The sequence below is a fragment of the Oryza glaberrima genome, chromosome 11 (assembly GCF_000147395.1).
Source record: "Oryza glaberrima chromosome 11, OglaRS2, whole genome shotgun sequence".
Classification (NCBI taxonomy): domain Eukaryota; kingdom Viridiplantae; phylum Streptophyta; class Magnoliopsida; order Poales; family Poaceae; genus Oryza; species Oryza glaberrima.
The window spans coordinates 17,047,242-17,191,420 of NC_068336.1; the positions used below are offsets into that span (position 1 = coordinate 17,047,242).

The window sequence follows — 144,179 nt, forward strand, 5'->3', positions numbered from 1 at the left end:
TTAATAACACCTATCCAGGGTTATGGGTTAGGATTGCTACCATTTATTTCTCAGGAAGGGCGGCTTCTTGGTTGCGTTCGTCCAGGGCTCATGTTAGATTTCTGGGGTGGGGAGAATTCTGTTATGCAGTTTCAGCAAAGTTTGACAGGGATCAACACGAGTTGTTGATCCGTCAGATGGATGCCATTAAACAAGTGGGAACAGTTTGGGAGTATTATGAAAAGTTTGATGAATTGATGAACCAGTTGCTAGTTTATGATCCGGGGGTTAGCATGAAGTACCTTACTCATAGATTTACTGAGGGTTTGCGTAGAGAAATTAGAAATGTTGTCATATTGCAACGTCCTCGTGATTTGGAATCTGCTCTGGCTGTTGCCTCTTTGCAGGAAGAAGTACTGGATTCAAACACAATTTCTGGAACCAAGGAGTTCAAGAAATCTGACAGTTCAAATCAAATCCAGCACTGAAAGGGGCATTGCCTTTACCATTGCCACCTAGTCGTGTTATGTCTGGTGGAGGGAAGGAATTGAAAAATGATGACAGGAAGGGAACAGAAAACTCTAGAATCATGGCTGGTAATGATAAGATGTCAGTTCTAAAGGCTCAGCGTCGGGCTCAAGGTTTATGTTACATATGTGCAGAAAAGTGGTCACCAACACATAAGTGTGCCAATTCTGTGCAATTGCATGCTGTACAAGAATTATTTGCCTTGTTCCAGCATCAAGAATCAGAACTGCTTGCTCCGGAAGAACAACACGAGCAGGAGTCTCAATTGATGGCAATTTCGTTGCAAGCTATTCAGAGAATAGAATCTGCAGGTACCATGAGATTGCTAGGGTCACTTCAAGGAAAGGAAGTTTTAATACTGGTGGATTCTGGTAGTTCTGCAAATTTTATGAGTTCTAAGATGGCTGATCAACTAACTGGATTGCAGCAGCTTCAGTCCACTGTATCTGTTCAAGTGGCTAATGGGGGTGTTTTGTCCTGTTGACATTGAAATTCCTCAATGTGAGTGGAGCACACAAGGTTATCTTTTCTGCACTTCTTTCAAGGTGTTAGATCTTCCTGGTTATGATCTGATTCTGGGCATGGATTGGTTATCCAATCACAGTCCAATGCAAGTGGATTGGGCTAATAAGCTCATTATTCTTAAATGGAAGGGTCAATGGGTTACTCTACAGGGGGTTAAACCAGCAACAGCAAGTTGTAAATTGCTGCATCCTAGAGTAATGAGAGAATTTCAGGACAGACAGGCTGTGGCACATTTAGTGCAGCTCTGTGTGATCTCTACTGGAAAGGAGGAGATAGTTCCGGTTGGGATTCAGCACATTCTTCAACAGTTTGCTTCAGTCTTTGATGAACCCTCAGGCTTACCTCCTCAGCGACCCTATGATCATGCAATTCCTCTTTTGCCTGGGTTTCAGCCTGTCAATGTGCGACCCTACCGTTATACACCAGCTCAAAAAGATGAGATTGAGACTCAGGTTAGTGAAATGCTTACCAAGGGAATTATTCAACCCAGCAGCAGTCCATTCTCTTCGCCTGTGCTCTTAGTCAAAAAGAAAGATGGCTCTTGGCGGTTTTGTGTGGATTATCGCCATCTCAATGCGATTACTGTAAAGAATAAGTATCCCTTGCCTATCATAGATGAATTATTGGATGAATTGGCAGGCGCTCAATGGTTTACCAAGCTAGATCTTCGTTCCGGCTATCATCAAATTCAGATGAAAGTGGAGGACGAACACAAAACTGCATTTAAAACACATAATGGACACTTTGAGTTTCATGTGATTCCATTTGGATTGACTAGTGCACCAGCCACATTTCAGGGTGTCATGAACAGTATTCTCTCCTCCTTGATGCGTCGTTGCGTGTTAGTCTTTGTAGATGATATCCTCATTTATAGTCAAACTTTGGAGGAACATGAGGCTCATCTTCGGGCAGTTTTTCAAATCTTGACTTGACATCAACTCAAGGTGAAGCGCAGCAAGTGTTCTTTTGCTCAACAGCGGCTAGCATATCTTGGTCACATTATCAGTCCAAATGGGGTTGCTACAGATGACAAAAAATTCAGGCAGTTCGTGATTGGCCACCTCCTCAATCAGTAAAGGAATTGCGCAGTTTCTTGGGGTTGGCTGGGTATTATCGCAAATTTGTGCGCCATTATGGAATCTTGAGCAAACCTCTGACCAATTTACTTCGAAAGGGACAGATGTTTCTGTGGACACCAACAGTTCAGGATGCATTTCAGGCTCTTAAAACTGCTCTTGTTTCAGCCCCTGTTCTTGCTATGCCGGATTTTTCTCAACAATTTGTTATTGAAAGAGATGCTTCGGATAAAGGTATTGGGGCTATGTTAATGCAACAGAATCATCCCATAGCATTCCTCAGTAAGGCATTGGGACCACGTCATCAAGGTCTATCCACCTATGAGAAGGAAAGTTTAGCCATTATGTTGGCCGTAGAACATTGGCGCTCTTATCTTCAACATGATGAATTTTTGATTAAGACAGATCATCGTAGTTTGTCTTTCTTGACAGATCAGCGGTTAACAACCTCATGGCAGCAAAAGGCGTTAACTAAACTTTTGGGACTCCGGTACAGAATATGCTATCGACAAGGGCTTTATAATAAGGCTGCTGATGCCCTTTCGCGTTATCCTGTTCCTGGTCAGGAGGAATTGTCGGCTTTGTCTGTATGTGTTTCTGAATGGATATCTGAGGTTGTGGCTGGATATGCAAATGATGCAGATGCTCTAAGCAAAGTGCAGGTGTTAAGATTCAGTGCACAGGCAATCCCTGATTTTCATCTTAAGGATGGAGTTCTGTATTATAAGAATCATATGTGGATTGGCGAGAATACAGAGTTGCAATTAAAAATTTTGAGCAATCTGCACACAGCTGCCATTGGTGGGCATTCTGGTATGTCAGTTGTTTGCTTGGCCTGGTCTTCGGTCGTCTGTGGCTAAATTTGTGCAAGCTTGTGACATTTGTCAACGAGCTAAGTCTGAACATGTCCGTTATCCTGGTATGTTACAACCTCTGCCTGTTCCGGATCATGCTTGGCAAATTGTGTCGCTTGATTTCATTGAAGGGCTGCCGAAATCTGCATCTTTCAACTGTATTTTGGTGGTAGTGGATAAATTTTCCAAATACAGTCATTTTGTCCCTCTTGCTCACCCTTTTACAGCATTGGATGTGGCTGAAGCATTTATGCAACATATTCATCGTCTCCACGGCTTACCTCAGTCCATCATCTCTGATCGGGATCGAATTTTCACAAGTACTTTGTGGACAACTCTCTTCCGCTTAGCTGGTACTCAGTTGCAAATGAGTTCTTCATATCACCCTCAAACGGATGGACAAACGGAGCGGGTGAATCAATGCTTGGAGACTTTCCTTCGCTGTTTTGTCCATGCTTGTCCTTCTCATTGGACTAAATGGTTGGCTTTAGCCGAGTATTGGTACAATACCTCGTTTCACTCATCTCTGGGCACGACTCCTTTTGAGGTACTATATGGGCACAAACCACGTTATTTTGGATTGTCTGCCAATGCTGCTTGCTTATCTCCTGAGTTAACTGACTGGCTGCATGATCGGGCTAAGATGCAAAATCTGATTAGAGAGCATCTGCTGCGTGCTCAAACCCGCATGAAAATGCAAGCTGACAAGGGTCGTTCTGAAAGGTCTTTTGCTGTTGGCGATTGGGTATATCTGAAATTGCAGCCGTTTGTTCAGCAATCTGTGGTGACCAGAGCTAATCGGAAGTTGTCTTTTCATTTTTACGGGCCTTTTCAAATTTTGGCTCGCGTTGGCACAGTGGCTTATAAGTTAGCACTTCCTGAATCAAGTCTGATCCATCCGGTGGTTCATGTGTCGCAATTGAAGAAGGCTTTGACGCCAGGAGAGTCATTCCAGGATTCCTTGCCAGTGCTCAACCCTGACGACGCATCAACAGTTGTACCAGCGGAGATTTTGGATCGACGTCTGATTCGTAAGGGCTCTAAGCAAGTACTTCTCGTCCAAGTTCGTTGGTCTGGTAATGATCCTACAATGGTTACCTGTGAGAATTATCATGAACTCTGTCATCGTTTTCCGGGAAATGAAGCTTGTGGTCAAGCTTCGTTTCAAGCATGGGGGAATGTCACAGCAGCGACAACGGATGACGACTACAGTACAAGGAGCACACAGCCCAGGGCCGGTCCAACCGCGCAGCCCAAGAAATCAGACCAGCTCAAGAAGCCAAATACTAAGTATTTGGGAGAGGATTGGGTCCATTAGCTGTGGGCCACAGTCAGTGAGAGAGAGAGAGGTCTTCTAGCGCTGTGCTATAAAGACCGGCAGAAGCTTCGAGAGGAGTAGACAATTTTGTAATCAAATTTCGAATTCTAAATCAATCCTCTCTCTTCTGCTAATTCCTGAGTTCTTCTTCTTCCTCACGTCTTCCTCTCTCTCTCTGTTCTTCCACTCAATCTTCCCCAATTCCTCCAAATTCTTCGATTAGTGTTCGTCAGAATCTCGAGAGCGTAACACTTATCCTCTCCACTCTCCCAATCTCCTCTCCCCGCGACCCTCCAGGCGGCGGCGGCGACCAGGGCGCGGGCGGCCGCGTCGACGGCCAGGCGCGGGTGGCGGCGTCGGCTAGGGCGCGGGCGGTGGCGGCTCGCCTCGTCGTCTTCCGGCTCGTCGTGTCCTCGTCGCCGTCCGCCGGCCCAGTCAGGTAGTGCGAGGCCCCGGTCACCCGCTAGGTCCCCTGCGGGGGCGGGTGACGTTTTCCACCTGACCACCTCTGCGGGGCCGGGGTCGGGGGGAGAAGTCAAGGAGCGGGGGCGGGGACGGGGGCGTTCCAGCCCAACCCGCCCCCGACCCGCCCAGTTGCCAACCCTACACATCAACTTCCTTTCCCCTCTTCTCTCCCTTCCTCCCTCCCCCCTCTCTCTCTTCTCTCACAAACGGTCGAGCGAGCGGGGTTGAGCGGCGGCCAGTAGGTTGCCTACCGCTAGGGGGCCGCCACCTTCCCCACCTCCGCCACCGCCACCTTCTGGCCGCCGCTCCCCATCCACTGGCAGCCGCACGCGCGCGCACGCCTGCCGCCACCGCGCGTGCTCACACGTCGCCTCCGCTAGCCGCCGCTTGATTCTGCTACTCGGTTAGATTGCTTCGTGTATTGTGGGAGGTTCATTACGCGATGATGCCTCCGAATGGTCAGGACTTGCATGGCGGCAGCCTCGACGGAGGCGTAGTCGGACTTGCATGGCGGCAGCCTCGACGGAGGCGTAGTCGTGCTACCGCCTCCGTCTCCGACGACGCCGCCGCTGCCTCCATCCAAGATGGACTGCTTCTTGTCCTCCATTTGCACGCCACTCAATCTCCAGCTGGTACATATCGATGATATAGATAGATGCTGCTCCGTGTGGTTGAGGTGATTTTGATCTTTGGTTGGATGCTTGATGTGCTCAGTTCATCGACGTGGTGTCAAGGTGGAGCGGGCGACCACGGCGGTGGCGGTGGCGGCGGCGGTGAAGGAGGCGCGCGTCGTGCCGCGCCATGCAGCGGCGCATGGGGTTCGCGGCGCAGGACGACATGCTCCACCCCACCTCACCATCCGTGAGACGCTTCTCTTCTGCGCCATGCTCCATCTCCCGACCTCTGCGCCCGCCGCCACTGAGGCCGTCATCTCCGAGCTCGGCCTCGTGTCGGCGCACCGACACCATCGTCGGCAATGCGTTCGTCCGCGGTGCCGCCTCTTCTGCGCCATGCTCCGCCTCCCGGCCACTGCAAGCTCGCACGCCGCCTCCGCCGGCCGCCACTCAGCCCCGCTCACAGCCGCCCGTTGCTACTCCCCCGCGGCAAAGAGAAGTAAAAATAAGAAGAGAAAAAAGAAAGGGGAAAGTTGACGTGGCTTGCTGACATGTGGGTCCCACGCTGACTCAGCTGCCACGTAGATCAAAACCGGGATCTCGAAGGATCTCGGGTGACCAGTTTTGTATAGGCAAGGGACCCCACATATCTGGTTTTACGGTTCGAGCACGGTTTTTTTATCCGATGAAAATAAATAGATTTTAACAAACAATGCCATCCCATTGCGCGGCTGCAAACGAACACATCACATATTTGTACTGGATTCCTCATTAGGCCAGATACAAAACTTTCTAGATCGGTGCTGCAACTCGCTGCATTTAGGCCATGTTCGATTTACTAGAGAATCTATGTTAACTGCAGATGTTTCGTCGAAAGTTTGGATCTCACCCAGTCTGAATTTTTCTGAAACGATGAGAAACCGTGGCGGAATTGGAGTAAATATATAGCAAAATTGTTATCGTTTGATTCGCATTCGAAAGGACTACAAACCAAATCAAAAAACGAAAGAAACCAAAAATAATATTACGGATTTTTTTTTGTCTGTCCAACTCCAAAAGCTAAGAACTAAAAAAAACTCTTGTTTATTCAATCGTTGTAGCAGCTTCGGATGGACTTGCTGTTCGCCTTGGCTTCCTTCTTGAGCTTCTTGTTGCGGCGGCGCCGCCGGTCGCTCTCCTCCACCCGCCGCACGGCGCGCTCCAGCGCGTCCACCCGCTCCGCCAGCGCGCCGATCACCGCGCACTGCTGCGCGCTCCGCTCGCACAGCGCCGCCACCATCTCCATCACCTTCTTCATCTCCACCCCCTCCTCCTTCTCTTTCTCCTCCTCTTGGACCGCCGGTTCGTCGACCCGCGCAGCGGGCGCCGCCGAGCTCTCCACGGCCTCCACGTCGTCGGCGGCGGCGGCGGCCTCCAAAGGGGATTCTGCAGTCACCATCTCCCACTCGCCTTCCGCCTCTTCCTCCGCCTCCTGCATCTCTCCGCCCACCACCTGTTCGACCGCTTTCTCCGTCTCGGCCTCGCCGCCAGTGGCTTGCCCCACGTCCACCTCCATCTCGGTGCCCGCCTCGGGAGCCGGGATCTCCACTTCGGGCTTCGGTTCCGCCTCGACGCCGTGCTCCTCCTCGGCGCGCGGCGACCCCGGCGCCATCTCGTTCTCTTCCATGTCGACGGCATCGACAGCCGCCGGGGCGTCGTCCGCGAGCTGGGACGCGTCCTGCGCAGGCGACGGCGTCATCATGTCCTCCTGCGCGTCGTGAGCCTCCTCCATGTTGAGGGCCGGGGCGGCGTCGTCGGCGACCACGCGGGCCTCCTCCTCCTCCTCCTCCTCCTCCACGGGCGGCGCCGCCGGCACGTGCTCGAGGGCGTCGACGGCGTCCTGCAGCGCGAGGACCCGCTTGGTGACCCTCCTCCGGTACTCCCTGGCGCCGTGGACCGCGTCGAGCCGGAGCAGCAGCCGCATGAGCGCCTCCCCGAGGGCGACCCTCCCCCTCGCGTCCCGCCTCAGCGCCTCCGCCTCGGCCGCCACCTTCCTCGCCACCCCCTCCGCCTCCGCCTCCACCGCCCTCACCTCCCGCACCATCCTCCTCGCCAGGAACCCCCTCGCCGCCGCCTGCACCCTCACCGCCGCCGCCTCCCTCCCAATCCTCGCCACCGATCGCGGCGGACTCATCTCACTCTCACACCCCTTCGCCTTCGCCTTCGTCTCAGACCCAGCAAACTGCACCGGGACGGACACGGACACCGGCCTCGCCCTGCTCCTCCTCGAGGAGCTCGGGCGCAGCACGTCCACCGTCTCCACCGGCTCGCCGTACCTGTACTCCTCATCGGCCGCCGCCGCCGGGAAGAACCGCGGCGAGGCGTGGCGGCGGCGGTCGGTGGCGGCGGGGGCGGGGGTGTAGTACGGGTAGGCGTAGTCGTAGGGGGAGGAGGTGTAGTAGTAGTCGTAGGGGTCGTAGCCGAAGAATCGACGAGACGACGACGCCATTGATGCGATCTCCGAGCTTCTCTTGCCCTTTTTCGATTCGCCTGATCTGAATTTTGTTGCGATAGTGAGAGGGGGACACGAGGCGGTGGGGATTTATATGGCTTAAGAGGGGAAAGGTTCGAGAAGGATTCGGATTGTTTCGGAATGTTCTGGAGTCTCGGGGATTCGATTCGGAGACGGGTCGGACTCCGGACTAGTCCGTTCTGGAAGAGTGGGGAACGAAAGGATCGGCCGTGGATGACGTGTGGGGCCCAGCTGTGGGGTTGGGTCACGCGTGACGCACGCGCGACGGAGGCGGTGGGGACAGGCGGGTTTCGTGGGTTATTAGATTACAGTGCTGAGGGGGTTGTAGACCGTTGGATGGAGAATCGACGGCTCTGGTTGTGGCCGCTGTGGATATGTTGACTGCCACCGGTGGTGATCTAATCGACGCGATAAGATTTTTGTTTCTTTTGCTTTTTTGCGCATTAGTAAGATTATCAAAATTAACCTAACTTCGTATCGTAATATGGGATGACAATGTTTTGAGTTGTATGGATAAGCCTCTAAGTTAGGCCTTATTTAGTTCCCAAAACTTTTCCCAAAAACCGTGACCTTGCTTCGCGCCCATCCGATGTCGCTAGCGTGCCGCCCCGGAGCTCCACGTTCTTCGGCCGCCGCCTTGAGCTAGAGGGAGAATGGTCGTCGTGCCGCCTCGTCCCCGTTGGCTCGTCCCCTACGCTCGTCGTGCTCCTTGCAACACCTTCCGGCCAGCTGGACTCTCCAAGCTTAATTAGTCGCCACTGTGCGTCCCCTAGCACAGCCTTGGCGGTGATGTGAAGGCGCGTCGTCGACTTGCACTGCTGGACTGAAAGAGGAGAAAAGGAGAAAAGAAATAGGGGAGAAAAAGAAGTGACGCTAACACGTGGGTCCCACATGCTGAGTCAGCCGGTTTGACCGGGTCATAGCACCACGTCAACGAAACAACCCACTAAAACTACTGAGAGAGTTAAATTATACCGGTTTTAATAGTTGAGGGATTAAGATATCCGGTATTGCAGTTCAGGGATACAAATTAGATTTCGAGCTATATTTGAGGGACTCAAAGTGGACTTCTTCCTTTTTCAAATGAACAGAACGGGCATGAAACCCAGATCAATAAACAGGGCCAAACTCGTCCATCAACTTCTGGGCTCGTTACAGAACACAAAACTCAACAAGCTCCCCCAACAAGAAGTCAGCACTCAGCAGCAGACTGACAATAAAACAACGCGTTTTTCACTTAATTTTACTTACCTTTTTTCTATATGTGCTTCCACTTTTCAACTATACGCTTGTCTCTTCTATCTCCTCTTCCAAGTACTCCCTCCGTTTCAAAATGTTTGACACTGTTGACTTTTTAGCACGTGTTTAACTATTCGTCTTACTCAAAAAAATTTAAGTAATTATTTATTCTTTTCATATCATTTTTATTCATTGTTAAATATACTTTCATGTACACATATAGTTTTACATATTTCATATGAAATATGTTAAAAGGGGTAGGCCGCCTTTTGGAGCTAAGCAGCGAGCTAGCTACCGATCCGCGTCGGATGAACAGTGAGGCAGTACGCGCCCCCGCCACCGCGGACCGCGCGCGCGCGTCGCGTCTCGTCTCGTCTCGTCTCATGGATCGATCTGTCTGCGTGCGTGTGTGCCCCAGATCGATGGTTCGATCGCATCATATCGGTCCAGCTAACTGATCGATCGAGGACTTGTGCATGCGCGCGAAATTTAATTAAGCTATGGACCGATGCATAATGATATGAAAAGAATAAATAATTACTTAAATTTTTTAATAAGACGAATGGTCAAACACGTGCTAAAAAGTCAACTGTGTCAAACATTTTGAAACGGAGGGAGTATTACTTTTAGTCCTAATTCATTTATACATTGTGTATTAGAAAAATTACAATATAAATAATTGAACTTACAATGTAATTACAAGTATTGAAATTTATAGTGTAATAATAGCTACTTCCAGAGATCTTTTACAATGCTCGAGAGAGGTTCTCCAGATACCTCTCCTCAACTTAAACAATCTGCAGCAACCAAGAGGTTGCAGGAAATTAATTATACTGTCCTCGTTTTCTGACAACAGCTACTATCAGGTAACTCATTACTCAACATTATATAGAAGTGATAGAAATTAGAAAGAGATATGCCATATGAGTCTGAGCTCCTTAAATATCAACCGGATACTCTCGTTCCTGTTTCTTCAAGAAGGAAATCATATATTTCTATCTCATTATGTGAGGGAACTAATGTAGTATTCAGATATCATCTACTCCCTCCGGTTATGCCTATATGATGTTTGTTCACTTTTCGATCTACGTTTGACCGTTCGTCTTATTCAAATGTTTTTTCAAATATGCAAAATTATATCATGCTTAAAATGTCTTAGTAATAAATTAAATCATAATAAAATAATTAATAATCATGTAATTTTTTTAATAAGATGAATAGTCAAACATCAAAAGTCAACGGCATCAAATTAAAAAAAATGGAGGGAGTATTAACCAACATGTGACATATACACACGCACACTATCATCATAAGGCATATGTAATATATACTACATAAAAAAGTGGGGGTAGGAGTAGTATTTGCATCATATATGGAGCATATTATATCCTGTCTATATATGAATGTACTCTCTCCGGACTGATAATATTAGTCGTTTTGGACGAGGGTAAAGTCAAACTTCAAAATATTTGACTACAAATAATTTCTAAAATATTCATCTTAAAAATATGAAAATCATATGTGTAGATTAGTCTTAAAAAATACTTCAATAAAATCATATATTTGTTGACATATATATATATATATATATTATAATAGAAAATAGTTGTCAAAGTTACTTTTTAAAGACCGTGCCCTTGTCCAAAACGACAAGTATTATCAACCCGGAGGGAGTACTAGGGGAGATGATTTTTAGCACTTGGGTGAACATCCACTTGTTTTTTACATGTTACCTAAATATATAGTTATTAAAAAATTAATAAGATAGATTAATATTTGTTACAAACATGTAAGTTCAAACTAGTAGACACACATTCATAGTTATATTTGTTACAATTTGTAGAAGTGGAATTTGAATTTAAATGTTTGTGAAATGATACATCTCATATTAATATATCTTTTCAAATTTTTATTTAGCTATTTAGATAACATGTAAGAAACGGGTGGATATTCACTGGGTGCTTAAAAAGAAATTTCCCATGTATTCCCTCCGTCCCAAAATAAGTGCAGTTTTGCACTATTTATCTCCAACGTTTGACCGTTCGTCTTATTTGAAAAGTTTTTATGATTACTATTTTTATTGTTATTAGATGATAAAATATAAATAGTACTTGACATATGACTAATTTTTTAAAAAAATTTCATAAATTTTTCAAATAAGATGAACGGTCAAACGTTGGACACGAATTTCCACGGCTAGACTTATTTTAGGACTGAGGTAGTACTATGCTACTACTCCCTCTGTCCCATAACATAAGATATTTTGGGTGAATGTGACACATTCTAGTACAATGAATCTGGACAGACCAGAATGTGTCACATCCCCTGAAATCCCTTATATTATGAGATGGATGGAGTAGCTACTTCAAGATTTTTTCCACATTCCGCCATGCAATGCCGCATTGGCGACTCAATTGATCATCGCCGTCTCGGCCGGCGTCGGCGCGCGAGAGCCGTCTTCGTCCTCGTCGTCGCTGTCGCTGCCGGCGGCATGCACATACGCGACGTAATTTTAGCTATAGCTGCAACGCGTACAATCTTCCGACGTCCAACGGGTGACATTAACCTTTTGATGATTTAGACAGCGTACTGAAGCCGAGCCCAACGTACATCCAATCTTTTGACTACTTAGGCAGTGATTTTTTTTTTTTATGCTCCGATGGAGACAGGAGTACATGAAATGATCCTGGGTGCGTGGTCTGTGCATCATTCTGCGCAATCTAGCTTACTAGGGAATCTTCTTATTCTCTTTTATTGGCTCCTCCTTTTTGTTTTTTTTAATCCCACATGGAACGGTTTCGTTAGCTGCTAAGCCGAAGCTGCCAATAGAGCTAGCTAGCATAAACTCAAGAATAATTATTACTCTCCTAGAAAACAAAATCTTACTAGATAACGTCTTGAAGCACGTCCCTTTTTTGAGCCTCGACCTTTCTTCGTATTCCATGCCAAAATCCACGCCATCAAGACTATTCTCTGTCTCCGTCCGTTCGAATGCACAGAATATGATTAAGGGGAAGAGGGACCAGGGACTTGAGACTTGCAGAAGAACAAATGATCAAATTGAATGGAATGGACGAACTACTAACCATCAATCCATGGGCGAGTTTATCAATCCTCTTGATCCCCCGTAGCACCCGTGCTGGCTCACGCGCAGGATCCATATGCTGTGCACGCTTCGGAGAAGGGAAACGCACCAAGAAATATCGAAATGAATCAATGATACTAAGCTTTTTCTGTTCTGGAAGCCTGCTTCGGGTTGGTGCTTTATAACATTGTGGAGCTGAACCTTTTTGCATTTTGCCCCTTTCAAAAACTTCTTTCTATAAATAGATCTTTGGAATAACTACTTTCTGAAATGTGTCCTTGGGGGAACCACAATTTTTGAGATGGGGTTACACACTAGGCCGGGAGGAAATCATTTATCCAAAAAAACAATCTCTCCGGTTTCTAATGTTTGATACCATTGATTTTTTATATATGTTTGCCTATTTGTTTTGTTAAAAAATTTATGTAAACCTGCAAAAATATAAGTTACACTTAAAGTACTTAAAATAATAAAATAAATCATAAAAAGTATAATAATTTTTTCTTGAATAAGACGAATAGTCAAACATGTGTATAAAAGTTATGGTGTCAAACATTAAAAAATAAAGTGAGTAGCTAATTAATAAAATATTAATAATTCCTTTTAAATTAATTATAAATTCATTCATCTGCAGTTATCTCTAAAGCACCTTCAAATTTCTTGAAACATCAAGTTTTATTGGCTAGGAAAGTATATCCTATGTCCACATAAAACCTCTCTTTTTGTAACACTGCTCGTTCTCCCAGAACGCGGCTGCTTCAATTCTCAGCCGCTTACGTCATCCTTCTTGACTGTTGGTCACCTAAACCTAGTAGCGAGTTCCAGCATAGTGCCAAGGATACTGGCCCACCGATCTTCTGCCACCTAGGGAGGAAAATAGTAAAAAAAAAAAAGCCAAATCATTTTCACAACCATATTATTTTTTGTAATCGGAATAAAAAATAGTAACTGGAAACTGGAAACAGTATTAAAAAAAATAGAAATGGAACTATTTGATCGAAAACATATGATGGTATATATATCTATCGGAAAAAAAGGTAATTTATGTCAGGAACATCAAACTATAGTATCACATATTTAACTAGCAATCTAGCATGATTGCAAGAGTATATCACAAATTTATACTAACCACATTCTTTAATATATACAAATACATACAACATGCACGATCGATAAAGTGATAAATGATAAACGATAATTATAAATTCGATGCATATGGTATTGTCGGGAACAGCTTTGGTTAATTTGGAACTGGCGATGTGTTTACACGTGCTAGCGTTTACTAGTACTGTGTGTTTTCTGGCAGTTGGTGTGGTGATCGAGTTGTTGAGCCGAGAGATGGAACATGGAGATAGTTTGGGCCCCAGTGATGTTTATAAAACGGTAATTACTGTAACAATATAGTTTACCAGTAAAACAATCGATAAATTAATAGGCAAACTATTTCCAACACCATTTCTGTATTTTCTACCATTTTTGTTTACTGTTTTCTGATTGGCCCTGTCAGCCGGTAATTTTCACGACCACAATAGTGTTTGCCCTGCGCACGGCCGGGACAACATGGCAGCTGACGTGGTAAGGGTCATATTATAAGATGTTTTGAACCTACGCCTAGATTCATCAATGAATCAATGAATAAGTTTTATGTGTGTGTCATTCATTAGCATCCATGTATCCATATGAATCTAGGAAGAGCCAAAACATCTTATGATGTGGAACGGATGTAATATTTTGTTTGTCCAAATTATTAGTTATATAAAAACTAAAGAATCCAAGTATTATTGATTATATTTTTTATGATATAATAAGTTAAAATTTAGAATTAATTAACCACTATTGATTTATTCTAGTGTTGGACTAGTCTCAGTTCATTGTTTTCTTAGTTTAATATTTATAAAAGATTGTGACTAAATAAGTACTGACTTATTTTGTTTAGAGTTTCACTTTTACCTTAAAATACTAAAGTGTTTGTCAGCTTTTCAATAGCAGGTTTTTATCCGCAATATTAATAGTAATATAATCCACTCAATCAACGATTTATTCTTTTTGTTAGCACGAGGAATGCTCAATTAATACTGGAATGCTTTTTCCAGTAAAGGAAAAAAATAAGTGAATAGTCAGTGTGTTGTCGACATCAATGAAAAAAATTAATGATGCAAAAACGGACTAAAAACTTCAGGAGATACGATCAAGATGTAAAATAACATTAAATAATCTTTACGCGGGCATATGGTATTTGTTCTTTAATTCATATACATGAAAAAAAAATAACGCAGCCGTAGCACCATATATTGCTCCCGGATTGCTCTCTAGCCATCATGAGAGCTAGAGAGCAATCCATGAGCAATATATGGCACTATGGCTGCGTCATTTTTTTTTAAAAGAAACAGCAGGAGAGGCTCTTATTATGTTATATTAAATAATATATAAAAATAATATTTACAAAGAATTTACAGAGAGGGCAGGGCAGATGAGGAAAAAAAAATAGAAAACGGCTAGCTATACAAAGAATATATGGCGCTGCAGCTGCGCCATTGATCAGGCCAATATAGGCAACAGATCACCGTGCAAACGAAAATTAGATGCAAATATCTCATACTAACAGCCTAACAAGACGTGGGCCCTACCATGAAACAGCTAGCGTTCGATCCGGAATTACAGTTAGGTGCTTTCTGTTTTTCTTTTTTTGTTTCTTTGAGATTATTAAAAAATAGATTAAAGCCCATGCTTTTTAACACAAATTGTAAGGTTAGATTTAATCTATCTGGCTAGATTGATGTCTGCTCAAATAGTAGGTATAGATTAATGATAGCCGAGAGGTAAGCAAAGACTCGTGTTTCCGGTTGCTGCGAGCTCATTGCGCACCTAAACAAAAACAGCGAGAAAGGCTGGGAGCCGGAACATGTAACATCAACATCTACCTGCTATACAGCTGGAAGAGCACCAGGCTATAGGCTTGATTTCGTTTGGATTTCTGCAGGTAACTGAAGTTTTAATCACTTTTCTTATCCTTGAATGACAATTGAAAGATTCTTATCGCTGCGACTCATATTATTTATTTAAACAAAGTTCTACTCCATCCATTCTAAAATATAAGAACCTAAAATCGAATGAGATATTTTCTCAGCATGTTCAGAGATTCGTAGTACAAGAAAAATTTTCATCCGGTTATAGAGATATTAATCAATAAAAATTTACAAAACTAAAAAATAATATATAATGTCGGGCATCGCATATATCATACTTCAAATGCCTAACATACTAGCTCCTTCCTACTAGTACACATATAAATCTTATCCTTATGAGTACTTTCGGAAGACTATGCTATAATATCTTAGCCTTATAACCCTTTTTTCTTGAAATATCATGCTTTGTAAGCATTTGAAATTTGAAGGAATTTATACCTGTTGTCCTGATTTGCACGCTACGGCCACGCAATTCTCTGCTTGGCTCGTCCTAGCTCATCATGCTCTCTGCCGGCTGCACAAGCACGAAGTTGGTTTTCCATGAGAGGCAATTTGAGATTCACGGCGTGGAAATTAACTTAGAAACAACAAGCCTGATGACCATATCAAAAATAAAACCACACCCAAAGAACAAAGAAAACACACATGTACTTTGTTTTGTAGCAGCTCCTGATCCGGCCTTCACGTTCCGGCGAGGCAGCGCCGGCCGGTCAACTTGCCGGCGATGGCAAGATGACCGGATCTGTGGCGCCGGCCGGCCGGCCGGTGAGGTGAGCATTAAGGGGACCAAGAGGCAAGAGGAGGAAGACGAATGGAGCTGGGAAGATAGAGATATACTCGTTTCGTCGGTGTTGGCCGCTCAAAAGTCATTCTTGTTTTCAATTAGAAAAGCAGAAACGATGCATGCACGCCTGTACTGTCGCAGAGTTTCTTAATGATATTTTGCGGCGTACGTGCCATCACCTTTTGAACAGCTATGTAGTATGGGTATATTAATTCGGTAATAATTTTTATCAATCGTCCTGTCTCGAGATACCATATTTTTTTTCAGTGCAAACATTCAATACCTGATGGATACTTCGTACACATAGGTATTAAAATATTAAAAAAATTAGTACCTTAGGTTACTTTCTTAAAGACCATAAAATTCCTCGTATATGAATTATTACCTCTGTTTTAGGGCCCCTTTGATTTGGAGGAGAAATATAGAAATTTTAGAGGATTTCAATTCTATAGGAAAATTTCCTATGAAGCCCTTTGAAACAAAGGATTGAATCCTATCCAATCCTTTGAAATTCCTATGGAATGGACAATCCTATAGAGATTTTGGAGGAAATTTAGCAAGAGCTTCAACCTCTTGCTAGCTTTCCTTTGAGTCTCTCTCTCATCCAATTCCTGTGTTTTTCCTGTGGTTCAATCAAACGGTCATTCCTGTGTTTTTCCTGCATTTTGCAATCCTCTGTTTTACACTTATATTCCTATCAAAATCCTACATTTTTTCTATTCCTACGTTTTCTCAATCCTGCGATTCAAAGGGGCCCTTAGATTGTTTAGCATAGACTAAGAAGATGTTAAAAGATTTCCTTTTAGTCACATCAATGGTTACTTTTTTTGAATTTTGAATTGATTAGATTCCCTTTCTAAGCATCTGATTTGCTCTGAAATCATTGGAATGATTGAAATTTTTGGAATCGGTACAGAAATGCTTGTATTATTATACAAAATTAAAATTCGAGTCCTAGAAATACTTTTATATTTTAGAATGGAGAAAGTATAATTCCTCCATTAAGACAGTAACTAATTAAAGGTTTATCACTCCAACTACAGCATATCAGCTTTCATAAGCTTCTTATCTAGAACGATCGACCCTCTAGTAGCTAGTGCACATAATATATCATTATCGACATTTCTCATATACCAATCGAAGTTCCAACCAGAACCTAATATTTCACTTCAAACGTTGTTATTGGGTACATAATTAAGTAACTCACTTTGAATATATCACTAGATTCAATCACATGCTAGACAAGGGTTCATTAATTGCCTTTTTCTTCCTCCAGCCTTCCTCTTCTTCTTTCTCTTTTCCATCTTCCCGGCCCTTTCATTTTTCATTGCTCTCTACAGAAATCTACTATTGTAGGAGGGCTAGATTCACCATAGCCCCACAATGGATCCACCCATATTAGTAATATGGATATATAGTTTCTATTGTTATTGTACTTTTATAAAAAAAACGTGATCATGCATGTACTATTGTAATGAACCATTTTAAACATGTACACTATCTATGAAAAGGCTAAAACCAAAAACGATTCCAAAAGGTCCGTATCATGTAGGTGGCTTGGTACGTAGTCATATGGTTCTATGAACTTTGACCTTTTCCTTTTTGTGTTTTTTACCTGAATTTCTATTATGGTGCTATGTTTTTCTTTGTTTAGTCTTATATTATATAATTGGCAGGTTGTACCATTTCTGCATGACTTTTCTAGGTACTGTGTATATGTAAGGCTGTGTAGTTTTTTTCTTTCCAATAATGAGATGCACCTCCAAACATATTCGACATTGGACTCATTTTGTTCCTCTCCTCGTTTAAAACATAGAGGGGTAGATAAATTAGGCACTATATATCTGCATTATGACGCGCAATATATCATTCCAAGATGTAATTAAGGGCATAAACTAGAACAAGCTCGATGACAGTGTGAAAAGGCATGCTCCACCATGGCGCCGTTTTGTATGACCAAATTAAGCTACCAAGGAGACAGGAATACAAGTGTTTTATATTATCAAAAACTTAAATAATTTGTAGCCTCGGCCTGCTTTTCGTAAAGGCAAGCAAGCATGTGCGTGCATGACACAAGGGTTGGTTATCCTTAGTGCCGTGGACTTTGACCCGTGAGATTAGTGATGCACTTAAAGATTTTTGATAGAAGAAGAGTTTAGTGAGATATATTGTACTCCTACCTAGGCTAGTTTCATGAATTATACCTGATCGATCAAGAGTAATATGGTCTATCGAAGTCTCTCAAGCGTGGTATCAACCCTCTTAGAAGTTGAAACAAGAACAGGAAAAAGCAATACGCAGGTTGCTAAACTTTCTACTGCGACGCAACAAATGATGAGAGATGAAGCAGATAAAAGGCTTACTTTTTCTTAAGACGCTAGTGTTTTATATAGCCTTGCATGAAAACAAAAGAAAAGGGAAAAAAGAGGGCATCATTAATAATTAGAATAACTTTTATACTAGAGGTGATTTTGCAAACATCAACTTATAAATTAAAAGCCGGCATATTCAATATAGCTCCAATACATCATACTATTTTATCTATTTGCATCCAATGCACTCCTCTCTTATTCATATTTGTTGGAGTTCACATGAAGATTGTTTCTTGCATGAGATCAAGTACTGTAGAGGCTCTAAATACAAACCTCAAGATACTATATAGGATTAGAGGGTGAGGTGGAAAAGAGAAGTTAGGAGAGAGTAACAACCACCTCTCATGCAAAAGACACAATCACAAACTACAAAAAATATTAAATGACAAGAGTATACTCCCGTCTTTAGTACGTAGTATAGATTGACTCTTAATGGATAAAATAAATAGTATAGTGTATTGCAGTTAATTAGTGTATTAGAGGTTGTGTATTGTATATGCTAACTTATAATTCATGGGTAGATGACGCGGCGGATATATAGAATTAGAAAATTAACTTGCTCTAGTTAAGATGGCTCCTACCTGATCTCTCTCCTACCTTAGCTCACCATTTAATCATATATATATGGTATGTTAGAACTTATGTTAAGAGTCCTATATATATAGCACTTGTTCTTAAGCTATTCTGGATCCGGAGTACCACAGCATTTGAGATTAAGGTAGCCTTCATGCATGACATATATATTGACACTAGTACAGTACTAGTACACATATCTCCCCCCAGACTCCCCACCGCGCAGAGACGTACACGGAGCCGGAATTCAGGCAACGACGACGACGTACGTACGCCGTTGATTAATCGATCGATCACCGGATATGTAGGTGCGTATGCATGCTATTGCTTACATTAGCCTGGAGGTAATTAATACTACCTCCATATTTTTAATGTATTTTAATGTATGACGCTGTTGACTTTTTATCCAACGTTTGACTATTCGTCTTATTTAAAAAATTTATGTAATTATCATTTATTTTTATTATAACTTGATTCGTCATCAAATGTTCTTTAAGCATGACATAAATATTTTCATATTTGCAAAAAAAAATTGAATAAAACGAATGGTCAAACGTTGGTCGAAAAATCAATGGTGTCATACATTAAAATACGGAGGAAGTACTCCGTATACAACCCGGCCGGTGATCGATGGTCTCGACTCCAACCTTCAGGAAAGTGTTCAGGAAAGTGGAGCACACTAGCTAGCTAGCTGGTTTTGCTTGGATAAAGAGCGGAGCGGGGTCTAATAGAGAAAAGAAAGAGGTATTAATATTTCTCCATCTACCTCTGCATGATTTTAGTCAGCCAGCTAGCGCACTATGCATGTCACCGTCAGTGCAGTCATGCCATCAGAAGAAATATATTGGTGGACACGCATGCTCCCATGCGTGTCCACCACCTCTAATTGGGAGGGTGTTTTAATTTTATTAGAAAATGTGAATAATGGGACTGTTAACTTCGATTGGCTTCATTTTAAATCAACATAGATCCGCTTCTTTCTCTTAAGGTTGTATTTGCGGTTTTAATGCAAATCCATATATAGTTCATTCTTTATCTTTTATTTAGGCTCTACACAATTTTACATCATAGTGATCATATGTGAGAAAGTAGCTAGCAACATAATAATACATGCTTCTAGGATTTACCATGGGGGCTTGTAGGAGAACCTCTAATTAGTATACATAAAAATTGAGAGATAGGTAGATTATTGCTTGTTGTTAGTTTGGCATACATTGTGAAGTAAATCGAGTCATAGTTTGACGTACGTTGCCATATGTCAAATTAGATTGTATCCTTTTCCAATCATACTAGCAACGTATATATATTTCTATATATGAGTATTTAATTCATTTGTCCATGTCTCATGGTAATTATAAGCTTTTCTGCATGATGCTTTTCCATAACACTTAATTCCACGCTCGCCTTTCCGATCACTATATAGTAGGAGTATCTTACAATACGCAGAAAGCATGAGACCTCCTTAGCTAGCCTTTGGCCTTTTGCTTCCTCGTGCTAAGCTTGCGGTACTTTTCTCCCGTGTGGTTATGCTATTTTGGCATTCATTCAACGGTGCATCTTTACTGACTTTTCTTAATTAAACTCTTGATTATTTCATTGTTGCCCCCCATCACAATTCTTCGGACAGCTTTGTTGCAAGATAGGAAAAACAGCAAGGCCGCATGTTGACTTTATTCATCTAAATACTTATACCATCTTATAGGATATACTTACTCTCAGCAGTAACCTGATCCCTAGCTAATTACTTGAAAATTATTGTGCTGGATCGATCCTTATCATGCCACATTATTGTTAGCGCAGTTTTACCATCCTTCAAATAATGGTACTATAAAGTACCATATTTTTCTAGCATAAAATTTTAATACATCTAGGTACTAATATGTTTGGAGAATAGCAAATTTTATGGTCTTGAAAAGTATCTTGAGATGCTTTTAGTGTAAAGTTTCGGTATCTCGAGATACCTAAGTACCTAATGACACCAAATTTTAGGTTTTTATACCATCGTTAAAAAGGGAACTAGAGGAACTACATTTCTAGCGTAAAAACATGGTATCTCCAGATACTATGTACCTTGAAGCACACCAAGTCTCCTACTTGGCGCGCCACTATCGACTGGCCATACCTGCAAACGATATTTGTAGAGTATAAGGATCGTTGGAATAAGGGTATACGCGAGATTGAGGCAAAAGAAATGGGAGACAAGGATTTTTATATATGTTCAAACCCCTTAACTAACAGGTAATAGCCATACTTCTGTTTGCTGAAGCCAGTGTTGCTTTTATATATCAGTATCACACGAGTACAATATCTGGGATGACCTAATCTAGTCTCTGTCAGCTTGGCGGTATGGAGTTTTCACACGTAGTCAACGACTAGTATAGTTTACTTTCTCGAATATGAACTCGGCGAGATCACATGTTGCCCTTGATCCCTCCTGTCAGCCTCTGTGGATTCAGATCCCTCCTGTCTGTATTGGCTTGTATTCCGTGTTGGTATGTCCCCTCTCCTTCTAGAAGGTCTTGTATTTATAGCGAATATTATTTTTTTTTAAAGTAGAACTCGGAGACTCCATATCGAATACATACTAATTAAGGAGACATTATACTCTAATATTTTCTATTTTAGAAAGATAATTTTCTTCTTTATCCATCATATTTTCTTAATCAAAGAATATATTCTTTTATACTATTAGGTATATAATATTTTCATATATCTCGATCCCATGTATAGAATGTATGCGTTATCCTTGAAGCTTACAAAACTGTGCCCTGTATCCGTTCCTACTTACGAAAGGTGATTGCGTATTTCACGCAGACCGGCTCACATGCACAACTGTCGATCGAGCGCAAATTATTCTCTCTTGGTGCTTAAATTTATGCTTATAAGTAAATTGATGAATAAATTACATTGATGGTACACAAACTTTTTAGGTGGATGTAATTTAGTATATAAACTTATAAAATGCTCGTTTCAGTACACGAACTTGTCTAGTTCGTACGAACGAGGACCAAAATAACTTGACAATGTTAATTTTATGAAGCGATGTTGATTAGAATGTGGTGTGCATACGTGTAGTGAGTATGCATAGGACATTCAATATTTTAAATTTGGTCTCTACTTTATTCTTCACCATGGAAATGATGAACTTCATATATTTCTAACCTTTATACCATTGCTCGTTTTTTTAATCTTTTTTTTACTATCACTCTATCATATTCTATTTTTTATTGAAGATGTGTATGTCTATTAACAACCTCTTCTCAGATATATGCCCTAAATCAATAACATTTGCAATGTAGTGTCATTTTCGTCTTTCTCTGCACGCACCAGACAAGTTTATACACCAAAACGAGCATTTTACAAGTTTGTGCACTAGATTGCACCCACATGACAAGTTCGTATACCGACGATGCAATTTACTCTTATCTATTATATACTAAATCGAGGTCCATTAAACTTGCTACAAATACTCTCATGCTGCCATGTATAACTCCTATAAATACTCCTAAGTCACTACATGGCGTTTTAATAAATTTAAGAAATATTTAATAATTCTTAAAAAGGAAAACCATAGAGTGGACCCACTTTATATCCGTATCTTGTATCACCAGTTCACGTACTGTGTGCACATATGTACGCCACATATATCCTTTCCCTACTCCTCTTCATGCTATATTATGTAGAAAATACATAATACATCATTAGATCATTTAATTATTTACCACAAAATTTATAGTTCAAGACTCAAACTAACTATATTTAGTAAAAGAAATAAAACATATTTATACGGAAAATCATATAGATATTTTAACAATCTATTTAACAACACATATATTTTAATAGAACAATATGCAATAATAAACAGTTTTAATTAGAAAATAGATATTAATAAGTACATAACTTTGGGTCTTTATTATGTTTGTAAATATAGATAACTCAAGTTGGTGAAACCATTGAATCTATCTCAAAGGAAACAAAACTCCTCTCCTCGTAATGTCAGACGTACATGTGCACGTCTCCTGAAAGTAAGATCAGGATACATATATCTAATCTATCTTTATTGATCCATATGTAAATATATATAACAAATTATGTTAATATGAACCAAATTAAAGGAGCGCTAGCTTGATGGTCCATTATCAACAATAATATTTTTTAAGATTTGTTAAAAACAGTCCCAAAACATTCAATTTAAAAAGAAAAAGCACCTTATTTTTAATTTGAACTTTCAGACCTATTTTCTAAACAAACTAAGTCTACCTCCTTTTTAAATGATGAAGAAGAAAATAATAATTACTTATAGAGATGAATTAAATATTACGTAGTATGAAGATAACAAATACCTAATAAAAATTATGTAAGCAAAGCCAACAAATAAATTTATGAAAAAAAAACGTACTTGCAAGTGTTATATGGCTGATTTTCAATCCTTATAAGTTTTTCAAATACAGGCTTATACTCCCTCCGTTTTACAATGTAAGTAATTCATTAACATCAATATGAATGTGGAAAATGCTAGAATTACTTACATTGTAAAACGGAGGGAGTAATATACATGCCCGTGTGAATACGCGGGCTATCATCCATGTTAACTGTAATAAGAAGATAGTACAAACTACGAAGGTACGTAGCTCACTGGTACATGCAAGAAGAATTACCGAAAGCAAACTTCGATAGATCTACAGCAAACATCGATCAAAACACAACTAGATTATTATAAGCGATCAAGCGCGTCGAAACTAAGCACACAAAGATAGAGGTAGGTATAGTACTCCGTAATAGCCACCACAATAAATAAGATAAGCAACTGCGTCTGGCCCTGCCCATATGGTGTTACTCAGTTTCTTCGATCTGCTACTACAGCACGATGAAATGGAGATGGATTTTCATGGTTGGATATCCACTCATTTCTTACATGTCACCTAAATAATTATAAAAAAAATAATAAAGATAAATTAATATAAGGTATATCACTCCACAAACATGTAAGTTCTAATTCGACTTCTACAAGTCATAAAAAAGAAAAAACTGAAACTAGTATGCGCACATTCAAAGTTAAATTTGTTATTTTTGTTACAGTTTATAGAAGTCCAATTTAAACTTGCATGTTTATGAAGTGATATATCTCATATTATTCTATTTTTTTGATTTTTAATAACTATTTAAATGACATGAAAAAAAGGAGTAGATATCCAACCGAGTGATGAAAATACTCCTTTCCCCGATGAACTTTGGCAAGTTTTTGCTGCTGAGCAACATGAACAAGATGTCCATATTAGAGGCCATATATGTGTCCAACCGCGAGTGATGAAAATACTTTTCCCAGAGCTCTGAGCAGTTGAATGGTCCTTTTCAACTCGGTGCTAAGCTTCTTTCATGTTTGTCAAGGTTTTTTCAACCCATCAAAACCGCTGCTCTATTTTTTTTTATTTTTTGATTTTGGGGGGGAAGAAATTCCAGCTCCGTACCGCCACTAACTTGGAATACGCCTTTATTGTGTAAGTGAAATAAAAACATTGAGTGTGAAATGAGCGCGCCAATAATTGCAGACAGGGATCATCTTTCTGGACCATCAGATTAGATCACTTTTGCTCAAATCACTAATAATGCTACTCCCTCCGTTTCACAATGTAAGTCATTCTAACATTTCCCATGTCTAGATTCATTAACATCAATAAGAATGTGGGAAATGTTAGAATGATTGCATTGTGAAACGGAGGGAGTACATTACATTTACCAAATGAATGAAGGAAAAAAACACTAATTAATTAGTTCCTTCAAGAAATATAAGACTATCCTATTGATGTACAAGGAGCTTAATTAGTTATGAGCACATGCACATGACAGATTTTAAGTTGATGAAAACACTCTGAATTGCTTTTGATTCTAATGCATGTAGCAAAGCCAACGAACTAGTACTACTCTAACTCTTGCAGATAGCTTAGCTACAATTAGGATCGATGGTTACGTTACTGCTACTTACTAGGTCGCTGTAGATTCTTTTATCCCCTTTTAATTTCCGAGATTATATTGGGAGTAGCTATATTTATGGCGCTAAATTTTTCACCAAAAAATAGTCGGTATATATTTACATTGTAACTCTCTAAATTACATGTTTAATTTTAGTGTATTTACAATGTAAGTTCCAAAATTACATATGTAAATACTAAAATTACATATGTAAATCCCAAATTTACATCCTAATTACATATGTAATTAGGATGTAAATTTGTATAAATTTGTATAAAAATATAAATAATTATTAAAATATGTGTAAAAATATAAAAATATGTGTAACTCCTGTATAAATTTGTATAAAAATATAAATAATTATTAATTTTACTACGGAGGTGTGCTAATGAGCTTGGAGCTTGATTAGGTGCAGTTGATTCTTTCGCATAAGCTGTAGCCTACAAGATGGGTGCAGGTGCTAACGAATCTTATCAAGAATCTCACGGTTAAAACATCTCACTATAATTTGCCCTAAAATACGTCGACACAAATTTAGCAATGCCGATTACATTGCCTGAAAAAAAGAAAAGAAAAGGGTGTGGGACTGGGACCGACCATTAACAGAGGAAAGCCATGGTCAATGGAACACCTTCCATTAATACTGTAATTGTGATCATGTGGACCATCAGTGCAAGCAAAGGCCAGGCCATTGAACTACTGTCGTGTAAGCCCACCAACAACCAAAAAAAAAAAACTCCATCCGTTTCAAAATGTTTTACACCGTTGACTTTTTAGCACATATTTGACCGTTCGTCTTATTAAAAAAAATTTGTGAAATATGTAAAACCATGTGTACATGAAAGTATATTTAACAATGAATCAAATGATATGAAAAGAATAAATAATTACTTAAATTTTTTGAATAAGACGAATAGTCAAAAACATACTAAAAAGTCAACGGTATCAAATATTTTGAAACGGAGGGAGTATTCCATCTCACCCAGTGGTAAAGGTTGCTTGAGCGATTTTCGAATTGGGATCCATCAATCTTGTTGACTAAATTAAAGTCTAGATGCACCGATATTCTCTGTATCTGTTTTTTTTTTAGAATTATTCTATGTATCTATATATATTTACGTACTCCATCCTCCCAAAAGACATCTCCTTTAGCCAATTTTACACATATCATGACAGGTTTAAAAGACTAGGATGTAAGGATGTTGTCAACTAGCCATCTTTTTCAAAGACAACACTTACTAGGTACTTCGAAATGCATCACATTAATGGGGATGCAAGGAAACTATTCTTACAACATTTAACGGTGGATCAAGGGTAAAAAAGCATGGCAAAAAAGAAAGATTAAACGGGATCAGGTTTTACAGATGTGTATGAGAACACTGCTGAAGAGGAGAGAAAAATTGAGAGTGCTTCTAAACGATGTGAGAAGCACAACCTTTATGAGGATTTGAGAACAGTATCTAGCATCATATACTCTACTTTTAAAGAGGCATTCGAAAATAATGGACTTACAGAGACGAGCAGTTCACATGACGACTGCTTGAGACAACAACTTTTCAAATGCCATCTACTCAAGGTATTTTTGCAAGAATATTGGTATTTTGAGAGGTTACAAATATCCATGCAGTATGGGACAAATACAAGGATTCAATATCTGAAGATTACAACCAGTAGAACACCAACCTAGTATGAGTAGAGCAGATTGTGCTTAGAGATATACGAGGTATTATAGTCTTCCTGAGGTGAATAATATAAAATAAAATAAACATGAGTTGTAAGTGCGGCTTAATGCGGGTGACTTTTTTTCTTTATTAAATTTAATTATGCTATCTACCATATTATCAATCAGGTGAATTTTTCAATGACAACAACATTGTAGATACATAAACATCTCTTGATGAGCAGCGTGAGGATTTGATAAGATCATATATTAGGTGATCAATAAGAGCCAAGTGTTTTTCATAAACGTCCCATGAGGCCTAGAAAGACATTCATGTACTAGGCACAGAAAGAAAAAAAAATAATATTCTTAGACATGTATGGTTAAAACAACAAATGCTTAAAGCGAATATGGTTACCTAAAAGCGTATGTTCACAGCAAGAGATGAAGGTACTTTGAGGAGGAGGGGGGGGGGGGGGGGGGGCAGTCCACCATCAGAACTATAATCGTCCATATCTTACAAATAAAAGACAGCTTGTTATTTTTCTTCAAGTCAGCGCTCATCATATATATGTTAACAATTCAGGAAATGTTATTCCAATTGAAAAGAACATACACTTCTTGAAATACATATTCACATGTTGGGACACAAGAATATACACTTGCTGAAGCTAGAATCTACACTTATGCCCATACCTGGCCAAACACAATACCCCCAAGCTAACAATTTCGCCACAATCCCTTGCTAATCCCATCCAAACACACACACAGACACACCATATGGCATTTCATGAAATTAATTGCATTGATGACCCGACCAATTCAAACTACAAACATGTAAAATGTTTTGTAGATATATAGATCGCTAGATATCTAGATGAAACCACAGCATAAACCAAAATAAACCCTGATAGGTCAATGTGATTGTAGTTATCAAAGGTATGATTCAGACATATCAGCGCATGCATGTGACCGGATAATCGCTTGCTATATGCTAGCAGAGAAGAAAACAATCAAAACCGCCCTACAGGATAAACAAGTAAAAACAATATAAGTAATTCTTATGTTAAATACTACTAGGATGTCAAATTTTACACTGAACTATTGGTTTTCAGAACAAGCTGAATTAGAGGCCATTATATATGCAAATAATATATGCTCGAACTAGTTTCAGACCATCCATTTTAGGTGTGACCAACAACAATAGTAGTAGACCAGAGACAGAGTATTAACATACTATTCAGCTATTACTAAGTCTGCTTATTCACAAGATTAAGACCATTATCTAAAAAATGTACAACATTCAGATAAATCCTATTGCCAATGAACAAAGACTACACCCAAAGTGCACACGATGCTTTGTTGATGCCTGACATGGAAATCATAAAACAAATCATGATATATTTCACTTCTGCAGTTCTGATGTCCTAGGGTATTCTTCAGATAACCACAAATTCAGCAACACAGAAAAAAGTTAGAGCCAAACACAAAGAAAAAAATCACAAAGCAAACTGCTGCTAATCCTGGAGCTGCAGCAGCATCCACAGTTCACTTTTTTTAAAAAAAGATTTGCAAACAAACTACAAATCACCTATGTCATTCTCAGGTCAGCTATTGATGATAAAATACTGTATGTTAACTAGCCAAGGTCTTAAATCCTTCACAGGAATCTGCAACACAAAATCCTAGATGATTCTATTACAGGAAAATAGTTTGTAATGTAAAACTTATTTCAAATGCAGCCATTAAGCACGATTGGATCAAAGGATTTTGGTGGGATACATTCAGAAAATTATATCCTAAATATCAATGGTGCAGACCACATAGTGTGAAAAAACCCAACTCATCGTAGTAGATTTTGGTCATGTCTTAGGCAATCCCCTCTTCTCCAGAAAGAAAAAAATTCCCCACCATAGCAGAAACCTACAGCCAAAACCAAAGTTCTATTCAAACAAAATCCACCATCCCCAATTGACAAAATTGCACACAAATCGGACAAAAAGAGGTCTGAATCCAATGCATTCGGAACATCGATAGCACTCAAAACCAATGTACTACTCACAGACTGAGGTCTGAGTCCAACACCACAATGTGGACCAGTGGGGCTCCATCCAAGGAGCCAGAAAGCTCGACAACCAACGACAGGAGGGAGCCGGTGGGTAGATCAGCTGGCAGCAATCCTCGCAGACGCTGATATCTGAGCTCATTGCCCCACCGTGGACGAGTGAGGTGCCATCCAATGAGCCATGGAGGTCAACGACCAAAAGTGAACGACAGGAAACACCAATGGGCAGATCAACCAGTGGAGACCCTAGCAGAGGCAAGACTCCGAGCCCATCGCCTATTGCCTCACCGTGTACTGGCTAGTGGTCACTGCTCCACTTCTCATTTCTCTCTCACACACACACTCAATTTCTGTAATTGCGAGTGCAGGTATGGGTCCAATAGAAGCAAAGCCTGAAACAATGCACAAATCTTAAAGACAAATCGACGGTCAAAAAAATTCAACTGAATAGCAAATCCCTAATTAAATACTTGCGTGTATACCAATTTATTAACATACGGGTTGTCACATTTCTTGTCCAAAAGGGGACATATACAGAGTGTCACCCAAGCAGTGAGGCGGTTCCTAAATCCTAATTGTTCAATTGAACAACCATCCACACAAGACTACTGACGCCCTTAACAATAATGGGGCACTGCAAGCAAATCAAGAAGACAGTATACTTGATCACTGAACAAATAAAACAGGATGAGGAATAATGCCATTTGCTCCAAAGCAAAGTACTGAAAAAATAAATAAACCAGCCATATATTCAGATCCAAATTTTATGTTACAAAAAATGAAATATCTGTTGCATAGCAATGATCCTTTTGTTTAAAATAGCAAAACTGACAGTATGTCCACTCTACTTCCAAAACTGTGCAAATTGAAAATACTATTCAAGGTTGAGAAATTATTATCATTTCATTCTGACAAAGAAAAAAAACCCTACTGTTGTTATGGTTTTCATGTTCCACCTGCATGCACCTGAACTTGCTGTCAAATATAAAACGTGATGGAAAATTTGGAAAAATGACTTAAATATCAATGCCTACCTAGAGGTACTAAACTACTAATACATAATATATCGTAGGTATAGTCCAACTCAAATAAAAAGAAATTCAAAGTTCAATTTGGCTCTTATATTGGCTGGCTTTATATGATTATAGAAGCCATTAACTCAGAAGGATCAGTTCCATTTTGTTTTTCTTTATCACACTAGCTAAATTCCCATGAGTTGCGACAGAATTTTAAGAAAACCATCTAAAATTATATCCGTCTCTAAATCATGTGTATGGACTTTTACCATCTGGACTATTGGTTTACATGAACTACTCAGATTCTAGGCAATACATGTATCTTAATGTCTACCAATTCTACTGACGAGGATAAATTGATGTAAATACCTAAACATTGGAAATGATGAGAATATTTGAGTTCCAATCAAATTAATTAGATGCTAAATTTATTCATATTCGTAATAACGTACTCCCTCTGTACTCGTAAATGAAGTCATTTTGGACAACAACACGGTCTCCAAAACACAACTTTAACTTTTTGTTTCTATAAAAATATTTATTAAAAAGTGATATATGTATGCTTTTATAAAAGTATTTTTCAAGACAAATCTATTCATATAATTTTTACATTTTCAAACTTAACAACTTAAGAGTTATTCATGATTTATATTCCCAAGGTTTGGCTTACGCATTGTCCTAAAGGACTTCCTTTATGAGTACGGAGGGAGTACGTAAATAAATATTTGTGCAGCAGTATGTAAAAGCCAATTTGAGGAAATGTTTTTTTATCTCTAATTGAGAATTTTCCAAAAAAAATTATGTTGGTCACAACTTTTGACAAGAGAGATTTTAATCTTTGGTTGAAAATTTTCCCACAAATTATTCCAGCCTCTAGAAGAAAGTTTCCAAGAACCATATCAAAAGACCAAAGGATCTGCCAAATAAGTTGGTTGGTAGAAAACATAAAGAAACAATACTCTTCTTAATTTATTAGCTACAGCCCAAATATTCCAGACTCCAGAGTATTCCCTGACCACATGGACGAAATCGTCCATTCGTCCTCCTAGGAAACAAAAGCTTGGTACATGCACTAGACGTTGACATGGCACCTCACCCAAAAGCTTGGTGTGGTCAGCCCATTCGACAACAACCACATTGGCTAGCCATTTACAACCGATCGACAGCAGCTGGGCAGTCCCATGTGGCAGTAGTGATGGGTGATGATATATAAACCGTAGAAACAGTACTAGTAACATGTCCGTGCATTGCAACGGACCTATATGACTGTAAGGATGGGCTACATGGGCCCATAGGAGAAAGAATTTTTTAACATGGTCCCATAGGAGAAAGGGATCGTTTTTTAACCAAGCGTTTAGTGTTTTTTCTGGTTTTCTCGTGAGGGGGTGTGCAGGGCACGCTACGCACGATGGGGGGAGAGGTGAGCAGAAGGATGACTGTGCTTTTAAAGTAGTAAGAGACAGATTAGCAATCTCATAATTCAGAGTCATGTCCAGCTTGACCAGTAACGATATTTGCACAGTAAATGCATCAATATGCAATGTGTAAGCAGTTGACCAGTGGATATATCCATGTCCTAATTTGACCCCTAAAGCATGAAGTTAAACTATGAAAAGCATCAAATGTTGTGAGGAAAATAAACAACAGAATCATAATCTATAAATCTCTGCATCTAAGACAAAAGAATACCCCAAGATAATATTGACAGCTTTGTCTGACCAACTCCGACTATTGCAATTAACTGCTATGAAAAAAAATGACCTGCTACAACTGACCTGCACTTTGCTTCACAAATGTTTTCTAGACTATCAGCAAAGAATTCTTTGAGTGCACAGTCGCACAGATAAAACCATCCCTGACAAGGTAATAAAAAATAACAATGAGGTTACACAAGCCAAACTGTAAATCTTAACCGTAGGACTTACTCGTTGTTCGGACGATCTTACCTCCATGTTCTTCAGATTATTCCAATTCTTGATGCTCATCTTCACCACAGTCATGCAGCTGGACTGCTGGAGGCATATGAGGACAGGTCCCAACACGTGATGCTGCTACTCAACGTAATCCCATCTGAACGAACTCCATTAGATTCGCGCATATTGTAGTTTTCTCTCCGTCAACCTGAATGAAGAAAACAAACAAACAAACAAGAGCTTATTTTTCATGCATTTAAAGAAGAACAAATCAACTTTACAGATATCAGACCGTATAAACAAAGTTAATATAACTAGTGCTGTTTCTGCTAGAATATGGGCACTTTCGAATTTCCACATAGCCACGGTTGTGCAACAAGAGAACAAAAACAGGAACAGGGAGATATATAAGAATTTAGGCAAAGCGTTACAATAACACATTTGTGTTACTCTAATGTGCAGTCCCACATTTTATTCACCGGGGCAATCTGATCAATCAATCGATGTCGTGGTTTATCTACCCCTAGAGGAGAGGGAGGGAAGGAGGAAGGGATCCATACCTGTGCGCTAGCCGCTAGGGCTTAGGACCTCCCAACCGTCGCCGCCGCCGCCGCCGCCGCCGGTGATTTCTCCTCCCTCCTGCTTCCATTCAACGCAAGAGGCGGGCGGTGGCGCGGCTGGATCCGAGGGAGAGGGCGGATTGGAGGGTTCGCACGCCAGGGGCGGCGGCGCTGAGAGCCGCTGATGCCGCGGGAGGACGTGGTGGAGGCGTCGTTCGCCAGGATGGAGACGAGGCAGATTGGGGTGAGATGGGACATGGGCCGTGCCGGGCTATGGACGGCCCATCGGTTGTATCGTCTCATCTTCTCCGAATGGGAAAGTATCTATATCTATCTTATCCATCTATTCTTCGGTGGTGTTTGAATCTTTTGAGGAAGAAGATGAAGATGAAGATAAAAATTAACTGTTTCACGTAAAACGAGGAGATAATAACGTGTGATTAATTGTGTTTTAATTATTACAAACTTGAAAAATTGATTAGTCTGATATTTTAGAGCAACTTCATATAGAAAGTTTTTCCATGAAACCGTTTAACGGTTTGAAAAACATGCCACGAGTATCTAAAATTTCATCCAATTTTTATTGGAGAAAAGAACACAGCCAAAAAGCTCTCACGTTGATCAGAAAGATGTGACCATTAATTAGGTGATTCAATCTAATCCTGACCATCAATTAACATATCACACTTGTGGGCCACTTTAAAAGCCCATTAAATCTAGAGGTATTATTTCGTTAGGAGTCCACCGTTTCTATCAGATACAATCCTTTCGATATATCCATCTCCGGATGATGAAGCCGCTACCATATCCCGCCGATGTCGACTGCACTCGACGAACTCAAGCCGCCGCCGCCGAGTGTGTCGTCAGCATTCTATGAGAAAACAAGATGGCACTATATATGTATGTCAACCATGGAACGTTCGTGCTTGAGACCATGCATGCTTGCTCTAGATATAGTAAGATCTCCACAATTCTGATGTTATTATTTTAATCAAAGATTAGATCGTTACACTAGAAGGGATACCATCATCTCAATCGGGTGGTAAACCCCATCTCAATCGGGCACGACGTCCGTCACAGACTAGAAGTCACAGATGTGAAGAGTTATCTCAATCGGGCAAACTGCCGTCACGGATGAATCTATCTCAATCGGCCCCTAATTAAAGCCCGTCACTGATAGCTTTGACCCAGACGACCAGTCAAACTATAGCCCGTCATGGATGACCTATCTCAATTAGCTTTGACCCAGACGACCAGTCAAACTATAGCCCGTCACGGATGACCTATCTCAATCGAGCCACAACTAGCGCCCGTCACAGATGACCCTTATCTGTGACAGGCATTAACTATAGCCCGCCATAGATGAGTCATCTGTGACGGGCATTAACTATGGCCCGTCACAAATGAGTATAATCTAAAAAAAATAAATTTTACTTTTTTGGCTAGCCTCAGACCTCCTAGGCCAGTCTTTTATTGTCCTCACTCGTGTGCGGGTACCCACTTCTCAGTTGGTCACCTATCTCGAAATTGAACTATAGCCCGTCACAGATGAGTATAATCTAAAAAAAGTAAATTTTATTTTTTTGGCTAGCCTCAGACCTCCTAGGCCAGTCTTTTATTGTCCTCACTCGTGTGCGGGTACGCTTAACATCAAAGTTCTTTGGAGATTGGCTTCCAAAAAAGTAGTTGTAACTTGTTGGTATGAGTATTCTATTAATCTTATTAAGCCCTAGGTCAGGATGTCAAATTGGGGTTATTAAATGATTTCAAATGGAAAAAAGTCACAAAAACCAAAGTTGTAGAACTCATCGAGGTGCAAAATTTTTATTTTGGTAATTTCTCCATATGACTCTATTTAAACAATTTGAAATTTGAAATTCAAAGTTTGAAAAGTTCAAATAGAATTTTAGATCAGTGAACGACTTCAAATGAAAAAAATGTCAATAACAAAGTTGTATAATTTATCAAGATTTACAAATTTTAGTTTGGTCATTTTTTTATATAACATTTTTTTAACAGTTTGAATTTGAATTTGAAAATATGACAACTTCAAACAACATTTTCAAATAGTAAATGATATCAACTGAAAAAGTCATCAACAACAAAGTTGAATAACTCATCAAGATATAAAACTTTTATTTTGATCATTTCTTCATACGACAAAGTGATATTAACATTGTTTACAAAATTGACATATCTCTTATCTGGTTTTATAAATTATAACACATATATGTAAAATTTGTGAATAATATTACTAACATTTCGTCGGATGAAGAAATAACAAAAATAAAAGTTTTAGATCTTGATGAGTTATTCAACTTTGTTGTTGATGACTTTTTCAGTTGAAATCATTTAGTATTTGAAAATGTTGTTTGAAGTTGTCATATTTTCAAATTCAAATTCAAACTGTTAAAAAAATGTTATATAAAAAAATGACCAAACTAAAATTTGTAAATCTTGATAAATTATACAACTTTGTTATTGACATTTTTTTCATTTGAAATTATTTACTACCCGTAAAGTTATTTTGACTCATAAAATAAATTATTATACTGCACTTAATTATTTTGCTATAGTTCAACTTACAAATATAAACATTTCATATCAAAAATGAAAAAAATAGTCATCGGTGACGGGCTTTAGTTAATGCCCGATAGAGATTAAGTATATAGCCCGTCACTGATGAGTCATCTGTGACGGGCCTAGTTGTTATCTCAAACGTGCCTTAAGTTGGTGCACGTCACGGATGATGGTCATCCGTGACAGGCCACAACTTGAGGCCCGTTTGAGATATGGAATGTTATCTCAATCGGGTCTAAAGTTGGTGTGGTCATCTGTGACGGGCCGCAACTTTAGGCCCGTTTGAGATATGGAATGTTATCTCAATCGGGCCTAAACTACGGCCCGTCACTGATAGGTGTCATCTGTGACGGGCTTAGGTTTTATGCCCATCTAACATGTCTGTGCGACCATATCTCAATCGGGCACTTTTTGGCCTGATTGAGATGACTTCCTTGTGACGGCCCGCTATTTCTAGACATATTAGAGTCCGTCACAGATAGAAGGATCTGTACTAGTGTTACATTCTTTTGGTTCAATTTAATTAGTTCATTCTTTGCATGTTCCCATTTGAAAACAAATCGATAATGAGTCAGATTATTTCATCAGTCAAAATTGTTCGTGCTACAGCTGCAGCAAGATACAGGTCTACATGGTAATACCAAACTTTTTTAGGGCATATGTTCATGCCATTAATATCTCACGATAAAAAAAATTAATGTTATATGGCTGCATTGTTAAAGAGAGATTACTTGAAGACAACCTGAAAGGAACAGTGAAGAGCTGATACTATATAATGGGGACAGGATGGACTACAAGAAATTGCTAAAATTACATATGGATATAAATATCAGGTATTGGTAAGTTCTTCATTTGTGCCTAACATTTATTGATAAGCTTATATATCTATACTATCAAAAGTACCCGTGCGTTGCACCGGATGATTACAGAGTGTGTATAGTGACAAAAAAATGTTGTTTGGTTTAGACAATTAATCTACTTAAAAAAATGTTTGTTTCGTCCGTATGCGGTGGGCCACCACCGCCACCACGGGCTCCTCCTCCTCCTCGTCGGCGCGCGGTGGGCTCACCGTCGATCGGAGTTGCGCCCGCCGACCGCCCACCCCCGCATGCCCGCCTCCGCGTGCTGCATGCGCCGTTGTGCGCGCCGCCGCGAGGGATTGCGGCCAACCGCTCGCCCCTGCCCCCGTCCCTGCACGCGCGCCGCCGCTCCACTTGTGCCCGTGGGTGATGATGAGAGAGGGGGAAGATTGGAAAATGAGGTCTTACAGGTGGCCCCCACTATTTTTAGAAAAGAAAATGCTGATTGGATTTTTATTGAGATTTGAAGTGTAATTTTTTCACTCCTCCGTGCGATCCGTTACTCCCAATCGTTTGAGTCCGAGTAGTATGCAACAGTGTGCTCAATTTTGTGAGAAAGGGAAAATTGCTATTTCTTAAGGATGTGGGGAATTATGGCTTTGTTACTTTCTTTATTAAGATGTGCTTTGTGAAAAACTTTCAATATAGAAGTTGCTTTAAAATAATAAACAATATATTTGAAAGTTTATAATAATTAAACATAATTAATCATGAGTTGAAGAAGTGGCAAGGGGAGGGCCATAACGGAGTAAGCGTCCATATATCTAGTTTGGGCGATGCATAAATTTATATACAGCAGTAAACTTAATTTATAATGGAGGTAGCAGTAGTTATGTGTTGCAACGAGACTATGGTTGTGTTTAGATTCCACCTCAAAATTTTTTATCCTGTCACATCGAACATTTGAACACTTGTATGAAGTATTAAATACAGGCAAAAAAAAAAAACTAATTACACAGATTGCGTGTAAATGGTGAGACAAATTTTTTAAGGCTTATTAGTCCATGATTTAACAATGTGGTGCTACAGTAAATATTTGCTAATGACGGATTAATTAAGCTTAATAAATTCGTCTCGCAGTTTATAGACAGAATCTATAATTTTGTTATTAGTCTATATTTAATACTTTAAATGTGTACCAATATATATATTGTGACACGACAAAACTTTACGCCCTAACGCCTAGGTCTAAACACCCCTATCTCAACAAATGTTATCTCAGGAAATATTAAAAATAAGTAATCGATGATTTTTATCGTAATAAATTAAAAAAAAGGAAAAGAAACAGTGAGTGGTGTCAGAGACCAGCGTGAAAGGCCGAGAGCTGCTGCAGAGGCGTATTGATTTTTCTCGCTCTCTCTCTCTCACTCTCTCCGTCTCTCGTTTCTTTCTTCTCTCCAGAGTCCAACTCCAGACCTAGCTCTCGTCGTCGGTCAGATCCACAATCGCAGGCCAGCAAGGTGAAGGTTAGGTTGGTTCTTCCAGATCCGGGCTCTTCCCCCTCGCTTCTGTCACCAGATCCGGAGCTGGTCGTCGCAGGGGTGGGGGTGGGTGGGTTTCTCTCGTTTTCCTCTCCTCTCTGGTCTTCTCTATCGCTCTCCTCTCTCCGAGGCGGCAGGCGGCGGCGCAAGAGGAGAGGCGGTGGGTGGCGGCGGCGGCGGGTGGAGACGGTGCGGCCCAGCGGCGGGAGGCGGCATCGGCGGAGATGGCCGTGCCCTCCCCTCCGCGGCAGCGGCGTGCGGCGGGAGGAGCGGCAGCCGCCTGGAGCCGCCCTCCCTCCGCCAGATCCGACGGGAGGAAGGGCTCCGGAGCCGCGCCGCCTCACCGTCCTCCGCGCCACCACCGAATGCGTTGGTCGTCTTGACGCCGCCGCCCGCCTAGAAAGCGTCGCGCCCACGAGATCTTTCGAAGCGCCGCCTCCCCTTGGGACCTACAATAGCCGACGCTGCCCACAAGACCGCTGGCCTTCAACCGATGCCGAGGAAGAAAGCCGTCTCCCCTCCGCAAGGACTGATGCCGTCCCTGCCACCGTCCTGCGTCGAGCTCGTCCACAAGTCCGACGACCGCGCCAAGCACTTCCGCCGCCGCACGTCGCCTGCAATCCGACGTGCCTCCTGCTACCTTTGTACAATGGTCTCCTCGCTCAGATGGATCGGATTGGGAGGGAGGTAATACATGGGTATTAGGTTTCTTGTTGGGATCAAATTCACGAGGTCGAGATTAAATTTGGTATTTCCGTGTGGATTTTGGTTGTTCGGTTTATTGATTGATTTGGGGATCTAGCTCAGGGATTTTTTTTTTGAAGACAGACTCGGACTCAAACGATTGGGATGAACGGATCGCACGGACGATCCGTGTTGATTTTGGTTGTTCGGTTGATTGATTGATTTGGAATCTAGCTCGGGGATTTTTTTTTAAGACAAACTCGGACTCAAACGATTGGGAGGAACGGATCGCACGGACGAGTGGAAAATCGGGCATAATGATGAAAATTATATTAGATTGGAATTGGTGTATGGGCTTGTAGATGGACCTAGAATACTGAAATAACAGTTTGGGCTTGTATTGTACTTCGTATTGTACTTCCATATGGACCGAACCAAAACATAATCGGGCGGATGAATCGGATCGGATGAGTTTAGCGCGATTAATGACGGACGAAAATCCGTGATTACTGTGCGATGTGACGACCGGAAAAATCCAAATATTTATATTAATTATAGATATCTATCTTTCTATCTACCTATCTATATGTCGATCGATCTATCTATCTCTTATATTAACTAGAAAGATTTAACCATTAATAAAGTACATCGTAAGATCACAACTGTAGAACTGTAGAAGGTGTTAAGAGTCTATATTTGAGAAAAAAAAAAGTATTGGGCCTCTTTTTAGCCCATCTGGCCGACCATACGTATCGATCTTTCACAGGTTATCCTTCTTCGTATCAATCTCAGATTCATTCAATGGGAAAACCTTAACGTGTACAAGAATCCTGGCATTGAAAGGCTAGGTGGCATATGCCGGCGATCAATAGATCGATTCATTTATGTGGTGCTCCCTGGAAGTTAAATCCACGGTAATTCACTATTTATTTTTTTTCAGTACTCAGAGATAAAAAAAAGCAGAAAACCTACACCACGACATCCCATGGAGATAGGATCCCCTCCTCCTACCTCACTCTCCTCCCCCAAATCAGACGGCACTGCAGCCCTCCCTGTCGTTGTCGCCCACCGCTCGCCGAAGCCGGCGGCCGCCACCGCGGGGGAGGTGGTGACGGCGAGGAGCTCGGCGGCGGGCGCGGTGAGCGAGAGGGAGAGCGGGAGCGGGGCGCGGTGGAGCCGGAACAGGTGCGGTTGAGGCGACATCCTCCATGCCCATGTCTCCTCGACGCCATCCTCTGCCGTTGTGGTCCTCCCTCCCCCACGTCTCATCCTCTTTTTGATGGTACCCACTTATTACCCGCAAGTATCAGGCTTGATACCTTGGTACCAAGGTCTGATACCTAGGAACCACCCGGTACCTTAGGTACCGGGCATCAGGTATCGGTCGATACCTAGTCGGTACCAAAGGTACCAGGTACCAACCGGTACCTAAGGTACCAGGTACTAGGGGAGCACATGTCCCCCACGTCTTCTCTTTTTGACGGTACCCTCTGATACCCCACAAGTATCAGGCTTGATACCTTAGCACCAAGGTCTGATACCTAGGTATCAGGTATCGGTCGATACCTAGTCGGTATCAAAGGTACCAGGTACCAACCGATATCTATGGTACCAGGTATTAGGTACCAGGTATTAGGGAGCACACGTGGACAGAGGAAAGGAAAGCGGAGAGTCACATTAAAATATCCCGTTACAACGGTATCCCGTTGTGTAGCTGCCCTCTAAAAAAAGATGGCACACTCACGATAATTATCTCTTTAATCCCATGCATTAAGCATACTAAAGAGATGGCACACGGATGCTTATTATCTCTTTATTTTCCCGTGTATTAAGGGTCTTTAATTTCCCATGTATTAAGGGACGCATTCACAGGTAGATGGGAGTGGTGTGCTTATATATTAGCTGTATGTATGCATATCAGAATTTCAAATTTATTACATAGTGAAAAAACTATGGAAATACTATATATAATTCAGACTACAACTTTTAAGACTCAACTATTTTTTAAAAAAAATCATTATATATTTAAAAATTCATAGTTATCTTTTTAAAAAATAATTTGGAATCAACGCCAGGTAGAACTAGATACTTTATTAATTTTAATTCTGAGCATTGCAATTATTAAGTCATGGAAATGTACTATAAAAAATTACTTCCTCCGTTTCATAATATAAGACTTTATAGCATTGCCCATATTCATATAGATATTAATAAATCTAGACACACATATATATAGCTAGATTCATTAACATCTATATTAATGTGGGCAATTAATGCTAGAAAGTCTTATAATATGAAACGGGGGAGTACATATTTTACAATTACTATTTTTGAATTTACAGCTGTTAATCGAACGCCAATATATAGTTCAGTTCCTAAAAACATATAAATAATATATCATGGACTCTTTAGGTTTTAGTTTTTTTTCCAAAGTTTATTGTTCCTCTAAATCCAGAATTAATAAACATGGAGTTGTTCCTATCTTACACTCTTAGTTAAGTATTTTGTAAATTTTCGAAATTAGGAGTAGCAATTGACATAGACCCTCTTCTCATCTCACCGTAATTTTGTAAATTTGCCAACGTATGATTAAATTTTTAATATTTTGGCGGCTAGTTCAGCTAGAGCACAGGATCCCGTTAGGGTGCAAGGGCCACGGGGATAGTTAACGGGTGTTTGACCACCCATTCGCTTTTTCAAATCGATCATCTTTGGGCCTGGTTAGTTCCTAAAGACTTTTCTCAAATACATCACATCGAATCTTTTGACATATATATGGAACATTAAATATAGATAAAAAGAAAAACTAATTACAAAATTTGCATGTAAATCGTGAGACGAATCTATTGAGCCTAATTAGGTCATGATTAGCCATAAGTGCTATAGTAATCTACATGTGCTAATGACGGATTAATTAGGCTCAAAAGATTTGTCTCGTAGTTTCCAGGCGAGTTATGAAATTAGTTTTTTTATTCGTGTCCGAAAACCCCTTCTGATATCCGGTCAAACGTCTGATGTGACATCCAAAAATTTTCATTTCACCAACTAAACAGGCCCTCTGTGTGTCCGCGCACGTCGCGAGACTCACGAGAGGCACTGCACTGCACATCGCTCTAAGTATGGCTGAGTTCGGGAGTGAGGGTTGGTTCTAACACGCAAAACAGAGTGATAGTTAGTATATGATTTATTAAGTATTAGTTAAAATAAAGAGTGAAGTATATGGGCGGTCCCTAAATTTGTGCCGGTGTGTCATCTAGGTCCCTGAACTCCTAAAATGCATTTTTAGGTCCCTGAACTTGCATGTGTGTTATATAGGCCCAAACGGGTTCTAACCCATTCGATGTGCTGACGTGGCAATGCCACGGTGGCGCCTACGTGTCTGTGGAATCCACATGTCAAGCATATATAAAAAATAAAATTAAAAACCATATTTTCTCCTCTTAGGTAGACAGAAAAAAGATAAAAATTCTAAGGTAGAGAGGAGAAAATATGTTTTTACAATTATTTTTTTCTATGTGATTGACATGTGGGTCCAACTAACACGTATGAACTATCGTGGCATGCCACATCAGCGCATGGAAGGGGTTGGAGCTCGTTTGGACCTATATGACACCCAAAACAAGTTCGAGGACCTGAAAATGTATTTTAAGAGTTTAGGGATCTAGATGACACACCCGCACAAGTTTAGGGACTGCTCGTGCACTTCACTCTAAAATAAACTTAAAAGATGGATTAATATGAAATTTTTAAGCAACTTTCCGTTAAAATTTTTTTTGTAAAATACGCACCGTTTAGTAGTTTGGGAAGCGTACTGTGGTGTCTTATCCCATAAGTTTAGGCTAGCTTAGGGTCCGTAGACCTGTACTACTGGTGTGATTGAAGACACTACAAAACTTGTCTCGTAGGAGTAGGTTGGTCTCGTAGGAAGAACAAAGTTTGCAAGTCAATTTCGATCATCAAGTCCATATATCTTGATGTACGTGTCCACATAATACAATATACATCCTTTACGTCGACATAACTAGAAACATGCAATATATTATATCATGACACCTTATGTATACCATGGTGTACCATATAGCCATAAAATTTATATTAATGTTAGAAGTGGTATCAATATGATATATTAAAATATTATATTTTCTGGTTTACTTTAATATTAATCTAATCAAACGGTTTATAGTATTAGCCCTACTAATTTATCTATTAATTATATGCTAAAAGTTCTTGAAACTTCCTTAAAACACTCTCAGACTGCCATATGACGCTCTAATAACATAGAGAAAATCATAAAAATTCTGAAAAAACAAACCTCCATTCATTTATTTTTACTTAAACTAGTGGGTCCAATAATATAAACCGTTTGATTATGTTGATATTAAAATGAACCAGACACTTACAGTCCTCCTCCCTAGATAGTGTCCCACCTCTCCTTTATCCCCTTCCGTAGTTGAGTACGTACTTATGTACAGTATGTATGTTACGTACAATCAGTTCCTCTCCTTCCTATTTGTTATTGCTTTTTCATGTATAGCTGATATAATATTTATTATTGTAATAAATTTAAAATAATTATGACTTTACGAGCATAGACTACATTATATATGATTGTTTACCAACAGACATAAATACATTAGCTATACAATTAATGTTTCACAATAAAATTTGTACCATTATGCTCCCATCTATCTATTATATATATAAAAGATCGTTAAACTTTCTATAAACGTTCAAGATATTACATGGTGCTCTAAGAAAATAAAGAAAATCTAAAACATTTCAAGAAAAAAGCAAAATATTGACTCAATTTTCACTGTACCCACTATTTTCAATTAGATCTATCCTTTTATTTTCTTATGTTAGAGAAAAAAAATCCACATCTTTCCCACCCTCCTCGCTTCGTTCTGTACGTACATACGTACATATACGTACATCAGTATGTATATTGACACCCCTGCGATATCCTAATTATGCACGGCTCTCCTCCCTTCAATTCTATCTCATATTTTTTATGCGATATTAGTTATCAAATAGCAGTCAAATAGTAATGAAATATCTATCTATATATTAGAGTAAATTACACTAACGATCCTTAAACTTGTAACAAGCTTTTCACTTAGATCCACGAATTTACAAAACACGCATCGAGATCACTAAATTTGGTTTAATGTTACATCCCGGTCCAAAACCTCGTTTGACCGTAGTCTTGCCTACGTGATATACCACGTGGACGATGACATGGATTTATTATTTTTTTCTCCCTTCTCCCTTCTTTTTTTTTCTCCCTTATCTTTTTTTTCTCCACTTTGCCTTCATCCTCTCCCTTCTGCTGCTGACTGGTGGGGTCTACCTGTCAAGGCCTTCTTCCTCCCCCGACCGGCTACCGCCATGGCCACTCCGCGCACGTTGCTTCCCATGACGCCGTCGTCCTCGCACCTTCCCGCCTCACCCACACGTGCGGGGGACATGGTCATCGCCCACCTTCCCCACTTCTCCGTGCAAACCGGCGCCGAGCCGAGCCGCCCGAGATGATGTCGCCGCCTTCCCCTCCCGCTTCAAATATGCTCTCCCCGGGCACGATTCCAGCCTCCCAAGCATATAAGGTCCACCCCCATGTTCCCCCTCTACCATTTTTCCCAACTCCTCAAGCTCGTCATGCCCTTTATCGCATCCTCCGTGCCACTTCCTCTCACCACCGTCTTCCAGCTGGGCGCCACCGCTGCTAGAGCCATCGTCGCGCTGCTCCACTAGCACTGCTGGCACCACCGCTCCGAGAGCTATCCCAGTTGCCGCTCCGCTCCCCCAATCCACCACTGTAACCCCGCCTCCATCGCGAGGCCAAGCAACGCAGCCCACCGCCGATCTCCAGCCGTGCGCCGCCGACACCCTAGGTACTGCCCACCACCAAACATGTCTTCGCCGCTCCGCCCTGCACCCTGGCCACCTTTTCACCCCTCCAATCCACTACCGAGACATCATCTTTACCGGCAACCCGAGCCACCGCCGCCATTGCAACCATCCCGGCCGTCACTTGCTACCATTTTCCGGTCACTGCAAGCAGCACCGCCGCCTCCATCGCGCTCACCGTATTGAGGAACTCCTCGGCCGCCCCTTCTTCGTCTCCAACCGTCACTAGAAACCTCGTCCACCACATGAGGTGAGGAAGGAGAGAAAAAATGGGGAGAAAAAAGGCAAAAGGAAAATGTTGCCATGCCATCGTTCACGTGGCATGCCACGTAGGCAAGACCACGGTCAAACGAGGCTTTGGACCAGAATGATACATTAAATCAAGTTTAAGGATCTCGATGCGTGTTTTGCAAGTTCGTGGGCTTAAATGAAACCACGTTACAAGTTTAAGAACTGCTAGTGTAATTTACTCTATATATTATATATTTAAAGTCTTATGAAACTTCTACAAACTCTCTAAGCGAATTTCTACAAAAGCTTCTAGGCCACCACATAGCACTCTAACAAATTAGGGTAATTCTAAAAAAATTTGAGAAAAAAAAGTCTAACCATCGGTTTTCATTTAATCGGGTGAACCCATTATTTTCAACCATGAATCATTTTGTAAATACCCTTCTGATCCCCTTCGGGCCCTACAAGTGCATCATATACACGGTTTAAAAAAGGTATGCACATGTAAGGTGTAAGGTGGTTAATTGAGATAGGAACCTAAAATTTAATGTTTATGGGATGAATGAGAAATATTAGGCACCTGCCTTCGTGTGGCTTCCACCACACATGCAAAATGGATGCTGGATGCATGTAATCCAATCCCTCCCTGACTCCCTCCCGTGCCCTCTAATCCCTTTTTGAATTCTTTATAGACAACTCAAGATAGAAATGATCATATATTAAATATTCAAAATGGCCGTAATCCTGAAATCATATACAGATTTTTAATATATCTATTGTTTTTTTATAGTCGTATCAAAAACTCAATGATCAAAGATTAAATATTCAAATAAACATAAACCTCTACAGAGCTCATAGAATACCACATGTCACACCTCTGAATTTATGAAAATCATAAAAGTTACGAGAAAAGCAGTAAAACATCTAACCATCAAGTTATAGCTAAAATCGGTGGGCCAATATTTCTGATATATCTTACACAAGACAAAACCCTCCTCTTGGACCCATACATGTACGCGCGCCTCCTAGTTATTTTAACATCCAATAAAAAAGCATCTAGCGAGTTTTACATCATTTTCCACTATCTTAGTTGACAAATGTTCGGTAAAATGGTTTTATAGTTAAGTTCAATCGATCATCAGCTACCAATCATCTAACAACATATTGAATATGTTCTTTTTTTTTTTGGTTTAGATGCACATTTTATCTCGGTTTATGTTAGGACGTTTTCTAAACTGTTAAACACACAATATGTTTCTAAAAAAACCTTTTATATAGAAGTTGCTCATAAACTATTTTTCAAGTTTATAATAATCACAACTCAATTAACCATACACTAATTACTTTCGCATCCTACGTGCATTTACTTAATCCTTATTTTTTTTATCACTTCCGAACGGAACAGAGTGTGACACGGTATATATGTACTTTCCCTTCGTCCTTTTGATGCCCTAATTAATCGAATGCGACCAGTCGATGGATGGATCGATCGGCCATCACGTCGACAAATCCCTTGTCACACGGGCACACGCAATCAAGGAAAGAAAGAAAGAAAGAAAGAAAGAAAGCAGCCATGTTTGTTAATGTTCTTGTTAACCAGTAGCTGGGTTTGGCCAACGATCCCCAACAAACATAGCTTGATAGCTCCAGTCCGTGGCCAACCCCCCAACAGATTACACTTTCTCTGGATCACTCGTCATCGCAGATTAGTAGGAGATTCATCGGTTTATCCATATTGACTAATAAACCAAAATATCTTATTAAGGAATAAAAAATATATAGTTGAACTTTTATATATTTGTTCGTACTGACTTAAAAGTTAACGCTAAAAAAAATTATGTTAAAATATCTTGAAATTAACTTTAAAATTAAATTTAAAAATTTAAATTTTAGCTTTTGCTTTAACTTATTAGGCCAACTGATACCACAGTGGACTCCACCTTGATACGCAGCCAGCTTACAGGTGGGGCCCACTTTCTGGGCGGGCAATTGGTCCACAATGAACCGGTCTATTCATCACTGGAGTATAGTAGTCCCGTGGACCGCCCAAAAGTTGAGGCTTTTGTGGGTTGACTTCAATTTATAGGTGGGTATTGTGAGTTTGTGACAGATTTTCCGTGGAACAGGAAGCAAACACGCATGAATTTTGTGAGATTTTCAGATGAGAACAGGTAGCTCTCCGTGAAAGTTCAGGTTAGGATTCTCCTGCTCCTGAAAATTCAGAAGCTACACAATTTGTGTTCAGTTTACCAATGATCAATGTATCTAGACTTCTGGACTCTGGAGTATCACATAGGTAAGCGATTCAATCAACTTCCAAAAAAAATAAGAATTTTCTTCTGTTAAAGAAAAGAACATCAGGTGTATCCTGATGATAAAGAAAAGAACATCAGGTGTATCTTGGTTAATCGATGATCTTTGTTTAACTCGGTGATTAATTTGCCGGCCGGTTGACTTATGTAACATTGTAATTTGTAACGTACATATGAAGCTCTTAATTTGACATTACAAGTGTGGTCGTTGAAGTAGATTTGCTTAGGTCGAACTATATATTTGTACTTGTAGATCTCCAGTGGATTATTGGATTTCCTATAGAGACAAGAAATTGCAATGTGCATGCGTGTGCCTGGCAAATTAATCAACCATGCAAATATCATCCAATCAAATCACTCAGGTTGTGTGCAAAAGCATATCCAAAGCCAACTTGAAAAAAAAATTACTCGTTCATCGGTGTCACCTTCCATATTGTTTCAATTAATCACAACCTGAACATATCCAGTAGAATCTGAAAATCTCATTTGAATTTCTCATTAAGTTGTGGTTTTTCTTCCCCAAGATCAATCTAGCTGTACTCAAATGCTTTATAAAATATGAATTAATTAATTATCAAATTGGGTATTGTTGACTTCTCATTCCCCAGATTCTGTGGTGTGCTGAAAAACAGGACAGAGCAGCATTGGTAGTTATGCAACCCTCTCCAACCCCAACTGTTCTTTGGATCACTTTGTCCTTCCTTGACATCTTTTTTTCCTATTGACACTGATCACTGACCTACAACCCCTATATAAACACTTCCCCCTCAACCCCATATCCTCAAACACACAAAACCCCAACTTTCTCTCTCTACAATCCATCAACCAATCTCTCTCCTCTTCTTCCTCTCTCATCACTCCAAAGATCATCAACCATGGTGAGCTACACAAAATGAGCTTCATTATTTATATATCTTGGATAATGGTTTTCTTGCTACTCATGTTTAATTTGCAAGATTGCAAAAAAAAAAAAGAGAGAGAGAGAAAATGTGACACGTTGTGGTGTGTGTAGGTTGTTGAGGTTAGGGAGAACGGCGCCGTCGTGGAGGTGGCCGACGGCGGCAAGGCGGCGGCGGCGGCGAAGCTGACGGTGAAGCGCGGCGAGCCGGAGCTGGTGGCGCCGGCGGAGGCGACGCCGACGGGGGAGAAGTACTACCTGTCCAACCTGGACCAGAACATCGCCGTGATCGTGCAGACGGTGTACTGCTACAAGCCACCGGCGGCGAGCGGCGGCGACAATGGCGACGCGGTGGCCGTGCTCCGCGACGCGCTGGCGAAGGTGCTCGTCCACTACCACCCGCTGGCGGGGCGGCTGACGATCAGCGCGGAGATGAAGCTCGCCGTGGAGCTCACCGGCGAGGGCGCCGTGTTCGTCGCCGCCGACGCCGGGTGCGACCTCGCCGACGTCGGCGACCTCACCAAGCCCGACCCCGCCGCGCTCGGCCACCTCGTCTACTCCATCCCCGGCGCCAAGAACATCCTCGAGATGCCCCCCATGACGGCGCAGGTAAACACCTCGTGCCGCCATTACTCCTCTCCTTTCCTAGCTTTAACCTTTCTGGCGCCATTGCCCTGAGCTTGGCGTTAATGGCGCCATGGCGGCCTCGCTCTCTCTTCCCCTTTTGGTGAAAGGAGATTGAAAAAAAAAAACGATAAAAGCCATGCAGCTGCGTGGTCTCAGTGATGACGTGGCAGGTCACGAGTCGATGTCTTAATTGGGTTTCTGGTTAGGGGATGGGCGTTGCAAAAAAAAAAAAAATTGAATTTAATGTTGCTAGGAGTACCATAGATGGAAATTCCAGAAAAAACATTTTGAAAATTAGTTGTACTTCGTTTTTTATTCCGGGTTTTAGATTGGAGAGTTTTTAAATGTGTTTGTTCTTTCTTCCAAAGTTAGGTTACCCACCTCGACCTATAAATCAACTAACCATATCAATCATTTTTTGTTTTTGTAATGGCTAGGTACCAGCTCATGACATTTATAATTATATTGTCACAATCCAACCTTATCACCCAAGTTCCAATATGTATGGGGGGCACATCTTCAACGAAATACGCACTAGATTAAATATTAAATATTAAATATTAATTAATTGTACCCCCTGCTGATGTGCCAAATCATGCACTAAATCGTTCTTGGCTTAAACAATCCATCTACTAAAAATTCTTCCAATTTTAACTAACTCAAATCAAACTCGTAGTTCAATATATGACTCATTAAGCAATAAACTAGTAATGCGAATTTGAAAAGTTTAGTATCTTTGTTTGCCATTAATTCATCAGTTTAATAATTTTTTTTTCTTTTGCAGGTGACACGGTTCAAGTGCGGCGGCTTCGCGCTGGGGCTCGCCATGAACCACTGCATGTTCGACGGGCTGGGCGCCATGGAATTCGTCAACTCGTGGGCGGAGACGGCGCGCGGCGCCGTCGAGCTCACCGTGCCGCCGTTCCTGGACCGCACGTTGCTCCGCGCGCGCGACCCCCCGGTGATCTCCTTCGAGCACCACGAGTTCGAGGAGATCCCCGACGTCTCCGACACGGCGGCGCTCTACGCCGACCAGGACCTCCTCTACCGCTCCTTCTGCTTCGACCCGGACCGCCTCGAGCGCGTCCGCGCGCTCGCCCTCGCCGGCGCCGGCGCCGAGAACGGCGACGACCTCGTCGGCGGGCGGTGCACCACCTTCGAGGCGCTGTCGGGGCTCGTCTGGCGCGCGCGCACCCGCGCCCTGGGCCTCGCGCCGGAGCAGCGGACGAAGCTGCTGTTCGCTGTGGACGGGCGGCGCCGCTTCGAGCCGCCGCTCCCCCGCGGCTACTTCGGCAACGGCATCGTGCTGACGAACGCGGTGGCGACCGCCGGCGAGCTGCTGTCGTCGCCGCCGTCGCGCGCGGCGGGGCTGGTGCAGGCGGCGGTGCGGATGGTGACCGACGGGTACATGCGGTCGGCGGTGGACTACTTCGAGGCGACGCGGGCGCGGCCGTCGCTGGCGTCGACGCTGCTGATCACGACGTGGTCCAGGCTCGCCTTCCACGGCGCCGACTTCGGCTGGGGCGCGCCGGCGATGTCCGGCCCCGTCACGCTGCCGGAGAAGGAGGTCATCCTCTTCCTCGCGCACGGCGAGGAGAGGAAGAGCATCAACGTCCTCCTCGGCCTCCCGGCGTCCGCCATGGACGCCTTCCAAGAGCTCATGGACGAGATATGATGAAAAAAAAGGATGGATTGTATTGGTTACATGGTTTATGATGCATATGGATGGTGTTCTTCTTTTCTTTTATGGTTAAATTTAAAATTTGCATGGGTTTATACACTTTGTAGTGTGGTGTTTTGTTTTTAATGATTAATTGTGGTGAGCATGTGTTAAATGTTAATCAGCTGCTCTATGTTGGTGTTTGATAAGAGGCACTGTGGCAAAATGGTTGTAACTTGTAAGATGGTTTAATGATAATGAGAAGCAATTGGTATTTGTTTAGTTAATTGATGAGGTTTTTTTTTTACTACCTTGAACACGTAAATTCGGAATATTTTGTTCAACTACAATATTGCCTTAAAGTTAAACATTTAAATAATAAAGTCTCTCAAGACAAAAAGAAAGAGAACTAGATAAGCAGGGGAGAAACAGGGCAAACAGAGTCACGAGGGAATGGCAAGCAGAGGACGCACCAGAGGGTGGACAAGCTCACTCAGAAATCATTTTCAAACATTGACAGGGTGTTCTTCGATACTAGAAATTAACAAAGTTTGGCAAAAAAAAATATTCACATGAAAATTGATACCGGCAACTTTGGTGATTATGAAAGAAACTTGTCAAAAAGCCAAACAAACTACAACAACCCTACTATAGGTTAGCCAAGCATAATCTACCTGGAATGCACTCACCCATAAACAAGGCGTAATAAGTTAATGTACAATAAATTGTTCTTTTTGTTGGGGAAACAGCTCGAGTGGATGTCCACCCGTTTATTGCATGTCATCTAAATGATTATAAAAAAAATTGAAAAAATATGAATAAGATAGATCAATATGTAATGTATCAATTCACAAACATGCAAGTTAAAATTCAACTTCTACAGATTGTAACAAAAATAACAAACAAAACTCAAATTACTACATGTATATTTACAGTTAAATTTGTTATTTTTGTTACAACTTATAAAAGTTGAATTTTAACTTGCATGTTTGTGGAGTATATATTACATATTGATCTATCTTGTCATTTTTTTTAAAAAATTTTCATAGTCATTTAGTTGACATGCAATAAACGAATGGACGTCCCCTCGAGCTATTAGAATCCATCCCCCTTTTTGTTGACACTATTTGCAAATGTACTTTTACATGTGAGATATAGGAGTACAAATGATATATTGTTCAACATGTTGAAAATGTTACCATATTCATTCTACAAATTTTGTTAAACTTTAAAAAATTGAACTAGAAAAAAAATTTAAAACAACTTATAATATAAAATGGAGGTAGTATAAATTGTACTAAAAGACTTCCAAATTATATATTAAATAATATATTAACCACACATGCAACAATCGAAACCTAATGCACATACGGTGGAGGAGCCCGTCTTGTAGCTCCTCTTCTTCATCGTCTCCGGCCACTGGCTGGCCATCAATTTCGGTTCCATGTACCACCATGGCTATCAGTAGCTCAGCACCGCCACGCGGAGGCGGCGATGATGGCGCGGTCTTGCCACCCGAGGAGGAGGCAGCCGCTGTCCTCGGTGAGGCGGTAGCCGTCGCCGGCGCCGTAGAGGCCGAGCAGAACCTGGCTCTGGCCGACGGCGGCGGCGCTAAGCGGCACGGCCTCGAACCCTCGCCCTTCCATGAGCCGCCGCCACCGCTCCAGCCTCTCGTGCCGCGCCACCCGCTCCGCCCCCTCGCACGCCACCACGTTCCGTATCTCCGGTGCCAGCAGGCACTGCTCCACCTTCATCCTCGCCGTCGACTCCGCCGGGAACGTCGCGTCCAGCGAGTCGAATATCGCCGAGTAGTAGTGCAACGCCTCCAAAAACCTTCAAAAACATCATGCAAACATTCAAACCATTTTCCATGAATTTCACATGGTTTTAAAATCTCTGGCTATAGTTTTCAGAGAATAATCTAGCTATTTTTGCTCTAATGTACAATTTTAGCATCATTTAGCCCGCTATTAGAAGTTTTTGAGGGTCTACCGTTAAATGCCTTAGTCCGCTATTTGAAACATTAGAATTTCGTTCAAATTTGTGAAATACCATACCAATGTTCAAAAGTTTTCGATGAATTTCGTTTCGAATTTGATGATGTTTTGGTGGTTTACCTGCCCAAGAAGTAGGGGCCATTGTGGGCGGCCTCCTGCTCGACGAGGGTGATGATCTTGGGAGCCTGGTCGCGGATCATGGAGAGGAGAGGCGGGAGGTGGGAGGAGGGGACGCGGTGGAGGCGGTTGACGGCGTTGACGGCGAGGGCCTCGCCGACGCGGCGGTGCAGGGCGGCGGGGCGGAGGCGCTCGAGGCGGTCGGCGGCGGCGGCGTGGAACTCGAACGGGACGCGGAGCGACGCGGCGAGGGAGGCGAGGTGGCGCCCGGTCTCCCTGACGGCGGCGGGCGGGTGTCCGACCCCGGTGAGCCGCAGCGTGGGCGGGCCGCCGGGGCGCGCGGCGAGCGCCTGGAGGAATGCCGGCCACTGGTAGCCCTGGAGGATGTCGAGGTCGACGACGTGGACGCGGTCCTCGCCGTGGAACGCCTCGAAGATGGCCTGGTTGGCGGTGAAGTGGGCGAACTTGATGTAGGGGCAGGCCTGGTAGAGGATCTGGTAGACCTTGAGCGTCTCCGGCGACGGCGGGAACGGGTAGGGCGCGGCGGCGGCGGCGGCGCGGGGGGAGGGGGAGGCGGAGGTGGGGGAGGAGAGGAGGGAGAGGCGGGCGGCGAGGGCGTCGGCGAAGTGGGAGGCGACGCGCTGCATGGAGTCGCCGAGAGGGGAGGCGACGCGGCGGAGGAGATGGAGGTGGCGGAGCGCCGCCGGGTGGTCGCCCTTGGAGACGAGGTCGGCGCACGCCAGCAGGAGGTGCACCAGCTGAAGCCCACTGTCCTGCTCCTGCAAATTCAGTGCATGCACACTGTTAGTAATTACTAGCACTGGTAATTAAGGTCCTAATTGCAGTGATTATTCATGATTTAGTTAATGACCAGTAGTAATCCCTCCGAATTAATAATACTTATTATTTTGAACAAGAACATGGTCTTAAATAACAACTTTGAACATTATTTTCTATTATAATATATATAAAAATATTAACAAATATATGATTTTATTAAAATACTTTTTAATACTAATATATACATGTAATCATCATATTTGAAAAACAGATATTTTAAAAATAATTCATAATTAAAGATTTAAAGTTTGACTTTATTCTTATCTAAAACGATAAGTATTATCAGTCCGAAGGGAATAGCAATTCGGTTAGAGAACATGATTAGTGTTTAGTTAAGGAACAAAACATTTCTCCCGACTGATTGGAACATCTGATTAGCTTATGAGAAAGCACACGTGCAAGGTGTTAATTAGGAATTTAATATTTGACATCTATTTGCACTACCAAAGTTCATGTTGTATTAATCTGTATATATAACTCCACAACACAGCTTGAACAATCATTTTCTGTAATCCAAATTAGCAATTAGGCAACCTTGTCACAATTTCCAGTAATCTATACTCAACTCACACATGGAGAAATTAAGACAAATCCATTGCTTGAAAAGTACCGGTACTATTCGTATCGAAATTTGAATTGTTGATTTTGTTTCTCAATGCGTGGATCAATTATGATTTATGAACTTGTTTTTTGGTAGGTGATAGGTGCCATATACTCAACATTATCAAATTATTTTATAACCATTTCATTTTATTTGAAATAAAAAAAGATATAGGATGGATGTCCCTTCGATGGATTAGATTTTTTTTTTTGCCACAATGCACAATTTAGAAAAATCACAGCTTGTACTTAATATTTAGTTCAAATGAAAATGAAAATATCTAGAGTAGAAATTTTCGGCGTACACAGGTTGGTCAATCATTTTCAGTAATTCCAATTCCAATTTTTGCAATGGTGCAATATTGTCCTTTTTATTATTTTTACGACACAGTCCTTATATGTCCTTGCAGATGAGCATGTTCAATATATTCACAAATTTACTCTGACTTAGTCAATCGTGCCAAAACAAGCTATTTAATTTGAAGAACTAAAAGCAGTTCTCCCAACGTAAAGTAATTTTATAATACACAGTTACACACCAGAAAATGCTACTTTTCACAAAAACAAAATTAAGTAAATTTCATAAAACACCACCTATTATGATTCAAGTTGTACAAAATTATAAGGATTAGTACAAGACATATAACCTCGGATATAATGATCCAAAAGTTCACATACCACACCATTAACCATTTTGACATACTCATGTATCAAAGCAGATGCAAAAGAACAATTTATATGATGCACAATATTCTTATAAATTTCAGATGTCAAAAGTGTTGTAAATCAAAATCAAAATGATCAATAGTGTGGTTTATGAAAATTTAGGACTATAATACCTAAGGTTATGTACCACTTGTCAAAATACATGTGGTTTGTGTATTTGGATCATAATATGTGAGGTTTTAGGAAATCTATTCATAAAAATTGAAGAACGTGGATTACAACATGGTCTAAGTTGTAAAGTGTGCCCTTGTAACTTACGGATCACAATTCAATCAATCGACCGCGTAGTTTATTTAGCTGTATTAGTTTTAAAAGAAAATTTATTATATACTATTGAGTTTGTTCCAATTTAGCGATTAATCATTGATATTTTTTTTCTCTATAATATACTGAGGATTTATAAATTATTGCACAATATGCCATTGGATTTGTCTTTTTTACCACAAAAATCCCAAATATTTGTAAAGAGTTAACTTTTTAACCTATTAAATTTTTTTAAAAAAATATGAAATGCTTTATGTACCGTGTTCTTACACTTCAAGATTTTTTATTTTTTTAAAAGTTATTTTTTGTTATAAGAAGAGAAATTCCTTACGCAAAATCTATTAGCACAAAAGTTTTCTTAAGGTTATAAAAGATTATTTGCATTAAAATTGACACAAGAAATATTCTATATAGGATATAACTGATACAACATATTTTAAGAAAATTAGAAATGCAAAAATCTTAAAACTTCATGAGAGGATGAATCAATAGTTAACCTTCTATGTTAACAGTATATTGGGTATTTTTTATATAAAAATGCTTAGTCCAATAACATATTGTAGAACAATTAATAAACTCATTGATATATTATCGAAAAGAACAATTTAAATAATAAGTTATTGAACTGGAACAAATTTAATATTAAGTTTATATATGAAGATTTTTTTGGTATACACAGTTCAAGTAATTTTATATATGAATTTTTTTATTTTAGTTATGCTTTTCAGTTGTTCTTTTTAAAAACAACTTCAGTGTCAACAAAGTATAACACCAGTCAACAGATCCAATTTTCACCAAACGAAACATTTTAGCAAAAAGTTCAACTCCACTACGTAAACAGAGCTCTGACTGCTAATTAGCAATAACTAGAGCCTAATATAAGTTATGAAACTTTAAATTTGGACTGCAGCATTGTTATGTACTTGTTGATTCTGATCGTATCTAACAAGATCAGAATCTTCCAGAATTAACACATATCCTTTGTCCTGTTTCTACACTAATAAAGTCACAATCACAATTCACAAGGCATCAGGGCTACTTTTGGCGAGTTGGTTATCCCTTGCGACAAAATAGCGCTCTTAATTAGTTGGTGATCAAGGATTATATATGTATACTAATCACACGCACGGACTTGTGCTGTTAGCAGCACGCGTGCATGCATGGAATACGACCATTTGGCCAATTGAGGTCGCCCGCCTATACGGCTATACCAGAATTTCAGAATCTTTCACTGAAGATTGGAGGAACAATCATTTATTGTAGTCACACTTTTCTATAAGAAAAGTTGGGAAAATTTGGATATTCGTGGCATGCTTTTTAAACTGCTAAACGGTATGTTTCATGTAAAAACTTTCTATATAAAAGTTACTCTAAAATATTAGATAAATATATTTTTAAGTTTGTAATAATTAAAACTTATTTACTCATACATTAATACCACATCATTTTGCATAAAACTCATAATCTTCATATTCATCTTTATCTACTTATTTTTCATACACCAACTAAACAATGTGTTTTTTTTAATCTCCAAACTACAAATTTGACTGCTGATTTAGGTTGCAATGTATTGTTTATTAAAACCTTGTAGTGCAATTCTAATTCTAATTCTAATATTATTAAAACAGTTTTCAATGCAACTCTCCTGGTAAAAATCTATATATGTAGATATTCTTGGAGAAATTAGTAGCCAGCGTTAAAACCAGAGAAAAGATGACTGCATGCATGGTCAATTCACTTTGTTAATGTAAGATCAATTCACTTTTTGATGCATGGTTAATCTTTTCTGTGCAATTAAGTTTTTGAGATAATAAATCTCATGCTTAACTAGTACAGTAATTAATTAGTTACCTGCTCAGCCTCTGATTGGATCACTGAACCCAGCATGCTGTGAAGTGAAGAATCAGCTGCCATCTGATGCTGCAGCGGCGGCGTCATGCCTTCTCCGAACTCGCCGCCGCCGCCGTAGTACAGCTCGGGCTGCACGAACGCTCCCACTGGCAGCTCACCGGCGACAGCCATCGCCGCCGCGACTGCCTCGTCGCCGCCGCCTCTGTACGCGGCCGGCTCCGGCATCGCCAGGCACTCCGACAGCGTCGGCAGCAGCTGCGACGACCCCGGCGCGGTGACGACGGAGACGGAGGCGCCTGATCCGTTGATGTCCCCTCCGCCGCCGCCGCCAACGCCGCCGGCTGCCTTCTCCGGCAGCTGGTACGACCCTAGGTACCCTTCCTCGAGGAAGGGGTCCATGGACGGCAAGGAGGGGAGGCCGCTCTCGCCGCCATGGACGACGTAGGAGGAGGAACAGGAGAGCGTGGACGGCGTGTTGCTCTTGACGCCGCCGCCGCCGCTGCCGCCGCCGACGTTGTTGATGTACACCTTGTGAAGCGGGCTCTGCGCCTTCCCCTTGCCATGGCCGGCGAGGCCGCCGTACTGCGGCTGCGCGCCATGGCCGCCGCCGCCTCCCTCCATCCCGCCGCCATGCACGTAGCTCTGGTGGTGGAGGTGGTGACCACCGCCGCCGCCGCCGCCATGGCTAGAGGTGTAGAGGTTGGAGAAGGTCGCTCTCCTCGGCGACGTCGCCATCTCCCTCCTCGGCGACGTCACCATGTACTCCCTCTTCGGCGAGGACACCATGTAGTCCCTCTTCGGCGACGAGGTCACCATGTAATCCCTCTTCGGCGACGAGGTCGTCACCATGTAGTCTCTCTTGGGCGAGCACGCCATGAAGTCCCTCCTCGGCGATGCCGCCGCCGACGACATGGACAGGAGGAAGTCGGCGCCGGCGCCGGAGACGCCGATCTGGTCGGCGAAGATGGACTCCCAGAGGGCGATGTCCGGCGACTGGATCTCCACGTCGTCGATGTCGCCGCCGCCGCCGCCGCCGTCGAACCGGAGCGCCTGGAGCCCGGCCAGGGCGTCGTTGGCCTCCGGGTCGGCCGACGCCGTCGACGCCACGATGTTCGACTCCGACACTGACGCCGTCGGCGAAGTCGGCGCCTGCTGCTGCTGGAGCTTCGCGCCGCCGCCGGCCATGTCGGCGGCGTTGAGCATCGTCGTCGTCCCCATGCTCGAACACATCGAGATCAAATGATCACTTGTATACTACACTTGTAAATAAGTATATATGCAAGCACTAGCTAGTAGTACATGCAATAACCTCTCTTCTCCTTTGGAATTAAGCCACTAACTAATTAAAAGCAAATGAGCTAGCTCTTCTATATCTACTGATCAGGTTGTCAATGAGAAATCTAGCTAAAATTATCTCTGAATTCTACCTCACAATTAATGAGGAGAGAGTGAGATGAAGCTTAATTTGCAGCTAATATATGAGCTTGGTTTTCTCCTCCTTGTCCAGCTTGGTTGGAGCCAAGAGATGCTGCAAACTTGTGAAGAAGAGAGGAGATAAATGGCCTGGTTATTGGAGGCATCATGTTGGCTTGTGCACACCATGTCAAAAGACTGTTTTGGTCTGTTGCTGGTGTACATTCTTTGCCAAATCCCTCTTGTACTGTTTTTGGGGTGCTGGCTGTGGCCTATTGGCGGGGCACGCTTTCCGAGTTCCGACAAACCGGTGAACTAGGTCTCACAAGAAAACCAGAGGCCTTCCAAAGTAGAAGAGACAAGGAACTCGCTTGGGAGGAAACCCTAGGACACCATTGTCCATTGATTAAAGAAATATATAGGAGGAGATCTTTTCTCTTCTTTAGATATAGCTCAAGGACGCCGTAAGGAATTATGACAGCTGATACCATATATGGAAGGTACATGTTGAAGCAGGAGATCGGCACAGAAGATGAGGAGCTATTTGCATTGCAATTTCGTAGTAAAAAAAGCATATATACAAGGAGAATGGCCCCATGGATTGGCCAAATGCGGATAATACATCATTCGGCGTATTAGAATAATAATAATAATTTAATATGTAAAACTTTTATATGTGCTTTCTTAGCGACTAAAATGCCAATATTGAAAAATAAACTTCGATGGAAAAACTTCAAAATCAATTTTAAAATTGAGTTTGAATATTCAAATTTTAGCCGTGGCTGATGGTATATATAGGAAGCTATGGGGGCCGAAAGTTTCTCGAGAGATTTGGATCCATCTCCATGCATGGGTAATGGCTTTGTGGTTTCTTTTTCTTTAGACTCGAGAGTTAAGAATATGAGTAAGGAAAGCCTCTCCTGCACCTCACCCGTAACAAACAAGAAAAAAGGTTTTTGCTACAAATGTCAGTCATTATGTTTCGTCCTGACTACAGTCGATTTTTGGGGCATATAGGATTATTATTGTTGAGATTCGTGCCATTGTTATGGCCGGTTTTATTGGTCCGCGCTTAGATACCTGTAAAGGTTGTGTGCTGCTTTCTCATACCGGAGCTAAGGATGAAAAACGAGCACACAAATTCCCGACCGACTGAATATCATTTCCATATAATTAAGTGGTATTGTTTCTGATCATTTTCATTTCTAGCAATATATAGAATTTGCTTTTTTTCTAATTTCTTTCAACGCCGTATTGTTGTTGATACTGAAATGATAAATATGGTCAATTCCTAACTGACTGAGAATTGTTTCTAAAGAGATGCTACTGATTTCGACCATTTTCATATGTCGCATTGTCCTAAAATAAACCAATTCCTCGCATTCGGAGAGACTTTAAAGCTGTGTTCTACTCCTATGTCCAAGTTCCCAACCTCTATTCCCATGTTTTCTGTACACACGCTTCTTAAACTACTAAACATTATGTTTTTTTTTAAAAAAAATCTACAAGAAAGTTGTTGTAAAAAAATATATTAATCCATTTTCAAGTTCTTTTAGATAATAATTAATTAATAATATGTTAATAAGCAACCTTGTTTTCTGTGCAAGGAGGAGAGGTTCCGAACATCTCTTCCCGAACACAGCCTAAGTAGGAAGAAAGACCAAAGTGGCCCTAATTTAGATGAAAGTAGCATTGATGGGTGTGGGTAGGCAAAAGGTATTGAAGGGATAAAACTCCTTGAATTTCAGGACTCCATCATTTCGCTTATTGACGGAATAAGTGAAACGACATATTTGCAAACAAAAAATAATTTGCAAATAAAACTTTCATATACGTGTTATTAGCGATCTAAAAGCAAAAACTGAAAATAAACTAGAATTAAAAAACCCCAAAATCAACTCCAAATTTAAGGTTGAAAATTCAAATTTTAGCTTATAAGCATAAGCATAAACCAAAAGATGAGGCTGACAACCTAATGAGAAATAACAAAGTAAAAATTGATTTATTTTGGACAAAGTTTAAACTGTAGAAATTATTTAGTTTGGGATTTCGCTATGTAGTTCACATTGCCCAAGCACAAAAAGGCAGGATGCTAGGTACAAATGCGACAAGAAAGGATAGAGAACAAGAGAGGAGAAAAAAAAATTAGAGAAGCTACTTTGTATATCTGATGTTTAATGTTTACACTGTAATTAAAGTATAATTACACTATAGTTACAATATAATGTAATATAATAGTGTTTGCTACTTTTCTAGATGAAAATTAATTTCTATTATGTAGCTACTTTAACCAAATTACTATATGAAATATAACTGTTTTAGGCTCATATCCAGAAATATAAAAATCAATGTTCAAAGCCTATGGCCTCTTTATTCGGAAACGGAGGTTTTTTTAATGGAAATTAAACTGATTTCTACGAAAATCCTATAAAAATTACATCGTTAAGGAGCCCTAAAAGGGTACATATTTGGTTGTATTTAGACGTATTACTTCATCTTATTTTTCCTATAAAAGTTTTTGCAAACTTTAAAGTGCATTGTTTACATATATGTGGTACTAATAAACTATTAATGCAGTGTGGAAATCCTCTTCTAATATGGTGTTTTTGGAGTCTTTTGTCGATCGATGGATAAAATAACATTTGAGCAAAGAGTAGTATATACTCGTCTCTGCAAGTACGGCATTGACAATGTCGTCCGCCTAGGCTTTGGATTTCCCAAAGGCACAGAGCTGTTGGACCTGTCCCCATAGTTGTGTTCTCTTGGGAAGCATCCTAACATGCTTAATTCTCTTGTGCTTTTGTACTATGTTCCCTTTCCACAACATACCATGGAATATTACATATATACTACTACATTATATATGTACTCTGGATAGTGGAGATTGGAGCACACAGGACAAATTTTTTTTGTATCTGTCTACAAAATAGAGCAACTTTAATTGCAATATAGTTAATGTGAATATGTTTGAAGAGTTCTTTTCATTATATTATTATGGCAGGAGAGAAACAAAATGGGCAAGTCTCTTTCAAGTGGGACCCATGATGAGGGGTCCTCCAATTGCATGGTACAAGATGGATGGAGACACACGTGAGCCAAAACAGTACAGCTTCATATCTTTGCTTTGGAGGGTTTCTTGATTGGCTTATTAGGCTGCCATTAGGTGTGTTTTCTTGTTTGCTCATGAGATGGTAAATTAACTTCTTGCTGACAACTTGTTCAAATTAGTTGTACCGTCCAACAGAGATAACTCCTATTGCTGTTACAAGACGATTGGTTTTTAAAACAACAATTAAAGGCTCCTGTGTACGTTATGATACTATATGGACAGCTACAAGGATATTATAAGTTGATATTTCTAGCTGTGACAGCTATCGCTATTATATTTCTATACAACTAAATTCAAATTATGAAAGCAAGCATTTTTTTTTTTTTACAAACCTGTATAGCCTGTGAACTTGTGAAGGACTGGTGTATACGATTCTTTCTTAAAGAAGGCCATTGTGTCAATACTTGTTAGTTTAAGTTGCTTAAGCATCAGTTACATGTCTACTTTCTCTGGTTCTTTTGAATGCTGATTTGGTGATTGATTTGATCATGAAGTTAGGTTGAACCCCTCAGTGTTCAACTACCACAGTGACACGGACATGATGGAAACAGATTTGAATTATTCTGCTCCTTTCTGCAACCCTGTGAAGCAGCTAAAAACCACATATTTGCCAATCAACACTCAGGGGTTCAACTCACCAATGGAAGAAAACCGTCTTTTAACTGCGAATAATAATGAAATGAAAAACAGTGGCCACCACTGGCAATATTGCATTGCACCTATTAATTGGAAAAATAAAATGTCCACCATTACAGTTTTCCAGTTGAGTATAATACCCAATAAAGGATTTCACATGGTAATTATGCATCAGTACATCAGTTTCACGTCTCTTGATTTTACTATCTTCACTACATTCTGGTTGCACTATTAGCAACAACAGCGATGTATAACAATAACAAGAAGATTCGAAACAAGGCATGCCTTGAAACGACGTCTAGCCTATTTTCTATAGCTTTCCTACATGACAGTTCCAGGTATACATGATACAGCCCACCAAAATTGGAACCACCTTACAAAATTAGCGTCATGGCCATTTCAAAAAGCCTAACCATCCTAACCTATACTAGCTCCTTAGGTAAGTGGTAGTGCAAAACTGCGCTCTCCGAAAGAGCATGACTTGACGAGCCTCATTCGCATTCTACAGTTGCATTGAACTATTGTATGAAGGAAGAACACGGTACCTTTTCACATGATCTTTCCTTGACCTACAGTATGACATGAGGTGTCTCTCATCCACCTCTCCTGTGTTTGATAACCGGACTCCATATTCCAGCAATCTCCTCACATCTCTAGGAATGGGGCTTTGCCATTGGCCGTCCCACCAAGCAGGTGCCAGGAGTGGGGTCAAGGCACATTGGTGCTGTTGATGTTGGCAGCTCAAAGGGCCAGCATATCTGTTCCAGATATGGCCCCAGCCACCCTGTGACGAGAGGCCGTCAACCAGTAGGTTGCTGTGGACACTGCTTAAGAATGTGAAGTTTGTGCCTGAAGACTCACGACCTGATACAAGACAATTGCACAGTTATTTAGAATTCGGTCTTCATACTGAATTGTTCCAAACAAAATAGAACGGGTATGAAAGAAAGGGATATGCACCAAATCTGTTAGCTGCAGCCAATGCTGCAATGAGTTGTGCATAGGTTGTCCCTACACGTCGGTGTGCTCCAGTGACCACTGCATATCTGGCTTGGGAAGCCAGAAAGAAATCAACAAATGCTGCCCACCTTGGAGCTGAACCCCAGTCTCTTGAACGGAAATCCAAAGCCTGCAGAGGAAGGAACTTAATTTGGGCAGGAAATTGCTTCTTACAAGTGTAATAGCAACTTGCAGAGATCTCTATTGAAAAATATTTAAAATAAGATAGGCTGAATTATGTTAACAAAATTGTAGAACCACTCCCTGTTACTGCATCATACCATACTTTCACCTATACCAGTTAACAGGGAAATTTTATGACCAGGATTCTTGAGTGGTACAGGATAATGAAATTTTACCATGAAATTCACATATTAAGATACTTCCATGGTTTATTTGCAAAGCAATGCATAAACAGCGGTTATATGGCCTACTGTACTTTTATTAGTAATCAGTATACTCCCTTTGTTTTTTAATAGATAACGCCCTTGACTTTTTACATCATGTTTGACCATTCGTCCTATTCAAAAAACTCATACAAATTTATTTTGTTGTGACATGTTTCACCATTAAAGAAACTTTAAATATGACTTATATTTTAGCATATTTATACTATTTTTTTAATAATACGAATGGTCAATTGTTATTCCAAAAGTCAATGGTGTCATCCATTAAAAAGGGAGGTAGTACTTCATTATGCCGTTGCCCTATTGTGCATGCTTAGTTGCGAAAATTGAATGGGGAAACATAGATTTTTAATATAAACTAGGAAGAAAACCCACGCAGATGCGTGGGCATCTGATTTATTCTTTTATGAAAATAATGCTTACAGAAGTCATATATGACCATTCATACTCCGTGAAATAGATTGTATATTTTAATATATTTAAATGATAAGGAGGTCTCCTAGATTAAATAAAATCACTTTGCCCCGATTACATATAAATGTTCTTAGGGCCCGTTCTATACTCCAACTGCAAACTTCAACTTTCTCGTTTTTCATTAGCACGCTTCCCAAATTGCGAAACGCTATATTTTTGCAAAAATATTTTATATATAAGTTTAAAGAAAAATCAAAATTTCATGTTTACAATAATTAATATCTAATTATTCACGTGGTAATGAGCTTTCTATACCTAATCACTTCAACTTACTACATATGTACCTATTCATGGATGATACTACATATGTACAAAAAAAATATGCCTAATACATCATTAAAACACTCAAATATCCACTACACGTAAGTGTTTCATGCCTCACCTATTTTCAAATCCATATATAAATATTGTAAAGAAAACACCTGTACAAATCAATGGGACGACATCATTAAAGTTAAACATAGATGCCTCTCTAATGGGTGAAGATGGATGCGATCAAAATAATATTTTTTAAAAAGGTTTTGAGTAGATTTGTGGTATAGTGTAGATACCATTTACCGTGTTAATCATAAATACTCAAATGGTTATGGTATAGATAGAGGATACTCTAATTTGAAAATGAGCGAGGTTATCATTCGATGGTACGAAAAAAAATTATAACTAAAGAGACACACTACCATGATAATTTCTAGGGCACCATATTATTATTTATATTTTGACAAATATCTATAGTTTAACCCTTAGTTTATTTTCAACACCTATTGTTGGTAATCACATGAGACACCTTTACTAATTTGAAAAACATATTTATTTTTTAAACTTATTAACAATAACTAATTTGTGGGAGAATATTTATAGTCACATCGGTGAGGTAAGTGACATACATCCATCAAATATGCCTGAAATGTTGAAATTCCTTAACCATAAGAAAATATAACATGAGTAGTTCATTCGACATGTTACTTGATTGTTCATTTGTTGTCAAAACTATTTGGCAAAGGAAACAAAATATACATATACAATCATAAATCTCATCATGGATTAAGAGGTTATATTATAGCAATATTATTAACTCAAAATATTTTTTATAATTATTTTCACATCTACGTACCATGTATGATACTCACTTCTCAAATACCAAGTAGTTTTGAAATATTCATAAAAAACTTTGAGAATATTAATCTCGAACAAATTAAAATTATAGTAAATTTCACAAAACTATAGGTATTTTGATCATCTGTTTTTTGTGAAATTTAGCCTTAAATCTACATTCTGAAATCATGTCTACTTGAGAAAATATGCAACTAAATTTTGGTGTTTTCATTTTTTTGTTTTACATATGTAGATTTAAATTAGCGTCATATAATTTTGAAGTGATTTTTAAAACCCTAAATAATGATGTGAAACTATTTTAAAAATTATCATGATATTAATTACTATTTGTCAGCCCCAATGCGTCATGATGTATTTAGGATAACAGACTTCGAAAATATTTAACTAAAGGAATACAACGGGGTCACACATTAAATATATAATTTGAAAATATTTTAAAATGTGAACATTTATAGAACGTTGATTTGATATTTGTATCCTAGATCTAGTTCGTGGAATAATATATTTTATTTTTATATGGTATAAATTCTATTTTAGAGATCCTCGATTTTTTCGATGGTTCTACGTACGTATGTTTTTTTCGCTTTATGTTATATATGTAGAAAGTTCTATTTTTGATTTTTTTAATACTACATACATATATTTTTTTTTGGCTTTATCTTTTCTTTTGCATATGGTTTTATTTTTTATCGTAAGAACGTGGGCATGTTTTTGTTCTTGCTGCCGGAATGTATGTAAGGTTTAATGTTTTGTCCCAATCTTACGTACTTATGTTTTTTGTTTTTCCCGACGAACCTATTTTCTCTCGTACATACATATGGAAGGTATTAGTATTACATATATATATATATCTAATCTTGATCTAAGATAATGGGTCCACTTATTTAAATGAAAATCAATGGTACATATAGATATAATCTAATGGTTTAAATAACGGGTCCAATTTAAGTGAAAATTAACAGTGAGACTAAACAGTGTCACATGGCGGTTTGGGATTGTTTGTACAAGCACCATATGACTGTTTAGGAACGTTTATAAGAAGTTTAATAAACTTTTAATATTTAAGTTATAAATTGAAGAGTTTGTTCTAATTAAAGTGCTTATAGGATTAGCTACTCCTTTATTTGTACCGAGTATGATCATCAAACGGATAAATTGTGCATTACATGGTGCGTGCTTTACAAATACTTTCTATATTAAAGTTTTATAAAAACAAATAAATCGTTTTTATTTTTGCAATATTTAATACTCAATTAATCACGTGATAATGATATGTATCATTTCGTGTCCTGATAAGGTCACTTAATTAGTTAGATCAAACAAAGCCTTAGTATTCCTTAAAGAAAACAAAGAGAGTAATTATTAAGTCTATTTAGATGAGTAAGACACAAAGAGCTAAATATGATTTTATGTGATAATTTTTTAATTAAAATATAGCTAATATGTGATGTACTCGTAATATTTTTTAATATAGAAATTCAGATACCTCCTTTTCTTTTATATAGTAGGTTCATATATGTACTTGGAAACATATATCTTCCCAATCGTAAGTACATTATGCTCTTATTCTTTTTTTTGTTAAGCAGTATACGTACGTACACGGTAATTTATTTTCCCGGTAATAGAACGTACATGTTTTTCTCCGGTGAATAGTTGTACATACACGGGAGACTTGTCTTTTTCTTCAGTTCTTTTTATTGTGGCAGATTATCTAAGATAATGGGTCCACAAATTTAAATGAAAATCAACGATACACATAGATCTGATCTAATGGTTTAAATTAATGGGTCCACCAATTTAAGTGAAAATCAATGGTGAGATTAAACAGTGCCACATGGCGGTTTGGGAGTGTTTATAGAAGCGCCACATGGAGGCTCAAGAGCGTTTGTAGGAAGTTTAATGGACTTTTAGTATATAATAGATCTAACACCCGGGAAGATACTTCTCACATTTTCAGTAAACAGCACTGAGAAACTGTGGCAAACATAGTGATGGATCTTTCAAGAGAGTATATTGTACCTTTTCACTTCCAGTTATCTCTAGATCAAAACTCCTGGAGAACTTTTTGTGATCAAAATAAATCACCTGCTTAAAAAGTAGATCATAACCATCAATTCCCCTTCCTTTTAGAAATTCCAAGCTAATTAACTACGAAAACTATCTAATCATAACCCATTACATTTGAATAAAACTATGAAGTCCTTGAGATAACATTCGACAAAGTAACTAACCTCAGCAAACTCACTGATGTCTTGCTTTATATCCTTGGCAAAGCCTGGTGTATCTGAAATTACTGCTACCCGAGGTGTACCCTTCAAATGACAAATCTCTATAGCTTTCTTAATACAATTAACTGCAGCTTTTCTTGCTCGAACTGGCCTAGTCAAAAAATGAGTTATGTTCAGCAGTTCAACCCAGATGACGTGGAAAGGTCGCTAATAAATTTGATCTGCATAATCGTAATCTGTAGGTGGTGGAGGTTCTCATATCGATAAGGTGCAAAAAACGTCAAATCAGACATTACCATTTGCATTAGTTTATTGAAATTTCTGAAACATTTATAATCAATCCTGCTTGTAAACATATAGAAGAGAAATGTTAAAAATTTATTAATTAGACAACAGGAAAGAAACGAAAAAAATAAGAGGTTGACAGGCCAGTTTGCTGAACTATAATGAATCACACTATCTATTAATCATACAAATCTTTACTGATTCAAGTGGGATTTTGACGTTATGATGTAACATATGCTTTCAGCTAACTAGTAATTACTGTATCAAAATGGAATTTAATTGCTTTTACAAACAAATGCAATGTCAAACAGATCCTTATGTTTCAGTTGACAACTGCACCAAGAGTTTCTGTTCACATCTACAGGTGGAAGCAGCATATTTCAAGGCTAACTGATGAACCAGTTATTTTTTGACGTGAAGTTTACAACGTCAAATTTGACAATATCCTATTATGTTTTCAAATAAATGTGGAAATTTACATCTATTTCCTTCCTTTATGCCACAGATAGTGCTTCATACCTGTTTGTCATCATGCGCATGTGCAATACAATATCAAGACTGGAACCCTTTAAAGCCCATTGAACTGCCTTTTCAACTGTCTGTGAAGGAGATATTATAACTTGCATAAGTTCACCAAATGTATTAGGTCTCGCACGTAATGAGCCAGGGGATCCAAAGAGTGACGAAGCAGCTGTTTTCATTCTAGCATGAACATTCTTCAGAAAGAATTGGATCCCAACTGCATCTGTTGTACCATCAAACCTAGCATCATTAACAAGTAAAACTATGTCAGCATGCGTTGGTTTTTACATTTAATTTTGGTAAGGAAATTAACTGTTAAGACAAAGATGTGAAGAAATTCCCAGCTAACATAACCAGAAAACAATTCAAGTGCATGACTTTCTATCCCACAGCTAATTAATAAAAAAGTTCAGGGGTTTTAGGAGGCTGTTTATGTCAGATGTACTAGTAGTAATGGTCAAGCATCATTTATTTCTTCCAATTAGTACTTGGCTGTTATTTCCTTCTCGAAACATGGATGGTTTGGAACATCAATCGTTACATTTGGTTTTAATATGGATCCTCAATCTTTCTATATTTATACAGCTCACTTGTTTTCTTATATCAAAAAGAATTGCAAAGATGACTTGTAGATGGCAATATTTTAACAGGAGATTGCAGACAGATAAGTACATCATGTTTTTATACAGTCCTTTTATTTTTATTTCAAGATAGTAAGTTTGCTCATAGCATGGTTACGCTCCAGTATCTGACTTTTTATGTAGAAAGTGGAAAAAGAAATTAAAACATAATATGGGGTAGCACAGTAGCAGTAGGCCAGTAAGAACCCACAGCGTGCATGCATAGTGCTTCCAAAGTATCTGTTTACAAAACATTTGCAAAAGGTCATGCTTGCACGTGTGAGTTACTGCATACTGAATATGAGCTATAGTTATTTAAAACTAGAACAGTATTTGTATACAAAACAGTATTACATTGTTGCCAAAAAAATGGAAACCACTAACTTTGGTAACTCCATATGTCTATAAGGCCTGCAAATGATGTGTCTAATGAAAAGAAACAAGATTCATCCGAAGTATCTAGTGCGCTGTGGTGTCCATATACAAAAGGTGAGAATAATCAACTTCAATAACTTGGTTGGAAATGAACATCTGGGTATTTAATATATGCAGAGTTCAGACTTCAGATATTCTACAGAATATCATTTTCTTCATTTTGTTCTTACAAATGAATCTTGATGTGGATAAAAACAAACATAAATGCATGCAATGTGCCAGACATAGAATGCAATCTCAGTCAAGGGCATATAAGCACATGGTGAAATAATACAAAAAGTGAAATAGTATCTACATTAATATGGGGGATAATCAAGACCTTTAAGTCTAGCTAAATATATTACTTATCATGATTTGCACAAAAAAAATTGACAGGGCATGTCATTTAGTCATATCTGAAAGGGACAAATGCAGACACATCATGAACATATCAATGTTATGTCAAGAAAACTAACTGTTGAAAATGTGACTTTACTAGATTGTAACTCTTAGACTATAGTACTAACCAGATGATTGGATCTTTCCAGCTATTCCAGTCACTGCAAAGTACATTAGTCTCTGTTGGGTGTTCAAAATTGTCGACTCTCATACTCAGATCTCTACCATATGTTCTAGCACAGCGATTTTTCCTCCATAAATGCTTTACTTCTCCAATAGTGAATGAATGATTGGTGTAAGAAATGTACTCTCCAAAAGGATATAACCCCCTGTTGGATAAACCGATAAAGGAACAAACAAAAGGTAAGATGGTAGTGAATATCAATCATCAATACTCTAAATTTCTAATTGTTGCCATAACAATATTTTACAGATTCAAGATGGATTGATATTGTGCCTACTTTATCACATGTATAGATGGAGTGACCAACTAGAAAATTAAATTTGATATGTATTACAGTAATATCTCATATATAATCATCACAGGAAAGTCAAAATATAGGTCCAACGTATTCAAACCCGATAGATAAGGAAGATAAATAATTGAGAGTAAATGCACATGCCTGGTTTGCCCGATGATGAGAGACCGGTTTAACATAACACTCAATGCTGCTGCTGTTAATATCTTGTACATTTCATTACCAAACCCAGCTTCAGAGGCTTTCCCCAACACAAACCCTTGTTTGCAGAACTCATATGCAGGAAGCTCTCTAACTCTTGAAGCCCCTGATGACAAATTGATACAAGTAAATATTGGGTGTCCTCAAAATCGACCTAGGAACTCAAAATTGGCTAGCCGAAGACTCTAGACAAGATCACAGTTCCAAGTCTTGTTGTTTATGATGGTAGCAGAGAAATTACAACAGGGAACAACAGAGATCATTTAGAAACAGCCATGGTCAAAAGGTGAAAAATAGCTACGCATTCAAAGCGGAGACCGCATAGTAGACGTGTGTGTCAGTATCGATTCGCCTATCACGACAATCTCCCAGTGAGTTGGCAAGTAAACCTTGTGCAGTGCTGCGGTTCTTGCTTGCCTTCTTGGTGCTATTTCTGCAGTAGCTTAACCGCAATGTTTCGAATTGAGCAGTGATGAAACCAAAAGTTCTTAGCTCTTCTTCTACCCAACAAGTTGGACACGGCAATCCACATCAAAATAACAACCATTGATGATTCATGGAACTACACACTACGAGGCCACGCAAACATTTCATCATCACCAAAGAGGAAGAAGAGATCATCGGCCACCCACTGAGTCCATGACAGGTGGGCCCGGGCCCACATGTCAGGGACACAAACAGGAGCGGCAGAAGGATCAAAGGGGATCGAATCTCCTCTTCGAGGCGCACGGATCACAGCGAGGAGCACACGCACCGTGGAGGAGGAAGTGGCGGCGGATGAGCTCGCGGACGCGGAGGCTGGCCGCCTCGGGGGAGCCCCGCCCCGCGGCCTCCTCCCCCATCCTCTCCACCGTCGCGCACGCGGCCCCGGTGGTGGAGGCGCCCCCTCCAGCCTCCACCGCCGCCGCCGCCGCCTCCCCGTCATCCGAGTCCCGCGCCTCGGAGAGCTCGCCCCGGAATGGGGAGGCTCGGGCGGTCGAAGACGAGGGGAGCTCAGGGCCGTGGAGGTGGAGGACGACGAGGAGGAGTAGCGAGGCGGCGCAGACGGCGGCCACGAGGAGGCCTCGCCGGAGGAGCGGCCGGAGCGAGCGGCCCCGCCGCCATCGCGGCATCGAGGGTGGTGACGCGAGGAATGTCTGCGACTGCCACTGTGTCGACTGTCGAGCTTTGCCGTTGCCGGTGAGGGGAGAGGGGAGGGGTGGAAATGACATGTTTACCCCCGCTCCCTCCGTTCGACTGAATTTCAAATGATTTTTTGGGATTTCAAACGAGTTCCTAACTTTCTTGTTTTTTTAGCGCACTTTTTAAACGGTTAAAATGGTATCTTTGTTGTAAAAAGGTTCTATGTAGAAGTTGTTAGAAAAAATCAAATGAATACATTTTTCAAGTTTATTGTGTTGACTTTGTCCGGTCGTGCTGACATGTCGCTTACGTGACAATTTTATAATAAAAAAAATAAATGTTAGTGGAGCCCAAATATCCGAGGATAATTCTATCAACCAGCACCCCCCCCCCCTCCTCTTCTCGAGCTCCTCCTCACTATGTCGGCCCCAAAGCGGTAACCTCCTTAATGTCTACGGTAGCACGCCCTCGCCGAGGTCAAGGGACTACATCACCACTCCTGGCTACCTCAACAGCGAACGCGGGATGCAAGGAGTCGACGGCGTCATCCCCGAAGTGAAGTGCTGACGCGACACGCGAGATGAGGCATGCGTGGAGGATACGGAGGGCGGGGTGTAGGAAGAGATGGAGAGCGTGCCGTTGGTGGCCTAGGAGGAAGCATCTAGCGTCGAGAGGCGCAAGGCGGATCTGGCGAGCTTGCTGGCAGCTGTTTCGCAAGAGAACAAAGCAATCTACCCTGTGCATTTCCTACTCTCCTTCATGCATGCCGGATCTAGAGGTCAAGAAGGGGTGCTCAAGGGTAGTGGTGAATGAGGATTTGGGGACAAGACTCAGTGTTGGAGGTGGAAAACATGGTGGATGGCAGAGAGGGTGGGTGCCGGCAAGGAAATCACCGGAGGACTCTCTCCAACCTTCTTCTTATTCCTCCCAATCTCTCCACCCTCCCTCTGCATGACCAAATCTGCCACTAGTGGACCTCATTGCTCCAACAATTAGTTGCAGTGGAAACAAGCAGCATAACCATGGTTGGAAGAGCTCTGGTCGGCATTCGATGGGTGGGGGCGACTGCGGGGCAAGGGACAACAGCAACATCCTCATCCCGCACTCCTCCACGGCGCCACTCCCGCCGGCCGTGGCGAGGAGACCAAGTGGTGGTTTGGGTTGTGGCAGCCGAGAGGGGAATCCTAGCTCGATCCCCCCATAGGGATTCGCCTCTCAGCTCACCAAGACACGCAACATTTCTGGCTCCGCCGTGTTAGCATTTGATAATGGTGGTGGCGGAGGCTCCCCACCTCACCGCCACCAGCCGACGATGAGGTGAGTTTCTACACCCCAACGAACTCAATCCTCCGGTCCCGATGCCGCTAGGACGAGCTCGGTGATGATGCCTCGCTCTAGGTGTGAGCATCGGTGAGAGTTGTCGGTGTCGGGTATCACCCACTGGCCTACAAGGAGGGAAGAAGATAGAGAAGAACGAGAGAGAAGAAATGGCTCTCACAGACATGTGGGTCCTACTATTATTTTTAACTTTTCATCCCAGGTTGCCGCTTACACATGGATCCCACTAATTCATTTTTATTTGTCTTCTATTGCCCCGTAAGCGCTACATTGGACGAATGAATACCAAGTCAAACTAGACAAGTTGGTACCACGTTAGCTAAAACCACTCACAATATCATTGGGGAACGTAATTTACACTGGTTTTAGAAGTTATGATGACGTACACCTGGTTTTAAGATTGAGGGATGCGTTTAAAACTCGCCATATACTTGGGGGACTCAATATGAGCTTATTCCTTCCATAAATTTCTCCATTGGGTAATCTTTCCAATTGAATAAAGAACAGAGCCTACCTCACCAACTTAACTGGGCTGAAAACCCCAAGCAAATGACCTTTTACCCGTACAGCCCATCTAAGATGCATGTTCCTTCTTGACGTCCATTATCTTACACAGCACACTCATAAGGAATAAGTTCATTTTAGGTCCCTCAATTTGTCATGAGTCTTAAATTTATCCCTGAACTGCAATACCAGATATGACACGTCCCTAAACTTCCAAAACTAGTGCAAGTAAGATCCCAAGACGGTTTAGACGGTGATTTTGACTGTGGCACCTACGTGGTGTTGACTTGGCACTTAAAGTTAGAAAAAAATGTGGTGAGGGGTAGTTGGATGGGCGCTTTTACCTACCTCGAGGAGCTCGGCTCCGGCGTCGACGTCACGCTGCTCTGCCAGCCGCCACTTGCTAGCTTCACCGCCGGAGACATAGGTTCTTGGCGAGCGAGAAGCTCCGAATGAGCACCTTCCACTGCTTCTCCATCTCCTGGCCGGTTCAGCTTCGGCGAGCGCGCGCACTGCGACATGGCGGCGCGCGCGGTGGCCAGCTTCTCCTGGTACGTGACGCCGACGGTGCGGACGAACTCCTGCCCACTGCATCGGCATGACGCCGCAGGCTGGCGCGACATTGAGGACTACGGCCGATGTCGCTCTTGGGCCGCTCGACCACCGGCGGTGGTGGGCGCGGAGGGAGACGGGTGCCCCGGCGGCGGGAATCGCATGGGGAGCGGAACGCCATTGGCACCAACCGGCCGTTCCACCAGCCGCCGCCTGCCCCTGGTGGCTGGTGGTGGTAGATGTTCACCGTTAGCTGGTTATTCTCGCCATCTTCCCCTCTTCAACTCTTCCGATCTCTCATAATCCAAAGGTTCAAGGTTACCAGAAACCTAGCAAATCCCCTTAAGTATGTTGGGAGCGTATCCTATGTACACAGGCCCTCGCGTGTACACACCATGTACACCAACTAAAAATTATCACAAAAAATTCTAGGAAAATTCATACATGTACTTTCAATAGTATTATATCTACGTGCAAAGTCGCATCTTCAAATTCATTCTACATAGAGAATAACAAAAAAGATAAAATTCTGACAAAATTGCAACCTTAAAACTGTCAGATTTTTTGTTTTTTTTGTTACGGCTAAAATATAATGAATTTGACGTTAAGATTTTAACCCTAGGTGTAACACAATTGAAAGTATGTGTATGATTTTTTCTAGATTTTTTGGTGACATTTTTTAGTTGGTGTGCACGTGTGTACACGTGAGGGCATGTGTGCATAGGATATGTTGCCAAGTATGTTATAGAAGAAGAACGTAGCATGTCTGTGTATTGTTTTGTTGGTAGTCATCTGCTCGCTTCATCCAAAAAGGTTAAATATATTACTTTTGTCATCAAAGACAAAGGAGAAATTAATTCATCTTGCACGTAATAACGATTATTAAGAGTATATGCATGCACGTAATGACGTAAATAATACTCCCTCCGTTTTACAATGTAAGTCATTCTAACATTTCCCACATTCATATTGATGTTAATAAATTTAGACATATATATCTATTTAGATTCATTAACATCAATATGAATGTGAGAAATGCTAAAATGACTTACATTGTGAAACGGAGGAAGTAACTATTAAGATGGCTCCGTCGGCAAAATGCTGAAACACTTGTGATCGAGCTTCCTTCCCAAGATCCTAAGAAGCCCTTACTGATAACAAATGATCAGAAGGAAAAGTGAAGCTAACAGAACATTATTACAATGCTTGTGCTTTAGCACACTTAAGCTATCACATATTCAAAGTTGCTCCCTGCTGAGATGGAATGTGCTGAATAATAAAGTCCACATGATAGCTTTCGAACTGGAAATTTTATCGATACATCAAATAAGTTTGTACGCAAATTCAAGTACCCTACCCATAATGAAACCTGAAACCACAATATCTGAACATGAAATGTAACAACCTGAAAATTCGACCAATAAAATCAAAACCTTAAAAAAATTATGGGCCTTCAAAAACTTTTTAAATAAATTGCATCATGCCGATTTTATCCGCCTATTTCATTGGATTTTGATTGCGGAGTTCATAGATCGCGAATAAAGAATAATTAATTAGGAATAAACCCTAAATAAAATTGGAAAAATAAATAATTAAAATATAATTTAAAATAATGATTAGGTGAGGATAGAAATAAATAAAATATTATTGCGACCATATTTGTATCAATTAAATTTAAGTGCGATGGAATAAGAATTAACTCTAATTAAATCCAAATAAATTATATAAAATAAAATATGGGTAATGTTAATCTAGGGTGAATCTTTTGGTTAGAACAACACAAATATTGAGTAAGCTTGATTTGTGCAAAAATTAGAATTTATAGGGCAAGATTTAAATAGAAAATAGACTAAATTAGGGTTAATAAGGATCTAGCACTATTCATTGCCTACAAGGTGCTTGATGTGGTCCTAGCCTAGCCGGCCCTGAGCCCCGCGCCGCCGACGCCGTCGCCGCGCGCTGTCGCCATCGCCACCTGTCGCCGCGCGCCGTCCCATCGCCGCCTGCCGCCGCTCGCCGTCGCCATCGCCGCTGCCGCGCCGCGCGCCGTCCCGTCGTGCCGTCGCGTCGCCGTTCCGTCGCCTCGCGCCGCGCGCTCGCCGCCGCGCCCGTCGCCTGTCGCCGTCGCACCGAGCCTCGTGCCAAGCCGCACCGAGCCCCGCGCCGCGCCGCCCGCCCGTCGCGTTGTTGCTCCGAGCCCCGCGCCGCCACGTCGCCGCGCGTCACCGTCGCCTGCGCCTTGCCACGCGTCCGCTCGTCGCCGTCGCGCTCGTGCCGCCCGTCCCATCGCTCCGAGCCCCGTGCCGCCGCGCGCGTCGCGTCGCCGCTACCGCCTGCCACGCCGCGCGCCGCTCGCCCGTCGCCGTCGCCGCCTCGAGCCCCACGCGCGGCGCCGTCGCGTCGCCATTAGGGCCAGCCACCCCTCCCCGCGCCCTATAAATTTCCCCCGGCCACCCCCTTTCCACCCCACAGCATCCCCACCCCATTCCCCTCTTCCTCTCCTCTTTCCTCTTCACCGTGCCGCCGCCTTCTTGCCGCCGCCCTCGGTGCCGCCGCGCCGCGCCGCGCCGAGCGTCGCCTCGCCTTGCGCCGCCGTCGTCGGTAAGCCGCCACCCCTCCCCTCGTCCCGTCGACGTCGCCGCCCCGGGTAGGCAGTGAGCCGAGAGAGAGAGAGGGAGCAGAAGAAGCCGGGAAGGAGAGAGGAAAAAGAAAAGAAAAAAAAGAAAGAAAGAAGGGGGAGAAAGAGAGAAAAAAAGAGAGAAAAAGAAAAGGAAAAATAAATAGAAAATTAGAGAGAGATTGAGGAGGTTTAGAAAATTTAAAATAATTAGAATTTAATTATAGATTAATTATAGTCGTAGAATTGCAACATTTAATATAATTATAGATTATTTTTGGTAATCTCTATAAGTAATCAATTCGCGGTAGGAATTTAGATTTATTTAAGAGCTAAATAATTATGTTGAATTCTTAGGAATGTACTTCTAAATCACAAAATGACTTAGGTTGAATAACCTTAAAATTTGGAATAAAGTGGTTTCGCAAACTTTGTAGTCGATATAGAAAGATCGATTTGTGTCGACTTTTATTTGAGTTTATTTGGATTTTATTTGAATTCTAATTGAATTCAAATCATTTCTTCGCACGTAATGTTAGAGCCCGAGGGAGTTGCGGATCCGAGCGAGGATCAAGACCCGCAGGACTTCGAGCAAGGCAAATTATTACTATTCTTTGAACATGTTGATCCCAATTGCGAAATTGTTTTGTTTACAAATAAAATTGCATGCAATGATGAACATCCTACTTGTGATCATGCCATGCCTTGATTATTGTTTACCCTTAAATCTTCGTAACCATGTTTACGTATGAGTCTCTAGTCAATTATGACAATTGCTTAGAAATGCTATTCTAGAATCATGCATACTCATATTTATCAAATGCTATATGCTTGGGCAATTACCTTTGGGAAGGTAATTGAGATGCGGCATGTGGAGACATGAGCGCCACATTGCCATGATATTGATGACATGATTTGTGAAAGGAGAAATAAACTAAACAACTATTTTCGATTGGGGCGGACGGAGGATTTGGGTGGTATCTGGAGAAGGCTAGTACCGTCCCCGGTCAATTAAGGACCGAGCCATGAAGTTAAGCATGAAACGACCCCCGTACAACCGCACTTCTCGTATGGGTATAGATCTAGCGGATTAGATAGCCGAGCAGAGGCAGTATCCCTGCATAGATGGTTCACCCCTGAGTGAGGCAGGTGCGCTACAGTGGGACAGCCGTTGTGGTAGGGCCGAGAGGCATGCCCTACATTGGTGTCGCCATTGGTAGGACTGCCATGAGTGTGTGTGAGAGAGAACTTAACTTGAACCATAATTTAATATGTGTGTGAGACTTCTCTTTCTCGGGAGCGCCAGAACTCCTCTCACTACTAGAAACATGGATGCCTAGAGTGCATGAGGATTTAAGTTCATGGAGCAGGTACTGCCAATGCAAGGTTATCGAAAAGCTTTGCCGTGATGCATCTCATGTGTTGGGACGAGGCTCATGTGTTGGACAGTCGCAGAGTGCCGGTAAAGTGTACATCCACTGCAGTGTGAGTAAACCAAATCTATTCGAATAGCCGTGCTCGCGGTTATTAAGCACCGGGACGTGTATTACACTTGGCTAGACTCTAAATTCTTAACTTGTGTGGGATGAGATATTGCATGATGATTTTTATGCTGTTGGAGCCACTTCCTGAGAGGCGGGAAGGTGGACGTCCTCAGAAAACCATGACGACTCAATGGCGGGAAGCTATCCTTGGGATCACAATGGATGGTGGACAGAACCGTCGTTGTTTAAATGTAAACACTGGTACTAAAATTTGATTAGTCAATGCTAGGTCTTAGGCTTGTGAAAAGAATTACAAAACTGGCTTTGTGCAAAGAACCATAGCCATCTTTTGAATACCCCTATCATGTGCATTGTTGCTGTGATGGCTTGCTGAGTACGGTTGGTACTCACCCTTGCAATATATAAACTTAATCAGAGGCCGGAGATGAAGCTTCGGAGGATCCCTACGCGTACTACCAGGAGGGTGATGAAGACGATGGCGCTCAGTAGGTCTTAGTTACGGTCGTTGCCTGTGGCAATGGCGTGCCGCTGCCTTAACTCCGCTGCCTTATCTACTTCTGTTTTTGGAATATATTTCGGACCACTCGGTCCTATGATCTAAGACTATGCCTGCGGGCTTATGATGTAATAATTTGCACTAGACTCTCGTGTATGTGCACTTGGTATTTCAGCTATGAATTCGTGTGTTCCAGACTACTTGATCTAGGGAAACTGTTTACACGATTGATTCCTATTATAAAAACGGGGGTCAGCTTGAGCTTCTACCGGTATAACTGGAATTAAAAGAAGCTGGCATCTAACTGCCTGTACTAGTATATGTAGCTGAAAAGTGTACATAATGACACATTTAACGTACTGAATTGAAAGACCCTAGACATAGCTATCATTGTACATTAGAAAACAAATACTCCCTTCTTCCCTAAATATTTGATACCGTTGACTTTTTTAAACATGTTTAACTGTTCGTCTTATTCAAAAATTTTTGTGAAATGTGTAAAACTATATGTATACATAAAAGTATATTTAATAATAAATCAAATGATAGGAAAAGAATTAATAATTACTTAAATTTTTTAAATAAGATGAACGGTCAAACATTTTTAAAAAAGTCAACAGCGTCAAACATTTTGGGATAGAGAGAGTACTACATCTAATCCTATATATCTATAAAGTTCATCCCACTAAGTGTAGTTAATGCTAATTCTCTCTTCTCTCATGAAGCCACATCACCTCAATTGTTTTTAGCCTTAGGATGGTTCATCAAGGGTGTAAATTGCATCTCTTCCTCCCAGAAGGCACACCATACCACACAAATCATTTATAACTTTAGCCAGAATTGATGAAGATACAAAAATATATAAACACATGAAAAAATAGTTTAATAGGTAAGAAATTTTTTTTTAGAACTCATATCTACTACACAATTCTCCCGTTTAGCAACGCACGGGGTACCCATCTAGATTCAAAACAGACCTCCCCACAGAAAGAAAATCAATGCAGGCATATCAGAAGTTAAATTATGTAATCTCTTCCAAAATACCGAAGCAGAATGTTTGAACCATAAAATTCTTGCGCTTTCACAAAAACAAACACAGATCATGCAATTATTGTGCTTTTACAGAAGCTAGCAGTCTGGCTCAAACATATCATTGAAAGAAAGAAAAAAAATGCATATTTCAAGTGTACGTTTGCTATGTAGAGTACTATGCAGCATGCTTTAGTTTATGCACAACAAAGTATGCACATTCAGGAAAACTCAACAGCTGTTACAGTAACTGACTAGCCATATGCAGAGCTCATTCTGACAACAAACAACAGTCAAGCTATTAATGACTTACTACATGCAAATTGTAGTACATTGATCAAAATAAGGTATTTTGATCGGATGCCCAAACCCAAGTATTTTGGGACGGACTAAGTAGCACATAACAATATAACAATAGGCACACACTGGTCATAATCCAAAACACATAGTAACATGATAATCCATAAGCAAACAGCCACTGGTAATGTTGCACCCACAAATAGATATTGTAGTTCACAAATCCCATAGATAAGATAACACAAATTCCATAGATAACACAAAGATAGATAGGTTCAAACACTAGGTGCACATAATTATCTCTTAGACTTTAACGAACAAGAAGTTTGAATGAGAACTTAATTAACTTAATTAGGGAAGATCATCTGGCGCTGATCATCCATCTCGACGTAGCCACGCAGCTCCAGCTGCTCCCTGACGTACCGCTGCATCTCCCTCCTCCTGGCGTAGATGAGGTTCGTGCACGCGGCGACGCCGAGGCGAGCGGCGCGCAGCATCTGCTTCCGGGGCTCCGGCATGGACAGGCCGTCGATCCTCTCCATGTTGGCGGGCTGCACGTCGCCGTCGGGGATCTCCCACGACAGGACGGCGTCGATCTGCTCCTGCGGCATCATGTACGTCGTCGCCGTCAGCATCGTCGTCATCACCGTCGTTTCCCCTGCAGCGGCTTCCGAATCCGCCTCTTCGGAGGATGTCTCGGCGGCGAGCTCTGCTGCAGGCCTCTTCTTCTTCTTCCTTTCCTCCACCGCCGAAGCCGCCGCGGCCTCCTCCTTCTTCCGGTGGTCGGTCCCGGAGCCCGACATCTTTGCTCTCCCTCACCCTTCTCGCCGGCGGCGGATCAGCGGAAGGGGAAGCGGCGCCGGCGGAGGATGTAGGGTTTTGGTACGGCGTGCCTGGATCGATCTGGACTCGGGATGATCCTCTCGATCGCTCTCAGGTTCGGAGTTGGCGTATCTAGTTGTGTTGCTTAAACGTTGAAGTTCAAAGCCGTGGTCAACAACATTTTCTTTTTTTTTTAATTTAAACTGCAGAGATATATCCGAATTTTGGAACAGATACGTCCAATTTTCTTTTTGCCTTTTTAGGCCATATCCGAATTTCCTTTTTTTAAGTTTATATACCTAAAATTTATGCGCCTAGAGTTTATACACACAAAGTTCTATTCCTAAAGTCTATAAACCTAAAACTTGTCTATCGAAAGTTTATATACCCAAAATTTATACATCGAATTTTGTATGCCTGATTCAATTTTGAATTTTGGATTCGGATTCAAACGTTATATTCATAATGTTTTTTTGCGAGGATACTCATAATGTTGATATATTAAAATATTCTACACATATCTATCTCTACTATTATAAAAATTAAAGATGTTTTCATCGATACTTTGGTACCACTACTACACATGAGATTTTTCTGGACGCTGGCCCCGGTAGCTAGCTTCCAGGCAGGCCGTAAGTGGCTCCGCCTGGAACAAGTCATATTGTGTAAAATTTTAAGTTTGTTCGCTTTTGAAAATACATAAGGAGTTGTATAAGAAATCCTTTTTAAAAACTTGCATGCTAACTTGGGACGAGAGTCATACTTCTAATTACTTTTTAATTATTGTCATGTCATAAGAAAGCAACATGTAGGAAAGCAACATAGTATTTTAAACTAAATTTTCAAAACCAAACCAGGGCTGCGCCCCTATGCGACGGGAGGAAAGCGCTTGGAGTGTCGTGCGCAAGCGAGATCGAGAGGAACATCGGCTACCACCAAAAAAATAATTAGTCATAAATATAAGCACACGTGCCAAGTCTAGGACCTGAACCATGATGGGTTGGTTCACCATGAGAAATAATAAATTAATATTCCATATCAATAATCACGGAAAATAAAATAAACTCTACAGTATAAATACTGTATAGAAGTTTCTTTTTCTTTTGAATTTCATAATACTATAGAAGTTTCTTTTTCTTTTGAATTTCATAATACTACTGTTTAGGAAGCAAATAAGATTCTGCTCCCTCTATTTCATATTATAAGTCACTTTGATATTTTTCTTACATATTTTTCTTAGTCAAACTTGTTTGAGTTTCATCAAGTTTATAGAAAAATATAATAACATTTTTAACATAAAATAAACATACTATCAAAGTATATTAAATGTTACATTTTGAGAACGACGAAGCATTCCTTCTTGCCTGAAAATTAGCAGAAGGACCTTGGCAACTTAAAAAATAGTATGAATCGTACATGATTGCCAATAGAATAAAAGGGTTTACATTGATAATAGTTGACGTACCGGTGGAGGTTTTTGTAAGCGGGCCATGCTACTACATACGAGTATTTATTTCATGGTTATGCATGCCTTTACTGTCCCGACAAGCTCAACGCAGATTTGATTGACATTCGGTGTCTATGAGTGCACGAATAATTCATTTTGCTACGTCAGAATATCTACACATTCTACTAACTAATTTCATCATATATTTTTTGCATGATGAATTACGTAATAGAAAAGGCGACATACGAGCCTATTCAGATTCGTAATAATAAGATGTTTTACATTTTGTACTAGATTTACATCCTATGCTAGGTTTGTTTTTATCAGGGTTATAGATATCACATACCTAATAGTAATCTACTAAACTCCACAGGGTCCACCACATACCATGTCTTGTACGGAAACAAACCTCGTATATAGAAGGAGTTCTGAATAAGGAAGGACAAATAGAGTTCTATATGAAAACGACAAGTACTACTCGGATTGTATCCATATTGGTCTCCCTAGTCTTACTGGAACAAGGCGCATCTATGGGTATAAATACAAACCCCCTAGGAGGAGAGGGGACAGGCCACAAAGCCACAAACCAACACACGCCGTCAGATCTCGACATAAGAGATTAGCCTAGCCATACCCCATCCGGTATTTATGGAGGCCGGTAAGAGGGATCAGCGCCATCTCTGATCTCGATGAGTTCATACTCGAGGAGGAAGACTACCCTTTCGTCGACTACGAGTTGGTTATCTAGCCGCGAAGTCGACGACAGTTAGATAGGTTATCCCAGATATTGTATTTGTGTGATCCAGATGAATAAAGAGCAAGACCGGCTTCGGCCAACAGGATGTAGGGCTATTATCTGTCAGATAAGGGGCCTGAACCTGTATAAAAATCTCTGTCTCCATCTCTTTTACCTTAATCTCACATATACCCTGGTACCAACGATCCACATACCATACAAATACCCTAGTCGTGATCCCAAACGTCGACAGTTTTTTTAGACGGAGAGAGTAGCTACCGGTAATTCTTCCCCATCTTCAGTACGCATTAAATCATTCTTATTTTTACGTGTTTTTTTTTTTAAAATTTACATTTTGTTAAAAACAGAGAACGTGATCGGTTAAATATAGGAATGAATTTTTGCCAGCTACCTAAACCCTTGTCGAATAAGGAGACTGTCCACATTCGTAGTTATAACATGTGTCACATTTTGTATTAGATTTAAATTCCATACTGGTTTGTTTTTTGAAGGACGGATGGAGTAGCTACTAGTAATTCTTCCCCATCTTATATTTACGTAGTTTTCTTAATTTACGCTTTTTTAAAAAAGAGAACATGATCGGTTAAATATATGAATGAATTTTTTGCATGGTAATTTTAAAATTTACATCGCTTACAATAAGACCGAATCCTGCTTGGCTGGGCCTTACCCTTGCTGCGGCCTGTTGCCTGCAAGATGCCGCCGCCCAGGCCCAGCCCAGCTGCTTCTGCTGTCACCATGGGAATAAGTTCACTTTGGGTCCCTCTATTTGTCGTCCAGTCCGATTTTCGTCCCGTGACCACAAAACCGGATACGACCCGTCCCCCAACTTACAAAAACAACGAGGTCCCTCAGCGGTTTTGATAGTGGTTTTGGCTGATGTGGCGCCTACGTGGCTAATTTGACTCGATATTCATCTGATGTGGCACTGACGTGGCGCTTAGGTGGCAATTCGACCAGGAAAAATAATAAAGCCCGTGGGACCCACATGTCATTTTCACACATAAAATAATAAAAAATAGTGGGACCCGCGTGGGCCCCACATGTCATACTCACCCCTCATCTTCTTCCTCCTCCCTTTCCATTTCTCTCCCCTCCTCTCTCTAGCCTCCAGGTGCCACGGCTCACTGGGTAACGGGGAGGTCCGGCGGTGGCGGCCGGCGACGCAACAGCCGTCGCCGCCGATGAGCTCCACCTCTCGACGCAGCCGTGCAGCCGCGCGCGTTTCTGACCCCGCGCCCGCGTGGCTGTCTGACGGCGTGGGCGGCATGGATGGATTCATGGATCTAATCCCGCGCCAGCACGTAACGCCCCCGCGACGGCCGGCGACGTCGCTCTCACGCCGGCGAGAGAGAGTACATCTTCAACTGCCAGCACTAATTTGCATTGAGAGAGAAGATTAGCAGCAGCATCAAATAATATCGTTTCAGTTTCGTCACAATTAAGCTAGCTAGCCATGTGAGGAGTCAGTTCGATGCCTCGATTGATCGTCTGCGTCAAAGAGGGGTCAAGAACTCAAGATTAGGCGATCGATTCCATCTGACTCATCGGCTGAATCATACGAGCTACCGTCAATTGAGTACTCATACTAAAGTACGCGTGTAAATGCTATTGACTGCATGAGAGAAGCTGTACAAGTCCTGTGCTTACACAATGTACTACGGCCTAGCCATGATCTAGATGATGCAGCACAAGACCTTTTAATTAATTAGTCGATCGACAAGCGATCCATCATCCATGCATGCATGGGAGTAATTTACAGGCTTCGAGTTCATACACTGTTGCATTGCGACTTGCAAAAAACACAGTGCTACATTGAGAATTAATGATGGCCATCCGCAGCTAAGTGATGATCTGTGAGCAATTAGCAGTTACCAGTTACTGACGAGAGGTGAGTAGGTAAAGGCATTATTAGCAAGAACTGCATTGGAACAAAGTTCATTCCGGTGGTCAAAACTCAAAACCCCAGCGAGCTAAGGCGTGAGAGCGACGTCGCCGACTGTCGTCGTCTCGCCGTCGCATCGCGGGGGCGTTATGTGCTGGCGCGGGATTAGATCCATGAATCCATCCGTGCCGCCCACGCCGTCAGACAGCCATGTGCGCGCGGGGTTAGAAACGCGCGCGGCTGCACGGCTGCGCCGAGAGGTGGAGCTCGCCGGCGGCGGCGGCTGCCGCGTCGCTGGCTGCCATCGCCGGACCTTCCCGTGACCTAGTGAGCCGTGGCACCTGGAGGCTGGAGAGAGGAGGGGATAGAAATGGAAAGGGAGGAGGAAGAAGATGAGGGGTGAGTATGACATGTGGGGCCCATGTGGGTCCCAATATTTTTTTTATTATTTTATGTGTGAAAATGATATGTGGGTCCCACGGGCTTTATTATTTTTCCGGGTCGAACTGCCACGTAAGCGCCACGTCAGATGAATACCGAGTCAAATTAGCCACGTAGGCGCCACGTCAGCCAAAACTGCTATCAAAACCGCCAAGGGACCTCGTTTTTCCGGTTTTCGTCAGTTGAGGGATGGGTCGTACCCGGTTTTGCTGTCAAGTGACGAAAATCAGAGTAGGCGACAAATAGAGGGACCCAAAGTGAACTTATTCCTCACCATGCCCAGATGTTTGTTGCTGCCGCTGGGCCTAACTATTTGCTGCCGTCGAGGAGCCCATTGCCCTGGCCACGGCCCAGTTTCCTGCTAGCTGCCGTCGCTCGCCCACGCCTGCTTGGAGCTTGCGGCCGTTGGCCATCGCACGCCGCCACGCCGGTCGTCGCACTCAATAGTCAATACGAGTCGCGACTAGGGGAATTGGGGAGCCAGGGTTTACCGGCACAACCAGTCAACATGCATTTTGATCCAAATCAACATTACTACTTCAATTACATATTGAAAGATTTGCTCTGTTCTCTTACTACCGACTAGATCGAGTTAGGTATTTTTAAAAGAGAAAATATCATATTTTACTAGTTAATTACTCCACTGTCATATATTACAATAGTTTTATTTCATATATTACAATAGTTTTATTTCATACTTTGCGTCTCTCTTGATGAACGGTACATGTTGTTCCACCTCTCATTACCTCTGCATGCCTCGCAACCACAGTAAAATATCTTATCACTCCTAAACTTTACACTAAAAATTTTGGTACCACAAGTTACCTAGCATCAAAAAAATCAGACTGAATGATTTTGAAGAACTAAAGTACACAAGAACCTCTCCACTTCCCCCGCATCGCCCCGCGCAGCCGACACAGGGGGCGAAACGCTACCGCCACCACCGCCTCCCTTTCCCCCTCCACCCTTCCTCGCCACCGCCTGAGCTTGCCACTGGCAAAGTCAGCTGGTGACCTAGGATGGCGGTGGCGGGGCCTTCTCGCAGTGGCGTCGTTTCTCTACACGATGGACGCAGTAGTCGCCAGCGGCGGGAAGAGGGGGGGGGGGGTCTTCAGGCAGGGCGGCGGCAGATCCGGCTCCGCCGCCACCAGATCTACAACGGTGGTGTCCGGAAGCGCGTCGCGAGGGCGGAGTGGCCGGCGGAGACCGCTGCAGCGTGAGGCGGCGTGGTGGTGGCGGCCCGTGAGGTGGCCGGCGCTTGGGAGGCTCCACCGCTGCGGCGTGAAGCGACGTGGAGGTCGATGCGGGTCAGCGTCCAGCCCTTAGGCGGCGGCATCCGGCGCTGCCGTCGCTGGATCTGGCACCGACGGCAGCGAAGAGGGGCGGCGCGAGCGGTGGCGGCGCGGCCGGTGCTAGCCGCTGCGGCAGAGTCCAGCTCGGGCGGAGCGGAGGCTGGCAGTCGTGAGGTGGCGCAGCGGTGCCAGCCGGCGGGCTACGTCGGCGACTCCGGCCTCTCCAGTCGCCGGCAACCACCCTTTTCTCTCCTTCCTTCCCCCTTTCTCCTCCTCTCTCTATCATCTCTCGGCTCAAGTAGAAGGGGGAGGCTGGCGCGCTTCCCCTCCCCATCCCCCTATTCCTTCCTTCCTCTCATTTGCTCTGGTGCTCGCCACAGTGCTCCTCTCTCTGCGCTGGTGGTGAAGTTGGAGGTGGTTGCCACAGTTGTAAGTTGTAGGGTTTGCCCCGTGAAGCCCGGAGACCCTCGCCAAAAACATGGAAGACACCGATGTTTTTGTTACCCTTGCCTTCAGCTCTCAGTTCCCCTTTAGGCCGGCTAGGCCCCCCTCCACTCCTTGATGCTCTTCCCTTGTCTTGGCCGTCTGTTTCTAGACCCAGCCGTGGAGTCTTTTGGTGGTTGAGGAGATTTGTTCGTCCGCGTTGGTGGTCCAGTCTGTCTATAGTTAGGGCTCTTGGGCCTCGCCGGTGCTTCATGCCCCCTGTGGCTGTGTAAACCTGTAGTTGTGCCGAGTGTGGAGCGGTGTGCTTACCCTTCACGAGTTTAGAGTTTTTGTGTTAAGGTGGAGTCGGAGCTGCTGCATCGGGTTTAGCCGATGAGCTGGGCAACCATAACACTCAACACTCGTGCTCTAGTTTCTTGGAGGTTCCGCACTCTTGAGGGAGTCTTGGGCGAAAGCTCTGCCTGATCTTCCAGGTTCGGTAACATGGACGCCTGCGGGTGCCGTTTCCTCCTCTCTCTCTTTCGGGGTGAAAACCCAGTCTAGTTTTTGGGCGGGCGTCGGCAGCGGCTTTTGCCGTTGTTCACCTCCTTAGAGGCTTTGCCTTGAAGGTCTTGCTCTTCTTTTGATCACTTCTGTGGGTCTAGTTTTTGTCACAGGTTTTTTGTGTCTTCTGTGTAAGGTTTTGCCTGTTTCCCTTTAGCAAAATGTGCAGTTGTATGGTTTTCGGGTCCGGTTTTCGTTATAAATAGGATCAACTCTCTTTTTCTAATATATCCGGTAGAATTCCTACCGTCTACTATTTCAAAAAAAAAAGTTACCTAGCACCTGGAGATACTAAATTTTATATTAGAAAATATGATACTCTCAGTATATTTTTTAGGATGAGACAGTAATAATTATCTCATGGTCCTATGTATTAGTATTCTAAATATTAATATCATTTCCATTGAATTTTATTTTTGAAATTACCGAAAGAACCTGAGGCTGGATAGTTTGGGAGCATGCATGACTGTTCCCACCAGTCAGCGGCCGGTGGAGTTGTTGAGCTTTTCATTTCTTGTTTACTAGAAAAAATATGCCCATGCGTTGCAACGGGTAAACTATAATTATAAAAAATATAAAAATATTAGCTGATTAGGGTTTATTTTTTATGATATGAGCCCTTTAAGAAAATATATTCCTAAAGAAAGAAAGTTCTAGAAAAAAGAAAGGAAAGAATTTTCATAATTTTTAGCAATTTTAAATAATTAAAATGGTACTAATATTATTCCTAAAAATAAAAAGTACTTAAAATACTGAGAGAGATAAAATAATTTTTGCCCGGCCCACAAACTTGCGGCCCATGAGGTGGCCCAGCCACGGGGCAGCCTGGGAATGTCGCCGGCCCAAGTCAGGATCGATCTGAACCGTTCATTTTGATGGACGGCTCGGATCGTACCTGAAATCCCTAACCCTTGTTCCCTCCCCTCTCCCCACGGCGGCGCCGCTACCTCTCCCATGGCAGCGTCACTGCCTTTTATTCCCACCGGCGACGCTGCTCCCTCTCCCCTCTCCCCACCAGCATCGCAGCTCCCCATCCCTCTCCCCCTACCGGCACTGTCCCTTCCCCCACCGGTGGGCGGTGGCCTCTTTCCTCCTCGTTGGGGTGCCGCCGCTGTCTCGCTCGTCGCCATATCCGGCGAGTTGGCGGCGCGGCGGCTTGGGATTTGGCTCCTCTCTCTCCCTCTCAACATCTGCCCAGCGCAGCGATGGGTCAGCGACTTCTCGGCGCAACGACTGCGCGGCTGCGGGTCGGCGACACAGCGTATCCCCGGCGCAGTGGCAGGTTGGCGGATCCCAGCAACGAGGCGGCGAGAAGCAGCGACGGCCTCTCACTCGCCCTTTCCTCTCCTGTGTGATTTATTTGTGATCCGATTTGATTATCTCCTGTCCTGTGATCTATTTTGGATGTTTTTTTTTTGTGATGATCCCTATTTGGATTGGGATTTTGTTTTTGGGTTGGATGGTGATGGTTTGGGATTTGGAGAGGGGATGCGTGTGATGCGGCGACGGACCAAGCCGATGAATCAGACTTCTTTTTTTCTCCCTTCTTTACGGTTTTTTTTTTTACAAATTGAATCTGACTTTCCTTTTTTTCGTTTTCATGTTTTTTTCATCTTTTTTCGTTATTGCGGATGACAGAAACGTTTTTAATTTTTTAAGTAGTAGAGATGGCTATAGAATAGATATATATATGGATAAAGGTAAAGATAAAGATCATCTTATTCAGTTTTTTTCTGGTGTTTAGGGTACATGCTTTAAAAATTAAAATTGTATAGGAACATAAGTGTCGAAACATAAATTCGGCAATAATAAAAGGGGTAGCGCACGAGACCTAAAAGTGGATGGATGCGGAGACAAAGGATTTAGACAGGTTCAGGCCCTCTCAATGAGAGGTAATACCCTACTTCTGTTTGGGGATTTGAATCCGCCGGGTGTGTATTGATCTGACGATCTGGTTGTGTCTCATGCCCCCTAGAGGGCCTCCTGCCCACCTTATATAGGATGAGGGGCTGGATTACAAGATAGAAACCTTAACCAACACGGTATCGGTTTCCTAAATCTACTTTACAACAATACCAAACCAGGACTTTAGGCCGTTCCGTAATATACAAGGAAACGTAATACCCAAGTCATGATATGTTACATATTCCATAAATATAAGTTATCCCCTATAACTAGTCGGATAACCATGCCGTGTGGGTATGGGGTACCCATAATCTCCACAGTAGCCCCTGAGACCTTCACAGTCGAAAAGATAATCTTCTCTCGAACCAGATTACTCCAAAGCCAAGTGCTTCAATCATCTTTGCCATGGTCTTCCGAGTACTTTTACCAAATATGAAGACTGTGGAGGGTTGAAAAATAAAGTCAAGTGCATCGACTAGATGCACCTAATAGGTGTAGCCCCCGATTATGTGGTTAGCTGAACAAACTAAGCATATAGTCAAGGAATAAATAATCTAACGAACCGAGTAGTTTTGATAATTGTAATCAACCAAGTGACTTGATATCAATATATAGCATATGCGGAGTGAATCCCGCAAATAACATGATCCAAGTGATATACCGACTGCTTTGTAAAAATTGATGTGAACAACCTAAAGTTGACTACATCATTAAAAATTCACATAGCAAAATAGCTATAAAAAAGAGCTTGATGTTGTGAATAAGGAAATATCCAAAGTATTGGGCATACACCATGCGCACATTGCTTTAACAGATGTGCTTAAGTCCCTAAAAGACACATGGTTTCACCACACCTGGAAATATATGGCATATGTGGTGTAACATCCGAGTAAATAAACTCATAAGGATTTACCAACCGTCTGGAAAATGACCAAAATATATAATCAGCCTAAGCCATAATATTGGTCAATAAAAGTTCACACTTACGTGACAAAAAGCAACGATATTGTATCTAATCAATTGCTTTATTAACCCAAACAGCGCCTTGACTATATAAAAAAGTCAGCAGGGCAGCTATGAAAAACTGTTGGGCACCTTTAAAGATGCATTGTACCAACTCCTAAAAAGTTGAGTAACTGCGGTATAAAAAGATTTTAAGGTATTGGGCACTTGATCACGCGCACTTTGGCCTAAGCAAAAAGTGCCTAAGTCCCTAAAAGAACGTGACAGGCCACACCTGAAAATATGGGCTGCAGACATATTAGGCCTAGGCCAAAAAATATGCCTTCGACACCCTTTAAAGGATGACGCATGTAACATGCTCCCGAGTAATAAATCTTCCAGGTGACATAGACCAAGTGTAGCTCATATGAATAGCTTCTGATCTGAGTGATTATCCCTTATGGGATACTTCCAAATAGATATAATAATTGAATCTCGACTGGCACAAGTATTCGGTTGATAACCCTTATGGGGAATAATAAATAGTCCAGTATTTGAGCATAGAAAATAGACCCATGATCATGAATTCATGTTGCATGCATCCGGAACAAGTCCAAATTGAGGGTATGATACTTGTGTTTGAGCTAGTAAGCCGCTGAGCATATAGCTTGTCCTTCTGTCGTAGTCACAATTGTCCATTGGCAATACCTGATGCAGTCGACATGGAGATAAAATGACCAATATGAAGATGATATCACCCATCAAAGCTGACGAAGATGTTGGTGGTGGTAAAGACAATGACACCAATCAAAGGTAATGAAGTCACATAGCCATGGAGGCGAAGAAACCAGTCGGCGGCAGACAAGTCAGCCAGCAGTGAAGACGAAGACGCCCAGTAACGGCGACAGAGTTGTGCAGCCATGGCAGTGAAATAATCAATCGATAACAGATGAGGCGCCCAGTGAAGAAAACGAAGACGCCCATCAGTAGAGGCATAATAAGCCAGCCGTGAAAGCGAAGACACCATGGGCAGCGGAGGAGGCAAGCCAGTGGTGAAGACATAGATGCTCATCAATGGCAATGGCCAAATCCATCAATCATGAAGATGAAGAAAATAGTCAGCGACGACAAATACATCCGATGGTAATGATAATTAGCGGCAATAGAGATAGCCGGCTATGATGACGAAGTGGCCCATCAACAACAGCAGAGTAGGCTATGTTGAAGAGGCTTGACATGATGTTGATGAAGATGACGATGTCGGTGATCCAGTCAATAGCAGTGTAGCAGACAATGATAATGGCGAAGATGCTCATCAGCATTTGTGTAGTAGGTCAACCGTGAAGGCGAAATAATAAGCCGACAATGACGGAAGCAATCGGAGGCGAAGACGTAGTTATCCATTAGCAACGACAGAGATGTCAGGGCCGATGAAGTAGAGGAAAGTAAATGATGTTGTCCAACTCATCGAAACTGAGCTGATTGGTTGATAACTCTAAACTTCTGGGCATGTAGATAGAATCTCAAACTTGATACTTGAAAATTTTGGAGTAGATTGTGGCGGCATCCAGAAGCCAAAATTGCCGGTGAAATAATAAGAGTTGCTGAAATAGAACGTCTGCTCTGAAGTGAAGACGAAACTGATGACTCCCAAAGTAGATTCCATAAAACTCGTTGGCTGATTAGAGAGCCTTGACATAAAGCTTGTCGAATTTTGAAAGTCTTGTATTTGTGTAGCCCCCCGACTCTTTGGTTAGTTGGGAAACAACTAAACATAGAGTCGAGAACTGTAGTTTTTTGTCGTCGAGTAGTCATTGCTTGAGTGAAAATGCATGTTGAAGATGTCCGTGTCGTGAACTCGTGATCTCAACCAGCCCAAGTTGTGCGGCGTGGCTTGGATCGTGAGCGATGGCCAGTTGACACACCGTGCGTGTCGATCTTCGCCATGATGCCGTCATCAGCAGTAGCCGGCGGAACTCATCATCGGCTTTGCAACGTCGGAGAGTATCTTCATTGAATTTAGCAAGATTGCTTTTCACAACTGGATTGGATCTTGGAGCGAAGACAGTGCCGGCGATTCTTGAGATTCGTTCCATCACACTTCTTGATAGATAACTCAGCGTACCCCTACCTGGCGCGCCAACTGTCGAAACATGAATTCGGCAATAATAAAAGGGAGTAGCGCACGAGACCTAAAAGTGGATGGATGCGGAGACAAAGGATTTAGACAAGTTCAGGCCCTTTCAATGAGAGGTAATACCCTACTCCTGTTTGGGGATTTGAATCCGTCGGGTGTGTATTGATCTGACGATCTGGTTATGTCTCATGCCCCCTAGAGGGCCTCCTGCCCACCTTATATAGGATGGGGGGGGGCAGGATTACAAGATAGAAGCCTTAACCAACACGGTATCGGTTTCCTAAATCTACTTTACAACATTATCAAACCAGGACTTTAGGCCGTTCCGTAATATACAAGGAAACGTAATACCCAAGTCATGATCTGTTACATATTCCATAGATATAAGTTATCCCCTATAACTAGTCGGATAACCATGCCGTGTGAGTATGGGGTACCCATAATCTCCACAATAAGAACCTGAGGTAGGTGCTATAAAAATTAAAGTTGTGTGTGAACGGAGAAATCAGAAACAGTCTTGTTTCACGTGATTTGGGAGGGCATATGCATGCATGCGCCGGGGCTGGCGCACGGCCTGGACGCAGTACGCGGTGTGGAAAGTGGGAATTGCAATCGGATGCGGGCAGCCAGCAACACGTGCGACGTGACTACGGACAAAAAAAATCGAGCGCTAGGATTGGTGTGACGTACGAAATTCACCGGCAAAAACACCTTAAATTTTTATAATAGGTAAAGATTAGGTGGCCCCAGCTTGGTACGTAGGAGTAGTACAGTACTACTCTAGCTGTCTTCATCTCCAAAAACAAGCAGACACTTTCCTGCTTGTCAAATGTTGTCAAATCGTGGCAAGAGGGCAGCAAGGAATGTTTGTGCGTTTTTGCATGTCTAGCTTGGTTAATTGGGATCCCTGGTTAATTAGCCAGAGAAAACGGTGCCCCTTGTAAGCTAGCCAGTGAGGTGACGTCGTGTGCACGGGTAAATGCAGCTGCAGGTGGCGATCGAAGAAGGGATCGCACGGCCAACCAACCGCTCTGCTCTATTTATATACTCCAATATATACTCCGTTTGTTGCTATCTTGAACCAGCATGAATAAATGATAATGGAGGGAGTATATATATGTCTACTTCACTGTGCTGTACTATACCACTCTCTCCGTTTCACAATGTAAGTCATTCTAGTATTTTCCATATTTATATTAATGTATGTCTAGATTTATTAACATTAATATGAATATGAAAAATACTAAAATAACTTGGAGAGAGTAATAATCTCACGCTCCAACGTATTTACTGAAAGGAGTAATAAAATTTGGTCCTGATCCTTTTCTTCAAGTTGTTGAGAGACGGGACGAATATGAGGTAAAAGTCAAGAACTCAAGATGTGCTGCAACCTGTGATGTACTCCAGTCTCCAGCTAGTGCCTAATAGTGCTATTTGCCGAAGCTGTCAAGCTCCTCAATGGAAACATTGACCAAGCTGTTGACCCCGCAAATCGCAAGCAGTTCAACGAGATAGTAGTTGTTGAGCAATTCTTTTTTCCGAGTTCCAAAAAAAAAACAATTATTTTCCCGGTTATGTAAAAGCAGATCCGACTGCCTGAAATATATAATTAATTAATGCATATACAAGCTGGCTATGTGCTTAATTATTAGGCCGGTTAAATTAATTAACAGTCATACGTATACATGCGCTGCATCGACTGGAATCTAGCTACGCCAGGCAGAAAATTAAGTGGCTAAAATGCGAATTTAATTTGAGAAGGCGATATATATATACACACACACTTATTTACTAGCCAAGAGTAAATTGCGTCTGTAGTATATAAACTTGGTAGGTGGGTACGATCTAGTGAAAAACTTAAAAAATAAGTATATAGGTGCAACAACTTGGCTAGTGCGTGTATTTTGGTTAAAAGAAAATCAATATTTCACACCATACATTTAATGCTATGTTAAAAAACGCCCACTCATACCATCTCGACAAGGATCTACATGTATCTTGCTTTTTAATTTGTTAGTTATAATAATAAAATAATCTATCGATTTGAAACCGAAAGATATATGATTATCAAAAGTGAGCGCGTGCACTTCGAGCGATTCGATTAATCAACATATTCATTATCTCAGGTTATTGTAACACCCCAGGTAACCGCGTACCTAGAGTGCCACACAAAAATACACTCAAAACCACTAGCTCCCAAGTTTTTTAGAAATTTCGGCATAGTCTTCCCAATAATACGGACATCCACGACACGACAGGCAATTATAACTCAATACCAATATAATCCACACAATCCAAACCATCCAAGCTCCATAAGTTCGACGCGAAAATAAGGACCAGAACTTTAAATGACCTTTATAAGTTCTACATAAAACTTTGCTAAGCAGAATCATAGTCTAAAACTAAATTTCAATAGTGTGCAATAATAATGTGTAGTCCAAGGGTGCTACTCCCGCCCCATGCCGATCAATGTAATTAGATACCTAAAAACCAAATTAAACACAAGAGTGAGTAAAGAATACTCAGCAAGTACAATATTGAACTAGTAAAACATACACAGGTTTAATGCAATAAGAAACCAATATGAAAGGTTGGAGTTACTTTATTCTAAAACAAAAAAGTCAAAAGATAGTAGTTCTCTCCCGGGCAGGTGCGAATATCCTCTTAGCATTACCGGTAAGCTGAGAAAGCGTATGCTTCTCAAGGATCATGAATAAAGATCCAAATTTCACTCCCATGACTACACATGGTATTTGAATAATGTAAACAAAAGCATCCAGAATAATGAAACATGGATAACGTCGTGAACTTCAACATGAAGTGAAATATGAATATGTAGCATAATACCAAAACCACACAATTAAAGATGTAAGTTTTTGAATAATAAATGGATAAGTGATCCAAACAAGAAACATAGTTTATACATCACACAAGTCCGTCTTGTACTTGTCTTAACTCCTTCGATACTTTGACTCAACTCCAACGTTGGAACCCTCCACACCTGTGGAGCAAAGCTACGTATAAACCACTATATCCAACTAGTAATAGTTACAAGAAATAATTACTAAAATCGATAACGTAGAACATGTAAACGTTTTACTGATTTGTATTAAATAACCTATAGCAGTTCCATTAATGTTTTATGCGTAACTCGCAAACCATCTAATGGAATCTAGCAAATAATAAAACTTGGGACATCTAGATAAAATTGTCTACATCTTTCATGTTGGGCAAAAAAAGATTAAGCCTTTATTAGTCTCAGATTAAATAAAACTAATTACTGTTCCTATTTTCAGACCGAGCAGCAGTACTGTTTTTGCTGTTTTTCCTAAACCGTTTATCAGAATCAAGCGAAACCAGCGGCGTTAGAAAGACATCGACGATTACTACAAACTTTATTTAGGTCAACTAACCTGAATCCTGACAGTTTAAATCCAGATTTGAAAATACTATTGTCAACCCATAAACAACAACTAAAAACACCCGACCCAACCGGCAATCCGATCAGTTTCCACGTGAAAATTAAACTACCATGGACCAAGAGGAGTTACCCTTATGGAGGAGGAAAACAAATTTGAGGTGAATTTGTGGAATCCCAGAAAAATCCCCAACTTTTCTTCTCTTTCCCCTCTTGCTTCCTGCGCCCCCTGAACCTTCTCCTCCTGATCGTCACCAGCAGCAGCAGCACCTGATCGTGAGTCGTGACCACCAGCAGCAGCAGCCCCAGCAGCATCAGCAATGGATATTAGCAGCAGCAGCAGAACCAAAGCACAAAGCAGCAATGGATCGGGTCGACAACAGCAGCTCACCGGAAAGAAGAAAAACGGAAAGGATTCACCGTTGGCGACGGATGATGATGCTTGCGATGGCCGGCCACGGCTGTAGCGGCGGCGGCATAGAAGCGGCGCCAGCGACAGGGAGCAGCAGCAGCGACACGGGCGCAGGGACGGGGCGGCTAGGGCTAGCGTTACCTTTTTTCTCTCTTTCTTTTTATGTTGATTAAACAGAGATGCTAATAAAGATCGAACGGCCCATATTAATTCGATCCCCGGTACTTTATCCGGACTCCGATCACTGTAAACTTATAGTCTATTGCACTACTCGGCGAGCTCTACGCATCCACGGTTTCGGATCGTCTATTCGAGCAACGGTTTAAAAGTTAAACTTTTGCGCATTTGTTCTAATATTCCCCGAAATATACTAATTCAAAATTTGGGGCATTACATTCTTCCCCCTACAATCGAATTCGCCTCGAATTCGTCCAACTATACTCTAGTACACAGGGTATTACAGTTATGAACATGGCAAAACAGGAAATTGAATCCATGAGCCAATGATATAGCAGTTAAGCTTATAATACCAGGATTAATCAAAGGTATGCATCAATCAATGTTTTTGACTAAAATACACGTGATTGTCAAGTTTATGTATCAGTCTACTTATTTTTTAAGTTCTTGCACTAAATCGCATGCACCTACTAAGTTTTTATACCGTAGGTGCAATTTACTCATAGGAGAACTAGATTGTTTGTTATTCCTTAATTTAGTAGCAAATTTTAGTAGTGTAGTAGCATATGATTTGAGCTGTGCGTTAGCAATGGCGATGTCAGCATTCTAGCTACGAGTTTACGACAGGCCAGCCTAAATACGGTAAGTTACAACACATTCTTGCATGCTAGCTAGTATTAACGATTCTTTTTAAGGGTATGTTTTAGATTGTAGCCAAAATAAACCTTATAAGTTTTAGCAATGTTAAAAATTTTGATAAGATGGCAATGTTGTCAAAATTTTGGCAGGATTTCTTATATATTAACCAAATTTGGCAACAAACTTGTAAGAGTGCACAGCCCAACCCACCAACCGTGGGCCACCTAGGTCACATTGGGCTTGCTCCACCACATACCCAACCGGAGCTAACACTTTAGGTCCTGGGCCTACACAACTCAAAAGACTAGTGTGATGAGTGAGGACCGCCCTCACCTTTTAAATTGTGTTCCCCCACCATCAATTACCGATGTGAGACTAAACCCAACAATGTCCCCCGTCACATCATCAACCCCTGTGACCTCGAAGACTTGTTACCTGGCCTCCCCACCATATGACCCATGAAAATTGTTCCGGGTTCCAAACCTATCATCAACTCCTGTGACTCCGAAGACTTGTTACCTGGCCTCCCCATCATGTGACCCATGGAAATTGTTCCGGGTTTCAAACCTTGGGCTCTGATACCACTTGTTAGAGTGCGCAGCCTGGCCCACCAACCGTAGGCCACCCAGGTCACATTGGGCCTGCTCCACCACAGGCCCAACTGGAGCCACAACTTTAGGTCCTGGACCTACACAACCCAAAAGACTAGTCTGATGGGTGAGGACCGCCTCCACCTTTTAAGTTGTGCTCTCCCACCATTAATTACTGATGTGGGGCTAAAGCCAACAATGCTTGTTATAAAATCAACCCCGTAATCGACATCGGTAGCTAAACACGGAAGAAAACGCTATAGGAGATCCAAAACAATGTGTCGACGAGTGGTACCCGTAGACCGGATATAGAGGGTATTGGGGTACGTTGGTACAAGGATCTACGTAATACGACATCAAGTAAACAAGAGACGAGGATTATACTGGTTCAGGCCCCTTGATAGGTAATAGCCCTAATCCAGTTGATGTAGGATTATATAGTGGAAAACACAGGTTACAAAGGAAACAATGGAACTTGTTGAATCCGGCGAGATTGTAGTCGAGTTGGTTCGACTAGATCCCGATGGCTTGGCTCCTTGCAGGCTCCGACTTCGTAGGCTGTGTGGGTTGTGTTGGCTCTGAGATTCGATGCCCGAGGTCCTCCCCAGGGGGGTCCCTTTTATATCGTAGGTCAGGCGGTTTCCAAGTAGAACTCGGAGATATTAGACCCTACACGATACATTGACGACCCAGTCTTATCCGAGTAGGACTCTTTCCATCCGTAGACTCCATGAAGGATTTCCTTAGTGTACACAGGAAGTGTCCGTATGCGCGTGGGTATACCATACCGATATGTGACGTATATCGAAGGGTAAAGGGTATGCCTAACCCGTAACCCTGACACAATGACGACACCGAGACACGATATTTAGTAACGGAGTTCAGCCGTAGCCTACATCTCCGGGGCACTGATTACAGGCGCTCCTCCCCGATCCAGCATATACAGCGTATCAGAGTTACAACGACTCATGGCCGGACGCCACCGACAGCCGCTCTCTCTCGCTATGCTAAGTCGCCATGCGGTTACAACAGGCACGCCCCTTTATTTATGAGAGAGCCTAAGATAGAGTCCGACTCTTACTCTAGTCCTAATACCTATTATAACTCCAAGTCCTAAACTATAACCGACTTTGTACACATATTCGACACAAACTCTAACATATATTAGTAGTTGCGAGTTACAAACTCTAACACATATTAGTAGTTGCGAGTTGTGTCAGTTTAGTGGAGGCAGTTTCGGCGCACCAATCGAAGCTGACTAGGCCACCGTCGTCGCCGTCCTCAACACCGTCACCAGCGCCGAAACTGCCTCCGCCGTCGCCGCCGGCGTCGCCTAGGGTTAGGGTTCGGGACTGGGAAATCGGGCTGGGGAGGGAGATGGACACAGCGCCTAGTGGCGCAGGGGTAGATTGGTCTTTTAGAAAATTATCTGACCTCTTTTGCCTCGGAAATTATAAAATATTGCCTCCGGTGTCTCACAGTCAATTTCATAACTTTCGTAGTGTCCGTGGGCAAAGCCAAGATTTTGCGGTGTCTCATAGCCAATTAGACGATTTTCGGGTGTCCTGTAGCAAATTTTGCCTAATTTTTTTTCCAAATAAATGACTAAAATGCCCCTGATTAGATTATTTCCTGTTTGATCATTTTAGAAACATGCGGGCATGCAGCAACCAAAGCAGTGGGCTAGAAATGTGAGCGCAGAGTATACCTATGAACTAGAAACATGTGAGCACTGGGCCAAGCTCCAGCACGACTAGTCGCCCACTAGCCATAATAACGATACCTATATAATAAAATTTCAGAGTTATATATTAAAATCTAACTTTACATGAATTATCTTCTATGCAAAACTATATAGGGCAATCCACTAGTTTTTAATAACATAAGAGATATTTTCTCGAAATATAATCCAGGATGCTGTAAAGAATAATACATGTAGATAATATCCAATGATACCTATAGTCCTATAAATATATATAAATTTTTTAATATACTAAGGATTGACACTTGTTATGAATTCAATGATCACAATTTACTATAAATAGTTTTCAAATAAGTAGTGACTTTCACTATTTATAAATACATGTATCTTATGTTATGTTCTATAGCTTAAAACTAATGATTAGTGTGTAAGTAATTATTTTAATTTATACACAGTAAAATAATTATATATAAATTTTAGAACATAAATATTATACATAATTTTTTTATAAAATATAGATAAATAAGCTATTAACATGTTTTTGTGATATTGTATAATAATGGGATATTCTATTGTTTTATAAATAAATTAGTCTATCGAGCCCTAATTAGAAAAAAATCATATGTCTACCCCCCTCTCATGTTAAATTAGCTAATACTTTGTGTTTAGGTTTAATTAGAAGTTATGATTTTGTAATCCCTTGCAAACTACGTGCAGGGTTTAACTAAGCAAATAAGTGGGATTAATTAATACTTGCTTAGTGTTTGCTAAACATAATTAATTGAGGCCCTTAAATATGCTATTGATAATATTTATAGTTTTCAACTTGCGGTAATGGGATGCTCAATTATAAGGTACCCGTACAACTCCTGCATTAAGATGAGTCGTCAACCGCAAGAATCAGAAAGTCTTTCAGTCATACGTGATCATCGCCGCGCAATTTCTATAATATTATTATAAGTGGGACATCCTTATGGTGGATATGAACGGTTATGGCGATGAAAATAATTTGTGTATGACCGTTTTTAACATTTGATATATTTATGAATGTGATGTCTAATAAGCTTAAAATCTTTGTGCATGGACTCTCTTATCCTTTATATTTGTGAATTTGCTACTACTTCAAATTCCAACACTTTGGCCTAAGAAATTAAATTATCTTTATGAATACTTCTTGTTAGCTTTAAGATATTTTTATCATATGTGGATATCTTTTTGATAATTTTTCACATATGTTTTATATTGAATGATGGTCTTGCAAATTGTATATCAATTCATCACTATTTTGCATGCCCTCTTGATATGATTACAACGCTTGATCCTATGCCCACTATTTTGCATCACTATTTTGTCTTGCTACATCGACTCAACGTGCTATTGGGATGCAAAATTGCATCGAGTCAACATTTTATTGAATTTATATAAGCAACTGCATGTAAATGATTTATGTATCCAATTGAAAGGATGTTACAATGTAGCATCACATTTTTTTTCCTTCATAGTAAAAATGTTGTTTGCCTATGTGCATGCCCGGCTGTGCTTTCGTTAGCTCGAAAAGATAGAGAACACAATTTTGTTGTAGAAAACAAGAGAAAATCATAGAGGAAAACTGGTAGAGAATGGGTTACCCATTTTTTTTTTTTGGAAATGGGTTACCCATTTGCATGCTCAATTTCGTGTTTCCTTCGAGAGAGCATTTTAGTTTTCGAGAAATTTGGTTTATATATACTGCATATACCACAAACCTAAAATGCATCCTACAAGTTTTTTTGAGTACTCCAACAGATGAATCATTTGAAAGACCCATAAATCGGAAGAGAAAAAAAAGAGAGCTCTGCATAGATGTGTTTTTCCTGTGATGTTCATGTGATATGGCTAGCGCATGAAATTTCCCTATGAATTTCCTACGATTGATTTCCTTTGATCCTAATGGTGCTACAGGGAAGCAATCCATAGGAACCATAATTCTTCATTTTTCCTATGTTTCTCCACTCCGAATGAACCCTAAAAGGTCTCGTGATCACATAATTCCTCTTTTGCTAGAAGCTAAACCTATGTTCATAAGACCCTGTAGACACAATCCTACCTAAAAAAAGATGAGATAGAAAAACAGGTCACATAAATGCTTCACTCTGGAGTAATTCAGCCCAACAACCGTGCTTTTTCCCCTCTAGCCTTGTTGGTGAAAAAGAAGGATATGACATGGAGGCTTTGCATTGATTACAGACAATTTAATGCAATCACTCTCAAAGGAAAATTTCCTATACCAGTTATCGATGAGCAGTTAGATGAACTTTTTGGTTCCCATTTCTTCTCTAAATTTGATCTACGAGCTGGTTATCATCAGATCAGGCTGATGGAAGGAGAGGAACATAAAAGGGCCTTCCAATCTCACTCTGGCCACTATGAATACAGAGTGATGTTTTTTGGTTTGACTGGAGCCCCTGCTACATTCCAGGGTGTTAAGAATGAAACTCTTGCTCATGTGCTCATGAAGTTTGCTCTTGTTTTCTTTGTGACACATTCATACATAACGCTGACATGCACTCTCATGTAAATCATCTGAAGCAAGTGTTGCAATTACTTCTAACGCATCAATGGAAAATGAAGCTCAGTAAGTGCTCTTTTGCTCAAAACTAGCTCTCTTACTTAGGTCATACAATCAGTGGGCAAGGGATTACTGCTGATCAATCTAATATTGAGGAGATGGTAAAATGGGCAGTTCCTAATAGAAATAAGTTCACCAGAGGTCCCTCAACTTAACAATGAGATTTTTTGAGGTCCATTAACCCCAAAACCAGAAATGTTTACCCCTAAACTCACTTAAACCGTGCACTCAAGTGGTTTCGCTGAAGTGGCATCCTAGTCAGCAAAAAAAAAAGAATTAAAAAAAGTATTTGGGACGTGGAGCTCGAGCTCACATCCGCAGCCGACTCGGCCTCCACCGGTCCTTTTCTCCCACTGCCGCCGTCGCGCCGGCCACCTCCTCTCCCGCCGCTGCCATCACGCCGGCCGCCTCCTCTCCTTTTCTCCCGCCGCCGTCGTAGCGCCGGCCACCTCCTCCCCCTCTCCACCTCTCTCCACTCCCCGTCCCCGTCGCCTAGAGTGCCCCGATAGGAGGAGGGGAAGGGGAGGCGGCCAGCGGGAGATGGGGAGGGGAGAGGCGCGATGACAAGGACAACGCGGCGACGGGGGACAGGGGGCGTGGCGCGGCGACGGGGACGACGAGGCGATGGGGGATGGGGCGCCCGGTGCGGGGTCAGCGGCGAGCGGAGCAGGGTCATCCACGGAGGGCGACGGAGGCACCGCAGCTGGTGGAGGAGATCGAGGGCCGGAGCTTGTGGAGGTGGAGCTCGAGAAGCGTGGCAGCAGCCGCCACTCCGCCCCTTTTGCCGCATCCCTTGCTGCCATCCTCCCTCTATGGCCTACTACGGCCGCTCCGCTTTGCCTGCTGCCACGCTCGCCCGCCGCCGGTCCCCTCCTCTGCCGTGCTTGCCCACCGTCGCTCTCCCCTCTTGCACGCTCGCCCATTGCCGGCCCCCCCTCCGACAGCGACGGCGATGAGGAGCGTCGCCGGGAGGAGAAACGGCAAGGTTACGAGGCTCCAGACTCGTCCTCCTTCTCCCTCGGTATTAGCTCCGATAGTGGCGACCCGGAGATGCCGCTCGCTCGTCGTCGCCGCTCCGCCACCGTGCTCGCTCACCGCTTGCCGCCGCCGACGCCAATGCTCCGCAGCCGCGCTCGCTTGCTGCCGCCGACAACGATGCTCCACAGCCATGCTCGCCTGCCGCCGCCGTGCTCGCCGATCGACGCCGCCGCTCCGCTTACCTCCGGCCGTCCGCCACTGCCGCCGCCGTCTCTTGCCTCCGCCACCTCTCACACCTCTACCGATGGCCCGGCGTTGGATTTGAAGGGAAGAGAAGAATAAAAAAAAAGAAAAGTGAGACCTCACATTTTTTTCACTTACATGTGGGCCCCACATATTTATTTTTTATTTTTTGCTGACTAGGATGCCACGTCAGCAAAACCGAGCAAAAATACTGCCATGGGACCTCCTTTGAACAGTTTGAGTGAGTTTAGGGGTATACATTTCTGGTTTTGTGGTTAAGGGACCTCAAAAAATCTCGCTTTTGAGAGACCTTTGGTGAACTTATTCCTTCCTAAAACTGTCATGAAATTAAGGGGCTTCCTAGGATTGGCTGGTTATTACAGGAAATTTATCAATAACATTGGTGTAATCAGCAAACCTTTAACACAACTGTTAAGGAAGAATATGACTTGTTTGGAACACTGCAGCTGAGCAAACATTCCAATCCCTTAAAAAGGCCTTGGTCACAGCTCCAGTATTAGCTCTACCAAAATTTTCCAAACTATTCACAATTGAGACGGATGCTAGTGATGGTGGAATTGGAGCCGATGTATCAGGAAGGACAACCTATTTCATATGTCAGCAAGGCTCTGAGTATCAAGACTAAGGTTTTGTCCAACTATTGGCCATTTTTTGTGCAATAGATCACTGGAGGTCCTATTTGAAGCATGCTGAGATTGTTATTCTCACTTATCACCATAGTCTCATGCATCTCACAGAGTAGAGGCTTCACACTCCTTGGTGACATAAAGCATTCACCAAACTGTTGGGTTTCCAATTCAAGATTTGCTACATGAAAGGAGTTAGTAATGCTGCTGCTGATGCCCTTTCCAGGAAATATACTAAAGAGACTTGTGAATTGCAGGTGGTGTCAAGCTGTGCTCCTGTTTGGCTTCAGGAAGTTTGTGATAGTTACCTTCATTATGAGTTTTCTAAACAATTGCTGTCTGAAATAACCCTTAATGCAAATGCTAGACCCACGTACACTCTATGCAATGGTGTGATTAAATACAAGGGAAAATTTTGGTTAGGTAACAATGTTGATTTACAACTCAAAGTCATCAATGCAATGCACAACAGTTCCATGAGGGGTCATTCTGGCATTCTTGTAACTTACAGAAGAATTAAGTCATTATTTGCTTGGCCCAAGATGAAATAGATGATTCAGACCACTATCAAAGGGTGTGGTATTTGCCTCCAGTCCAAACCAGGTAGGAACAAATCCCTAGCTTGCTGCAACCACTCCTTGTTCCTGATGGGGTATGACAGGTTATTACAATGGACTTTATTGAGGGCTTGCTTAAATCAGGGCAGTTCAACTGTATTCTTGCGGTAGTGTACAAATTTTCTAAATACTCTCACTTCATTCCTCTATCACACCTCTTCTCTGCCTATGACGTTGATAGTTCCTTCATGTGGAATGTCTACAAGTTGCATGGCCTGCCCAAATTCATCATCTCTAACAGAGATGATTTTACTAGCCAGTTGTGGGAGCAATTGTTTACTAGATCTGGCACTCAGTTACAGTTAAGTATTGCTTACCATCCACAGGTTGGTGGCCAAACCGAGACGGTTAACCAATCTTTAGAGATTTATTTGCGTTGCTTTGTACATGCAATGCCTGTTAATTAGTGGAGTTCTTGGCTATACCTGGCTGAATTTTGGTTTAACAAACCTTACCATTCAGCATTGCTCAAGCCTACATTCGAGGTGTTGTATGGTTACCCACCGAGTCATTTTGGAATCAGATCTGATGCTTGTTATATTCTTGACCAAGATGAGTGGTTGAAGGGAAGGAAAAGTGTGGTGCAGATTCTGCAGCAACACTTGAACAGAGCTCAACGACAACTGAAAACTAATGCTGATAAGAACAGAAGTTTCAGGGAATTCTCCGAGGGAGATTGGGTTTATGTGAAGCTGCAGCCTTATGTACAATACTCGGTAGCTAAGAGAGCAAGCCTCAAATTGTCATTTTGATACTTTGGGCCATTTCAGATTCTAACCAGGGTGGGAAAGGTGGCTTACCATATCATATGCAACGCCCTACTGACAATACCATTCACGCAGCCCCAACTGCCATCTCTGTCCTAGCTAAAAACGCCAGTCTCTATTCACGATACCCGTCAAGTCAAGAAGGATAAATCTCTGCCTACTCAAGAGCTTGTTCTATGGTCTAGCTAGTGATGTTTGCAGGTCAGGAAACATGGGAAGATGTGGTGTAATACATAGTGAGCAGTGGACACCACACCTTGACACCTTGTCGACAGGTCGCCGCCAAGATTCTGTTTCCCAGCCGAATGCCGCCAGGACAGGTCACTGCTCCTTCCGACGATACGCCTCTTCCTGAACATTTCAAGCTTCATGGTGCTATGCCTCCTCAACCACAACGCTACTCCTCCTGATGATTACGACGGCCTTGGAGGAGGCTGATGAGGAAGGTAGAGTCGGCGTCGCTTAGGACAAAGCTAGACGATGCAAAGCCGTAGCTGACGAGGAAGGTGGAAACGATATACTCCCTCCGTATTTTAATGTACGACGCCGTTGACTTTTTAACCAACATTTAACCATTCGTCTTATTCAAATTTTTTATGCAAATACAAAAATACTTATGTCATGCTTAAAGAACATTTGATGATAAATCAAGTCACTATAAAATAAATGATAATTACATATTTTTTTGAATAAGACGAAAGGTCAAACGTTTGTTAAAAAGTCAATGGCGTCATATATTAAAATACGGAGGGAGTACGTTGTAAGGATGCAGGCGGCGATCGTCCGGATGTTAGGAGAAGGCTTTTTTTATGAAATGTCGATCTTTTTTGTTTGGATGGAGACATGGTTCTTGACTTCTTGATCTGTTTATTGCAAAATTCTGAATGTCAGAAATCATTCACATTTCATTGTTCTAAAGTTTCTGAACTTGTTGCAAAATACTCATGCACTCCTAAATGTTTATATTGAAAACTTCTGTAGATGCTGTTCATTGTACTCCACTTCACAAAATCATGGAGTACTGAAATTTGCATAGTACTGTAGATGTATGGAATATTCAGAAATCAAATGCTTCGACTGAATTTATTTTATGTTCTTGGCAAACAAATACCAGTCTAAAACTGGTTACCACATTGTGATGTTCATTTTTCAGGTTAATTGAACAAACATGTAGAGTTCCCAAGTAACCATGCCACTCCACATATTGTTATCAGGCTCATAGTTCAGTTAGTGATGGTACTAGTTTAACATGTTCAGTAATGGTAGACATGTTTGTTCAGTTTTCAGCGATACGAAATCACACTTCATAGCTAAACAGATGTAGGGTACCCAGTTACAAATATCACAAGTACAGATATCTTCCCTTTTCCGAGACAACACACAAGTATCTTAAATTGTCATACAAATCACAAGTACAAAGACCCATGAGTAGGAGTACTCGTGTGGCCTAATGAAACATGCAACTAATCCAATCAATACTCCAGAAGCATGTACTGCTGTGCGTCCATATCTATTCCCAGTACTCCTGCTGCCATTTGTCTACTAATTTCCTGCTACAATTATTTCAGAACAATTATTTCAGAATCAACTTTAAACTTGATTTCGCATCCACACTTTCACAATTTCACAAGAGTGGAGGTATATTACACATTAATTTGCACTAGTATGTTTCAGCTATATACTGGAGTAAATAGGGAAATGTCATATAAATTCACAAGTGACAAATACAAATTCCTGGAGCACTCAGAAATCACAACTTCACAAGCACAACCTTTCTGGAGTACAAGTACATTGACTAGTACGTCTGTACGTATGCCTGTAATACAGAATTGCAAATTTATAGATAATGGTTATTGTCATACATACTAGTGGAGAACTCCTGGAGTATTTGGTGCTCTATAGTGCCAAGCATAGCAAACTGCATGCATAGTCTTAGAACAAATGAATTGGGATTTCGAACATCAGTGTCCAATCAATGGACCAATTGTCCATCCAATCATTTGGGAGAAAAAAGTGATATAAAATTGAATACTCAAACATCAATATGTATTGTATACTAGTACTCAAAGTTTTTTTGACATTGGCATTTGAGTATCACATCACAGGGAGTACATGTTGTATATGGTAACGATTTTTGGTGGAGTACAATGCACAAAACAACATGGTAACCTTGTCTTACTACTCCTATCAACTCTGACTAGCAGCCACACATAGTCACGTTTTGCGTGACTTTTAATCCCATTTAAGACCTTTGTATATGGTTTATTAGTTTATCTTATAGCTTTAAAGAAGGTTTTGATATATGTTAATTTATTTACAAAATATCGATTGATCTAGCCAACTATATGTATTTAGTTATTAAGTTGTACTTGTACTATATGTTTAAGAGGAACCACCGGAAGCGTCTGTTTTTTTTCTTTATTGTCTTTGCCCTTTCTCGATTTGTGTCATGGGCTAAGAGGAGGCACTAGAAGCCTCCGGAAATTCTGATATGTTTAGCCCATTTGTGTATTTTCTTATTAATGCATATACCATTTTGATCCAATCACTATTGTTTATCCTTATGCAAGAAAGCTTGTTGTTTTTACTATATAAGATAAGATAAGATAAATATTTCTAGCATGCAGTGGTGATAATTACAGTACCCAGAATGCTATCAGACAGCCCAGGCTCACCATATTAAACCCCAGAACATAATCAGGTGAACAGCCTCACCATATGCCAAGCAAGAAACTCCAGAACTGAATCATGCTTAAGAGCAGGCAAGAACCTCCATCAACCCTAAAGATTATGATATGTTCAATTTCTACTCCTACTTATACTCCAGCTAATCAAGATGCAAGCAAAGCTTAAAGCTAAGTTCATCGAAAGATAGTCTGGCCAAGATTCATACTCCTAATCAACTTGGCATCCTGAGTTCTACTCATCATTGTGCTAGAAAAGAACAAATCTTTACCCAAAATTCAGTTTACGATCTACTCCTGCAATTCAACTTGGCTTCACAACAAAGAACCAGACTTAACCTAATGGTGCCTCTGCATTGTCCGCCACGGTGGCCTTCTCCTCCGAGGCCTTTCCTACAATGGAGCAGACGCAAATCAGCCGCGCCACCGGTGTCGGCAGCAGAGGATAGTTTAGGAATAAAAAGTTAAGGGTTATATCATATAGCTGGGCTAGGACTTCTTACAATCGATCTGATAAAAGTGGAGGCCAAAACGTCTTATAATCTGTAACAACAGAGCAATAGCTCATGTGCTCCACAGGAAAGCTTTCTCTTTGAAAATGGACCTAAATTTCAAAAAAAAAAAAAGAAGAAGAAGAAAACAAAGACATATAGTAGATACAACAAGATAAAGCAAATAAAACGGCACTGCATGGCCCAACAGGATTAATATTCTGATTGCATTGCAGAGCTCATCACCTCTTCCTAATTAAACACTAGTAACATTACAGGATTCCTAGTTTCAAACCCGAAGCAAAACCGAGAGCAGCAAAGCGTGCAATGTCGTGATCTGTAGAACACCAAATTAACAATCTTAAAATGTGCACCATACACCTTATGTCGTCCATTTGTACTACAAATCGATAGGTCCAAAGATGCTGTACACTATGATTTCCTAGACAACAGGCACCAAAGAAGTTAAATTGCTGCATGCAGTAGTGTGCTTTCACATCGCAATATCACAGAGGGGGGTTGCACAGTATTCAAGGCTTAGCTATTTTAGCAGGGTTTGTGATGACACACTGTGTTACATTGAGAGAGATGAGCAAGCAAATAACTAACCTATAATTTTTTTTTAAAAAAAAGACCAGAGACATATATAGTTTAACTGATACAAAAGATAAAAAGCAATCGAACAGCAGAGCAACATATGCAAGCCTGAAGACCACAGATATGATTCAAAGCAGATCGAACAATAGAACAACATATGAAAAATCAAGGATGATTCTTAGAGAATTTGGAAGTAAATCAAGGCAGTGTCTTTCAATAGAGAGGAAAACATTGAAGTAAATCAAGGTAGTGTATTTCAATAGAGAGGAAAACACTGAAGTTCTGCAGCAGCCGCTGCTTCCTGCAGTAAATCCACACTCAAAAATTTGGGGTAGACAATCAGCAAGTCCACAAGAGTACTGGAGGCATCAAGTGGCGCCAAATACACACAAGGCACATTATGAGGCCAAACACACACACAAGGCAGATTACGAGGGACAACGGAACATGACAACACAGTAATCTACGCATAAATGCAGTAATATTTGATTCATTGAGGCAAGTCAAAACACACTATTATATGAAGTATAAGAGTACTCAGTGTGGGATATTGCAATTATTAATTACATAATATGATATCCCCACCGTAAGATCGGACTCCTTTACGTAATACTCCAATGGTCAGAATACCTAACTTCACAACACCTAACTTGTCCTGACGAACAATTAGAAGATTTCAGCTATAGATTGTAATTGCTAGCACGTACAATAGGACAAATTTAGGTAATTCCATCCATCATCACATAGCACTAAACAGACAAACAATGCTCCTGAAGTGCATTAATGAAATCATGTGCATAAAATCCAGAAAGACTTCACAACAAACAGTAGACAGTGAACACAGTCCTGTCCTGTGTTAACAGCATCTCCCACACGTAGAACACTCCAACCCTAGAACAGAACTCCAGAAGAAGACCACCCAAAGATTTATAAAATAAACTATACAATTCAAAGCTCAGCGCGCACTTGCACATTGGCACCGTACCGTCAGATCAGATCGGTCTTCAGAACAACATATGCAAACCAAGCCTAATTCATTCTTACGATTACTTAGAAGTAAAATAAAGCTAGGGTCTCACAATAATACTTATAGACACCTAATTCATCGATTCATAAGACAAATGTGCGGACACACACTACTAGAAAAACTATTTTTCCCAACGTAGGATCTTATTTTCGCAGGCGGACATGACTCTTAGAGCCAAATGACCACCTACAAAAATATAAATCGGGGTGAAATTTAATGTCTGCCTGCGAAAAATCATTTTTGCAGGTGGATTCGCAGGCGCCGCTTAAGTGGTGCGCTTGCGAAAATAGACTTAATATAAATAGACAGGCGGGCCTAAATTTTTTCTAAGTCCCCTCACCTCTTCTCCTCTCCCCTCCTCTCACCTCACCTCTCCAGCTATCCTCCCCTCCCCTCTCCCCGGCAGCCGACCGGAGGCGGCGGCGGCTCACAGCGGCGTGGCGGTGTGTGCTCTCGGCGGCGGCGGCGGGCGGTGGCGGAGGAGGCAAGGCGGCGCGGCCGAGGAGGGCAACGGAGGAGGGCGGCGCGGTGGCGTGTGCTCCCGGCGGCGGCGGAAGGCGGCAGCGGCGAGGAGGCGCGGCCGAAGTCCGGGTGGTGGCGTCGGCTCCCCTCCCTCCTCCCTCCCAGATCTGGCCGGAGGAGGGAGGGAGGAGGCCGGTGGCGGCGGCAACAGCGTGGAGCGGCGGCGGCACGGTCCGGGCGGTGGCGGCGGCTCCCCCTCCCCCCTCCCTCCCAGATCTGGCCGGAGGAGGGAGGGGCGAGGCCGGTGTCGGCGGCAACGGCGTGGAGTGGCGACGGCGCTGTCCGGGCGGCGGCGGCAGCTCCCTTCCCCCCTCCCTCCCAGATCTGGCCGAGGAGGGATTATTAACTATAACAAATTCAAACTTAGTCAAACTTAAACTTAAGAAATTTGGCTAAAAAAAAGTCAAATTGACGTATAATATGAAATGGTGGGATTATTAACTATAACAAATTCAAAATATATTTATTTATTTATTTAAAAAAAATAGTCGTATTGTTTAGCGGTTTGAAAAACGTTGACATGATAATCTAGTTCCTCAGTCTCAAAATATAATTAACTGTAGTATTCAAATTTGTCTTCTAATGTAGTAGATACTTCTCCATCTATGCACTTTCTTATCGAAATCATAATTTATTTGATTCCTTCACTACCAATTCCTTCACAACCAATTTATTTGGCCGGAGGAGGGAGGGGAGAGGCCGGTGGCGGCGGCTCCCGGCGCGATTTTTTTTCGTTCATTCCTTCCATTTTCGCAGGCGGGTCGTTGCCCCGACTGCGAAAATCGATGATTTTTACAGTCGTTGTGGTGCAGGAGGACCTCTCTCTCGCCTGCAAAGATGAGTTTTGGCCGCCTGCAAAAATGCCTTTTCTAGTAGTGACACTACTGGAGAAACCTTTTTCTATCCCGGTTTGCAACCCCACGCCTAATCTGAGACAAAAGATACCCATCTTCAGTCCCGGTTTGGTAACTATTTAGTCCCGGTTAAAATAACCAACCAGGACTAAAGTTATTTTTTCTTTTTTTCTATTGTTTTTAGTTGCTTGCATTTTTTTTTCTGATTGCCTTTTTCCAACAATCACAGATCGAATGCAAACATATAGAATGCACCAACATCACAGATTGACATCAGAAAATCATCCACAAATTGACATCACAAGATCTCAAAAATTTACATCACAAGATCTCAAAAAATAAATCCCCAAAATACGGCAGAGGCCGCGCCCCTCCCCCGCGCCCCTAGACAACCCCCACCGCCGCAGCGCCCCTCCGCCGCCGCCGCCACAAGGGGCTGCTAGAGCGGCCGTGCCCCTGGACAACCCCCGCCACCGCCGCACCCGTGGACGAGGCGGTGAGCCGCAGCAGCGCGGCCGCCCTGTCCGCCGCACACCCTGGACATCTCCGAGCCCACGCCCAACTCATCGCCGCTGCAGCTCACATGGGAGGAGGGGGAGCAGAGGATAAGGGAGAGGGGGAGGAGGAGGGGAGAAGAAGATATGGATAAGGGAGAAGAAGGAGTATGAGAAGGATAATAACGACTCTCTCGATCCATGCGCGTAGCTCGGTCCCTTTTCTCTATCCTCTTTTAAGTAACCGAGACTAAAGTGGATATTTTAGTCCCGGTACTAAAGATCATATAAACCTGTTGCACTTTTAAACCGGAACTAAAAATGATTTTTAGTCTCGGTTTTTTGAGTAACCGATACTACTTTGGATTTTAGCCGACCCACAAAAGATGGTTTCTCCAGCAGTGACAGTACTAAATAGATAGATGATATTAGGTCTGATAGTCACAAACAAAGGTGCAGAGCCGCCCAACATTGCAGGTAGATAATAAAAAGAGCAAACAACGAATCTCACCTCATCTCAATCAGGAGGGGTAGTTCATCTTCTCATCGATGTCGACATAGCCGTAGAGCGCGAGGTGGTCCTTGACGTAGTCCTGCAGCTCCCTCATCTTGTAGAGGAGCTTGTTCTTGGCGCCGGTGCCCCTGAGGACCAGGCGGTGGTAGCGCTCCCTCTTCTCGTCAGAGTAGGATGGATCATCGTCGACGAAGACGGGCTTGTAGTTGGTCGCCGGGAGATCCCACGAGAGGATGCCATCGATCTGCTCCTGCCCCATCCTGTAGATCGTAGACGGCCTCTTCTCCACCTTCATGACAACATCACTGGTGGACATCGATCTTCGCGGCGGGCAGCGACTGTATCTCTCTCGGCGTCGTTGTCGGCGGCTAGGGGTTCGATGGTGTTGAGGTAAATCTTAACTCTGGTGGGGATTGTAGACGTTTTTTGCCCTTATACATCACACATGCTTTCTTTAGAGGAAAACACTGACTCAAATCACTTAAGCACAGCTTGCTCGAACAAAACACGAACATGACTCGAGTGGTTTTGCCCTAGGCTAAGACACAGGAGAGAGCCGATTCAAAGAGACCCTCTACCCCTTATATAGCAGGGAGGGGCACAGTGGAGGTTGCAAGGGAATGAATGGGCGTGAGCATCGAAGACACGCGCCTCCTCATTAACTCAATGCAAAAGGTTGAAACATTGCATTTAATTATACATACATACATACATACATATATATATATATATATATATATATATATATATATATATATATATATATATATATATATATATACACATATATACATATATACATATATATATATAATAAAAAAGTAATCAAAATAGCAATATAAATAAATAAGATTCAAGACTTATTCGGGAGTGTGTTTCGACCGAATAGGAGGATGGCGGTTTTCCCTTGCTTTTCTTATTCAAGAACGGTTTCGGCCGAAGACACACATTGCCCTTACCCGTGAGGGGTTTGTTGTAGCATAGGGTAAACACCATCCTCCCCATTCGGCTTAAACACTTCAGGGAAACAGGTTTTGAGATAGTCCGCTAAACTATGGAAAACACTTTTGCTATCGGTTAATACTACTCGAGCGGAATGTTCTATTTGAGTGTGCTAACACTACTCAAGTTACTTGTTCTACTCAAATAAGTTTTTACTTGTGGCAGGTAAACTTCAAGGCATCAGCGGGTTGGAAAGAGTGTTTGAGTCCTCAGGATGGAAAAGGCATCCGACCAAAGAACTGATGAGCTCAAGGTAAAAAACCATTCAAGCAAGGAAGATGCCATAGGAACATACCATGGGGACCACTTTCAACCACTTCTACTAGCTGGCACCAAAAGACCTTCAAGACCTTCAAAATGTACTAAAATACCTCTGAGGTTGTTAACCTTACATGGGTATTATGGTAAACTCATAAGGACCCTCAAGGGAAAAGTTGTAATTTCACATGTACGGCTAGAGGCTATATAAGCCAACCAAGATCATGTAGCAGGAGGGGACATAATTAAATAGAAAAATACCATTTACTAGTACATTTGCATTTTGTGTTCGAGCTCATTCTTAGGATAGTCGGGGAAGACGTACTTTGTCCGTGACCTAAGTTCACAACAATTTCTAATATTGCAAAGGGCTTGTTCTAAATAGCTAATGTGAGTATAGATGAGTTGTGGCATGCTGGTAGAAAGTATGATTTATAAGAGATATCTTTTTTTATATATTAGTAGTGCTAATTTATCAAATTATTAGTCTAGCAGCTTGCATTCTTATGGGAAAAGCTTTGTAATTAGGGCTGGATCAATTAAGTACTTCCTCTGTTTCATATGATATGTTATTTTGACTATATTTATAGTTGAACTTTTTAAGTTTGATCAACTTTATAGAAAAAATACATCAACATTATTAACATAAAACAAATATATTATTAGAATAAATCCAATGTTATATTTAATGAAACTAATATGGTCATGTATATGTTATTATTTTTTCTATAAACTTAGTCAAACTTAAACTTAAGAAATTTGGCTAAAAAAGTCAAATTGACGTATAATATGAAATGGACGGATTATTAACTATAACAAATTCAAAATATATGTATTTATTTATTTTAAAAAAAAAATCGTATTGTTTAGCGGTTTGAAAAACGTTGACATGATAATCTAGTTCCTCACTCTCAAAATATAATTAACTGTAGTATTAATATTTTTATTGTAATGTAGTAGATACTTCTCCATCTATGCACTTTCTTATCGAAATCATAATTTATTTGATTCCTTCACTACCAATGACAACTCTTTCTCACTCTATATAAAAATCACTTATTTAATTCCTTTACTACTATCGATAATTATTTATCACTTAACATAAAAAGACATATATAAGACAAACACATACCAATGACAACTATTTCTCACTCAACATAAGAAGATTGATAATTATTTATCACTTAACATAAAAAGACATATATAAGACAAACACATACCAATGACAACTATTTCTCACTCAACATAAGAAGACAGACATAATACGAACATAGGCCAACATAGTTCACAGTATTGTAATAGGTTGGTATTCTATTGTGATATGGCGGTGTAGTCGTAGACATGTACTCTACTCGGATACGGTGTAGTCGTAGATATTATACATGAAATCTTCAGGTTCTTTCATTGGGCGTTCATCAAGATTACGCATATCCTGACGAAGGTCCTTCGAGGTCATGCTTCTGGGTAAAGCTTGTCAAAACTCTACACATTTAACCTAGTCTTAAACACATGAAGCTGAAGGTAGAAAACCTGGTCATTCGAACACGTGAAGCTGAAGGTAGAAGGTAGTGACATCCTCGTAGATCCTCAAGTGAAGTTGAAGGTGGAAGGTAGCGACATCCTCATAAATCTTCACGAGCTCTGCATTCTTGTGCTCAATGGCATCACCTTGCCGACATCTAGTATGTTAATGCCACGGTCTCCACACTCGAAAACTGTGCAGAACAAAAATAAAATAATTAGGTAAATCAAAATCAAGAGTGAATAAAAAAATACAAACACAACACAACATTTCAAGCCTCCGGCCCCATCGGTTGGTTGTTGCAACTGCTAATTTTTATACGTTCATTGTTGTAACTGCTAATTTTCAGCATAAGCCGAGCCCTAGCCATGCCGACACCTACCTATGGCCACATACGAATGATAGCAATGTATTACATATTCAGTGTTTTGATATATGTGTTTAATTGTGTGTACTTACTAATTTATCAAATTCTCAATAATTTAGTTCTCGTTTTACAAATTTTCCAATAACCCGTTTAGTGAAGCACCTATACATATATAATATTATACTAGCAAAATGCACATGCTTCGCTACGGTGTACTAAAACTAAAAATATTTGTTTTTAACCAAAGTTATTTTCACACTACTTTGATATTTTTGCTCGCTATAGAAAAAGTCTCGAATGACAGAGAGAAATATAGTAGCTCATACTTACTCTGTTTCATATTATAAGACTTTCTAGCATTGCCCACATTTATATATATGTATGTGCCTAGATTCATTAACATTTATATGAATGTGGACAATGCTAGAAAGTCTTATAACCTGAAATGGAGGTAGTAATAAATTGTTTTTCAAAAAAAAAATTCGAAGAAAGGGAGATAAAAAAGATAAAGCCCGCTTGATTTCCACCTTTACACGGTGCAAGTCAACATGGACTCTGAAGATATGGGTAGATCTATGGGCTAGCTCAGCAGCACGATCGACCAGCGAGCAACCTCAGACCAATTGATGGCCAATCGATGACTGTAGCACCGTAGGTAGTAGCCGTGTCTGGCCGTCTAGCCATGACCATGAGTCTGCGCTATTATTATTTCAATATTTATAATTTTTAATTATGTCCTTCGTCCGTCTTGTGACGAACGAAAAGTTATGAATCTTTTAATTAGTTAAGATTAAGATATAGAATTAAATTTCTTTTCTTCGGCTGAGGGACCTAAAACAGACTTTTTTCAGCCTGGCCAGTCAGCCTACAGCCTCTTATACGCACATACGGGCGCTCCCCCCACCCCGGGCCGCAACCTGGGCCTGGGCCGGGAAAACCGCCCCGCGCGCTCCTCTACTTGTGCCGGTGTCGGTCCAGCCAATGCCGGCCATCCGATCATAGGGTTTTGATCAGATGACCGGGCGCTAATGTCAGATGGACAAAACCCCATCCCTCCCGGCCATCGGCGAAAACCCTAGTTTCTCCTCTCCCTCTCGCCTCCCTCGCGCGGTGGATACGGCGGCGGTGGTAGAGGGTTGGAGGCGATCGCGGGCAGATCCAGGGTGGTGGTGGCGGCTCCCTCCACCCTCCCTTGCCGCCCTCCCGCACCAGATCCGGCGGTAGTGGCAGCGGCCACGGGCAGTTCCGACGTAGTGGCTCCCTCTGCCCCCTCTCGTCTCCCTCCCACGGAAGATCCAGCGGCGGTGGCATATGCTGACTGTAGATCCGGCAGCAGCGGCTCCCTTCGGTGGCGGTGGTGGCATCAGCGACGACCGCGGGTGGATCCGGCAGCGGTGGCAGCTGCCGAGGGCGGATCCGGTGGCAGTCGGCGGTGGTGGCATCGATGACGGCTGCGGCTAGATCCGGCGGCGGCCGAGGGCGGATCCGGCGACAGTTAGCTGTGGTGGCGTCAACGACGGCCACGGGTGGATCCAGCGGCAATCCGCGGCAGGGGAGTGAAAGTTATGTGATTATGTTGTTGTTGTTGTTCTTGGATGTGAATGTGAATGTGAATAATGTGATGTTTGTTGTTCTTGGATGATTATTATGTGATTTTGTGTTGATTGTGGTCGATTTTGGGGGCAAATAGTGGTTGATTTTTTGGGGGCAAAGCGGGAAAATCACGTGGGCAAAGAAAAATCGCGCGGACGGACTAAATCAGAGTGTTAAAAAATCGCGCGGACGGACGAAACAAACTGTGACGAAAGGAAAATTACAAATATTTTAATTAGTTAAGATTGGATGGTTTAATGACAAATCCGACCAACCTTCTGCCATCGATCGCTAGGCTAGAAGCTAAGCTAGCTACCTTTCCAAACAAGAGAGAGCTTGTTCATGCTAGTTTTTTTTTTAAAAAAATAAGGGCATGCTATATGCGCTCGTTTTGTTAAAAAAACCGAAACCAACAAATGTGTTTGTCTTTGGAGCGCCGCACAGCAGAGAAAAAAAATCCAGCGTGGACCCCACCTCTCGAACATTATCTCCTCGTGATTCTCCTTCTCTCGAATTCTCCGTATCCCCGTCTTTCGTTCACTTTCTCCACTCCTAGCGACGATTGTACACCTTCTCCACTTCTCGGCTCGCCACTCCCAGCGACGGTGGCGCACCTTCTCCCTCTCCCCGGCTCGCCACTCCCCAGCGACGGAGGCGCCCCTTCTCCACTCCCCAGCTCGTCACTCCCCAGCGATGGCGGTTCGCCTTCTCTACTCCCCGACTCGTCTCTTCCCCACGCTCTTCCCCGTGGTGAAGCAATAGCAGCTGCGTGGTGATTCCTTCTCCATTACCTAGCAACGTGAAGCCAACTGCTCACCACACCCCAGCGACATGATGGTGGCGGCCTCCACTGGATCTGGAGCCGCCTCTTCCTTGTCTCCATCACAACACCAGGCATGCGTCGTCCCCGACACCTATGCCAAAGGTCAGTTTCCCCCTCATCTTCTCCCTTCCCCCATCCTCTATCCCTCTGATCTCGTCGGAAGCGGTTGTTTGCAGGGCAGCGAGTGGCCGGAATTCTCCACGGTGAACAACGGCTGCAAGTGGCCTTGAATTTCCAAATCCGTGTGATAAATTTTGTAATATTGATTATGTGATGTGTGATCTAATATTTAATGTGTGTATTATGTGATTTGTTTTGTTGGATCATCGGCTTGATTTCTGAACTTTGTGATTCTTTTTCTCTCTAGCTTTTCGATTTATTTTTTATGGATTTGGAGTGTTCGAGCCGAGCCTGCTTTTTTTTTCTTTTGCAAATCATATCACCACCAAAGGCCGGTTCCCAACCGGCAATAATGTCTATTTCTGTGGTAGGGTAGTGATTGGGTTTTGATTTGGATTTTGTTTCCGGTTTCTGATTGAACGATTTTGTTCTTTGTTCGTCATGTGAGACATGCGAGGACGGAGGGCGTCACTTGTGGACGAAAGCGTAAAAAATAGGAAAGTTACTCACGTGGCGCAGACGAAAATGGATTGACGGACCAAAAATTTTGGTGACGAAAGGAAAATTACTGATTTTTTAATTAGTTATTATAAGATATATATTGTATATGTATCTCATTTGATGAGATTAATCTCTCAAATAAATTTACTCCAATCATTGATCCACCATGCCACAAAAGATTCACTAATCCGCCTGGTTCCTCAAACCCCTTCCCTATATAGGGACCTGGCTCCTCCAACCCCCTCCCCTATGGCCCAAAAAAGCTCGGGCTCGTGAACTCAGCTCGCCTGACTCCTCCAATCCCCTCCCCTATGGCCCTATCCCAGGTCTGGCCGGTGGCGGGTCAGGGTGTGGACTTCGGCGGGCGGCAACATCTGCAGCGAGCTCGACAGGCGGCGACGTCTTCGATGGCTTGCGGTGGAGATGCATGGATTTGCTTTGTGACATGTTTGTATTGTGAAATTTTTGCTCATTGATCTGTGTATTTGTATTATGCCACGTTCTTGTTTTTTATTTGCTTTCCAATGTGGATTTGGAATGCAAGAGGTTACTGCATCCGGGCATTTTTCAAATTTTCTTCAAACTTTTATGCTGGCTATCAAAGCAGATGCATGAGCTTTGTTTTCATTTATTTTAAACCAAAACTGTGCTTCGCAAGAGCCATCTTAACACATACATCAGCGAAAACGGATTATTGCCGATGGCCTGCATAACATACCGCCAACAAAAACTGATTTTCGCTGGCTACCCGCGTAACACAGCCGCCAGCCAAAACATATTATCACTGTCGCTGGCGGTTCAAGTCCTGCCAGTGAAAAACTTTGATCTTCTCTGGCCTTTGGTCGCACGCGGCTAGCCTAACCTCCAACAAAGAGTGATTTTAGCCGCCAAGAAAAATTATTTTTTGTAGTGTACAATACTTATGAAATTAATTCATATATTCATGGTTAGATAAAACAAAAGTGTGCGGTCACGCTATACTTATCCTAAATAGATCGATGTAGATAGATTGATCGTTAGGCAGGCACACAAGGGTGCAGAGTAAAGGTACTCCTAGATAAAAATAGAGCGAGAAACGAATCTCATGTCAAATGACTCAGGAGGGGTAGTGCATCTTCTCGTCGATGTCGACGTAGCCGTGGAGCGCAAGCTGATTCTTGACGTAGTCCTGCAGCTCCCTCATCTTGTGGAGGAGCTTGTTCTTGGCGTCGGTGCCCCTGAGGACGAGGCGGCGGTAGCGCTCCCTCTTCTCGTCGGAGTAGGACGGATCGTCGCCGACGAAGACGGGCTCGTAGTCGGTCGCCGGGAGATCCCAGGAGAGGATGCCGTTGATCTGCTCCTGCCCCATCCTGTAGATCGTAGACGGCCTCTTCTCCGCCTTCACGACAGCATCGCCGGCGGACATCTTCGCGGCGGGCGGTGGGCGGCGGCGAGCTCTCTCTCGGCGGCGGCGGCGGCTAGGGATTTGATGGTGGTGGGATCGATCTGATCTTTGGTGGGGATTGGGGAAAGGTGGCTGGTGTATTGCAATATATATAGGGGACGGTTTTTTGGGTCTCCTGCTATCATATGTCCGTGGCCTCCTCGGACTCGGCCCAGTTCCTGGCCCGATCGGATTAGGCTTCGGCTTTGAATACGTTCACTTTTGGATTCCTCATCTTTCCGTCAAGTTTAAATTATACTAGAACAAATATCCGTGTGTTGCAACGGCTTAAATTATATATATATCCATCGATTTGTAGAGGTTGCGATACTCATCAGCTTAAAAAAAAAGGAAAAAGTACGAATTACCCCCCCTCTCCCCCCCCCCCTGGCGAACTATCGAGGTCGACCGAATTACACCCCCGAACTCGAAAACCAGATATTCTACACCAACTATTGAAACCGGACAAATAACCCACTTGACTCAATCCGGAGTGGTTTTGGGCCCACGTGGCAGTCCAGTCAGCATTTTTTTAAAAAAAAATTCGGCGGGCCCCACCTGTCAGTTCTCTCCCATCCTCTCTCTCTACTTCTCCCTGTCCTCTCTCTCTATCTCTCACCGGTAGAGATGTGGGGTGAGGCAACAGCGAGGCAAGGCGAGCGCGGCAGCGAAGGGAGGAGGTGAGTGCGACGGAGCAGGGCGGGCGCGGGACGGCGGCGCGCGAGGGCGGTTGTTAGGCGGCGGCGCGAGATGATGGCTGACGACGCGGTCGAGCTCGTCAGTGGCCGTGGCGACAACGCTGTTCCCCTCCACTCCGCCCTCTCTCTCTCTCTCTGCCCCAAGCTCGCCGGCGCCGCATCCATCTACTTCCACCTCCGCGCCCGCCGCTGCTGTGTCGCCACGCCACCCCGTCGCCCGTTGTCGGCTGCCCTTTCCTGCCTCGCCCCACCGCCCTTTCCTCCGCCTCCCGCTGCCGGCCACCCGCTCCACCTTCGTCTCAGCCGCCCGCTGCCCGGGGAGCTCCGCCTCCGCCGCCGGCCACCCACTCCACCTCCGTCTCAGCCGCCCGCCGCCCTCCGCCGCCGACAGCGCCCAAGCAAGCTCTGCCTTCTCCCGCCGTCATGCAGCGACCGCCGTGCTGGTGAGAAGAGAGAGAGAGAGGGAGAGATTGGGATAGAGTAGAGAGAGGGGGGGTGGAGAACTGATAGGTGGGGCCCATTGAATTTTTTAAAATGCTGACTGGGTTACCACGTGGACCCAAAACTACTCCAGATTGAGTCGGGGGGGGGGGGGACGGGGGTTATTTGTCCGATTTCAATAGTTGAGGGTGTAGAATGTCTGGTTTTCGAGTTCGGAGGTGTTATTTGTTCGGGGGTGTAATTCGGTCGACCTCGATAGTTCCGGGGGAAGAGTAATTCGTACTTTTTCCAAAATAAGTTCTAGTATCCATAGCTATACTAAAAGGGTTAATTTGATCCATGCCCTTATAAATATGGCATTTTAGAAAAATACCATTATAATTCGCGTTATCGGTTAGGTGCCACTGGAAATTTCTAAAATTGAAACCATGCCGCTCCCATCACTATTTCCGTCTCCTCTCTCACGCCGGCATCCTCACCGTCACAGCCCACCCCCAACGTCACTGTCGCTGCCGCCGACCACCGCTGCCGCCAAGCCGTGCCACCTCCGCGGTTGTGGCTGTGGAAGATGGTGCGAAGGGCGGCAAGGTCGGGGCAACCACCTTCATGGAGCCCCCTCCACTCGTCCCATGGGCTTCGGCGCGCGCGCGACCTTGTCGGCGGCAACTACGGCGAAGGCGGTGCACGAAGTTACTGCGGGGCACAGCCTCTTCCTCTGGTTCACCGTCCACGGTCGGCGGCGGTGGCGGCAGCAGCACGTTGTCACCACACAAGCGGCAACAGTAGCACGCCGTCCCCACACGAGCGGCAGCAGCAGCACGCCATCTCCACACGAGCGGCAGCCACAGCAGCAGCAACAGCAGCACGCTCTCCCGGCGCGACATCAGCAACTTCTTCCTCTGTTCCCCGTTCACGGCTGGCGGCAGTGACGTTGGGGACGGGCTGTGACGGTGAGGTCGACAGCGTGAGAGAAGAGGACGGAAATAATGACGGGAGTGGCATGGTTCAAATTTTAGAAATTTTCAGTGGCACCAAACCGATAACGCGAATTGTAATAGTATTTTTCTAATATGCCATATTTGTAATAGTATGGATCAAATTAACCCAAAGGAGGGGAGGGGAAACAGCAAATAAATTTCCCTTTCCCCGAGTAACAAAAAGAACGCTTCGTTTTTATATGTTTGGCCTCAAAATGAGTCATTCGATCTGCTCTTCTTTCAGTGGACGTGCTAGCAATTTGCATTGGTCTTAAAAGGAAAATTGCAGGGATATATCCTTATTAAAAAAAAAAAGGAAAAGAAGTAAGCGCAGTGCACTGACTAAGTGACTAACAGCTGGGCTTGGGCTTGTTGGTTCTGGCCCGAACCCGTAGCGGCCGGAGCGAGGCAGCTGAGCTGCTGCCACCTTCTATTTAATCCCGGCGGCCGGCGGCGAGCTCGAGTTCTTGGCTAGGTTAATCGCGAGCGCGTCCACCTCCACCTCCACCCACAGGGAGAGGGAAAGAGGGAAGGGAGAGGTCGGTCGACTCCGATGGCTCGCCGTGGCCGAGGGGGACGACGCGGGCGCGGCCGTGGGCCACCTGCTCCGCCTCCGTCTCCGCCTCCACCGCCTCCGCCTCCGCCGCCACCGGCTGGTCATCGGCCGGAGCTTCCCGCGGTAAGTCGCCTGCTTCTTCCTGTGTAAGTAGCCCCTAATCGATCGATCTCCAAGCTACATGCTTTCTTGTGTGTGTAGGTAGTAGCCCAAACTCCAAATCTCTCAAGTTGCATGCTTTTTTTTGTTTTTGTTTTCTGCGGAAGCTAGTAGTTCGTCCATCTCCTGTTAAATCTCTTGTATTTGGGTTCCAAACTCCGAATCTCCAAGTTGCCTGCTTTCCTATTATGCGTAACTAGTCCAATCTCCCGTTAAATTACCTGCTAATCTCTTGTATTTTGGGTTTAATTAGTGTTAGGAGTCCAATCTCTTGTTAAATTAGCTACTAATCTCTCTTGTAGTATTTGGGTCTAACTAGTGGTTAGGGTTTTGTAGTCCCTCGCAGGGGCCAGGTTTAGGGTTTAACTTGAATAAGCAAGCCAAGTGGCCTTAATTAATGCTTGTTTAGTTTTTTCTAAGCTTAATTAATTGACGATTGTTTGTTCGCCCATTCATTGATGATTGTTCGCAGTTTGCGGCGGTGGAGACGCTCCACTACGAGGTTCCAGCAAATCTCTTGGACCAAAGTGAGAGCATCAACGCCAAGAATCAGGAACTGTGTGAGACGTACGAGATCATCGCCGCACTGAGGAGGGAGTGCTACAATTACAAGAGGGACCTCCTGGTGGTGGACATGAATGGATTCGACAAGCAGATGGAGGCCATGTACGATGAGCCGATTGAGTTCTTCAGGAAGTCCGGCGCCACCCTCCGTCAGGCCATTCGGGATGCAGGTGGCTTTGAGTTCGAAGAGCCAGATGCATTTATGATTAAAGTTTAGGACACTCTTGGGTGTGACAGTTGCGATGGAGATGTAGGAATTTGGTGGTACTTCTTTTGACAGTTGCGATGGAGGTGTAGGAATTTTACCAGATTCTGCTTAAGTGTAGGACACTCTTGGGTGGTACTTCTTTTGGCAGTTGCGATGGAGGTATAGGAATTTTACCAGATTCTGCTTCTCGGAGTCCTCTTGGATGATGTTTTTTTTTGGGGTCCTAGAGGATCTGTTTTTGGGGTTTGCAGGTGCTAATGTTCGACATCTATATCAAGTACTAGTTGGTAAGGAGGCAGTCATCATATGTTAAGTATGTTGCGATTCTAGGCAAAACTGATGTTTGATGGTGATGAGATGTATGGCCCTTGTTAGCCTATGGGATGCATATGAATCTGATCTCAAATGATGATGAGTTTGAAATCTTTATGTATGTCCCCTGTTAGTCTTGATATATATTTGTGGATTTTCTAATACTGTTTCAAGTTGCTTTTAAGTGTGAATGTTAATCACATTCCAACCCAAATCATGTACTAAGCACTGAGCTAGCTTTCTCATCTTTTTGTACATAATAGCTGCTCTGCCTGTATTGTCACAAGGTCACTAGCTTCTCAATTTTTGTATACATAATAGCTGCTCTGCCTGTATTGTCACAATGTCACTTGCTTCTCATGGCCATGGCTGTGCTGCAACAAGCTTTCACATCTTTGAATATATTTCAAAGAGCTTGCATCGGCACAATCAGATGACAGTCACAGCAGAATAATAACACAACACAGGCACCAGATTACACAACAGAAAAAGGTCAATTCTTCCAATACTAAGCAAGATAACTAGATAGGCAAATATGAAGCCAGATTCATCAGATCTTACAATACCATAGATAATATTTTCTTCTAATTAGGCAGATCACATCATGATATTCCAATACCAACAAAGATAGGTCTTACAATTACCAAGAAAACCCCACACTTAGTTCCATCGACAGATTACTAATTACTAGGTACTGCTAGATAACATCGATCATGATAGATTGGCAACACAAAGGGTAAAATTCTGGTGAGACTCTCTTGCCATCACGAGAAGAGGACTTGGGATCTACATGTACTGCATGCGGTCGTCGATATCGACGACGCCATGGAGCTCGAGCTGCTCCCTGACGTAGTGCTGCAGCTCCCTCCTCTTGCGGAGGAGGCGGTTCCTGCCCTCGAACCCCTTGATGATGAGGTGGCCGCACATCTCCATGGTCTCGTCGGAGAAGCCGCGGGGCTCGTAGTCGGTCGCCGGGAGGTCCCACGAGAGGATGCCGTCGATCTGCTCCTGGCTCATCCTGTACACCGTGGAGGTCGTCGTCGTCGTCGTCTTCTTCTTCTTCTTCCCCTCCTCGCGGGCCGCCTCCTCCGACTCCACCGGCGCCGCTGCCTCCCCCGCCTTGCGAGCCAGCCCGCGGAAGGAGCTGCCCCTCTTCGCGCTCCCTCCCATGTCGGCGGCAACGGGGACGGCGTCCGACATCGTCGTCGCTCTCCCTTCCCTCTCAACGGCGGCGGCGGCGGCGGATCTAGGGATTTGGGGGGTGACTCTGGATGGGTGGGGATAGGGATACCAACGTGTGTTACTTCGCGTATATAAGAGAGAGAGATCTTGCTAGCGAAGTCGAGTCGGACTCGGCCCAGAAGAGTTTTCAATTTTTTTTCTATTGTATTTAATTTAATTGTACCAATGTTTTTTAACTGAGAAATAACCTAGACCTTATTTGTTTTACGATTTATTATTATCTTTAAAATATTTTAAAGATGATTATGTACTCACCCTCTTCTTTGTCCGTCGTTGTTACTTAAAAAGTCTGTATTTTTTTTAGGAAAATTCAAATTACACTCCTAAACTATTAGGTAAGTACAAATTACATCTTGTAAACCCGAAAACCAATCATCTTTCACCTTCAACTATCAATACCGGATGAAAACAACCCTTGCAGCTTTGCAAGCAGTTTTGGTCCTACGTGATAGTGCAGTCAGCAATTCTTTACTTAAAAAAACAGTGAGGCCCACCTATCATATCTTTCTCCTCTCTATCTCTATCCTCTCTCACCTCTCTCTCACGCACGTCAGATGCCAACGACAAGTTGTGCGCCGTGTGTCGGCTAAGGAGCCCTGTGTGCTAGTGGAAACTGAGGATGAGCCATGTATTGGCATCTGCGAGCGGAGGAGGTGGCAGCGGCAAGCTCACAAGGCAACCATGGAGGAGGCGCGTGCTGGCAAGGCCGATGAGGAGCCACCTTCGCCGCTCGCCGCCTCCACTACGCAACGCTGCCTCCGTCGCCCCGAGCCGATTGACAAAAGGGGAGGGAAAAGAGAGAAGACCACCTCTGTCGCTTGCCATCCTCGGCCATCCCGAGCTCCACCCGTCCCCTCCGCCACCCCGAGTTCCACCCGTCGCCGTCCTCAACTCCCCTTACGCCGCCACCTCTCGATGACAGAGAGAGATGGAGGTGCTTCCACTCGCCATCCTTAGCCGTCCCAAGCTCCGCCCATCCCCTTCGTTGCCTTGAGCTCCGCTCTTCCCCTCTACCACCCCGAGCTCCGCCTACCGCCATCCTTGATAGAGAGAGATGGAGGTGAGGGAGAGAAAAGAGAGAGGATTTTGGAAAGAGAGACATCGAGATAGAGTAGAGAGAGATAGAGAGGTGAGGGGAAAGAGAGAGGGTGAGAGCTTGATAGGTGGAGCCCACTGATTTAAAAAATACTGACTAGACTGAAAGGTAGGATTATAACTAACTTGCAAAGCTGCTTGGGGAAGAGGGAGGGGGGAGGGTGGTGATAGTTGAGGTTTTCTTTGGTTTAGCGGTAATTTATACTCACCCAATAGTTTAAGGGTAATTCGTAACTTTCCCTCTTGTTTTTTTCCCGTTGTCAGCTCCTTTCTTTGTCCAGTGCGTGCTCGTGTATGATGATCGAGATTGCAAATTTAAACCCGAGTCCGGAGAGAAGACGCAAATGTGAAAGTGCGTGATACGTGCAAGCGTGTCGCAACCAAACTATCATCGATTCTTGATCCATCTCGTTCGTTCGTTCCACAACGATGTGAAAAAAAACGAAAGATAGAGTGGTTCATCCATGCAAAATTTCCTCCTATCTTCAGATTTAAAAAAAAAGGACTCAGCCGGATTACCATTAGAAAACCGGCTCCATGCCTCCTATTTGTTTTCTGCTATGAAAGCACACCAAATTACGTTTGTATGATTTCAGCATATGATTTTAGCACTATGATTTTCTTCGGTGACGTGAGAAACATTATGACTTTATTATTTTTATGATAAAATTATAACTTGCACCCGGTGCATATGAAGAATATATTTTTTAAGGGCTTATATTTAAAAAAAAAACTTAATAATCATGGCACCCGGTGCACCCGGCAAGAAGGCGGCTACCTCAACTGTGTCTGCGACGAGAAAGCCCATGGCTGCCTGCATGTTACTATCAGATCGATAGCACACGGTCGCGACCCCATGGTCGTCGCCGCTGCCTGTTCGAGGAGCATCACTACTCCCTGGCCACCGCCCCCACCCATGGCCATCGCTACTCCTTGTGGCTGCCACTGCCGCCCATGAAGCGCTGCAAGGAGGCATCAGGAATCGAGGGAGAAGCTTGGGGAGAAGGCGCTGGCGAGAGATGGATTGGAGGAGAAGCGGACAAGGCACCGGGAGAGGAAGCGATTTTGGAAGAGAAGCGTGCACACCAAATGCTTTCTTCATCCGACTTCTGCCTGCCTCTCTTCATCCAGTGAGAATGCCATTACCATGCGTGGCCCAATTAAAAAAGGGGCCTGTGAGCCCGCCAACCAACAGCCACATCTTTTCGCTTATGCTAATATTTATCAGGCAAAATTTAAATTTTCAACCTTAAATTTAGAGTTGATTTTAGAGTTTTTTCATCGAAGTTTATTTTTCAGTCTTTGTTTTTAGATCGCTAAGAACACACATATATATATAAAAGTTTTATTCACAAAATATTTTTTGTTTGCAAATATCTTGTTTCGCTTGCGAATAAATGAAACGATGGGGTCGCTATGCAGCCCCACCAGCCAATAAATCTCCCACCAGGTAGCTTCCTCATTGCCTCTGCTGCTCTCCAAACTAATTAAAGGGAAAAAGAAAGATATAAATGGGGAAAAAACAAAGTAAATTTACTGGTCCTATTCTACGTGGCACACCCTATCGGCCGCTCTATCTGCGCAGCATTATATGTTTTGAATGGATAAAAACGGAGTACATATGCATAAATATTGTTTCACAAAGAGATATAAGCCAAGGTTTAATCATAAAATACCAACAAAAGTATAAGGGCCACAGCGCCACACATAATCATGCGAGGATTGGTACTAACATTTAACACAATGCTACGGGACCAGTTATGCAGAAGAAATAAAGAAAATGCTACTTCGCCCCATATGCCAATTTACGGACCAAATACTCCATATAATAATGATGAAAACATCCAATACTGCATGTCCTACGCTAGTGGAACCAGGAATTAACTTTATAGCTCTGTAGCTCAAAAAACACCCGAGGTCCATGTATAGAAACTTAGAAAGAGTATGGCAAAATGTCAAAACAATTCATATACAAGTCGTTATAAATATTAAAACATTTACCTATATATCTACATGTTCCCTAGTTCTTCTGCTTAAGCAACAAGCCATAACCACGTCGTAGAATGACGGTACAAACAAAATAAAACACTAAAGTAAAGATCGACAGTGTGATAATCTTTTTCAATAAAGCCAAAGAAGACCTGCATATAAATAGATCAATTGGCTCAAGGAACTATGCACTTATCATTAACTCTTGGATAACTCATGAACAAATGAATTTTAAGGAACTTAGCAAATTTTGAACTGTAAATAAGGTTACAAACCAATAAAGGGCAAAGACTCATGCACTAACATTTTTTTTGTTTTTGCTTACTGACTAAATATATAAACATAGTTATATGCATGGATGACTAGAAAATAACATATTACATATATGGATGGAAAATGTAGAACCTAAGGTGGAAAGCATGATTGATGCAGCACTAAAAACAAGAACACATTATAAAAAGCAAACTTATATATTTAATCTTTTATTTGAACATAAGGTATCAGATACACAATTTGTAAAAGTTTACTGAAAGTGGTATGGAAAACAATATTAAAAACAAAAGTAAATGTTTATTATATTTTTTCTTACCCACAAATTAATTTAATTATTTTGATTGAACATTGAACCTGCCTGCTTCAGGAAGCTGCAAAGAAAAGGAACAAACATCCTTCCACTTCCACATAGGAATATTCAGTTCAAGAGGGCCTTGATATTTGCTGGTATAAGCCGAGCAAGCACCTGCAACAGATGATGGCATTGAATCACCATCATTCCAATAAACCAAGTTGACATCTGCATAGAGAAAAAGAGGAGATGAATTTACAGAGGAAGAGAACAGAGCTCACACGTCGATTGCACACACCCAAGTCAACATTAGATCCAAAGTGAAACATTAAAGATAAGGTGAAGGTTGATGTGTTAAAAAGCACTGCATTTATGGGCTTTTAGTTCAAATATTTATAAACACCGCATGACAGAAAATCATTTTCGATAATTCCAACCACATAAATTAGGCCATGTCATCAGCTGACTCAATTATAAGTCTGAGAAACTAAAGATAGGTAATATCATATACATTTCAAACAATGATTACAAAGAACTGCCTTTTTATTATACAAAGACAAAGATTATTTAATTAGAATATGATAAGAATCCAGAAAAAGGCTCTACTACAGCTAGAATGGTTATGCAAAAGCCAGATCAAAATTTTGGAGAATATTGGCTCCTCTATGAAATTGTAGATAGCAACACAAGCTTTCAAGGGTAAAACTTTGTACTAGTATTGAAAACTTTGAGGAAAATACCTATTGGTTGCAGCGCTTCCAGTTCAATGCCATCATCATCACCAGATTCACCACCATCACCACGTTTTGATTTGGCACCGAACTGCCCCTTACTCCAAACTTGTGCATCATAAATACATCCAATGATTTCTTCTTGTATTCTCCTTTTGGCCTCTTCTTCCTGCCTTTTCTAGAGGGCATCATAATAAGCTTTTATGTATTACACCTAGACCATTAAATAAAAGGAGAATTTAGATTTAGCACTCACTGTAGTAACTACTAAGTAGTTCTTGATCGTGAAACTCATCTTTGATATTGAAATGCAAATATTCTGAGCTCACCTAGTGGAACAGTGTCCAAAGCATCCCAGAATGGCAGAATCAACTTGAACGGGCACAGTGTGCAACAGATTTCCTATCAATATGAAACAGGGGATAAATCCTCATTATTGACCATTTAATTCCCACCTAGAAAGCTACTAGGAAACATTTCAGGAAGCATAGAACTTCTAACAGTATTCCCAGCATAACACCATGATCATGTTATAGGCTTTAATGTTGCATTTATCAGCTTCATGTTTATCTACATATCCACCTTTCTGAACCAATAATGTAAACAACTTAGTTCAAACTTCAGATACCAGGCTTACCTTTGTCTCCCCAAGGAATGGCATTGGTATACTGCTATACCGCCTTTCCCCTTCTGAATTCTGAGATGAACAAACTGCACCATTTGCAGATGCCCCTAGAGTTGCTCTTACCCAATCTTGTATACTCCCAATGTCCGGAAAAGGAAGATCCGTTACACTGTCAAGTTGTGTTATTAATGGCTTCAATTGCTCCTACATTCACATGTTCAAATAATTTTAGAGAAGAAATCTATAAAACTAAAGCATCACAATCCACAATACCATCAAGATTCTTGAATATGCATAAATGTCATTTAAGTTTAACAAAAAAACTTCCTTGCCATCAGCATCTGAAGGGAAAAAAATATGCGTAGACAATGATAAACTGTCACGAGAGAAATGCAGTAGCTGAATCATAAACGTATACAAGTGACAAGCGAAGTGCCAAAGCTATGCTTCATAGATGGCATGATCAATAATAAAAATCATAGAAAGATTTTCATCTTTACTATAGATGCTGAAACTATATATATGGTTCATGTCGAAGAAAGTCATGCTCACAACAATGAAATAGTATATCGTTACCGTGCTACTATCACTAATGTGTTAATTGGAGATGCCAACAATTATTATTTCTATTTGTGCGCGAATATTTGTTTATTATAATAATTATAGAAAGTGTATGCAAAATTTACTGGGTAACAAAATGATTATAGGTCTGTTTGGAATCGGATGCTTGATTCAGTTTACCAAACTTTTATGGCTAAGGCATGGCATGCCACAATTTGTGGGCTGTTTGGTCCCATACCTAACATTGCCACAACTCATTTTACTCAAGTCTGGCTTGGCACAGTTTTATTGTCCAACAAATTGTAAGCCACACTTGTGGCAAAGTTAGGCAAGCTATTGAGTCTGCCATATGGGGTAAGGTGCTAAGAAACAATGACGTAAGCTTCATTCTTTTGGGATACTATAGATCCATACTAAGCAGAAGTATAAGGTACCTTCTTTTACAGTTAGGACACACATAATGTTGACCTGTATCTGTCATCTCACTCATGTTTCAATATTTCCTCATGCGGTGAATCCAATATCTTACAACATCGTATACCTGTATCTCAGAAAAAAAATGCGGATTAAGAAAAATCTATATCAGATGATAAAATGAACAGATCATAAGGTTTTGGATCATTGGATGGGTAAGAAGATTTTCATTTAAGACTGAAGGTAGATAATTTTATCTTCTAGCACTGTGGTGACAGATTCATCTCACTTTTTTACAACAAAACTTTTAGTAGGATCCTGTTCTAATAAGTCCATAATAAAGAGTCAAGTGACTTGGATTTTCCAACCGAATACAATGCAAACATTTCCCACCATGCATGCTGAAAAACTACAATGTCCAACTGAAGTAATTTATACGAGAGAAGGTTCCGCTTGTATGATTTCTGGCCCATGCCAGTTTGTCTAGTTACAGTTGAATTATACCCGCAAGATGTGAATATGATTTCTTGAGTGTTTGGTACACAGCATTGCACAAGTCCAACTTCTTACAACTTACAAGGCTAAAGAAGTTTCCATGTACAGACTATCAAATCTCATTGAGTGCTATCACATGCAAAAACATAAGAAATAGATCTAGCGCTGCATGTACCACATAAGTGTTCTGTGCTGTGGATAAAGGAGAGGATACCAAACATCTCGTATACGGGAATAAATCCCAAATATAAGTTCTATTTCATTGGAGAGGCAATTATATTGAAAAGTATATGTTTCCTTGATGAATTCCCTGGCATGGTCCAAGCAACAGTAGTAATATGTGTGCATCTTTACTTTCTCTCCTCCCTTAGTAACAGGCTGCACATTACCAGCAGTGGCAGAGACAGCACCATATATGCATACTCTTGGTGACTGCAATGACAGAGCCCAACACAAGGTGAGAAGGGGCAAAAAAAAGAGATAATCGACTACAAACAGAGACAAATGGAGGTGCACATTGATTTGTACCTCCAACCACACCCATCCCAGAAAACGAAAGAATTCAAGCAATGTTCAGATCATTGGATGCTGTCATTAATGATCCTGTGAATGTTCATTGTCATTGTCTCAAGCCCTTAGGACACTTACCTTTAAAAAGTTAACCTAAAGTTATTCCTTATTCAGTAATATTGCACGCACAAAGTGCCATTCAACAATGATCCAACTAATCAAAGTACTATAAACAGATGGCTAATTTTTTTAGTACATAGAAAAACAGAGCAAACTTCATATATGTAAGAAAATGGCTATACATGAGTTGTATGACCCAAATGATATCTATAAAGCCCAATACAACAGCCATCACAAAGAAATAATGAAAATCCCGTGATGCGCACATAGATAATCAGATGTTTAAGGAAACATGCATATTCCAGGAACATGTTAATAGGAATAACAATGGGCTATGTAGAAAAGAGCATAGATCACATTGGCAGTGGTGGCATATCCTACAGTGCCAAACTGAGAGGTGTCAAAATGGCAATCATCGATTCTCCATCTCCTAACTATCAGGTGTTGCTTTGACAAACTACTAATAATCAATTAAAAACTTCTCTTCTAAGTGGAGAAGATAGTGACTCCATACTAAAATATGAAATAGGCAGCAAAAATGAGAGCAGCTTCCTCTCAGAAATACTAACCTCCTTTCAATGAGGTTTTCTCACTAGTTTTCTTCAAAATAACTAGAGAATGTGATGTAGCTGCTTAGAGTGAATCTTTAATGCTTTAGCCAAATCTTTCTCTCTGACCCAGTGGCGCCTGTGGTAAAAAGGTGTCACAATTTGTGCATCGGTCATTATATATAAAAAGAGTATACACATTAAAGAAGATGAACACAGAAATGATAGAAAAATATCATTTCAAAAAATAGAGAAAAGAAAGGAAGATAATGGACTACTTAGAAGACTATATTCTTTGTTATCACAGTTAGACAAAAGAAGCAGAATCTCCAAACCTGATTTCCATCTCTGTTGTCAAGATTTTCTTAGTAGTGAAAGCGACAGGAGCTCTGCCACAGTAAAGGGAGGAAGAGTTACAAGCCACCTCCTCATGCAGGCCCCAAGGGCCAAGACAGAAACACATGCTAGGAAAACTCAATACACTATGGGCACAGGAAATACACTCCAGGGTTAAACTGCAAAAGACAGGGAAAAGGAGGGGGGGGGGGGGGGGGGGGGGGCAAGGGCCTAGTAGTCAATTGCATAGCATTCAAAACTGAGACAAACAGCATTATTAAATAAAATATATATGAGACACCAATGAATACCAAACAGCATTACATGTAGATTAGAATGACAGTTGTTTTCTTGGCAGTTCTACATGGATAACAAGCCATAAGAAATCATAAAAGTACTACTCATAAGTACATTCCTTTAATAATGTCGTATGCAAACTTGATCCAATTAGTGAGGTGATTAACCATTATTTCAAGTTGCATTTTCAGAATGAAGTTATCAATTTTAGCTACATAACCTTGATAACCAACAAATCATGAACAACCGCTACACCAAAATAGTACATGAGGGATCATAAAACTGTTCAAAATTCACTCAGAAAGGACTTACTCAAAAACTGGATCTACATTAATTATTGATGCTTCTTTGAGCATTTAACAGAAGGCTGTTGCCAACATGCTTTACAAAAGCAACGATCAATTTCATCCTGAGAAATAAATCCTGGATCAACCATCCCATAATCTGACAAGGCGTAAAGGTCAATATTGATTATCTTATTAATTGTAAATTATCTTTGCCTTAAAATGATAAGATCACAAGAGAAAGCAGTCTTCAGCAAGGAGGTTCCCCATTGGCCCTAACATCATCAATCAGGTGAGTGAGACCAACAGAACATGATGTGGAACATGTACAACAACACACGCATTAGAGCACAACTATACATGACACCCCCAAGGTAGAAAGATGATCGCTGGCCTTGTTGGTAGAGTGGAATTCAGTAATTACCATATTCTGAATACTACAAACCATTTCTGTCACAGTTTTTGCCTGCCTTCCTTATCCAACTCATAGTAACCTTAAGGATAGCATTCTGCTACATTGTCAGCTTCTTCAAATTTCAAATTCTAGGACAGGATTAGAAGAAAATTCCGTCATCTTCCTATGAACAAGATGGTGTGTATCAATCAGAAAGGATTAATAGGCATAACAGAACCAATAAACAATTGGTGTAAAGATGCTTACACCATTTGTGCATACAATCAAATTGAGGTCCTTCTAAATCGAACAAAATCTCAACAAAGCAGGAAATGTCCTCAGATGCATCAAATGTATATGGTGTCGATTTCGACGAGTGTCATAGCTAAAACCGCTTCCTTCAATAAGGTTTAAAATTTTGTTCTTCTAGAAGCATTTGCATTGTGGTAGTAATTTGAGTGTGCTGTATCAGCGAGCCTTAAACAATCGATCAGATTAATTCATGTAGAGCAAATTACTAAACTATCATAAATACTAGTACACTTCTCTTGGCCTAATTATAACAAAACTCACTTCCATTCCATATGAATTAAATATCATCATTAACTAAGAGCAAATTGCCACTAGTTCCACTTCACAACGGGTCTAACCGAAGTGCGTACCTGCCTCCAACGGCGCCCGGCACCTCACCTGCCGCTGCAACCGCCCTCCGCGGCGGCCAATCCGGCGCCTCCGGAGCTAACCCTAGCGCAGCCGTCCTGACACGAGCGGGGGAGCAGTAGCTCCCCACTCCCGCCGCCCCTAACCCTAGCCTCCCGCCGCCGCCCAGGCGCCCCCAGCCCTAAATCGTCCACGGCCGCGCGGGACATCGCAATTCGCGAGCAATGGCCGCGTGGGGAGGCGAGCAGCTGGAATTTGGTGGCGTTCCCCAAACGCGGGTTCGGGCGGAGAAGAAGGGGAGAACCGGAGACGGAGAACCCAAGTTTTTTTCAATTGAAATGAAAAAAAAAGAGTAAATACAAATTTTTAACTCCAGCCCGTCCAAACTACAGCCCAACAATTGGCCAATGCTCTGAGGTGAGGTGAGGTGATCAGGTGACATAAAGTTGTTTTATTCCCCTTAATTGTTAAACCAGATACAAATGCTTCAATAATTCAGAACCTGTTCAAATTACAGCCAAAATAAACCTTACCAAAATTTAGTAATATCAAAATTTTAACAATATTGCTAAGTTTTTCATGATTTCTTATGTATCTAACATAGTTTAGTAAAAAAACTAAATGGGTACACATATTTGGTAACTTTATGAAAAAATGTTATGGCTTAAAATGATATCAATTTGAACAACCTCTCAATATAGTTTATTTTGTCTTTTCTACATAACATACTGATATAGGGCCTGTTTGGGGAGCTTTAGATTCTGAGAAGCAGCTGTTTGGTAGCCAGCTTTTGAGAATCTGGAAAAACTCTGAAACCCAGCTGTGGACTACAGATCCTCAGAAGCTGTGGACTGTTTGGGGCAGCTCCCAAAAGCTGCAGCTAGGACAAGCTCCTCTAAACATGGCTATAATCTCCACCTGACATCGTGCCTACATGACACTTACATCACATACAAAAAATATAAAAAATAAAATAGGTGGTCCATATGTAAGCTCTCAATAAAAAGCAAATTAAAGAAAGTAGCACCTATATATCATCCCCTATCCCTTCTCCTTGCTCCTCTTTGTCCCTATCTTATCTCAGTCAAGGTTGCCATGGAGTTTGAGCTCTTCCTCACAGCCAACCAGAACTGGCATTGGCACCCTCTCTCTGCTCCTCTACTCCTACGAGTCACAGCCAGGATGCCAATACACTACTGGAGAAATAATTTTTGCTGGGTCGGCTGATTTCCACAATAATTCCGGTTCTAATAAAAACCGGGACTAAAAATTGTTTTTAGTCCCGATTATAAAAAATTTGATCTTTAGTCCCGGTTTATACCCTGTCAGAGCCATATCAGGGGGCCGAGGATCTTTAGTCCCGGTTGGTAGTATCAGCTGGGACTAAAGATTATCACTTTAGTCCATCTTTAGTCCCGGTTGGTAGTAACAACCGGGAGTAAAGATAGATTTTTAGTCCCGGTTTGTAGTAAATATTTCTCTCCCATCTCTGATCGTTTAAGTCCCAGACGAAATATTTAGATATAAGATTGTCCCTCTCTAACTCCCCTCAAATATCGCCCCTCTCCAACTCTCTTAGATCCGATCTAAGCCTCCTCCTCCCCTCCCCTCTCCTCCTCCCCCTTTCACCTTCCTCCTCCTCCCCTCCCATCCGGCGGTGGGTAGCCTATGGCCGGGGGGGAGGGGGGCAACGGCGGCTGGCAGGGCCGCGCCTGGCGGCGGCGGGCAGGCGGCCGGCGGCCGTGCCGGGCGGCGCCGAGTAGGCGGCCTGTGGCCGAGGGGGCTGCGCCCAGCGGCGGTCGGCGGGGCCGCAGGCGGCCGTGGCGGGCGGAGGCAGCCGGCTTTGTTTTTTTTTTTTATAATCTGTGATTCATTGCGATGTATAATTTTGTGATTGATTGTACATTTGTATGGATCTTAGATGTATAATCTGTGATGTATTTGATTTGTTTTGTAATTTTTTTGGGATTCGTGATATATTTGATTTGTGTGTATGAGTAACTTTAAGATTTGAGATGTTACTTTGATTTGGGGATTTGGGGTTTGATTTGGAGATGTGCATCCCACTCGATTCGGGAGAAAATAAAAAAGAAAAAAAAAGACCGGGACTAAGGATGGATCTTTAACCCCGGATTTCTACTCCCGGTTGAAAACCCGGGACTAAAGCGGGTTACCAATCGGGAGTAAAAAAGGTTTATCCACCAGTGATAGGGATTGAGACCCTGCTGCCGATGGTGACAATCTTCGCAAGCGGCTGTCGCCCAACCCCTTCCGGAGCTTAGCCTCTTCCCATGCGATCTTGGGATATCCTCGCAGACATGCGTGATGCCATGGCGAACAATGGTGGATGTGGTGTGGGTTTGTGCCGGCCTCGTCTGGACTGGTGAGAAGAAGGGTTTCCGAGGGGGTGGACGGTGGCGGGAAAGTCCAAGCCCACTGCGTAGAGGCCGGTGTTAGTTCTCCCATGCACCGTGGGAGGAGAAGCGGTTCACTACTACATAAAAGACCTCTCCATATATACGGTCAACTCTGATTTTGCATTACGGTTGGGCCACCCGTCTGTCCGGACATGTCTGTAAAAATCGGTATTTTTACATGCAGGAGACGCACTTGTATGCAAAAATCATTTTTACGTGTGGTCACTTATGCTGCCCGCTTGCAAAAAGAAAAATCGTGAAAAAAAAGAATTAAAAATCCGGCGCCGCAGTTAGGCAGTGCGGAAACCCTAGCTCCCAAGCCAACGTTGTCGTCACAACCGCCACCGCTATCACTACAGCTCCCCACGCCAGATCCGCCGTCACTGAGGTCCTCCACGTCGTTGGATCCAGCCCACGGTTGAGGTTCCTGTGCTAAATCCGCATTCGCTGAAGTCCCTTGTGCCGGATAGACATATACTAATGAATAGACATGTACTACCTCCATTTTATAATTTATATTATAAGTTGTTTAAAAAAGTTTAACCAAGTTTATAAAAAATATAGCAATATTTTTTTAAAAAAAATCAAGATATGTTCCATGTTAAATGTAATGAAACTAATTTCTTGTTATATTTTCCTATAAACTTAGTTATAACTTTTAAGAAGTTTTACTTAAAGAAAAAGAAAATCAAAGCTTGTAAAACAGTCTATATCTTAAACTGAGGGGGTAATTAAGTATGTAAATAGGAAACTCCACGACGAATAAATAGAGACGTACAACAGGGAACTCCTAATTTTTAAAAAACTTTCAACTTAAATTTGAAAAATTTTAAGTTAAGATTTGAAAACTTTCAACTTAGATTTAAAACTTCCAATTCGGCTTTGAAACTTCCAAGTCGAATTTGAAACCTTTCATCCGAAATTTCAAAAAATTTATCTTGAAATTAAAAAACTTTCAAACTGAAAATTTAAAACTTCTAACTACAATTTTTCAAACTTTGACTCTAAATTCGTGTTGAATCGTGCGTGTGCACTTGCACGTGATTAAACAAGTTCACGAAAAAAATCATGCGGAAAAAAATAAAAAATATCAGGAAAAGAAAATCATGCGCATATAAAAAAAAAGTAAAACAAAAAAAACAAAATAGCTAGCTAAGCCGGACACCTTCGCTAGCTCCCCGGCTTGCTCCCCAGCAGCAGCAGCTAAGCCGGACACCTTCGCAATTCGCAAATGTATTCTTCACATTCTTTGCATTTTACGCCGAATGTATTCAATGTATTTACCGTTGATTATTAATGAATAATAAGATCGTTATCTTATTTTTCCCATGAGAAAGCACACTGCACTGTTCATTTTTGTTGAACGGTAAAATTTACATGAAAATTGAGATCACACCTCTCAATCTTCTCATGCAAGTCGATCCTGCTTTGTAGACAGTGGCGCTCCTGGGTTTTCTTCCCTGGGGTCATGGATCCTAGGTAGATTATCTAATTCTAACTAAATTATATCCTACTCCCTCCGTCTCAAAATATAAAGGATTTTGGACGGATGGGATAATTTTTAGTACAACGAATCTGGATAAAAGATTTTAGACGGATGGAACAATTACAATGAATTTGGACAGGCTTTCTATCCATCCAAAATACTTTATATTTTAAGACGGATGTAGTATTAATCAGTATATCAGTGAATAATTAGATAATTAGTATGTACATGACCCTGATTATATTGTTCTGGGTTCGCAACTGTTCGTAGAGTGATGAGAAGATATACTACTATATGCTTTTGTAGAGTATGTCCCATGAGAAAGCGCGCTACTCAGAGACCTAGGAACTTTTTTTTATTTATTAATTTTGTTAATAGACCTTTCAAAAAATATTTCCAAATCCGAACCTTTTGGCCAAGCTAGCTCACCTAGTGTGACCAAATAACTCTGTCGCGCCACGCGCAACTAGCGTGGTGGTGTTGGCCTGCCACGCTACTGTGACTGGCGTGGTCAAAATGTTCAGTTTTTGAAAATATTTTTTGAAATGCCTATCAATAAAATTTAAAAATAAAAGGTCTAAAATAAAAAAAATTTGAGACCCAGTCAGACTCGCATTATTTCAACGGTACTATTTAGGTTACTTTTACTACAAAGCATACAACATTTTATCGCAAAGTTTGCATGTTGAAAAAAAAAGATAAGAATTGATTATTTAGATTTTACCTCAGTACCACTTGGGTTGGTCGCACTTTTCCGGTTCAATTTCTATTTTATCTTGTCATTGACATCCATCTCAACTTACATATATATAGTACGATCGTACACATAACCTAAATAATTTGTATGGATATTTCTTACATCGTCGTACAGAAATTAAGATCGGTGGTAAGTGTCCGTTCAGATATGGTCAATACTCCCTCTGTCCCAGAAAAAAAAACTCAACCTAAGAGACCCCTCCTAATACAACGAATCTGAACTATCATTTGTCCAGATTCGTTATCCTAGGAGGGTTGAGTTTTTTTGGGACGGAGGGAGTAGATCTTTTCATTGACGGTGGTTTTAAGAGAGAAAGTTCCAACCGTATGCACTAGAATAACCTTGTATTAGAATGGCAAAAAAAAAATTATTATCACTTACTGTAGTTTTATTTATGATGAACCTTTAGGGATGGTGCACTTTAGAAAGAAATATTGGAGAACATCATAACTCTTGCCAGTTGCTATTGGATTGTAAATCCTACACGGAGCACAACGAGTGATGTTACAAGATACTCTCGGTGCTGCACTCTTTGCTTGTTTCCTTCTCATCAGACGTTCTGTTTTGTTTGGTTTAATTTGGTAATCTTGCGTGTTCTCGTGCCGGACGAGCTACAGTGCATGCTCTGTTGCGTGCGTGCCAGATAAGCTACAGTGTGTGTCCTGCTGCGTGCGTGCTGGATGAGCTACAGTGTGTGTTCTGATATGCTACAGTGTGTATTCTGTTGCCCGTGCCGGATATGCTACAGTGTGTTGGTGAGTCTGTTCAACTCAGTGTGGTTTGGTGTGTTCAGGACTTCAGGGCGTGGAGTTAGAAGGCCACCATTGCCATGTTTAGCTGTTTAACGAAATGAGAAAGTCATTAGCACATAATTAATTGTGTATAGTATATAGTAACTATTATACCCTTGCAAATTAGATCTATTTATCTTTTAACAAAAAAAATTATATAGATTTTTTTTTGCACAAAACACACCATTCCGAGTTGCACGAAAGAACTTGGCCTTATATATGAAATACAGTACTGTTTAATACCACGAAATTACAGAACGCAAAGCTGCAAGCATGACAAATATTAAGACCTCTCATTGTGCCGTTTTATTCCATAATTCGTTGATCGGTCTAGCTAGGCATCTAGCCAGCTAGCTAGGGGTAAAACATCCTATCGTTGATGTCGACGAAGCTGTAGTGGTCGAGGTTACCCCTGCTACACCTGCAGCATCCTCATGTGGGCGCGGATCCTGCACCATCCTGTATGTGTAGTACCTCACTAGTGGCGCCGGCGCCTCCTCAACGGAGTCGGGGATATTCGTTGTTCGCTCTGCTCTGCTCTGCTTCTGTCGCGACAACTATGGTGGTGGCGGCGGCGATATACTCACGGAGGAAGGATGAAGAGGGTGAAGAAGAAGTGGGGAAGGGACAGGACTAGGGTAGGGTGGTGAGGGAGGAGAGAGACGAGATGCCGCTGCCGCCAGCTGCAACAACGGCGGCGGCGGGGCGCTGGGTCCGTGTGAGGGAGCGCAAGCGTCGGTCTCTCACTGACCAAGAGATTCTATTCTCTCACAGTGCAGGACGTGCTTGCACGAGGTAAATAGAGGAACATCTAAATCAAAAGTACCACACAAAGATATCAGTTTTCCCAAATATATATACAAAGATATTAGTTTGCCACGGTCCATTGTCTTGCCCTCAACCTTACCCCGATGCAATTATTTACATGATCTCCCCCTTCCCCCTTCTCTTGAATTTCTATGGTCCTCCTATTTACTGCAAATGTTTTGTTTTGGTTCATGCATGGATTACTGACTATGCGTCGGCGAAGAACTCAGCGGCATATGACGAGGGAAGAGGTCGGGAGCGAGCCTTTCCATTTTCGTAGGTTGATTTCGTCAGCGTGGGCTGAAAAGAAGCCAGTTGGCTGCCGTGCTTGTTTACCTCCGTTCGATGCCGATCGAGCGGGCATAGCGACATCGGATGTCCCTCTGACGTAGATTGCTCTACGTTAGAGGATCTTGTTCCGGCTTGGCTTTATATGTGCCTCCCTTTTCTCTCTCTATATTTTGCATTGAGATTGGTGCGTTACCAAAGGAACGAAGACAGATGAGCCGTGCTTGGACCGATGCCTTGGCACGGTGGGCCGGCCCGGCACGGCAAGGTCCAATAAGCAGGAAGAAAATAGTTGAGGAATCTAAAGAGATGAGGGAGGAAATAGACTTGTTTTATAGGGAAGCACGGTGGACTATTGTGTCTTCGGTCTAGCTCGGCACGACCTGAGTCTTATTGTGTTGTGCCTAGGCCGTTGGTGCAACCCGTGGGCGGGCCTAGCCCAGCCCGATTGACCTCAGTCAGGGCTGGTCGTGCTGGGCTAGGCGGTCCATTTGGCCATCTATAGAAGACTATAACAAAAAGAGTTAATTAATTGTATCATGCTAATATAAAGTTTTCGGTTCTTCAAATATGTTGTTACTATTCGTGGTATTTTAGCTTTTGCCATTACAACTTTTCAGGTATTGGATATATGTGGCTACTTGCCAATATGACGCATTTAACAAAACATAAATACTAACTTATCCTTTTCTTCTTGCTTTGTCTCCTCCCATTCCTCTTGTCATCCCTGGTGCCTTTCATCTCCCTCGTGCACCTCAACCTGATCCCACATGAGTACCCCTGCCATCGTAGTGCCTCACCTCCTTCGAGGCGCTCCCTGACAGTTGCTGGCATTGTTTCCTCCGTCTTCATTGGCTGCCTCACCAATAGCAACCTCGTCATCAGCATGGGTGAGCTCCAATGCCAAGGCTATGCTCCACGTACATCGCGCTTGCCGGCCACAGTACCGGCCCACCATGGCCTGCTACACCACGTTCATCTACTCATTGGGATCCGAGGATGGCGCCAAGGCGAAGGGGGTGGCCCATGATGGCCGAGGTTCACTACACAATGGGAGAGAGGAGATTTGAATAAAAATATAAGGAAAGAAGAGATCAAAATGAAGAAGACAAAGAGATACAAGATGGGGATGAAGATGACAAGCCACAAGATCCGAATCCTGAAGGGGAAGAAAAGGCTGGAAGACGATGAACACAAAATGAATGAACAAGCTGGCTAGTTCGGTTTAAAAATGTTAGACAATGCATTGAAGTTCTAAGGCTGAGTTTTTCCTCAAATTTCCCAACTCACCTCCCCTAGTTTTCCGCGCGCATGGTTTTTAAACTGCTAAACGTGCGTTTTTTTGCAAAAAAAATATATATATGAAAGTTGCTTTAGAAATCATATTAATCTATTTTTCAAAAAAATTAACAAATATTTAATTAATCATAAGAAAATGCGTTGCTCCATTTTACGTGCACGGGAGGTGATTTCCCAATCCCATCTTCTGAACACAGCTGAAGTAGTGGCATATATCGAATAATTATAAAATTATAATGATGTGGCTCTAAATAAGTGAATACTAATGTGATATTTCAAAACCGAATGATTTATTGTAGAATGAGTCCAATTAACCCATTTCATAACCTTAAAATTAGTCATATATCGTTTCAATGCAAAACAAGTAAAGATTTGTCACCACATTAAAACCCTTAAGGTATACTTTCGCCAAAAGGTATGCTTCCACTAATTAAAGACATGAAAATTACGTTTACTCCCTAGTGAGCCAAGCTGTCTTTTTTTTTTTGTGAAATCTACTGTTGGGTTCAAGCTTTTTTATTGGTGAAATCTACTTTGTCACCACGAGGCTAGATTTCTAATCTTTTTATAGTTTAGAAATGTGCTAGGACGCATCCTCATGGTCTGTGCACATGTGAGTGTGTGATATAAGATTAAGTTTTGTATGTGATTCCCCTGCGCCGTGCCACCGCTCTGTATCCCCTTCTCTGGTGGCTTTGCACTGGCAGATTTGCAAGCCATCTCCGCATGTCTTCTAACCACCCAATTTGCTTGTTCCCTTAGCCTTTTTTTTCTCAAATGCACAAACGAATTGCACGTCAATATATTAGAAGAATTGAATGTTTGTTACACGACGTAATCAGTCAGACCGACTTATGCCAAGAAAGGGGGTTGCACTGTCAGATTTGCAAGCCATCTCCGCATGTCTTCTAAGCACCCAATTTGCTTGTTCCCTTAGCCTAACCCGCTTGCCTCCTCCTCACCCCACTCCTGTGGCTATGGTGGTGCAGCTACCACTGTGATGCACTGCCATATCACCAGCCATGGATCAACTGTCTACCCCTTGCAGCCATAACTATTATTGAAGTCCCTTTGAGCACATCCTTCTTCATCCCTAAAATTTTCCTCTCCAAACCCCTATCTCCCCCCCCCAATACTAGCTAATCGGGTGTCCAAGTCAGTCTCTGGGCAATATTTATTTTTATTGAAAATATTGAGCACTAAAGACGAATGAGAGGTTCGCCGCCACATCATTGCAAGAGGAGCTCGCTCGATTCGCAAATTGGACTGACTTCAAGTTTTTCAACCGGATTAATGGTCAATGACTTTGATAGCCTTTCCTTACAAGGTTTTTAATCCATCACCCCATTATATTTTTCTTAAGTTTAATTACAATAAAATACTTAACGAAAAATTAGAAATGACTTATGATTAAAAAACGGAAGGAGTACCCTATAGACTAAGTAAAAATATAAGCTTCCACCTATCACTGCCCAAATGGGCAGCCCTGCACGGCTCATGATCAAAGTACGACCCGAGATCAGTCAGGCCTGCACGGCCCGACCGACACGCCATGTCATGCCCAGGCAGGCCAGCACGGCCCGACCAACACGCCATGTCATGCCCTACCCTGCCCACGGGTTGCATCTAGGCATGGCCCAATAAGACTCGGATCATGTCGTGCCGGCCCGAAGGCAAAATCAGCCCACCGTGCGTATCCTTGAAATAAGTGTATTTTGGCTCCCTCATCTCTTTGGGCTGGCCACCAACTGGCTACGGCCTGCGGGAGCTGGGAATGTCGGGCCATGGTTGTGCCAATTGTTAGACCATGCTATGCCGGGCTGGCACGTCGTGTCAAGAAAGATGCCTAGAAACGGCCCGACGGTCGGGTCGGGCCAGAATGGGCCCAACAACAGTCGAGCCATGTCGTGTTTGGGCTGGGCCAAATCTTCATACCATGGGTCGGCCATCGGACGGCGGGCCTATTGGCCAACTATACTTCCACCCAAGTACCCAACGGCAGTCTGAACGCCGCCGGCCGGCTGTCACGCATGCCTCGCGCAACGCATGCAGCCCGCGTGCTACTGGGCCAACTTGGGCTGCTTGAGACGTGCACCACACCAGTTCTCTTAGCGATTTGTTTTTCTTTTGCATGGGTTTTCGAAAGCTGTTTTGAATAGATTTAAAATAAATTCGAATCCCTAGTTTGTTCTGCGCTTTTCGTTGCCAGAGTTTGATGACAACATCCAATCATCTATGACTAAAATGACCTGTCTTATTTTGTCCCTAGAAAATTATCAAAACAAAGGAAAAAAAAATCTAGAACATGCAAAAAATGGTCACACATTTCCTTATAGCCTCGTTAGCGTTCTACGGTGCTCCTGAAAGAGCGGATTTCAGTTGGAACAAAAAAGGAGAAATCTCTGGAGCGAGCGAGGATTAGGCAACAATTAAAGCTAAGCTAGACCCGGAAAAGCTTACAATCTGCCGCCGAAAGAAAAGCACAAAAGGCATATGCACAAATTCTCGTCACTTGCGTCAAATTGATTTCTTGTAACTCACTCAACTCTATCAATTGCGTATCTAGGCATCACTTCAGAACGGCCATGAATTAATTAGTACTACTACCCAACAAAACTCCAAAGACTATCAATAAAATAATACAGCACTGTGTATTGGTGGGACAATTATTAACACGCTAATTAATTAATCATCGAAGGAACCCTTACAGGTTGAATTACAGAAAGCCCATCTAATTAATTACTAGGAATCAAAAACGAAATACATGCATGGTGACAACGATATGGATCTCAACGAAACAGGAAAAAAAAACAACGATTAAATTACAAGCCCTTAATTAATCACTAATTTTTTTTAGTCGTCGCACTCTCTCACTGCTAG

The 144,179-nt window shown here is 42.2% G+C and overlaps 5 protein-coding genes and 5 long non-coding RNA genes across 17 annotated transcripts in view; 2 read left to right on the plus strand and 8 right to left on the minus strand.

Annotated features, from left to right (window-relative positions):
- Window positions 1-6,289: 6,289 nt before the first annotated feature.
- LOC127755150 (uncharacterized) lies at window positions 6,290-8,025 on the minus strand. Its single transcript, XM_052280793.1, has one exon. The coding sequence runs from the start codon at window positions 7,845-7,847 to the stop codon at window positions 6,447-6,449; it is 1,401 nt and encodes a 466-aa protein (XP_052136753.1). The 5' UTR covers window positions 7,848-8,025; the 3' UTR covers window positions 6,290-6,446.
- Window positions 8,026-12,767: 4,742 nt separating this feature from the next.
- Window positions 12,768-16,024, minus strand: LOC127755293 (uncharacterized). Its single transcript, XR_008012994.1, has 3 exons — window positions 15,807-16,024; window positions 15,600-15,675; window positions 12,768-13,059 (listed from the first exon to the last, which is right to left on the minus strand). It is a non-coding gene; the product is annotated as an uncharacterized LOC127755293 (long non-coding RNA).
- A 7,417-nt stretch (window positions 16,025-23,441) lies between these two features.
- Window positions 23,442-32,351, minus strand: LOC127753676 (uncharacterized). 6 transcript variants are annotated; one of them, XR_008012681.1, is made up of 6 exons: window positions 32,075-32,351; window positions 31,548-31,722; window positions 31,377-31,456; window positions 28,364-28,977; window positions 26,939-27,036; window positions 23,442-23,812 (listed from the first exon to the last, which is right to left on the minus strand). It is a non-coding gene; the product is annotated as an uncharacterized LOC127753676 (long non-coding RNA). The 6 variants fall into 6 exon arrangements; XR_008012680.1 differs by lacking the exon at window positions 23,442-23,812 and adding an exon at window positions 25,861-26,543; XR_008012682.1 differs by lacking the exon at window positions 23,442-23,812 and having other exon boundaries at window positions 25,861-27,036; window positions 28,364-28,443; window positions 28,583-28,977; window positions 32,075-32,349.
- A 14,556-nt stretch (window positions 32,352-46,907) lies between these two features.
- Window positions 46,908-49,601, plus strand: LOC127754064 (omega-hydroxypalmitate O-feruloyl transferase-like). The gene is made up of 3 exons (XM_052279527.1): window positions 46,908-47,007; window positions 47,142-47,636; window positions 48,439-49,601. Exons 1-3 carry the CDS (start codon window positions 47,005-47,007, stop codon window positions 49,327-49,329), a joined length of 1,389 nt encoding a protein of 462 aa, XP_052135487.1. The 5' UTR covers window positions 46,908-47,004; the 3' UTR covers window positions 49,330-49,601.
- Window positions 49,602-50,783: 1,182 nt separating this feature from the next.
- LOC127753855 (GRAS family protein RAM1-like) lies at window positions 50,784-56,939 on the minus strand. Its single transcript, XM_052279306.1, has 3 exons — window positions 55,710-56,939; window positions 51,432-52,207; window positions 50,784-51,147 (listed from the first exon to the last, which is right to left on the minus strand). The coding sequence occupies exons 1-3, from the start codon at window positions 56,937-56,939 to the stop codon at window positions 50,784-50,786; spliced, it is 2,370 nt and encodes a 789-aa protein (XP_052135266.1).
- Window positions 56,940-60,521: 3,582 nt separating this feature from the next.
- Window positions 60,522-70,219, minus strand: LOC127755206 (uncharacterized). 2 transcript variants are annotated; one of them, XM_052280865.1, is made up of 8 exons: window positions 69,763-70,192; window positions 68,952-69,114; window positions 68,457-68,657; window positions 66,893-67,135; window positions 66,092-66,239; window positions 65,880-65,948; window positions 61,828-61,996; window positions 60,522-61,731 (listed from the first exon to the last, which is right to left on the minus strand). In XM_052280865.1, the coding sequence occupies exons 1-8, from the start codon at window positions 70,118-70,120 to the stop codon at window positions 61,370-61,372; spliced, it is 1,713 nt and encodes a 570-aa protein (XP_052136825.1). In that variant the 5' UTR covers window positions 70,121-70,192; the 3' UTR covers window positions 60,522-61,369. The 2 variants fall into 2 exon arrangements, with proteins under 2 accessions (XP_052136825.1, XP_052136824.1); XM_052280864.1 differs by having other exon boundaries at window positions 60,524-61,731; window positions 65,880-65,945; window positions 69,763-70,219.
- A 46,109-nt stretch (window positions 70,220-116,328) lies between these two features.
- On the plus strand, window positions 116,329-116,938 carry LOC127754154 (uncharacterized). The gene is made up of 2 exons (XR_008012777.1): window positions 116,329-116,731; window positions 116,806-116,938. It is a non-coding gene; the product is annotated as an uncharacterized LOC127754154 (long non-coding RNA).
- A 9,918-nt stretch (window positions 116,939-126,856) lies between these two features.
- Window positions 126,857-129,963, minus strand: LOC127755601 (uncharacterized). The gene is made up of 6 exons (XR_008013050.1): window positions 129,831-129,963; window positions 128,848-129,039; window positions 128,540-128,612; window positions 128,220-128,424; window positions 127,504-127,707; window positions 126,857-127,066 (listed from the first exon to the last, which is right to left on the minus strand). It is a non-coding gene; the product is annotated as an uncharacterized LOC127755601 (long non-coding RNA).
- Window positions 129,964-130,081: 118 nt separating this feature from the next.
- On the minus strand, window positions 130,082-131,911 carry LOC127755526 (uncharacterized). 2 transcript variants are annotated; one of them, XR_008013030.1, is made up of 3 exons: window positions 131,505-131,911; window positions 130,834-130,908; window positions 130,082-130,737 (listed from the first exon to the last, which is right to left on the minus strand). It is a non-coding gene; the product is annotated as an uncharacterized LOC127755526 (long non-coding RNA). The 2 variants fall into 2 exon arrangements; XR_008013029.1 differs by having other exon boundaries at window positions 130,834-130,953.
- Window positions 131,912-143,965: 12,054 nt separating this feature from the next.
- The window catches only part of LOC127754040 (bidirectional sugar transporter SWEET14), a 2,749-nt gene continuing 2,535 nt past the window's right edge, over window positions 143,966-144,179 (minus strand). Inside the window, exon 5 of the mRNA XM_052279491.1 lies at window positions 143,966-144,179. This exon is cut by the window's right edge and continues 491 nt beyond it. The gene's annotated coding sequence lies outside the window, so the exon portion shown is untranslated.

Excerpts from the sequence above, each read along its gene's own strand:
- LOC127755150 (XM_052280793.1), bottom strand. The coding sequence starts at position 7,847 with ATGGCGTCGTCGTCTCGTCGATTCTTCGGCTACGACCCCTACGACTAC.
- LOC127754064 (XM_052279527.1), top strand. Across the intron at positions 47,637-48,438 it reads TGCCCCCCATGACGGCGCAG|GTGACACGGTTCAAGTGCGG; the intron begins GTAAACACCTCG and ends TTTCTTTTGCAG.
- LOC127753855 (XM_052279306.1), bottom strand. The coding sequence starts at position 56,939 with ATGTGTTCGAGCATGGGGACGACGACGATGCTCAACGCCGCCGACATG. Across the intron at positions 52,208-55,709 it reads TCCAATCAGAGGCTGAGCAG|GAGCAGGACAGTGGGCTTCA; the intron begins GTAACTAATTAA and ends CTGAATTTGCAG. Across the intron at positions 51,148-51,431 it reads GGCCCCTACTTCTTGGGCAG|GTTTTTGGAGGCGTTGCACT; the intron begins GTAAACCACCAA and ends ATGTTTTTGAAG.
- LOC127755206 (XM_052280864.1), bottom strand. The coding sequence starts at position 70,219 with ATGTCATTTCCACCCCTCCCCTCTCCCCTCACCGGCAACGGCAAAGCT. Across the intron at positions 69,115-69,762 it reads CCGCCACTTCCTCCTCCACG|GGGCTTCAAGAGTTAGAGAG; the intron begins GTGCGTGTGCTC and ends ATTTGTCATCAG. Across the intron at positions 68,658-68,951 it reads CTCATCATCGGGCAAACCAG|GGGGTTATATCCTTTTGGAG; the intron begins GCATGTGCATTT and ends TTTATCCAACAG.